General features: G+C 42.5%; 1 protein-coding gene and 2 long non-coding RNA genes across 8 annotated transcripts; 1 reads left to right on the forward strand and 2 right to left on the reverse strand.

The window, feature by feature from the left end:
* Positions 1 to 20766: 20766 nt before the first annotated feature.
* LOC144580346 (uncharacterized) lies at positions 20767 to 83347 on the reverse strand. 6 transcript variants are annotated; one of them, XR_013529678.1, is made up of 5 exons: positions 83123 to 83347; positions 79907 to 80051; positions 79230 to 79293; positions 77987 to 78082; positions 20767 to 20941 (listed from the first exon to the last, which is right to left on the reverse strand). It is a non-coding gene; the product is annotated as an uncharacterized LOC144580346 (long non-coding RNA). The 6 variants fall into 6 exon arrangements; XR_013529677.1 differs by lacking the exon at positions 20767 to 20941 and adding an exon at positions 71854 to 72247; XR_013529679.1 differs by lacking the exon at positions 20767 to 20941 and adding an exon at positions 77011 to 77751.
* A 10518-nt stretch (positions 83348 to 93865) lies between these two features.
* HLX (H2.0 like homeobox) lies at positions 93866 to 99452 on the reverse strand. The gene is made up of 4 exons (XM_002760495.7): positions 98497 to 99452; positions 97567 to 97746; positions 96584 to 96768; positions 93866 to 94720 (listed from the first exon to the last, which is right to left on the reverse strand). The coding sequence occupies exons 1-4, from the start codon at positions 99086 to 99088 to the stop codon at positions 94217 to 94219; spliced, it is 1461 nt and encodes a 486-aa protein (XP_002760541.1). The 5' UTR covers positions 99089 to 99452; the 3' UTR covers positions 93866 to 94216.
* Positions 98799 to 112622, forward strand: LOC144580347 (uncharacterized). Its single transcript, XR_013529683.1, has 2 exons — positions 98799 to 99097; positions 100016 to 112622. It is a non-coding gene; the product is annotated as an uncharacterized LOC144580347 (long non-coding RNA).
* Positions 112623 to 144179: the final 31557 nt, after the last annotated feature.

The raw sequence follows: 144179 nt of genomic DNA on the forward strand, positions 1-144179 counted from the left end.
GTAGGACTGCTGAGGTCCACTCCAGGCCCTGCTTGCCTGGGGGTCACCTGCAGCAGCTGCAGAACAGTAAGGGTTGCTACCAGTTTCTTCTGCTATCTTTGTCCCAGAATGATGCCGGCCAAATGTCAGTCCTTTGTGAGGTAACTCTTTGGATATACGGGGGTTAGGGATCTGCTTGAGGAGACAGTCTTTTCTTTATAGGAGCTCAAGTGCTTAGCTATAAGCTTCATTGTTCATTCAGAGCTGGTAGGCAGGTACATTTAAGTCTGCTGCAGCAGAACTCATAACCCCCCTTTTTTCCCCCAGGTGCTCTGTCCCGGGGAGTTAGGGCTTTATTTATGAGTATCCGTTGTGCTGCTGCCTTTACTTTTTTTTTTCAGGGCTGTCCTGCCCAGCAAGGAGGCAGCCTAGTCACTGTCTGCCTGCAGAGGCTTTGCTGATCTGCTGTGGGGTCCGCCCTGCAGCCGTGGGCTCTGTCCTGCTGCTGTGTGTATTTCCCTGCAGTTCTGCATATATGGCTGTGGTTAGAACTGCCTCAGTAATGGTGGCCTGCCTCTGTGATGGTGGACTCTCTCTGTTATGGTGGGTTGCCTCAGCAATGGAAGGTTGCCTTGGCAATGGTAAGCTGTGTCAGCAATGGTAGACTACCTCTGTAGGGGTGGAGTGCCTTGGTAATGGCAGATGCTTCTCCCCCACAGAGCTTGACTGTCCCGGGTTTAACTGTGCTTGCCATGAAACTCTCAACCCCAAGAGTTTCCAATTGCTGGGTTTTTTTGTTTGTTTGTTTGTTTTTGTGGGCGTGGGACTGACCGAGCCTGATCTCCTGGCTCCCTGCCTCAGAGCCCTTTTTTTTTAAGTTGAATGGTTGACTCTCTCCCAGGTGTTCCAGTCACCTGCTGAATGGGCGCTGGGATCTGTGTGATTTCCCATGTGGCGACCCACCACGCTGGCTGAAACAACATTGCTGCCCAGGAATCTCCTGGCCTGACTCTATGTTTCAGTCCCATTTAATCAGATGAATGGACTAATCTGCCTTCCTGAATCTCCAATTGCCAGTTTAACAGGGCAACCAGACCAGTGTATTTTGTAAGGAGAGCCGCTGTGCTGCGGCACCAGCCAAAACAGCCATGCCAGCCAAAACATCCACGCTGGCAACCCGTGGGGCTTCTCCACCTGGGAATCTCCTGGTCTGTGAGCAATAAAGATCTGTCTGGAAATGCGGCGTCCACTCACCCTCTGTGCTTTCACTGGGAGCTGCAATCCTGAGCTGCTCTTACAGCACCATTTTGAATCTTCCGAAATTTTCTCTTTTTTTTTTTTTTTGTTGTTGTTGTTGTTGTGTCTCTGTAAGGTTTTGGTATCAGGATGATGCTGGCCTCATAAAATGAGTCAGGGAGGGGGACCTCTTTTTCTATTGTCTGGAATAGTTTCAGAAGAAATGGTACCAGCTCCTCTTTGAACCTCTGGTAGAATTCAGCTGTGAATTTGTCTGGTCCTGGACTCTTTTTGGTTGGTAGGCTGTTAGTTACTACCTCAATTTCAGAACTTTTTATTGGTCTATTCAGGGATTCAACTTCTTCCTGGTTTAGAATTTGGAGGGCATATGTGTCGGGAATTTATCCATTTCTTCTAGATTTTCTAGTTTATTTGCATAGAGGCATTTATAGTATGCTCTGATGGTACTTTGTATTTCTGTGGGATCAGTGGTGATATCCCCTTTATTAGTTTTTATTACATCTATTTGATTCTTCTCTCTTTTATTCTTAGTAGTCTGGCTAACAATCTATCTATTTTGTTGATCTTTTCAAAAACCAGATCCTGGATTCATTGATTTTTTTTTTTTGAAGGGTTTTTCATGTCTCTATCTCCTTCAGTTCTGCTCTGATCTTAGTTATTTCTTGTCTTCTGCTGGCTTTTGAATTTGTATGCTTGCTCTTGCTTCTCTAGTTCTTTTAACTGTGATATTAAGGTGTCTATTTTAGATCTCCTGCTTTCTCTTGTGGGCATTTAGTGCTATAAACTTCCCTCTAAATGCTGCTTCATTGGTGTCCCAGAGATTCTGGAACATTGTGTCTTTGTTCTCAGGGGTTTCAAAGAACTCATTTTCTTCTGCTTTCATTTTGTTACTACCCAGTTGTCATTCAGGAGCAGGTTTTTCCATTTTCATGTAGTTGTGAAGTTTTGAGTAAGTGCCTTAATCCTGAGTTCTAATTTGATTGCACTGTTGTCTGAGAGAATGTTTGTAATGATTTTCATTCTTTTGCATTTGCTGAGGAGTGTTTTACTTCCAATTATGTGGTCAATTTTAGAATAAGTGTGATGTAGTGCTGAGAAAAAGGTTATTCTGTTGATTTGGGGTGGAGAGTTCTCTAGATGTTTATTAGGTCCACTTGGTCCAGAGCTGAGTTCAAGTTCTGAATATTCTTGTTAATTTTCTGTCTCACTGATCTAATATTAACAGTGGGGTGTTAAAGTCTTACACTATTATTATGTGGGAGTCTAAGTCTCTTTGTAGGTCACTAACAACTTGCTTTATGTATCTGGGTGCTCCTGTATTGGGTGCATATATATTTAGGATCCTTAGCTCTTCTTGTTGCATTGATCCTTTTACCATTATGTAATGCCCTTCTTTGTTTATTTTAATCTTTGTTGGTTTAAAGTCTGTTTTATCAGAAACTAGGAATGCAACCCCTGCTTGTTTTTGCTTTTCCTTTGCTTGGTAAATCTTCCTCCATCCCTTTATTTTGAGCCAGTGTGTGTCTTTGCACATGAGATTGGTCTCCTGAATACAGCACACTGATTAGTCTTGACTCTTTATCCAATTATTTAGTCTGTGTCTTTTAACTGAGACATTTATTCCATTTACATTTAAGGTTTAATATTGTTATATGTGAAGTTGATCCTGTCATTATGATGTTACTTGGTTATTTTGTCATTAGTTAATGCAGTTTCTTCATAGTGTTTGATGGTCTTAACAATTTGGTATGTTTTTGCAGTGGCTGGTACTTGTTGTTCCTTTCCATGTTTAGTGCTTCCTTCAGGAATTCTTATAAGGCAGGCCTAACGATGACAAAAATCTCTCAGCATTTGCTTGTCTGAAAGGGTTTTATTTCTCCTACACTTATGAAGCTTAGTTTGGCTGGATATGAAATTCTGGGCTGAAAATTATTTTCTTTAAGAATGTTGAATATTGACCCCCACTCTCTTCTGGCTTGTAAAACTTCTGCAAAGAGATTTGCCATTAGTATAATTGCCTTCCTTTTGTGGGTAACCCAACCTTTCTCTCTGGCTGCCCTTAACATTTTTTCCTTTCTTTCAACCTTGGTGAATGTGACAATCATTTGTCTTGGGGTTGCTCTCCTCAAGGAGTATCTTTATGGTGTTCTCTGTATTTCCTGAATTTGAATGTTGATCTGTCTTGCTAGGTTGGGTACGTTCTCCTGGATAATATCCTGAAGAGTGTTTTCCAACTTGGTTCCATTCTCCCTGTCACTTTCAGGGACACCAATCAAACATAGGTTTGGTCTTTTCACATAGTCCCATATTTCTTGGAGACTTTGTTCATTCTTCTTTCTCTAATCTTGTCTTCACACTTTATTTCATTAAGTTGGTCTTCAATCTCTGATATCCTTTCCTCTGCTTGATTGATTTGGCTATTGATACTAGTGCATGCTTTACAAAGTTCTCATAATTTTCAGCATCATCAGGTCATTTATGTTCTTCTCTAGACTGATTATTCTAGTTAGCAGTTCCTCCAACCTTCTTTCAAGGTTCTTAGCTTTCAAGGTGCTCTGTCCCAGAGAGATAGAAGTTTTATCTATAATCCCCTGACTGGGGCTGTTGCCCTTTTTTTTCTTTTTTTTTTTCCATAAACGCCTTGCTCAGAGAGGAGGAATCTAGAGAGGCAGTCTGGCTACAATGGCTTTGCTGAGCTGCAGAGGGCTCTGCCCTGTTCGAACTTCCCAGCAGCTTTTTTTACACTGTAAGGGGAATACCACTTACTCAAGCCTCCATAATGGTGGATGCCCCTCCCCCCAGCAAACTTGAATGTCCCAGGTCAACTTCAGACTGCTGTGCTGGCAGTGAGAATTTCACGCTAGCGGATCTTAGCTTAATGAACTCTATGGGTGTGGAATCCACTAAGCTAGACACCCAGCTGCCTGGCTTCAGGACTCTTTCCAAGAAAATGAATGGTTCTCTCTCACTGGCATTCCAGGTGCCACTGGGGTATGAAAAAAAAACTCCTGCTGCTAGCTCAGTGTCTGCCCAAAGAGCTGCCCAGTTTTGTGCCTGAAACCTAGGCTGGTGTAGACACCCAAGGGAATCTCCTGGTCTGTGGATTTCAAAGACCATGGGAAAAGTGTAGTATCTGGGCCAGGGGGCACCATTCCTTATGGCACAGTCCCTCATGGCTTCCCTTGGCTAGGGGCAGGAGGTCCCAAACCCATTTTACTTCCTGGGTGAGGCAATGCCCCACCCTGCTTTGGCTTGCCCTCTGTGGGCTGCACCCACTGTCTAATCAATCCCAATGAGATGTGCCAGGTATCACAGTTGAAAATGTAGAAATCGCCCACCTTCTGCATTGGTCTCGCTGGGAGATGCAAACTAGAGCTATTCCTATGCAGCCATATTGCCAGGTCCCCTCTTATTGTTTCTTTAAAGACTTACTTCAAGATTTCTCTAGCTACTTTCAAGTGGACTTTTTGCCTTCTTTTGTTTTCTTAAGGTTTTTGTTTTGTTTTGTTTTTTGAGACAAAGTCTTGCTTTGTCACCCAGGCCAAAGTGCAGTGGCATGATCTCAACTCACTACAACCTCCACCTCTTAGGTTAAAGTAATTTCTCTTGCCTCAGCTTTCCAAGTAGCTGGGATTACAGGTGTACACCACCATGCAAGGCTAAATTTTGTATTTTTAGTAGAGATGGGGTTTTGTCATGTTGGCCAGGTTGGTATTAAACTCCTGACCTCAAGTGATCTTCCCCTCTTGGCCTCCCAAAGTGTTGGGATTACATACATGAGCTACTATGCCCAGCCTTGTTTTCTTAACTTTTACCATTCTATGCTAAGGAGTGGATTTCATTGTTTGTAGCCACTTTGGAGACTGTAGTGCTTCTGCAATCTGTGGTTTGATGCATTTGGTCAGCATTGGAAAATTTGGAGACCTTTTATCACTGAATGTTTTTTCTGTCTCATTCCTGTTCTTCTTCTGATTACATCAGACCTTTCCAAAAAACTTGATATATTTATTACATTGTTTTCTATAGATTCCACTCTTTTTCTATTCCATACCTACGTCCAAATGCTTTCCACTAAATTAATCTTCTAGTTTTTTAATCACGTCTTCATCTATATTTAACCTACTATTAAAACAGGTTACTTATTTCTTAATTTCAGACATTTTCATTTTAGTTCTCAAATTTTGATGTGCCTCTTTTTTTGTGGATTACATTTTACTCCTGTGGTTTTGCAAATAAATACCATTTACTTGAACATATTCATCAGAATTTTTAAAATGTACACGATAACTCCTAATTCAGATTTCCCAGTCTCTTTCTATAAACTGATATATCTCCCACTCCTTTCTCATTATCTAATATATCTGGCATTTTTAAATTAAATACTGTGAAAATGTATAGAGATAATTTGAGGCCTGAGTGGTGTTATCTTCTCCAAGATAAAATTTACTTTTTTGGGGGTTCAAAGAAAAGTCACACAGGTGAGAACAACCCAGGATTGGAGCTCTCGTTGAATCTGCAAACAGTGAGTTGGAGCTGCATTTCCAGACTGATCTTTGTTGCCCACAGAACAGGGAAACTCCCAAGTATAAAAAAGACAATCCCCACAGGGCGCGCTTGTCCGGGTGCCCTGTTGAACCGGCAACCTGAGACTTGAGAGGGCTGGACTTGAGACTGAATGAGACTTGGACAGTAGGCCAGCCCAGGGGATTGCAGGGACAGATCGTTTGGGACACCCAGTGGGACGAACAAAACCGCGATTTCAAACTATCCTGAGCAGACGGTCCGAGATGCTCTGTGGGGGAGGGGCGTCCACCACTACTGAGGCAACCCGCCCCAACTGAGATACACACCCACTGCTGATGCAGCCTGCCTTTGCTGAGGCAAAACGCTACAATGAAGAGACTCCACCGCAGGGCGTGGCAGAGACCACAGCAGAGCCTGCAGGAACAGGGCGAATCACACAACAGCAGGGCAGAGCCTCAGAAGCCAAACAGTGGCTAGTCTGCCTTCTAGCTGGGCAGGACACCTCATCGGACATCTAAAAATAAAGCCCGAACCCCCCAACACAGAGCATTTGAGAAAAAAATGGTTTTTTTAATGAGCTCTGTTGCAGCAGAATCAAACATAGCAGCCTAACAGCCCTGAATGAACAACAAAGCTCACAGCTCAGCAATTGAGCTCCAAAAAAGTACAGACTGTCTCCTCAAGAAGCTCCCTGACCCCTCTATATCCAAAAGCCTGACATTTGGCAAGCATCATCCTGGGACAAAGATAGCAGAAAAAGAAACGGGTAGCATCCCTCGCTGTGCCACAGCTGCTAGAGGTGCACCCCAGACAAGCGGCCCTGGAGTGGACCTCAGCAGTCATACAGTGAAGGGGTTAGGCTGGTAGAAGGAAAACCAAGTAACAGAAATACTTCATCATCAACAATCTGGTTGTCCACTCAGAGACCCAATCGAAAAGTCAGCAACTACGCAGACGACAAGCTGATAAACCCACAAAGATGGAAAGAAACCAGCGAAAAAAGGAGGAAAACACCCGAAACCAGAACACGTCACCTCCTAGAAAGGACCAAAACTCCTCACCAGCAAGGGAGCAAAGCAGGACGGACAATGACTGTGACGAAATGACGGAATTAGACTTCAGAAGGTGGATAATGAGAAACTTTTGTGAGCTAAAAGAACATGTATTACATCAATGCAAAGAAACTAAGGAACTTTAAAAAAGATATGAGGAAATGATAACAAGAATGGATAACTTAGAGAGGAATATAAATGAATTAAAGGAGCTGAAAAACACAATACGAGAACTTCGCGAAGCATGCACAAGTTTCAATAGCCAAATTGACCAAGCAGAAGAAAGAATATCTGAAGTCGAAGACCAACTCAATGAAATAAAATGAGAAACCAAGATTAGAGAAAAAAGTGCAAAAAGGAATGAACAAAGTCTCCAAGAAATGTGGGACTATGTGAAAAGACCTAATCGACGTTTGATAGGTGTACCAGAAGGGGACGAAGAGAATGAATCCCAGCTGGAAAATACTCTTCAGGACATCATCCAGGAAAACTTCCCCCACCTAGCAAGACAGGACAACACTCAAATGCAGGAAATACAGAGAACACCACAAAGATATTCTGCAAGAAGAGCAACCCCAAGGCACATAATCGTCAGATTCAACAAGGTTGAAATAAAGGAGAAAATACTAAGGGCAGCCAGAGAGAAACGTTGAGTTACCCACAAAGGGAAGCCCATCAGACTCACAGCAGATCTCTCGGCAGAAACCCTACAAGCCAGAAGAGAGTGGGGGCCAATATTCAACATTCTTAAAGAAAAGAACTTTCAACCCAGAATTTCATATCCAGCCAAACTGAGCTTCAGAAGTGAAGGAAAAATAAAATCCTTTGCGAAAAAGCAAGTACTCAGAAATTTTGTCACCACCAGGCCAGCTTGACAATAGCTCCTAAAAGAGGCACTACACATGGAAAGGAACAACCAGTACCAGCCATTCCAAAATCACACTAAAAGTTAAAGAGCATCAACATAATGAAGATTCTACAACAACTAACAGGCAACATAGCCACTTAGCATCAAAATGGCAGTATCAAATTCACACATAACAATATTAACCCTAAATGTAAATGGACTAAATGCACCAATCAAAAGACACAGACTGGCAAATTGGATAAAAATCCAAAACCCATCAGTGTGCTGTATTCAGGAAACCCATCTCACATGCAAGGATACACACAGGCTCAAAATAAAGGGATGGAGAAAGATTTACCAAGCAAATGGAGAGCAAAAAAAAGCAGGAGTTGCAATTCTCATCTCTGAAAAAATAGACTTTAAAGCAACAAAGATCAAAAGAGACAAAGACGGCCATTACATAATGGTAAAAGGATCGATACAACAAGAAGAACTAACGATCCTAAACATATATGGACCCAATGCAGAAGCACCCAGATACATAAGGCAAGTTCTTAATGACTTACAAAGAGACTTAGACTCCCACACAATAATAGTGGGAGACTTTAACACTTCACTGTCAATATTAGACAGATCAACCAGACAGAAAATCAACAAGGATATCCAGGGCTTGAACTCAGACCTGGAGCAAGCAAACCTGATAGACATTTACAGAACTCTCCACCCCAAATCCACAGAATATACATTCTTCTCAGCACCACATCACACCTACTCAAGAATTGACCACATAATTGGAAGTAAAGCACTGCTCAACAAATGCAAAACAACTGAAATCATAACAAACAGCCTCTCAGACCATAGTGCAATCAAGTTAGACCTAAGAATACAGAAACCAACCCAGAACCGCACAGCTTCATGGAAACTGAACAACTGGCTCTTGAATGTGGACTGGGTAAACAATGAAATGAAGGCAGAAATAAAGAAGTTCTTCGAAACCAATGAGAACGAAGACACAACGTGCCAGAACCTCTGGGACACATTTAAAGCAGTCTCTAGAGGAAAGTATATAGCAATAAGTGCCCATATGAGGAGAATGGAGAGATCCAAAATTGACACCCTATCGTCAAAATTGAAAGAGCTAGAGGAGCAAGATCAAAAAAACTCAAAACCCAGCAGAAGACAAGAAATAACTAAGATCAGAGATGAACTGAAAGAGATTGAGAAACGAAAACCCCTTCAAAAAATCAATAAATCCAAGAGCTGGTTTTTTGAAAAGATCAACAAAATAGACAAACCACTAGCCAGATTGATTAAAAAGAAAAAAGAGAACAACCAAATAGATGCAATAACAAATGATAAAGGGGAAATCACCACAGATTCCACAGAAAGTCAAACCATCATCAGAGAATATTACAAACAACTCTATGCACATAAACTAGTAAACCTGGAAGAAATGGATAAATTCCTGGACTCCTGTGTCCTCCCAAGCCTAAACAACGAGGAAGCTGAAACTATGAATAGACCAATAACAAGGTCAGAAGTCGAGACAGCAATTAAGAGCCTACCACACAAAAAAAGCCCAGGTCCAGATGGGTTCACAGCCGAATTCTACCAGACACACAAAGAGGAGCTGGTACCATTCCTTCTAAAACTATTTCAAACAATCCAAAAAGAGGGAATCCTTCCCAAATCATTTTATGAGACCAACATCATCCTGATACCAAAACCCGGCAGAGACTCCACAAGAAAAGAAAACTTCAGGCCAATATCCATGATGAACATAGATGCAAAAATCTTCAATAAAATATTGGCAAGCCGAATGCAACAGCAAATCAAAAAACTTATTCACCATGATCAAGTAGGATTCATCCCGGGGATGCAAGGCTGGCTCAACATACACAAGTCTATCAACGTAATTCACCACATAAACAGAACCAAAAACAAAAACCACATGATTATCTCAATTGACGCAGAGAAGGCATTTGACAAAATTCAACAGCCCTTTATGCTAAAAACCCTCAATAAACTCGGTATCGATGGAACATAACTCAAAGTAATAAAAGCTATTTATGACAAACCAACAGCCAATATCATACTGAATGGGCAAAAACTGGAAGCATTCCCTTTGAAATCTGGCACTAGACAAGGATGCCCTCTTTTTCCACTCCTATTCAATATAGTTCTGGAAGTTCTAGCCAGAGCAATCAGGCAAGAAAAAGAAATAAAGGGTATTCAAATAAGAAAGGTGGAAGCCAAATTGTCTCTATTTGCAGACGACATGATAGTATACCTAGAAGACCCCATCACCTCAGCCCAAAAACTCCTGAAACTGATAAGCAACTTCAGCAAAGTCTCAGGATATAAAATCAATGTGCAAAAATCACAAGCATTCATCTACACCAATAACAGACTTAAAGAAAGCCAAATCAAGAACGAACTGCCATTCACAATTGCTACAAAAAGAATAAAATACCTTGGAATACAACTCACAAGGAACGTAAGGGACCTCTTCAAGGAGAACTACAAACCACTGCTCATCGAAGTAAGAGAGGACACAAACAGATGGAGAAACATTCCATGTTCATGGTTAGGAAGAATCAATATCGTGAAAATGGCTATACTGCCCAAAGTAATTTACAGATTCAATGCTATCCCCATCAAACTACCAATGACCTTCTTCACAGAACTGGAAAAAAACACCTTAAACTTCATATGGAACCAAAAGAGAGCCCGCATAGCCAAGTCAATTCTAAGCAAAAAGAACACAGCGGGGGGCATCACACTACCGGATTTCAAACTATACTACAAGGCTACAGTAATCAAAACAGCATGGTACTGATACCAAAACAGAGATATAGACCAATGGAATAAAACAGAGGCACCGGAGGCAACACAACATACCTACAACTATACAATCTTTGATAAACCTGACAAAAACAAGCAAGGGGGAAAGGATTCCCTGTTTAACAAATGGTGTTGGGAAAACTGGCTAGCCATGTGCAGAAAGCAGAAACTGGACCTCTTCCTGACACCTTACACTAAAATTAACTCGAGATGGATTAAAGACTTAAACATAAGACCTGGCACCATAAAAACCCTAGAAGGAAATCTAGGCAAAACTATCCAGGACATAGGAGTAGGCAAGGACTTCATGAACAAAACACCAAAAGCATTGGCAACAAAAGCCAAAATAGACAAATGGGACCTAATGAAACTCCACAGCTTCTGCATGGCAAAAGAAACAGTCACTAGAGTGAATCGGCAACCAACAGAATGGGAAAAAAATTTTGCAGTTTACCCATCTGACAAAGGGCTGATATCCAGAATTTACAAAGAACTCAAACGGATTTACAGGAAAAAAACAAACAAGCCCATTCAAAAGTGGGCAAAGGATATGAACAGACACTTTACAAAAGAAGACATATATGAGGCCAACAATCATATGAAAAAATGCTCATCATCACTGGTCATCAGAGAGATGCAAATCAAAACCACATTGAGATACCATCTCACGCCAGTTAGAATGGCGATCATTAAAAAATCTGGAGACAACAGATGCTGGAGAGAATGTGGAGAAAAAGGAACACTTTTACACTGTTGGTGGGAGTGTAAATTAGTTCAACCATTGTGGAAGACAGTGTGGCGATTCCTCAAGGCCTTAGAAATAGAAATTCCATTTGACCCAGCAATCCCATTACTGGGTATATATCCAAAAGACTATAAATCGTTCTACTCTAAGGACACATGTACACGAATGTTCATTGCAGCACTGTTTACAATAGCAAAGACCTGGAATCAACCAAAAAGCCCATTGATGATAGACTGGATTGGAAAAATGTGGCACATATACACCATGGAATATTATGCAGCAATCAGAAATGATGAGTTTGTGTCGTTTGTAGGGACATGGATGAATCTGGAGAACGTCATCCTCAGCAAACTGACACAAGAACAGAAAATGAAACACCGCATATTCTCACTCATAGGTGGGTGATGAAAAATGAGAACACATGGACACAGAAAGGGGAGTACTAAACACTGGGGTCTATTGGGGGGGAAGGGGGAGGGCCAGTGGGAGGGGGAGGTGGGGAGGGATAGCCTGGGGAGAAATGCCAAATGTGGGTGAAGGGGAGAAGGAAAGAAAAGCACACTGCCATGTGTGTTCCTACGCAACTGTCTTACATGCTCTGCTCATGTACCCCAAAACCTAAAATCCAATAAAAAATTTAAAAAAAAAAAGAAAAGTCACACAAAGTTTGCCATGTACCACAAAAAAAAAAAAAAATTACTTTTTTTCAGACTGACTCAAGATGGCACGGTGAGAACAACCCAGGATTGAAGCTCTTGGTGAACGCATGGAGGGTGAGTCAGGGCTGCATTTCCAGACAGATCTTTGTTGTGCACAGAACGGGGAGATTCCCAGGTATAAAAGAGATGTGGGATGCCAGTGAAGTAGGTTTGGCTGGTGCAGCCGGCGGCCGGTGTAGCCATGGCCGGCGCTGCAGTGCAGCAGTGCTCCACAGCGCTCTGCACAAAGTGCACTGGTCTGGGTGCCCTGTTGAACTGGCAATCTGAGACTTCAGAGGGCAGATTGTCATATCCATCTGACTGAATGGGACTTGGACAGTGAGCCAGGCCAGGAGATTCCAGGGAAACGGCGTTTGGGCCAGGGAAGTGGGACAAACAAGGCAATTCCAAATGCTCCGAGAGTTTCACTGCGGGCACAGCTGAACCCAAGATGGTGCAGCTTCGTGGGGGAGGGGCATTTGCCATTACTGAGGCAACCCGCCCCTACTGAGGTACACTCCCATTGCTGATGTGGCCTGCCGTTGCCGAGGCAACCTGCCACAACAGAAAGACTCTGCCGCAGGGCGAAGCCCATGGCAGCAAGGCAGAGACTGCAGCAGAAGGGCAGAGCCTGCAGCAACAGGGCGGACCTCACACCAGCAGGGCGGAGCCTCGGCAGGCAAATAGTGACTAGACTGCCTCCTAGCTGGGCAGGACAGCACAATGGACACATAAAGAAAACCCCAACCCCCCAAGACAGAGCATCTGAGAAAAAAAGGGTTTTTTTAATGAGTTCTGCCACAGCAGAATTAAATGTAGCAGCCTAACAGCCCTGAATGAACAACAGAGCTCACAGATCAGCACTTGAGCTCCTATAAAGTACACATTGTCTCCTCAAGAAGCTTCCTGACTCCTCTATATCCAGAAGACTGACATTTGGCAGGCATCATTCTGGGACAAAGATAGCAGAAAAAGAAACTGGTAGCATCCCTCACTGTTCCGCAGCCACTATAGATGGACCCCAGACAAGCAGGGCCTGGAGTGGACCTCAGCAGTTGTACAGTGGAGAAGCTAGACTGGTAGAAGGAAAACCAAGTAACAGAAATAATTCATCATCAACAATCTGGGCATCCACTCAGAGACCCAATCGAAAAGTCAGCAACTACTCAGATGACAGGTGGATAAATCCACAAACATGGGAAGAAACCAGCGCAAAAAGGAGGAAAACACCCAAAACCAGAACACCATGACTCCTACAAAGGACCAAAACTCCTCACAAGCAAGGAAACAAAGCTGGACGGAGAATGACTGTGATGAAATGACGGAATTAGACTTCAGAAGGGGGATAATGAGAAATTTTGTGAGCTAAAAGAACATGTATTACATCAATGCAAAGAAACTAAAAAACGTAAAAAAGGATTCAAGGAAATGATAACAAGAATGAATAACTTAGAGAGGAATATGAATGAATTGAAGGAGTTGAAAAACACAATACAAAAACTTTGCGAAGCATGCACAAGTTTCAACAGCCGAATTGACCAAGCAGAAGAATATCAGAAGTCGAAGATCAACTCAATAAAATAAAACGAGAAACCAAGATTAGAGAAAGAAGCACAAAAAAATGAACAAAGTCTCCAAGAAATGTGGGACTATGTGAAGAGACCTAACCTATGTTTGATAGATGTATGAGAATGTGACGAAGAGAATGAATCCAAGCTGGAAAATACTCTTCAGGATATTATCCAGGAAAATGTCCCCCACCTAGCAAGGCAGGCCAACACTCAAATGCATGAAATACAGAGAACACCACAAAGATATTCCGCAAGAAGAGCAACCCCAAGGCACATAATCGTCAGATTTACCAGGGTTGAAATATAGGAGAAAATACTAAGGGCAGCCAGAGAAAAAGGTCAGGTCACCCACAAAGGGAAGCCCTTCAGACTCACAGCAGATCTCTCGGCAGAAACCCTACAAGCCAGAAGAGAGTGGGGGCCAATATTCAACATGCTTAAAGAAAAGAACTTTCAACCCAGAATTTCATATCCAGCCAAAATGAGCTTCATAAGTGAAGGAAAAATAAAATCCTTTGCGAACAACTCAGAGATTTTGTCACCACCAGGCCTGCTTTACAAGAGCTCCTAAAAGAGGCACTACACATAGAAAGGAACAACCAGCACCAGCCATTCCAAAATCACACTGAATGCTAAAGAGCATCAACATAATGAAGAATCTACATCAACTAATGGGCAAAACAGCCAGCTAGCATCAAAATGGCACTATCAAATTCACACATAACAATATTAACCCTAAATGTAAATGGACTAAATGCACAATCAAAAGACACAGACTGGCAAATTGGATAAAAATCCAAAACCCATCAGTGTGCTGTATCCAGGAAACCCATCTCACATGCAAGGATACACACAGGCTCAAAATAAAGGGATGGAGGAAGATTTACCAAGCACATGGAGAGCAAAAAAAAGCTGGAGTTGCAATTCTCATCTCTGATACAATAGACCTTAAAGCAACAAAGATCAAAAGAGACAAAGAAGGCCATTACATAATGGTAAAAGGATCGATACAATAAGAAGAGCTAATGATCCTGAACATATATGGACCCAAAACAGGAGCACCCAGATATATAAGGCAAGTTCTTAATGACTTACAAAGAGACTTAGACTCCCACACAATAATAGCGGGAGACTTTAACACTCCACTGTCAATATTAGACAGATCAACCAGACAGAAAATCAACAAGGATATCCAGGGCTTGAACTCAGACCTGGAACCACCCCAAATCCACAGAATATACATTCTTCTCAGCACCACATCACACCTACTCAAGAATTGACCACATAATTGGAAGTAAAGCACTCCTCAGCAAATGCAAAGCAACCGAAATCATAACAAACAGTCTCTCAGACCATAATGCAATCAAGTTAGAACTAAGAATTCAGAAACCAACCCAGAACTGCACAACTTCATGGAAACTGAACAACTGGCTCTTGAAGGTGGACTGGATAAACAATGAAATGAAGGCAGAAATAAAGAAGTTCTTCAAAACCAATGAGAACAAAGACACAACATGCCAGAATCTCTGGGACACATTTAAAGCAGTCTCTAGAGGAAAATATATAGCAATAAGTGCCCATATGAGGAGAATGGAGAGATCCAAAATTGACACCCTATCGTCAAAATTGAAAGAGCTAGAGTAACAAGATCAAAAAAACTCAAAACCTAGCAGAAGACAAGAAATAACTAAAATCAGAGCTGAGCTGAAGGAGATTGAGACACAAAAACCCCTTCAAAAAATCAATAAATCCAAGAGCTGGTTTTTTGAAAAGATCAACAAAATAGACAGACCACTAGCCAGATTGATTAAAAATAAAAGAGAGAACAACCAAATAGATGCAATAACAAATGATAAAGGGGAAATCACCACAGATTCCACAGAAAGTCAAACCATCATCAGAGAATATTACAAACAACTCTATGCACATAAACTAGTAAACCTGGAAGAAATGGATAAATTCCTGGAATCCTGCGTCCTCCCAAGCCTAAACCAGGAGGAAGCTGAAACTATGAACAGACCAATAACAAGGGCAGAAGTCGAGGCAGCAATTGAGAGCCTACCACACAAAAAAAGCCCAGGTCCAGATGGGTTCACAGCCGAATTCTACCAGACACACCAAGAGGAGCTGGTACCATTCCTTCTGAAACTATTACAAATAATCCAAAAAGAGGAAATCCTTCGCAAATCATTTTATGAGACCAACATCATCCTGATACCAAAACCCGGCAGAGACTCAACAAGAAAAGAAAGCTTCAGGCCAATATCCATGATGAACATAGATGCAAAAATGTTCAATAAAATATTGGCAAGCCGATTGCAAAAGCAAATCAAAAAACTTATCCATTACAATCAAGTAGGATTCATCCCGGGGATGCAAGGCTGGTTCAACATATGCAAGTCTATCAACGTAATTCACCACATAAACAGAACCAAAAACAGAAACCACATGATTATCTCAATTGATGCAGAGAAGGCATTCGACAAAATTCAACAGCCCTTTATGCTAAAAACCCTCAATAAACTCGGTATCGATGGAATGTATCTCAACGTAATAAAAGCTATTTATGACAAACCAACAGCCAATATCATACTGAATGGGCAAAAACTGGAAGCATTCCCTTTGAAATCTGGCACTAGACAAGGATGACCTCTTTCACCACTCCTATGCAATATAGTACTGGAAGTTCTAGCCAGAGCAATCAGGCAAGAAAAAGAAATAAAGGGTATTCAAATAGGAAAGGTGGGAGCCAAATTGTCTCTATTTGCAGAAGACATGATAGTATACCTAGAAGACCCCATTGTCTCAGCCCAAAAACTCCTGAAACTGATAAGCAACTTCAGCAAAGTCTCAGGATATAAAATCAATGTGCAAAAATCACAAGCATTCATCTACACCAATAACAGACTTAAAGAAAGCCAAATCAAGAACGAACTGCCATTCACAATTGCTACAGAAAGAATAAAATACCCAGGAAAACAACTCACAAAGATGTAAGGAACCTCTTCAAGGAAAACTGCAAACCACTGCTCAATGAAATAAGAGAGGACACAAACAAATGGAGAAACATTCCATGTTCGTGGTTATGAAGAATTAATATCGTGAAAATGGCTATACTGCCCAAAGTAATTTACAGAATCAATGCTATCCCCATCAAGCTACCATTGACTTTCTTCACAGAACTGGAAAAAACCACCATGAACTTCATATGGAACCAAAAGAGAGCCTGCATAGCCAAGTCAATTCTAAGCAAAAAGAACACAGCGGGGGGCACACACTACCGGATTTCAAACTATACTACAAGGCTACAGTAATCAAAACAGCATGGTACTAGTACCAAAACAGAGATATAGACCAATGGAATAAAACAGAGGCATCGGAGGCAACACAACATATCTACAACCATACAATCTTGGATAAACCTGACAAAAACAAGCAATGGGGAAAGGATTCCTTGTTTAATAAATGGTGTTGAGAAAACTGGCTAGCCATGTGCAGAAAGCACAAACTGGACCCCTTCCTGACACCTTACACTAAAATTAACTCCAGATGGATTAAAGACTTAAACATAAGACCTGGCACCATAAAAACCCTAGAAGAAAATCTAGGCAAAACCATCCAGGACATAGGAGTAGGCAAGGACTTCATGAACAAAACACCAAAAGCATTGGCAACAAAAGCCAAAATAGACAAATGGGACCTAATCAAACTCCACAGCTTCTGCACCACAAAAGAAACAGTCACTAGAGTGAATCGGCAACCAACAGAATGGGAAAAAATTTTTGCAGTTTACCCATCTGCTAAAGAGCTGATATCCAGAATTTACAAAGAACTCAAACAGATTTACAGGAAAAAAAACAAACAAGCCCATTCAAAGATGGGCAAAGGATATGAACAGACACTTTACAAAAGAAGACATATATGAGGCCAACAATCATATGAAAAAATGCTCATCATCACTGGTCATTAGAGAGATGCAAATCAAAACCACATTGAGATACCATCTCACAGCAGTTAGAATGGCAATCATTAAAAAATCTGGAGACAACAGATGCTGGAGAGGATGTGGAGAAATAGGAACACTTTTACACTGTTGGTGGGAGTGTAAATTAGTTCAACCATTGTGGAAGACAGCGTGGCGATTCCTCAAGGCCTTAGAAATAGAAATTCCATTTGACCCAGCAATCCCATTACTGGGTATATATCCAAAGGACTATAAATTGTTCTACTATAAGGACACATGCACATGAATGTTCATTGCAGCAGTATTTACAATAGCAAAGACCTGGAACCAACCCAAATGCCCATTGATGATAGACTGGATTGGGAAAATGTGGCACATATACACCATGGAATATTATGCAGCAATCAGAAATGATGAGTTCGTGTCATTTGTAGGGGCATGGATGAATCTGGAGAACATTATTCTCAGCAAACTGACACAAGAACAGAAAATGAAGTACCGCATATTCTCACTCATAGGCGGCTGATGAACAATGAGAACACATGGACACAGGGAGGGGAGCACTACACACTAGGGTCTATTGGGGAGAATAGGGAAGGGACAGTAGGGGGTGGGGAGTTGGGGAGGGATAGCATGGGGAGAAATGCCAGATGTGGGAGAAGGGGAGGAAGGCAGCAAATCACACTGCCACGTGTGTACCTATGCAACTATCTTGCATGTTCGTCACATGTACCCCAAAACCTAAAATGCAATAAAAAAATAAATCAAAATAAAAATAAAGAAACAAAACAAAAAAACTCAGGTATATTATAGAGTAGATTGCACAAAATTATCTTTTAAAACCCACACAATTTAAGGGAAATGTCAAGCCTTCTCTATAATATCTGGCACTGCTGATCTTACTGCCAGATTCTCCTGGAAGTACACATTCATTCCCCTTTGCTCTAATGGAGACTTTAGTCAAAAACTCTGTTAAATATTGCTCCACACCATGCTGCTCTCAATCTCCTGACTTTAGTAAGTAGCACAAAAATTACCAACTGTTTAACTCTGGGCAAATTACCTAAGCTTTCTGTGCACTGATTTCCTCACCTATAAAATAGAGATGATAATAGTACGCACGTCCTGGAATTGTTATTTATTACAGAGCAATGCCTGGCACATTGGAAACTTCCTGATACATAACATTATTTCTTTAACCATTCATATAATTGGTACTTACAATTACAGTGCTATGTATAACTAGCACAGAAAATAGTACATATGCATATGGTGGGTACTCTTTAAAGTCTCTTAAATATATAAGGCATAATTTTTAACATATTTGGCTCAATAACTAAGCTACACTCATAGGTCATAACATTAACATGGACAGGATAATTACCCTTTATGAAATCCTAACAGTTGTTTTGTTTGGGAAATTGAAGTGAGCAACCCAAATAGAATCCCAAGAGAAGGAAGATGCCTCAGAAGAAAGATGACCCTTAGATAAACAACCATAAACAGATTTCAGTATCATCATTAGAGCAACAAATCACCCTTCAAAAACGCCAGCTGACAGCTCTGTGATCCAGTACTGATGGGGAAGTAAACCCTACTGGGGTGAAATAATTGAGGGAAATATGGCTGGGTTAGATGTCATCTGATGAGTTTACATACTGTAATAATTTAAACAGTCATTGGCTCTCTGGGTCCTGCTTTATCCAGCTATGCAATACTTAACATTTTATGGCTGCTCCCCAGTTGCTCTCACCCAGCCCTCCCTTCTGGCCTAGGATTTGTTTAGATAAGCTGGATTTCCTGGGTGTGATTTGAAATAAATTAGCCATGCAGATGGCTGTCTTCCCACCAGGCTCCCACTGGTTTATTCTACATACTGCTTTATTCTAAATGCTTAGAAGCACCTTTTAACAGCAACTTATCTGCACCAAAAGGAAAGAACCACTCATGGTTCATCTGCTGACCCAAACAACCAACCAAGAAGAACTGATTCAATTACCAGATTGCACCATGTGCCTTGTTTTCTGAAGAAAGTGTTACGAAAAGTTGAGATACTAGCTTAGCGTTTGAGTTAGAGCAAAAGAGACTAGCACTGAACAAAAGAGACAGCCAAAGTGCAAGGTGCCTCCATGATTCCTTGTGGTCAGTTTCAGCTTGACCACTTCCTTGAGTTCATGCAGCAACCCATCCCCTCTGGTTGACTATATTCATTCATCAAATACCACATTCATATTTTTTTATGATTTTTGTATGGTCTCTCTCTTTACTTTTGCCCTTTCCCCATCTGTTTATATGATGCAGGCACAGAAAAATAAAAGATCTTAAAAATTAATTTCACAAACTTAAACAATTGGACAAGCAAAACCAAAGTAACCACATTAAAAATGGACAAAAGACATGAAGAGAAACTTCTCAAAAGAAGATGTATAAGCAGTCAACAAACATTAAAATGCACTCAGCATCACTAATCATCAGAGAAATGCAATCAAAACAACAGTGAGATGCCATCTCACACCAGTCAGCACCCGTCAGATGGTTATTATTAAAAAGTCAAAAAATAACAGGTGCCATTGAGGCTACAGAGCTAAAGAAAAACTTATATACTGCTGGTGCTAATGTAAATTAGTATAGTCACCATTTGGACATTTCTCAAAGAACTTAAAACAAAACTGCCATTTAACTCAGCAATCCCATTACTAGACATATATCTAAAAGAAAATAAACCATTCTACCAAAAAGATACATGCACTCATTTGTTCATCATGGCACTGTTTACAATAGCAAAGATATGGAGTCAATCTAGGTGCCCCTCAACAGCAGATTGGAGAAAGAAAATGTCACACACACACACACACACACACACACACACACCATGGAATACTATGCAGCCATGAAAAAGAACAAAATTATGTTCTTTGCAGAAAAAGAATGAAATTATGTCCCTTGCAGCAACAGATGTAGCTAAAGGCCATTATTCTATGCAAATTAATGCAGGAATAGGGAACGAAATACTGTGTGTTCTCATTTAGAAGTGAGAGCTACACATTGGATACTTATGGACATAAAGATGGCAACAATAGACACTAGGGACTATAGGGGACAAGGACTGAAAAACTCACTATTGGGTACTATACTCACTACCTGGGTGATGGAATCAATTGTACCCCAAACCTCAACATCATGCAAATATACCCACGTAACAAACTTGCACATGTACTCCCAGAATCTAAAATAAAAGTTAGAATTTTTTTAAAAAAAATCTATGAAACAAGAATGTATCTCTCATCTACATGGGTGGGAAGAAAAAAGAAGGACGGTGGTCATTCTGTAATTCAGTCTTGAAAGTCTGATAGCTGTTGAGCACAATTACTTGGTGTCTCAGGTCTGGTGGGGACAGTGGTCTTTATTTTCCAGAATCCAAAGATTGTCTTTCTTCTTGATCTGTGCAGCAAGGATCCTTCTGGAAGACAAACCAAGTGCACAAAATATTCACTGTGAATATTTGGCTTCCAAATCTGAGGGATTCATTCATTGTTACCACTGCCACTGGGAATAAGAAAATGTATCAGCTTAAAGGAAGTTTAGAAATTATCAAATCCAGCCATGTTATTTTCAGATGAGGAAACAAGGCCAAGGAAGTAATAGTTCCTCACCTAAGGTCATATATCAGGTGACCAGAACCAAGATCAAAAGCCTTGGGGAGTCTTCACTCCCAGAGAATTTTCACAAAATGAGCTTCCTGAGTCCCATGCATCCTGATCTCATCTTGGGTCCCAGGGGACTCATGCTCAGGAAAGCCCTATCAGAGACAAAGGGGACACTATTTCTAATGCTGTAAATTCATATAAACTTTCTGGATGGCACAAGCTTTCTCTCTGATAGAGAAAAATTTCTATACTTAAAGAAAAAGAATATAAAGATTAATGATGTGTATAAAGTTGTATGTAAAAGCTTGCTTAGCAATGAATAATATGAGAAAACTTTCTGCCTGAAAGTAATGGATTTGTTAAGTGCATTATGGACTAACCATATGATGCAAATAATACTATGAATAGAAAATTAGAATAATTTTGAAAAAGAATATTTGTTAACATGGGAAAAGAAAAAAACAGTATTCCTAAGTGAAGAAAGACCTTAAAATTAATTATACAATACCAATCTTTAAATGACAGAGAGGGAGAGAATATTTGAAGGACGTGTATCAATTGTAAACAATGTTCATTTCTGGTTAATTGAATTGTGAAGGAGTTTTCCTTTTTGGCTTTTCAATGAGATTTTTCCAAGTTGTATGCACTGATTAGGCTTTGATTTCAATTTTGTTATTAGGGAAAATATTACATAAAAAAACCAAATATGTTAATAAACATTCCTTAATTCATTTTCCTGGACAATGGCTCTAAAGAGAATTTCTTTGAATCCAGTTTTCCAGTTCCTGAAGTAACTAGACCCACCCCCACCACCATACCTGCCACCATCTTCCCAATTCCTTGCACCTAAATGCTATACACTGCTTCTTGTGCTTACTCCAAAATACATGTTGTCATGTACTGAGTTCCTACCATTAGGGTCCAACCACCTGAAAAACCAGTGATTCAGTTCTTACCATTCCAGGATGCTTTGGTGTATGACAGAGCAATAGTGCTAACCTGCCCTGACCGCCCAATTGACCATTGCCTTGAATTATTCCTGTACTTGATGTCTCTGCTGTGTGTTCAAGTTTAGACTTTCTCTTTTTCTTGTTAAAATCAGCTCTTCTTTATCTAGGTCAGTTTCTTCGGCTCAAAGACCCTTCCTCATTCTAGCTTCCTCTATTACTCTTCAAATCCGTTGAGAACTTAGCATACCTTGAGTCCAGATCCACTGGAGCATGACATAAAGAATTAACTGAGCTTGAGGGTCTTCAGGAAAAGCTCCCTGGAAGAGGCAGACATTCTACAGCACTAAAAATGTGGCTGGAAGCTAGCAATTTTTCAAGGATTTGTATTTAATGAAGTATTTGGCTAGGGTGGCTGAGCTTTAAATTAGTAAATACCATTTCACCATAGACACAGATGAACCATGGAGGGATTCTACACTTGTTGGCTTCTGAAGACGTCACCATGTAAGATGAAAGCTTAGTGATTTGGCAAGGATGAGTATGGTAAATAATATTGCTTTTTTTTTTTTTTTTGAGATGGAGTTTCGCTCTTGTTACCCAGGCTGGAGTGCAATGGCGTGATCTTGGCTCACTGCAACCTCCGCCTCCTGGATTCAGGCAATTCTCCTGCCTCAGCCTCCCGAGTGGCTGGGATTACAGGCACAGGCCACCATGCCTAGCTAATTTTTTGTATCTTTAGTAGAGACGGGGTTTCACCATTTTGACCAGGATGGTCTCGATCTCTTGACCTCATGATCCACCCGCCTCGGCCTCCCAAAGTGCTGGGATTACAGGCTTAAGCCACCGCGCCCAGCCAATATTGCTTTAAGAACCATAAGGGATGTATTATTCTGTCTATTACTCTGCAACCAAGAATGTGCATGTAGTCTTTAATTCACTGAGCACACGATCCACCCGAGTTGCTTCTCTTACATCTCAGGGATGTGGTTTGGGTATAGCCTGCACGGGAGAATCCCCAACAAGGCTGCTTCATCCAGCCCCACCCCCATCTCAGTAACTTCAGGAAGTTATAAAACATATTAAAATAGAATTATTTAAATATTAATAAGCATACATATTTCTAAAAAATTATGTTTCTAAGAAATCTTCAAAGTGAGCAAACAAATTCAAGAAGAAAATCAAACCAGAACTCAGGCAAATCGGTTTTCCTCAAGCCCTGGGCTTCTATTAAAAATTTTAAAAATAGAGTTTCCCCTCTAGAGAACTCTTAGATGGGGCTCATCTGACTGAGGCATGGAGAAGAGACAGTGGAAAATGAATGTCATCAAACAGCTTTGTGCGAAAGGGGACTGTAGCTTTGGTTTTACCTGTTAAAATCATTTTACCATACACATTTTTGGCAGGAAATTAAATGATGCGAACAGATGTAGATAGCAGTATCTGAGTGTCCAAAGTAGTTGCTCTTTAAATATAATGAAATAAAATAGAAAAAAATATTTTTTAACCATCTGTTTTTATCTTAAGAGAAACTGCCAGAGGCCAGGGAGTAAGACTGATCTCTGGGAACTGTGTGAACATGCCAGACAGAACAGGTATGAGGAGATGATTCTGGGCCTCAGGGCCCAATGATCAGAAAGAGAGGAGAGACAGCAGCCCAGGAGGCAGCTTTACCAGCCTTGGTGGTAACTGGCAGGCAGTGGCCGCAGTCTTTCAGGATCCCACTTCCTGGGTACTGGAAAACCTTAGCCTGCTAATGCTGTCACCAAATCCAAAATCCTTGTGATTTATCTGTTAGCATCTTCTACAGCCTCAAAAAGTCATAAAATACAGTAAGGAAAGGTGTTTAGGGACGAGAACCAAAACTGAATTATGTATGAAGATGGCAACACTACAGGAACTTCTCTTCCTTGTTCTCCCATGCAAGCTGTGCCCAGATCACATCCCAAAGATGTAAGGGAAGCAACTCAGGGATGGGTCATGTGGGAAGTGAACTGGAGATTAGGCATGCACTTGATTGCAGGATAATAGATAGAATATTACAACCATTATGATTATTTTAAACTATATTATTTATATTCTACATATAAATGCATTGATAACATCTGAAAGTATTAGCCAGTCTGATAATAATGGCTACCCCTATATCTATAAACTCTGGGAGAAGAGTATAACCACCTATACCTCTTGTATAAGGCTAAGCTAATCTCACTTGCATTGACCAGTAGAATGTGAATGGAAGTAATATCATATCTGTGCAGAAACTTTAAGAACCCGTGCATGGTTCCACCATTTCCCTTTTCCCTCTGACATGAGAGTGGTAGATATGTCATAAAAATGGAGCAGGGACTTCTACCAAGTTGGCCAAATATGAACAGCTCTGGAGCACAGTTCCCAGTGAGAGAGATGCAGGAGGCAAGTGATCTCTGCATTTCCAACCAAGGTACCAGGTTCATTTCAAATGGACTGGTTAGACAGTGGGTGTAGGCCAAGGAGGGCAAACCGAGGCGGGGCAGGGTGGCTGAAGGATCCTGCCCCACCCAGGAAGTGCAGCTGGCTGAAGGATCGGGGACTTTACCCCCCTCCAGCACTCCAGTTCAGACACCACTTCTCCCATGGCCATTGCAACTCACAGTCCAGGAGAATGCTGCCAGGCAGAAAAGCACTGTGAGTTACCAACACCGATCTGAGTGACAGCTTCAGCCACCCTGGTGCCATGAGTTGTTGGCACAGATCTGGGCAGAAGTACTGACTAGTGCAAAGAGCACCTGTAGGACAGATCTACCCACCCCCCCCCCAAGAAGGTAGAGCTGAAAGCAGGGAGACAGGTGATATGGCTTGGCAGGTCCTACCCCCACAAAGACCAGCAAACTGAAGCCCTCTTGCTTGGGAGGTCCTCAACCAGCACATCAGTCCAAGCTCAACCCAGGACAGTCAAGCTCAGTGGGGGGAAAGGTGTCTGCCATTGCAAAGGCAGATCTAATCTCACCTATATAAACAAAAGCCAGAGGAAGCCTACACAGCAGCAGGGCTGAGCCTGAGGCAGCCCAGCAATGCTTCTGCAGGCAGACAAGGGACAGACTTCCTCCTCAATCGGCCCCCTGACTCCTGAATAACAAAAAAAAAATGCCTCATACAGGAGAGCTCTGGCTGACACCTGGGGGGACCCTTCTGGGATGAAGCTACCAGAGGAAAGATCAAGCAGCAATCCTCTCTGCTCCACACCTGCTGTGGGTGATTCCCAGGCAACTAAGGTCTGGAGTGGACCTCCAGCAGTCCTACAGCATAGGAATCTTACTGTTAGAAGAAAAACTAAAAAAAAAAAAAGAAATGGCTACAAAATAAACAGAAAGGATGTCCACTCAGAGACCTGATCCAAAATCACCAACTTCAAAGACCAAAGGTAGATAAACCCACAAAAATGGGAAGAATCAGCAAAAAAATGGATGAAATCATCAAAGACCAGAATGCCTGTCCTCCTCCAAGGAACTACAACTCCTCTCCAGCAAGGGAACAAAACAGGATGGAGAATGAGTTTGATGAATTGACAGAAGCAGGTTTCAGAAGGTGGGTAATAACAAACTTCTCTGAGCAAAAGAAACATGTTCTAACCCAATGCAAAGTAACTAAAAACCTTGAAAAAAGGTTAGATAAAATGCTAAGATAAATTACTTGATGGAGCTGAAAAACACAGCATGAGAACTTCACAAAGCATACACAGTTTCAATAGCCAAATCAATCAAGCAGAAGGAAGTTCAAGTCATTGAAATAAAATGAGAAGGCAAGATTAGAGAAAAAAAAGAGTGAAAAGAAATGAACAAGGCCTCCAAGAAATATGGGGTTATGTGAAAAGACCTAATCTACACTTGGTGTACCTGAATGTGATGGAGAGAATGAATCCAAGCTGGAAAACACTCTTCAGGACATTATCCAAGAGAACTTCCCCAACCTAGCAAGGCAGGCTAACATTCAAATTCAGGAAATAGAGAGAAGACCAAAAAAATACTCCTCAAGAAGAGCAACCACAAGGCACATAATTGTCAGATTCACCAGGGTTAAAATGAAGGAAAAAATGCTAAGGACCATCAGAGAGAAAGGTCAGGTCACTCACAAAGGGAAACCCATTAGACTCACAGCAAATCTCTTGGCAGAAACCCTACAAGCCAGAAGTGTGGGGGGGTCAATATTGAACATCCTTAAAGAAAAGACCTTTCAACCCAGAATTTTATATCCAGCCAAACTAAGCTTCATAAGTGAAGGAGAAATAAAATTCTTTCAGACAAGCAAATGCTGAGAGATTTTGTTGCCACCAGACCTGCCTTAAAGAGACCCTGAAGGAAGCACTAAACACAGAAAGGAAAAACCAGTACCAGCCACTGCATAAATGTACCAAATGGTAAAGACCAATGAAGCTATGAAGAAACTGCATCAACTAATGGGCAAAACAATCAGCCAGGAACAAAATGACAGGATCACGTTCACACATAACAATATTAATGTTAAATGTAAACAGCCTAAATGCCACAATCAAAAGACACAGACTGGCAGATTGTATAAAAAGTCAAGACTGTGCTGTATCCAGGAGACCCATCTCATGTGCAAAGACACACATAGACTCAAAATAAAGGGATGGAAGAAGATTTACCAAGCAAATGGAGAGCAAAAAAAAGCAGGGGTTGCAATCTTAGTCTCTGATAAAACAGACTTTAAACCAACAAAGATCAAAAGAGCCAAAGAAGGGCATTACATCATGGTAAAAGGATCAATGCAACAAGAAGAGCTAATGATCCTAAATATGCATGCGCCCAATACAGGAGCACTCAGATTCATAAAGCAAGTACTTATAGACCTACAAAGAGACTTAGACTCTTGCACAGTGATACTGGGAGACTTGAACACTCCACTGTCAGTATTGAACAGAACAACAAGACAGAAAATCAACCAGGATATCCAGGACTTGAACACACATCTGGACCAAGTGGAGCTAACAGACATCTACAGAACTCTCCACCCCAAATACACAGAAAATACATTCTTCTCAGCACCACATCACAGCTACTCTAAAATTGACCACATAATATGAAGTAAATCACTCCTCAGCAAAGCAAAAGAACAGAAATCATAACAGTCTCTCAGACCACAGCACAATCAAATTAGAACTCAAGATTAAGAAACTCACTCAAAACTACACAACTACATGGAAACTGAACAACTGGCTCCTAAATGACAACTGGATAAACAACAAAATGAAGGCAGAAATAAAGATGTTCTTCAAAGCCAATGAGAATGAAGACACAACATACCAGAATCTCTGGGACACATTTACAGCAGTAGCTAGAGGAAAATTTATAGCAATAAATGTCCACATGAGGAACAAGGAAAGATCTAAAATTAACAAGCTATGATCATAATTGAAAGAGCTAGAGGAGCGAGATCAAAAAAATCTCAAAAGCTAGCAGAAGACAAGAAATAACTAAGATCAGAGCAGAACTGAAGGAGATAGAGACACAAAAAAAAAAATCTTCAAAAAATCAATAAATCCAGGGGCTGTTTTTCAAAAAAAAAAACAACAAAATAAACAGGCCACTAGCCAGACTAATAAAAAAGACAAGAGAGAAGAATCAAATAGATGCAATAAAAACAATAAAGGGGATAGCATCACTGATTCCACAGAAATATAAACTACCATCAGAGATTACTACAAACAACTCTATGCACATAAATCAGTAAATCTGGAAGAAATGAATAAATTCCTGGACACTTGTACTCTCCAAAGACTAAACCAGGAAGTTGAAACTCTGAATAGACTAATAACAAGGTCTGAAGTTGAGGCAGCAATTAATAGCCTACCAACCAAAAAAAGTCCAGGTTCAGATGGGTTCACAGCTGAATTCTACCAGACATACAAAGAGGAGCTGGTACCACTCCTTCTGAAACTATTCCAAACAATCCAAAAAGAGGGAATCCTCCCTAACTCATTTTATGAGACCAACATCATCTTGATACGAAAACCTGGCAGAGACAGAACTAAAAAAGAAAATTTCAGGCCAATATTCATGATAAACATTGATGCAAAAATCTTCAATAAAATACTGGCAAACAGAATTTAACAGCACATCAAAAAGCTTATCCACTACTATGAAGTAGTCTTCATCCTGGGGATGCAAGCCTGATTTGACATACACAAATTTATAAATGTGTTTATAAATACATCATATAAACTGAATCAAAGACAAAAACCACCTGATTATCTGTATAGATGCAGAGAAGGCCTTCAACAAAATTCAACAGCCCTTTATGCTAAAAACTCTCAATAAACTAGATATTGATGGAATGTATCTCAAAATAATAAAAGCTATTTACAACAAACTCACAGGCAATATCATATTGAGTGGGCAAAAACTGAAATCATTTCCTTTGAAAATCTGCACTAGACAAAGGTGCCCTCTCTCACCACTCCTATTCAATACGGTATTGGAAGTTCTAACCAGAGCAATCAGGCAAGAAAAATAAATAAAAGGTATTCAATTAGGAAAACAGGAAGACAAACTGTCTCTATTTGCAGATGACATGATTGTATATTTGGAAGACCCCATCTTCTCAGCCCAAAATCTCCTTAAGCTGATAAGCAACTTCAGCAAAGTCTCAGAATACAAAATCAATGTGCAGAAATCACAAGCATTCCTACACACCAATAACAGACCAACAGAGAGCCAAATCATGAGTGAACTCCATTTACAACTGCTACAAAGAAAATAAAATATCTAGGAATAAACTAACAAAGCATGTAAAGGACCTCTTCAAGGAGAACTACCAACCACTCCTCAAGGAAATAAGAGAGGACACAAACAAATGGAAAAACATTGCATGCTCATGTTTAGGAAAAATCAGTATCATGAAAATGGCCATACTGCCCAAAGTAATTTATAGATTCAATGCTATCCCCATCAAGCTACCATTGACCTTCTTCACAGAACTGGAAAAAACCACCTTAAACTTTATATGGAACCAAAAGAGAGCCTGCATAGCCAAGACAATACTAAACAAAAAGAACAAAGCTGGAGGTATCACGCTACCTGACTTCAAACTGGCTGGTCTTGAACTCCTGACTTCCAGTGATCCACCTGCCTCAGTCTCCCAAAGTGCTGAAATTACAGGCATGAGCCACTGTGCCCAGCCCATTTTTGTCCTTTATTAACAACCAAAACACAGGCTAATCTAGTGGATAAAGTTCACATCCTCAGGAACCACAGTGTTGGGTCGAAACTGAGGTGAGACAATGAAGTCAAAAGTTTGGGTACTTTGACTCTTTTCCAATAAATATATAAAAGAAAAACAGAGTATGAAGATTGATCTTATTCATGGTTTATCAGTCAATTCATAATGCAAATTTACCTGTTGCTCTTTCCCTCTCCCTTGCTCTCCAACTTGGAGATGGAATCATCTAACTTATATCTATAGAGTATTTACTGTTCACAAAGTCCTTTCATATATGTTATCTTATTTAACTCTTATGACCATTTGTCAGGTGCACAGCACAAGAAATATGACAACCTCTAACCCTCCACTACTATACCTGTAAAACTGGTAAAATAACAGTACCTGATGGCATGGTTATTGTGAAGATTTAATGAGTTCATGTGCATGCCATCACCAAGCACAGATTGGACATTCAACTATGTATACAATGATGACAGCTATTATCTTCATCTCACAAAGGAGGAAACTGAGCTCAGTCAGAGAAAATTTGCCAAGTCATTAAATCAGAGTCAGAGTGGGTCTGATGGTAAAGACGGCTGATGCTGAGTCATGGTGGTCCAGAAGTTGGGCTCTTTAAATTTCACATGATTAAGGACAGGATTGGTCCCAGAGCCTTAAAGGGGCTGTGTCTGCAGATAAGGGAGAGACAGCCACAGCCAGGGAAGGCAGTTGCATGAGGATTTGAAGCCCATCTCATATTTAAGGTCTCTGCTGCTGCTTCTCCCTAGAAACCTGTGTGCCCTAGCATTGTCCTGGGCATTTTCTTCCCTAACCTACTCAGAGAAGGAACAATGCAGAATGCCCTAAGACCGAGCTTGCCAAACTCTCCTTTTGGTTACACAAGCCAAGCTGGAAAACCAGAAACTGGAGCTAGGAGAAGGGAGGTGATGGGTCTGGCCAAAGAAGGCCACTGAAGGGCAGTACCCTTCCATGAAGGTGGAAAATGAAGGAGGTGGTTGGGGAACAGGGTGGAAAGTAAGAATGTATGCATTGCAAACATGTATCAAAACATTAAATTGTATTCCATAAATACAATCATTTGTCAGTAAAAACCAATACTTTTTAATATGAATGAAATGAATAGATGCAAAGCAAATCTTCTGTGGACAGGAAATAAAGTCCATGGTTTCTGCAACTGTGCCAAAAGAAGCCTCTAGAGCAGCAGTGAGTTGAGGGAAGGAGCCCAGTGGGAGGGACCTCCATTTAAGGGCACTGATGTGCGTAGCCAACCTGATTCAGAGCAAGAGACAGCATTCACTCCTGCATTGTCAAAAATGGCCTGCAAGAACAGGCAAAAGTAACCCATGGTGAAAAAAAATCAGAAGTGTGGTAGGAGGTGGAGACTAGGAACGTGCATGAAGGAATCTCCTGGAGTGATAGTCATGAGCTATACCTTGATAGGGGCTTGGATTACATAGGTGTACAAATTTTTCAAAATTCATAAAATGGCATACTTAAATGTTTTTGCCTTTGCCTGTGTACAAAATTCACCCTCCACCTAAAACAAACTAGACCTTAAGCCTTGCATTCTAGTTGAAAGATGCACAGTGATGTGTGTAGGAACAAAGTTAATTGATGTCTGAAGTTTACTTTGGAATGTATCAAACTATAAGATGGATTTATGAATGAACAGAGAGATGGATGGATGCATGGTAAACAAACACAAGACAAATTAATCTAGTTGATGTTCACTGTAAAATTTTTTCAATCAATGTTTGAAAAGTTTTTTAAATAAAATATGAGGCAGAGGGTGAGAAACTGCCTATAAAAAAATGTTTCTTTCAGAGCCTGAATACCTACATATAACTGAGTTGAGACGGGCATGTACACAGCACAAGGCAAACCTGACAATTTTGTGAAAAATGCTATAATAATGCTGATCTGAACTCCCAGGAAAATCTCTTCACTAGATGGTCCAATGTGTAGACATTTGTCTCCCAAACTCTGACCACAATGTTTCAAGCAGGATGTTGTCCACTTTTTATCCATAGTTTCTATACTGTAGTTCTTTACCAATTGCAAGAATTAAATTCTTGTAACCCTAATGATAAGAAAATCCTGAGAGTATGAAAAATAAGGAATGGACAAACTGGGAAGATGGCACTGTAGGAGCAGCTCAGAATTGCAGCTACCAGTGAAAGCACAGAGGGTGAGTGAATGCTGCATTTCCAGATGGATCTTTATTGCCCACACTAGGAGATTCCCAGGTGGAGGAGCCCCACGGGTCACCAGCGTGGCTGTTTTGGCTGGCGCAGCTGTTTCGGCCGGCACCGCAGAGCAGCAGCTCTCCATACAAAATACACTGGTCTGGTTGCCCGGTTAAACTGGCAATTGGAGATCCAGGAAGGCAGATTAGCCCATTCATCTGATTAAATGGGACTAAAACATAAAGCCAGGCCAGGAGATTCCTGGGCAGGGACGTTGTTTCAGCCGGCACAATAGGTCGCTGCACAGGAAATCACACAGATCCCAGCACCCTTTCCACAGGCGACTGGAACATCTGGGAGAGAGTCAACCATTCAACTTTTTTTAAAAAGGCTCTGAGGCAGGGAGCCAGGTGATCAGGCTCAGCAGGTCCCACACCCACAAAAAAAAAAAAAAACAGCAATTGGAAACACTCGGGGTTGAGAGTTTGACAGCAAGCACAGCTAAAACCGGGATGGCCCAGCTCTGTGGGGGAGGGGCGTCCACCATTACCAAGGCACTCCACCCCTAAGGAGGTAGTCTGCCATTGCTGATGCAGCCTGCCATTGCCAAGGCAACCCACCATAACAAAGAGGGTCCGCCATTACTGAGGCGGGCCAACATTGCCAAGGCAGTTCTAACAATACCCATATAAACAGGACTACAGGGAAATACACACAGCAGCAGGGCAGAGCTAGCATCAGGGCGGAACCCACAAAGCCTCTGAAAACTTCAGCAAAGCCTCTGCAGGCAGTGACTAGGCTGCCTCCTTGCTGGGCAGGACAGCCCTGGGGAAAAAAAAGGGCAGCAACATAACAGATACTCATAGTTAAAGCCCTAACTCCCCAGGACAGAGCACCTGGGGGAAAAAAAGGGGGTTTATTAGTTCTGCTGCAGCAGACTTAAACGTACCTGCCTACCAGCTCTGAATGAACAACGAAGCTCACAGCTCAGCACTTGAGCTCCTATAAAGAAAAGACTGTCTCCTCAAGCAGCTCCCTAACCCCCGTATATCCAAAGAGTCACCTCACAAAGGACTGACATTTGGCCGGCATCATTCTGGGACAAAGATAGCAGAAGAAACTGGTAGCAACCCTTACTGTTCTGCAGCTGCTGCAGGTGACCCCCAGGCAAGCAGGGCCTGGAATGGACCTCAGCAGTCCTACAGCAGAGGGGCCAGACTGTTAGAAGGAAAACTGAGAAACAGAAATAACTTCATCATCAACAATCTGGATATCAACTCAGAGACCCAATCTGAAAATCAGCAACTACTCAGACGACAGGTGGATAAATCCACAAAGACGGGAAGAAACCAGTGCAAAAAGGAGGAAAACACCCAAAAACAGAACACCTCCCCTCCTACAAGGGATCACAACTCCTCACCAGCAAGAGAACAAAGCTGGATGGAGAATGAGTGTCATGAAATGACAGAATCAGACTTCAGAAGGTGGGTAATGAGAAACTTCTATGAGCTAAAAGAACATGTTCTAACTCAATGCAAAGAAATTAAGAACCTTGAAAAAAGATTCGATGAAATGATAACAAGAATGGAAAACTTAGAGAGGAATATGAATGAATTGATGGAGCTGAAAAACACAACACGAGAACTTCGCAAAGCATGCACAAGTTTCAACAGCCGAATTGACCAAGCAGAAGACAGGATATAGGAGGTCGAAGATCAATTCAATGAAATAAAACGAGAAGGCGGAGAACGATCCAAGATGGCCGATCGCTAACATCCTGGGATTGCAGCTCTCAGGGAAGGCGTGGAGAACTAGAGGACGCCACACTTTTCAGACAAATTCTGGTCGCTCACAGAGCAGAAGATCCCCCAGTGGAGGAAACACACGGGTGGCCAGCGCGACTCTCATGGCTGGCGCAGTGGTTCCGTGGCACCTCGGCGCAGCAGCTCTCAGAGCAGAGTAAACAGGTTCAGAGGACCCACAAGGGTCCCCAGCAGGACACCAGAGCCCCATGCAGTGGCTGTGACGGCACCTCGGTGCAGCAGTGCTTGGAGCAGAGTAAACGGGACCGGTTCCCCTTCTGACCAAGGTTAGGAGCCCCGGGAAGGCAGAGTCGCCTACTACGGACACAAGAAGGAAGCCAGACAGGAGAATCCTGGGCAGAAAAGCACCATCAGATTTAACACCGCTGCTCTGGCCCTGGGAACTAACAACCTGGATGTCCACTCAAGAGACCTAATCTGAAAGTTGGTAATTTCAAAGACGACAGAAGGATAAATTTACAATGACAGAAAGAAACCAGCGTAAAAAAGCTGAGAATACTCAAAGTCAGAACGCCTCTCCCTCTAAAGATGATCACAGTTCCACATCAACAATGGAACAAGGCTTGATGGAGAACGAGCGCCTCCTGATGACAGAATCACTCTTCAAGGAATGGATAATAACAAACTTCGGTGAGTTAAAAGACCATGTTGTAGCCCAACGTATAGAAACTAGGAACTTTGAAAAAAGGTTTGATGAACTCCTACTGAGAATAGACAACTTAGAGAGGAGTATGAGTGAATTAATGGAACTGAAGAATACAATACAGGAACTCCGAGAAGTATGCACAAGTTTAAACACTCGAATTGTTCAAGCAGAAGAAGGGATATCAGAGGTCAAAGTTCAATTTAATGAAATAAAACGTGAAGAAAAGATTAGAGAAAAAAGGATAAAAAGGAATGAGCAAAGTCTCCAAGAAATGTGGGACTATGTGAAAAGACCAAATTTACGTTTGATAGGTGTACCTGAATGTGATGGAGAGAATGAACCCAAGCTGGAAAATACCCTTCAGGATATTATTCAGGAAAATTTTCCTAAACTAGCAATGCAGGTCAACATTCAACCCCAGGTAATACAGAGAACACCACAAAGATATTCCTCAAGAAGAGCAACCCCAAGGCACATAATCGTTAGATTCACCAGGGTTGAAACAAAGGAAAAAATACTAAGGGCAGCCAGAGAGAAAGGTCAGATTACCCACAAAGGCAAGCCTATCAGACTTACAGCAGATCTCTCAGCAGAAACTCTACAAGCCAGAAGAGAGTGGGGTCCAATATTCAACATCCTCAAAGAACAGAACCTTCAGCCCAGAATTTCATATCCAGCCAAACTAAGCTTCACAACTGAAGGAAAAATAAAATCTTTTATGAACAAGCAAGAACTCAGAGATTTTATTACCACCAGGCCTGCTTTACAAAAGCTTCTGAAAGAAGCATTACACACAGAAAAAAACAACAAGTATTAGCCTTTCTAAAAATCCACCAAGAAGTAAAGAGCACAAACATAAAGAAGAATTTACACAAACGAATGGATAAAACAGCCAGCAACATCAAATGGCAGTAACCCTAAAGTTAAACTGACTAAATCCCCTAATCAAAAGACACAGCCAAAACCCAATGGCATGTTACATCCAGACTTGTTTCGCATGCAAGGATACACAAAGACTCAAAACAAAGGGATGGAGATAGATTTACCAACCAAATGGAGAGCAAAAATAAATAATAAATAAATAAAAAGCAGGAGTTGCAATTCTCATATCAGATAAAATAGATTTTAAAGCAACAAAGATATAGTGGTAAAAGGATCAATGCAACAACAAGAGCTAACGATTCTAACACCCAGATAGGAGACTTAGATTCAATGAGACAGAAAATTAATAAGGATATCAAGGACTCGAACTCAGATCTGGAACAAGTAAACTTAATAAATATTTATAGAGCTCTCCACTTCAAATACACAAAATAGGAGGGGGACTCAAGATGGCGCTGTGAGAACAACCCAGGATTGGAGCCCGCGTTGAATTCGCAAACGGTGAGTCAGTGCTGCATTTCCAGACTGATCTTTGTTGCCCACAGAACGGGGAAACTCCCAAGTATAAAAAGACACGGGACGCCAGGCAGTAGGTCTGCCTGGCGAAGCCGGCAGCCGGGGCGGCGGCGGCCGGCCCTACCCAGCAATCCCCACAGGGCGCGCTTGTCCGGGTGCCTTGTTGAACCGGCAACCTGAGACTTGAGAGGGCTGGACTTGAGACTGAACGAGACTTGCACAGTAGCCCAGCCCAGGGGATTGCAGGGACAGATCGCTTGGGATACCCAGTGGGACGAACAAAACCGCGATTTCAAACTATCCCGGGCAGACGGTCCGAGACGCTCTGTGGGGGAGGGGCGTCCACCACTACGGAGGCAACCTGCCCCAACTGATATACACGCCCACTGCTGAGGCAGCCAGCCGTTGCCGAGGCAACCCGCCCCAACTGAGATACACGCCCACTGCTGACGCAGCCAGCCGTTGCCGAGGCAACCCGTCCCTACTGAGATACACGCCCACTGCTGACGCAGCCTGCCATTGCTGAGGCAACACGCTACAACGAAGAGACTCCGCCGCAGGGCGTGGTGGAAACCACAGCAGAGCCGGCAGGAACCGCGCGAATCACACAACAGCAGGGCGGAGCCTCGGCAGCCAAACAGTGGCTAGTCTGCCTTTGAGCTGGGCAGGACACCTGATCGGACATCCAAAAATAAAGCCCAAACCCCTCAACACAGAGCATTTGAGAAAAAAAAAAGGGTTGTTTAATGAGCTGTGTTGCAGCAGAATCAAACATAGCAGCCTAACAGCCCTGAATGAACAACAGAGTGCACAGCTCAGCAATTAAACCCCTATAAAGTACAAACTGTCTCCTCAAGCAGCTCCCTGACCCCTCTATATCCAAAAGACTGTCATTAGGCAGGCATCATCCTGGGACAAAGAGAGCAGAAAAAGAAACTGGTAGCATCCCTCGCTGTGCCACGGCTACTAGAGGTGCACCCCAGACAAGCAGGGTCTGGAGCGGACCTCAACAGTCGTACAGCGAAGGGGCTAGACTGGTAGAAGGAAAACCAAGCAACAGAAATACTTCATCATCAACATTCTGGGTGTCCACTCAGAGACCCAAACGAAAAGTCAGCAACTATGCAGACGACCAGCGGACAAATCCACAAAGATGGGAAGAAACCAGCGCAAAAAGGAGGAAAACACCCGAAACCAGAACACATCGCCTCCTAGAAAGGACCAAAACTCCTCACCAGCAAGGGAACAAAGCTGGACGGAGAATGACTGTGACGAAATGATGGAATTAGACTTCAGAAGATGGATAATGAGAAACTTTTGTGAGCTAAAAGATTATGTATTAAATCAATGCAAAGAAACTAAGAACCTTGAAAAAAGATTTGAAAAAAGATTCGAGGAAATGATAACAAGAATGGATACCTTAGAGAGGAATATGAATGAATTAAAGGAGCTGAAAAACACAATACGAGAACTTCGCGAAGCAAACGCAAGTTTCAATAGCCGAATTGACCAAGCAGAAGAAAGAATATCTGAAGTCGAAGACCAACTCAATGAAATAAAACGAGAAACCAAGATCAGAGAAAAAAGCGCAAAAAGGAATGAACAAAGTCTCCAAGAAATGTGGGACTATGTGAAAAGACCTAACCTACGTTTGATAGGTGTACCAGAAGGGGACGAAGAGAATGAATCCCAGCTGGAAAATACTCTTCAGGACATCATCCAGGAAAATTTCCCCCACCTAGCAAGACAAGCCAACACTCAATTGGAGGAAATACAGAGAACACCACAAAGATATTCCACAAGAAGAGCAACCCCAAGGCACATAATCGTCAGATTCAACAGGGTTGAAATAAAGGAGAGAATACTAAGGGCAGCCAGAGAGAAAGGTCGGGTCACCCACAAAGGGAAGCCCATCAGACTCACAGCAGATCTCTCGGCAGAAACACTACAAGCCAGAAGAGAGTGGGGGCCAATATTCAACATTCTTAAAGAAAAGAACTTTCAACCCAGAATTTCATATCCAGCCAAACTGAGCTTCAGAAGTGAAGGAAGAATAAAATCCTTTGCGAACAAGCAAGTACTCAGAGATTTTGTCACCACCAGGCCTGCTTTACAAGAGCTCCTAAAAGAGGCACTACACATAGAAAGGATCAATCAGTACCAGCCATTCCAAAATAACACTGAATGCTAAAGAGCTTCAACATAACGAAGAATCTACAACAACTAACAGGCAAAACAGCCACTTAGAATCAAAATGGCAGTATCAAATTCACACATAACAATATTAACCCTAAATGTAAATGGACTAAATGCACCAATCAAAAGACACAGACTGGCAAATTGGATAAAAATCCAAAACCCATCAGTGTGCTGTATCCAGGAAACCCATCTCACATGCAAGGATACACAAAGGCTCAAAATAAAGGGATGGAGGAAGATTTACCAAGCTAATGGAAAGCAAAAAAAAGCAGGAGTTGCAATTCTCATCTCTGATAAAATAGACTTTAAAGCAACAAAGATCAAAAGAGACAAAGAAGGCCATTACATAATGGTAAAAGGATCGATACAACAAGAAGAACTAACGATCCTAAACATATATGGACCCAACACAGGAGCACCCAGATACATAAGGCAAGTTATTAATGACTTACAGAAGGACTTAGACTCCCACACAATAATAGTGGGAGACTTTAACACTCCACTGTCAATACTAGACAGATCAACCAGACAGAAAATCAACAAGGATACCCAGGGCTTGAACTCAGACCTGGAGCAAGCAAACCTGGTGGACATTTACAGAACTCTCCACCCCAAATCCACAGAATACACATTCTTCTCAGCACCACATCACACCTACTCTAAAATTGACCACATAATTGGAAGTAAAGCACTGCTCAACAAATGCAAAACAACTGAAATCATAACAAACAGCCTCTCAGACCATAGTGCAATCAAGTTAGAACTCAGAATTCAGAAACCAACCCAGAACCGCACAGCTTCATGGAAACTGAACAACTGGCTCTTGAATGTTGACTGGGTAAACAACGAAATGAAGGCAGAAATAAAGAAGTTCTTCGAAACCAATGAGAATGAAGACACAACGTGCCAGAACCTCTGGGACACATTTAAAGCAGTCTCTAGAGGAAAGTATATAGCAATAAGTGCCCATATGAGGAGAATGGAGAGATCCAAAATTGACACCCTATCGTCAAAATTGAAAGAGCTAGAGGAGCAAGATCAAAAAAACTCAAAACCCAGCAGAAGACAAGAAATTACTAAGATCAGAGCTGAGCTGAAGGAGATTGAGACACGAAAACCCCTTCAAAAAATCAATAAATCCAAGAGCTGGTTTTTTGAAAAGATCAACAAAATAGACAGACCACTAGCCAGATTGATTAAAAATAAAAGAGAGAACAACCAAATAGATGCAATAAAAAATGATAAAGGGGAAATCACCACAGATTCCACAGAAATTCAAACCATCATCAGAGAATATTACAAACAACTATATGCACATAAACTAGTAAACCTGGAAGAAATGGATAAATTCCTGGACTCCTGTGTCCTCCCAAGCCTAAACCAGGAGGAAGCTGAAACTATGAATAGACCAATAACAAGGTCTGAAGTTGAGGCAGCAATTAAGAGCCTACCTCACAAAAAAAGCCCAGGTCCAGATGGGTTCACAGCCGAATTCTACCAGACACACAAGGAGGAGCTGGTACCATTCCTTCTAAAACTATTTCAAACAATCCAAAAAGAGGGAATCCTTCCCAAATCATTTTATGAGACCAACATCATCCTGATACCAAAACCCGGCAGAGACCCAACGAGAAAAGAAAACTTCAGGCCAATATCCATGATGAACATAGATGCAAAAATCTTCAATAAAATATTGGCAAGCCGATTGCAACAGCAAATCAAAAAACTTATTCATCATGATCAAGTAGGATTCATCCCAGGGATGCAAGGCTGGTTCAACATACGCAAGTCTATCAACGTAATTCACCACATAAACAGAACCAAAAACAAAAACCACATGATTATCTCAATTAACGCAGAGAAGGCATTTGACAAAATTCAACAGCCCTTTATGCTAAAAACCCTCAATAAACTCGGTATCGATGGAACGTATCTCAAAGTAATAAAAGCTATTTATGACAAACCAACAGCCAATATCATACTGAATGGGCAAAAACTGGAAGCATTCCCTTTGAAATCTGGTACTAGACAAGGATGCCCTCTCTCACCACTCCTATTCAATATAGTACTGGAAGTTCTAGCCAGAGCAATCAGGCAAGAAAAAGAAATTAAGGGTATTCAAATAGGAAAGGTGGAAGCCAAATTGTCTCTATTTGCAGACGACATGATAGTATACCTAGAAGACCCCATTGCCTCAGCCCAAAAACTCCTGAAACTGATAAACAACTTCAGCAAAGTCTCAGGATATAAAATCAATGTGCAAAAATCACAAGCATTCATCTACACCAATAACAGACTTAAAGAAAGCCAAATCAAGAACGAACTGCCATTCGCAATTGCTACAAAAAGAATAAAATACCTTGGAATACAACTCACAAGGAACGTAAGGGACCTCTTCAAGGAGAACTACAAACCACTGCTCAACGAAATCAGAGAGGGAACAAACAGATGGAGAAACATTCCATGTTCATGGTTAGGAAGAATTAATATCGTGAAAATGGCTATACTGCCCAAAGTAATTTACAGAATCAACGCTGTCCCCATCAAGCTACCATTGACTTTCTTCACAGAACTGGAAAAAACCACCATGAACTTCATATGGAACCAAAAGAGAGCCCGCATAGCCAAGTCAATTCTAAGCAAAAAGAACACAGCGGGGGGCATCACACTACCGGATTTCAAACTATACTACAAGGCTACAGTAATCAAAACAGCATGGTACTGGTACCAAAACAGAGATATAGACCAATGGAACAAAACAGAGGCACCGGAGGCAACACAACATACATACAACTATACAATCTTTGATAAACCTGACAAAAACAAGCAATGGGGCAAGGATTCCTTGTTTAACAAATGGTGTTGGGAAAACTGGCTAGCCATGTGCAGAAAGCAGAAACTGGACCCCTTCCTGACACCTTACACTAAAATTAACTCCAGATGGATTAAAGACTTAAACATAAGACCTGGCACCATAAAAACCCTAGAAGGAAATCTAGGCAAAACTATCCAGGACATAGGAGTAGGCAAGGACTTCATGAACAAAACACCAAGAGCATTGGCAACAAAAGCCAAAATAGACAAATGGGACCTAATGAAACTCCACAGCTTCTGCACGGCAAAAGAAACAGTCACTAGAGTGGATCGGCAACCAACAGAATGGGAAAAAATTTTCGCAGTCTACCCATCTGACAAAGGGCTGATATCCAGAATTTACAAACAACTCAAGCAGATCTACAGGAAAAAAACAAACAAGCCCATTCAAAAGTGGGCAAAGGATATGAACAGATACTTTATGAAAGAAGACATATATGAGGCCAACAATCATATGAAAAAATGCTCATCGTCACTGGTCATCAGAGAGGTGCAAATCAAAACCACATTGAGATACCATCTCACGCCAGTTAGAATGGCGATCATTAAAAAATCTGGAGACAACAGATGCTGGAGAGGATGTGGAGAAAAAGGAACACTTTTACACTGTTGGTGGGAGTGTAAATTAGTTCAACCATTGTGGAAGACAGTGTGGCGATTCCTCAAGGCCTTAGAAATAGAAATTCCATTTGACCCAGCAATCCCATTACTGGGTATATATCCAAAAGACTATAAATCGTTCTACTATAAGGACACATGTACACGAATGTTCATTGCAGCACTGTTTACAATAGCAAAGACCTGGAATCAACCCAAATGCCCATTGATAATAGACTGGATTGGAAAAATGTGGCACATATACACCATGGAATATTATGCAGCAATCAGAAATGATGAGTTCGTGTCGTTTGTAGGGACATGGATGAATCTGGAAAACATCATCCTCAGCAAACTGACACAAGAACAGAAAATGAAACACCGCATATTCTCACTCATAGGTGGGTGATGAAAAATGAGAACACATGGACACAGGGAGGGGAGTACTGAACACTGGGGTCTATTGGGGGGAAAAGGGGATGGCCAGTGGGAGGGGGAGGTGGGGAGGGATAGCCTGGGGAGAAATGCCAAATGTGGGTGAAGGGGAGAAGAAATGCAAAGCACACTGCCATGTGTGTACCTACGCAACTGTCTTGCATGCTCTGCTCATGTACCCCAAAACCTATAATCCAATAAAAAATTTAAAAAAAAAGAAAAAAAAAAACAAATACACAAAATATACATTTTAGTCAATACCACACCACACCTACCCATAAGTTTAAATGAAACATTGATGGGCCATTATTAATACCCAATTTTTTTCAAAATAAAGCAATATTTCCATTTATTCTCCCTCTTTCTTTTCCTTTTTCTTCCTCTCCTTTACTTATTTTTCTTTTTTCTTTTTTCTCTCAAAAAAAAAAATGAGAAGGCAAGATTGGAGAAAAAAGAGCAAAAAGGAATTAACAAAGCCTCCAAGAAATGTAAGACTATGTGAAGGGACCTAATCTACATTTGATAGGTGTACCTGAATGTGATGAAGAGAATGAATCCAAGCTGGAAAAATACTCTTCAGGATATTATCCAGGAAAACTTCCCCAACCTAGCAAGGCAGGCCAATATTCAAATCCAGGAAATACAGAGAACACCACAAAGATATTCCGCAAGAAGAGCAACCCCAAGGCACATAATCATCAGATTCACCAGGGTTGAAAAGAAGGAGAAAATGCTAAGGGCAGCCAGAGAGAAAGGTCCGGTTACCCACAAAGGGAAGCCCATCAGACACACAGCAGATCTCTTGGCAGAAACCCTACAAGCCAGAAAAGAGTGGGGGCCAATATTCAACATCCTTAAAGAACAGAACTTTCAATCCAGAATTTCATATCCAGCCAAACTGAGCTTCATAAGTGAAGGAAAAATAAAATCCTTCATGAACAAGCAAGTACTCAGAGATTTTGTCACCACCAGGCCTGCTTTACAAGACCTCCTGAAAGAGGCACTATACATAGAAAGGAACAACCAGTACCAGCCACTCCAAAAACACACCAAATGCTAAAGAGCATCAACAAAATGAAGAATCTGCATCAACTAACGAGCATAACAGCCAGCTAGAATCAAAATGGCAGTATCAAATGCACACATAACAATATTAACCCTAAATGTAAATGGACTAAATGCACCAATCAAAAGAAACAGACTGCAAATTGGATAAAAAGCCAAAACCCATCGGTGTGCTGTATCCAGGAAACCCATCTCACATGCAAGGATACACAAAGGCTCAAAATAAAGGGATGGCGGAAGATTACCAAGCCAATGGAGATTTTAAAAAGCAGGAGCTGCAATTCTCGTCTCTGATAAAATAGACTCTAAAGTCACAGAGATCAAAAGAGACAAAGAAGGACATTACATAATGGTAAAAGGATCGATAAAACAAGAAGAGCTAACAATCCTAAATATATATGGACCCAATACAGGAGCATCCAGATATATAAGGCAAGTTCTTAATGACTTACAAAGAGACTTAGACTCCCACACAATAATAGTGGGAGACTTTAACACTCGAAGGTCAATATTAGACAGATCAACCAGACAAAAAATCAACAAGGATATCCAGACTTGAACTTAGACCTGGAACAAGCAAACCTGATAGGCATTTACAGAACTCTCCACCCCAAATCCACAGAATATACATTCTTCTCAGCTCCACATCACACCTACTATACAACTGACCACATAATTGGAAGTAAAGCACTCCTCAGCAAATGCAAAAGAATGGAAATCATAACAAATAGTCTCTCAGACCACAGTAAAATCAAGTTAGAACTCAGAATTCAGAAACTAACTCAGAACCTCACAGCTTCATGGAAACTGAACAACTGGCTCTTGAATGTTGACTAAATAAGCAATGCAATGAAGGCAGAAATAAAGAAGTTCTTCAAAACCAACGAGAATGAAGACACAACATACCAGAATCTCTGGGACACATTTAAAGCAGTCTCTAGAGGAAAATATATAGCAATAAGTGCCCACATGAGAAGACTGGAGAGATCCAAAATTGACACCCTATCTTCAAAATTGAAAGAGCTAGAGGAGCAAGATCAAAAAAACTCAAAACCTAGCAGAAGACAAGAAATAACTAAGATCAGAGCAGAACTGAAGGAGATAGAGACACAAAAAAACCCTTCAAAAAAATCAATAAATCCAAGAGCTGGTTTTTTGAAAAGATCAACAAAATAGACCAACCACTAGCCAGACTGATAAAAAAGAAAAGAGAGAATAACCAGATAGATGCAATAAAAAATGATAAAGGGGAAATCACCACAGATTCCACAGAAATTCAAACCATCATCAGAGAATATTACAAACAACTCTATGCACATAAACTAGTAAACCTGGAAGAAATGAATAAATTCCCAGACACTTGCATCCTCCCAAGCCTAAACCAGAAAGAAGTCGAAACCATGAATAGACCAATAACAAGATCTGAAGTTGAGGCAGCAATTAAGCCCGGGTCCTGATGGTTACCACACAAAAAAAAAGCCCAGGTCCAAATGGTTTCACAGCCGAATTCTACCAGACACACAAAGAGGAGCTAGTACCATTCCTTCTGAAACTATTCCAAATAATCCAAAAAGAGGGAATCCTTCCCAAATCATTTTATGAGACCATCATCATCCTGATACCAAAACCCGGCAGAGACTCAACAAGAAAAGAAAACTTCAGGCCAATATCCATGATGAACATAGACGCCAAAATCTTCAATAAAATACTGGCAAGCCGATTGCAACAGCACATCAAAAAGCTTATCCACCGTGATAAAGTATGATTCATCCCGGGGATGCAAGGCTGATTCAACATACGCAAGTCTATAAACATAATTCCCCACATAAACAGAACCAAAAACAAAAACCACATGATTATCTCAATTGATGCAGAGAAGGCCTTTGACAAAATTCAACAGCCCTTCATGCTAAAAACCCTCAACAAAGTCGGTATTGATGGAACATATCTCAAAATAATAAAAGCTATTTATGACAAACCAACAGCCAATATCATACTGAATGGGCAAAAACTGGAAGCATTCCCTTTGAAATCTGGCACTAGACAAGGATGCCCTCTCTCCCCGCTTCTATTCAATATAGTACTGGAAGTTCTAGCCATAGCAATCAGGCAAGAAAAAGAGATAAAGGGTATTCAAATAGGAAAGGAGGAAGTCAAATTGTCTCCATTTGCAAACGACATGATAGTATATCTAGAAGACCCCATCACCTCAGCCCAAAAACTCCTGAAACTGATAAGCAACTTCAGCAAAGTCTCAGGATAAAAAATCCATGTGCAAAAAATCACAGGCATTCCTATATACCAATAACAGACTTAAACAGAGCCAAATCAAGAACGAACTGCCATTCACAATTGCTACAAAAAGAATAAAATACCTTGGAATACAACTCACAAGGAACGTAAGGGACCTCTTCAAGGAGAACTACAAACCACTGCTCATCGAAGTAAGAGAGGACACAAACAGATGGAGAAACATTCCATGTTCATGGTTAGGAAGAATCAATATCGTGAAAATGGCCGTACTGCCCAAAGTAATTTACAGATTCAATGCTATCCCCATCAAACTACCAATGACCTTCTTCACAGAACTGGAAAAAAACACCTTAAACTTCATATGGAACCAAAAGAGAGCCCGCATAGCCATGTCAATTCTAAGCAAAAAGAACACAGTGGGAGACATCATACTACTGGACTTCAAACTATACTACAAGGCTACAGTAATCAAAACAGTATGGTACTGGTACCAAAACAAGGATATAGACCAATGGAACAGAACAGAGGCATCAGAGGCAGCAGAACATATCTACAACCATACGATCTTGGATAAACCTGACAAAAACAAGCAATGGGGAAAGGATTCCCTGTTTAATAAATGGTGTTGGAAAAACTGGCTAGCCATGTGCAGAAAGCACAAATTGGACCCCTTCCTGACACTTTACACTAAAATTAACTCCAGATGGATTAAAGACTTAAACATAAGACCTGGCACCATAAAAACCCTAGAAGAAAATCTAGGCAAAACCATCCAGGACATAGGAGTAGGCAAGGACTTCATGAACAAAACACCAAAAGCATTGGCAACAAAAGCCAAAATAGACAATGGGACCTAATCAAACTCCACAATCAAACTGCACAGCAAAAGAAACAGTCACTAGAGTGAGTCGGCAACCAACAGAATGGGAAAACATTTTTGCAGTTTACCCATCTGACAAAGGGCTGATATCCAGAATTTACAAAGAACTAAAACAGATTTACAAGAAAAAACAAACAAGCCCATTCGAAAGTGGCAAAGGATATGAACAGACACTTTACAAAAGAAGACATTCATGAGGCCAACAAATATATGAAAACATGCTCATCATCACTGGTCATTAGAGAGATGCAAATCAAAACTATATTGAGATACCATCTCACGCCAGTTAGAATGGCGATCATTAAAAAATCTGGAGACAACAGATGCTGGAGAGGATGTGGAGAAATAGGAACACTTTTACACTGCTGGTGGGAGTGTAAATTAGTTCAACCATTGTGGAAGACAGTGTGGTGATTCCTCAAGGACCTAGAAATAGAAATTCCATTTTACCCAGCAATCCCATTACTGGGTATATATCCAAAGGACTAGAAATCATTCTACTATAAGGGCACATGCACACGAATGTTTATTGCAGGATTGTTTACAATAGCAAAGACCTGGAACCAACCCAAATGCCCATTGATGATAGACTGGATTGGGAAAATGTGGCACATATACACCATGGAATATTATGCAGCAATCAAAAACGATGAGTTCGTGTCCTTTGTAGGGACATGGATGAATCTGGAGAACATAATTCTCAGCAAACTGACACAAGAACAGAAAATGAAATACCACATGTTGTCACTCATAGGCGGGTGATGAACAATGAGAACACATGGACACAGGGAGGGGGGCACTACACATTGGGGTCTATTGGGGGGAATAGGGGAGGGACAGCAGCAGGGGGGAGCTGGGGAGGGATAGCATGGGGAGAAATGCCAGATGTGGGAGAAAGGGAGGAAGGCAGCAAATCACACTGCCATGTGTGTACCTAGGCAACTATCTTGCATGTTCTGCACATGTACCCCAAAACCTAAAATGCAATAAAAAAAGAAAAATAAGGAATTTAGAATCTTATTAGAAAAAAAGGGCCATATAGAGATGTGTACACAAATGTTTATAGCTGCTTTATTTGTAAAAGTCAAAAACTAGAAATAACCCAAATGTCCATCAATAGGTGAACGGATAAACAAATTGTCTGAGTACACTAGATCAGTCCGCTGCAATAAAAAGGGATGAACTACTGATACATGCTGGATCATAGAGGACTCTCCAATTTATTATGTTGATTCAAAGAAGCTAGACCAAGAAAAAAATAACATATATTTGTGTTTCTGTTACAGACTGAATATTTATATGCCCCCAAAATGTAGGCATTGAAGCCCTAACCCCTGATGTTACGGTATTTGGAGATTGGGCCTTAGGGAGGTAATTAGGGTTAAAAGAGGTGGTTAGGGCCAGGCCCTCACGATGGGTTGATGTCCTTAGGAAAAAAACACCGAAGAGCTTGCTCCCTTTCTCCCCGTGACCACACACAGAGGAAGCCATGTGAGCCCACAGTGGGCTGGTGGCCATCTACAAGCCAAGAGAAGAGGCCTGAGAATAAAACCTGCCTTTCTGGCACCTTGATCTTAGATTTTCCAGCCTCTAGAGCTGTGAAAAAAAAATGTACATTGTTTAAGCCAGACACAGTGAAAAAGGATTGGGAGACATAGGTTCTGAAAAAAAACCTCTGAAACAGAAAGAGGAAAAGATTTCTTCTAAATATGTTAATATTGAATGAAACTCAAAAGCAGCAAAGGAAACAAACTATTCAAATTTTTAAATACCTTGAATTAGTACCACAAATTTAAATATTCAGGTACTATCTTCTCACCAGACCATTGTTTCTCAATGTTGGTTCCAGCAGCACTTTGGGCTGAATAATTTATTTATTTACGTGTATGGGGTTGTCCTGTGAAATGTAGGGTGCCTGGCAGCATCCCTGGCCTCTACCCGCTAGATGCTGTTGGCACCCATCTCAGTCATGACAACCAAAGCTGTCTCTGTGCATTGTCAAATGTCCCCAGGGGCTAAATGACCACTGGTTGAGAACCACTGCCCCAGCCCTTTTTCCCAGTACTCCTTTCTCTAGTGTTTCAATGAAATGCTTCTTTTACTGTGTCCCAGGTAATTCACACATAAAGAGGACTCACTGTGTACCACCTCCTTCACAGAAGTGCTCAATATCTCTCTGATTTTATGCTGCCAAGTTGCTCTGCCTGCTCCTATGTGCTGAAAAGAACATAGCAACCTGCCACCCATGCCCCCCACCCCCAGCCCCACAGACACAAGGACTCTCTTGGGCTACTGTTCTCTTTTGGCTGACCTTTACAACTCAGTCACTCTTGGTATTCCAAGAGAACCCACAGGGTTCCTGTTCTGACCTAGGAGGGAATTACAACTCTTTCAGCAGAGCCTGCATCTGCAGCAATGATATGATAGTGGAGGAAACTTTCCTCAATTGGGAACTGTGGAGCTTCTAATGTTGCCCTAGACAGAGATACTTTTGAGTCTCCTCAGGACTGAAAGACCCATGACAACTCCTAATCCCCCCTCTGAAAGCTTTCTGTCCAGGCTCCAAGTGAGATGTTATTGCTAACTATGTTTTTTTATAAGAGAAATGAATCTCCTTCTAAATCCTATTGCCTCCTTTCTTCAAAGTACAGTGCTTTACAGGGTCGGATGTTGAGAAGGCTTCAGCTCTAATACATTGTCACAAACGCTGGATAGACAGATTCAAACTATGAGAGGAAGTGAGGGACCAAAAAGTACTTAATGGGTGTAACATGCATTATTTGGGTGATAGTTACACTGAAAGCCCAGACATCACACTAGAGAATATATCCATATAAGAAATCTCTACTTGCACCACTTAAATGTATACAATTAACGAAAAGAAATATTCAAATTACTCAGACTCCAGGGATAGGGACGGACAGTGACCTGCCACACCCTAGGAGAAGGACCTCTCTTCTGCATAGTACCTGTAACATTGTACTGCATCATCTTGACACACAAACACACCCTATTTGACTGTAGCTCTGTGACAGCTGGTGTGTATGCTGTTCACCTGTGATTTCCAGTCCTGGTCACAGCACCCGAACCAGAGTTGGTGTTCAGTAAGTACTTAATTAATAGAAATGAGAAGAAGCATAACCGCAGGAATATCTGAATTTTGCAATCCCTGCTTTCCTGTGTGGAGAATCAGGCAGAGGAAAATAAAAGCTCAAAGTTCTTGCTTTAGGCAGCAGACTGAAAACTCACTGGTTTCTCGTCCTGGATGAGAAAATGCAACAAATGTTTACATGACTCAGACATTTGTTTTCTGGTCCTATTTTTGTTTTTGTTTAGCCCAGGTCGGTGAAAGTCAAGATGACTGGCCTCTCTGCACATGTGCTTCAAGGCCTCTCTGAATCCCAAAACAGCTCTAGCACCCCAGTTAGACCCCAACATTCCATGATATTCTGAGTTCAGCCTTTCCACCTTCCCAGGTTTGGTTTCCACCGAAACCCAATTGCAAAACTTGAGAATCTTGTGGGTTCAGACAGTCTGGAGCTGAGGAAGGATTTTATTTATTACAACTTCATTCCTGCCACATTCAGCCAATAAGACTTCCAATTATTGTCCAATACACTGATGATAAGTCAGCAAATTGATGGTGCGTTCCAGAGAAATGCCTGCAGTTGGGGCCACACTGGCCATAACCTCTGCATGGCTTGATTCTAAACCTCGTTGAAGTTATATTTCCTTTTGAATATAAACAAAAGAAGATTCAGACACTCATACTGCCAATGGGAGTAAAATTGGTAGAGCAATTTCGGAGAACAATTGTGCCACAACTATTAAAATTTCAAATGATCTTATCATATAACCTAGTAATTCTATTTCTTCCCTGGAAAATATGCAAGGGAATAAGATCATAATAAAGGTAAGAACGCATGTATAAGGTGGGTTACTGTAATGTTTACAATACCAAAAAATAGAAACTAGTTTGTTTCTATAGTGCCCATCAACTGGGAATGGTAAAATAAATATATATATTCATACTTAGAAATACCTGTCACATGCAGCAGTTGAAATGAAAGCAACCACGGTGTACTAAGATGGCTAGAATTCTAAGCCATATTAAGTTTTTTTCAAAAAGTGCAAATAACACATCCTACTGTAAACACATTTGCTTAAAACACATAACACATGCATGCACACACACACACACACCTGAACATTTGCTAAGAGCACAACACTAGACATGTAAATCAAAAGGAACATGCGCAGACAGATACACACTAATCCATCAACAGTGTTTAACGTGGGTTTGAGGGCAGAGGAAAAGCAAGAAGGGGGGAGAACTGAAGGTACTGGGAAATTGTAGACTTGCTTTGTAGACTTGTTTCGTGAGGAGAAAATATTCATGTATACCTTGTATCTTAAAATTGTTTTAATTTTTAAAGGAAAACAATTTACCTTTTTCTTCCTCTGCAAGAGAAGAAAGGCTAATAGATGGAGCTGCTGGGAAACAGCAGCTCTTGGAATTTATGAGATAATCTGGGCGGGATTGTATCTTTATATGGGCAAGGTGACAGGGTTTGATTAAGGCCACGGTGCATGCTTCCATTGCAAAAGTATCAGTTCTTCACACAGATTCCGTGTACATAGTGTAAAGTTAGACTAGGTAAACTTTAGTTTTTCATTCTTAGAATACAAACATAACCATCCAATACATGATAGCAATAGTCACAATCTAGCAAGCATTAGTATGTGCCCAGTACTGTGCTAGGTGCTTTATATGCAGCCTCTAGGTCAATTGTCACAAGCCTGCGGGGTTGTATTTTTATCTCTATTCTACAAATGAGAACACCAAGGTCAGAATAAGTAGTGAAGTGAGCTGTGAAGCCATGACTGCCTCATTTCAAAGTTCACTCTGTTACCAACTGTGCTACGCTGTCTGAGAAACTAGGGGACTCTGCCTATTAGAGATGTTTTGAAGCTTTTGTGCTTAACAAAGAGATTGTTGGCCCTCTCTAAAACGCTTCCCAGAGTTCCAACTTAGCTCTGCTGCTTATTGGGTACCATGGGACAGTTTCTCCTTGTCTAATAAAATAAAGTTGCCTCTGTAGAATATTTTCCTAGATATGGAATTCTTCACATTCTCTCCCAGGAGCTGTGTGATAATGAAGTTTCATTGTCATTTGAAAGAGGTTGCTGGAAAAGGAAAATGAGCCCCAGGTGTGGCAGATCTGAATAGTGTAACAGAGGAAATGCTGTCCCATGAACACAAGCAGCTGGGTGTCTGGACGCATCATAAAATTTTATTGTGAAATGCACAGATGATGAGCCCAGCTGCAAAGCATCAGGAGTGTTGATCATAATCTCCCAAAGCATTCTGGGTATGCTCCCCTTTGACACTATTTTCGTGGGCTTCACCTAGTTGAGATGAAAATGTCAAATAACTTCAAGGTGCAACCCTGCTGGGAGGCATGCCTTGTGCTTCCCTCTCTGAAGGTCATTGTCATGATGGGCTAGACCCACAGTGGGAAGAAGGAATAAGCAGTAAGTATTAACATGAGAAGATGGCATGACCTGGAGTTTAGTGAATCTTCGCTGATCACATTCAGCAGTAACCAACCCATCAGGAGGCATTCCACCGACCACACTTTACCATTGAATGGGATCATCAAACTCTATGACTACGTGTGTATGTGTGTGTTTGTGTTTCAGAGACTGAGACAACCTCCAGGTTAATTTTACTCTGTCTATCTGCACCCATCCCATACAACTGGGTTCTTACAAGAAGCTCTATCCTTGGTAACAATTCCTCTTTTTGATAAAGCTTAGCCTTTTCCCTTAAAGACCATGACATTCTTAATCAGGGTTCCTCTTCTGAACCACACAATACAGAGAAGAAACAGTAGCTTTGAGTGGCTACTTTCTCTCTTTCAAGGAAAGTACCTAATTGGTACTATTAGTACCATTTAGTAACTATTCTCCTGAATAGGAAAGATATTGCATCATTGCATACAATGTATGCCCTGCACATCAGCTTCTCTCACTGAACCATAATTGAGAAAGACTAATGAAGGCCTCGAGATTTATACAGCTACAGACTTATGTCATGAAATCGCACAACAGAAAAGCCTCTAACTCCTTTTCCAGTTCCAAACCCCCTTCTTTGCCATGAATTCCCAGCACTACCCTGAAAAATAGGCAACCAACTTCAACCTGAACAACTCAGCCATCAAAGACAGCCAACACCATTAAGGCAAGCCCTGGTCGCTAGAAGTTCTTCCTCTTGCGAATATGGTAGAAAGAGGCCAGATGGCAAGGGTCCTTAGAGACTGGGTCAAGACATCTGGACTGCATCTTGTAGGCAGTAGGAACTCATTAGTCCCCCAGCTCTCTGCAAGGCCAGCACAGGCCCAAGCAAGTTCTGATTCCGCCTGATATTATTTCAGAAAGAAGCATCCACAGACCTGCTGACAAGTTTAGAAAGCTTACGCAGCAGCAGCTGGTAGACGCTATCAACAGATAACGCCATTCATCTCACACAGAGATCTACTTGGCAGGATAGACAGTGCCTTGAGGAATGCTATCACTGCCTGCAACCTACCAAGATTTCCTCGTACCTCCTTGGACAACTTGAAAATACCCCATCATAATGTCTTATCTTGTTTTCTCACATCAAGCCTGGGCTGAGGTTTCAGGTGCCGTGCTGCAGCCAGAAGGGAGATTTATGGTCTTGCTATCAGCCTCAGACAGCAAGAGGTTGTGGTCACATGAGGGAGGAAACAATAGCCCAGCAAGGAAGGTCACGAGCAGGGCTGCCGGTCAGCACCTGGAATCACCTGTGCCTATGCAGTCACCACTGGGAGTTGGACTGGGCTGCGTGTTGGAAACAGAAATGTCCTGTTGGTCCTGGGAAAACAGCCCCAACCACTCAAGCTCCGAGTGTGATCACTTACCAGCTCAGAGGTTGTCACTGGTGGCTAAATCCACTGTCACATATTCCAAAGGTATTAAATCATTCCAGTAATATACAAAATGGAAAACATATCAAAGCTGTTTGGCACTAAGAAGGTCATGATAAGCGGAGAGGAAAATAGGACCCCTTTAGGGCTTACTCATGCCCATGTTCAAACCATAGAATGGGCATCTTGTTGACTCATACAACCATATAAAGGACAAAAATAAGATTGTACAAGACAACTTCTACTTGTCAGACATGGAGAGGAGGGAGTAAATATATTTATTATTTTAGCAACCACAAGTTTTCTCCATCTCAGTCAACCACTGACCATTGTGTGACCTCTCCCATCCCATTGCTAATAAATACTCTCCAACTAAATAAATAGCATATCTGTCTTTCCTAAATACTCTCCAACTAAATAAACAGCATATCTGTCTTTCCTACAGGGTGTTTTAAAGTACATATCCTCCTTATGCCATTATCTGCTTTGTATAATAAGCTCCTAAAAGTCAGCCCCCATGTATGGCATTTAATTCGCATCATATAAAATACAGTACCAAGAACAAAATGAATAAAGCCCTCACTTCTCCATCCCTAACTCTGCCCTCATGTTGCTGTAGTATGAACACACAGCCCTGCCACCTTCTCTATTGATGCTAAGAGTAGTGTACACTAGAACAGAGCCTCTCCTATTCTTCTGTCTCACCCGTAGCTCTCTCAGAGCCCTTTGGCATAGACATAAAAGGTGAGAGCACACTTCAGTTGCCTTTAAAGAAATTCCAACCCTAGGCAACAGGGAGAACCATCTATTTCTTATTGCCCTCTGATCCGGCTGCCAACAGAGAAGTCGGATTTGCCAAAACACTTTTTTTTGTTCCATTAGACTCTAGGGTAAAGTCACCACTTATTCCCCCCAGTTTGCCACACAGATATCCTGGTCTGCTGAGTCACGACCTGGGCTGAACCTGAGCTGGCGACCCTAAAGGAAACGGCTCCAGTATGCCCAGGAGCAGCTGTCTCCTTCAGAGCCCTGCACAAAGCACAGGCTCTCCAGAGACTCTTCTCTGGTTTATCCTGAGTAATCGAGCAGGGGCTGGACTCCAACAAATATTCAGCAAGTGCCTATTATATGGGGAGCATGACACAGAGGAGCCATGTCACTGTGCTTAATTCAGCAAAGATTTACGGGGGAGCTTTTATTAGTGAGAGGTGGAGTGTAATGGCTCAAGAATGAGCTCTGAGCCATTCTGCTCATTCACATCCTGGGTCAACACCCCTTTGGACGTTGTAAAGTTAAATGAGTTAATACATCCAAGATGGTTAAAAACCGTACCTGATCCAAAATAAATAATATATATTGGTCAGTATTGTGATTACACAGTGGATTCTTGGCTAGGCCCTGGGGATTCAATGGTCAATACGTTATTCTCCACCCCTCTAAAAAAAATGCAATCCATGGAAGAGAAGACTGAAGCAGAGCATTTCAACACAGCAGCATTTCTCAATCAGTCTGCCATGACACACTAATGTATGTTCTGCACTTCAAAGGTACATTGTCCCATTGTGAACAACGGACAGTAGGAATGTTTGCTACACTGAACATAAGCACTCCAACAGCTATGTTCCTCAGTTAAATCACCGAGCTGGCTGGGCGTGTTGGCTCACGCCTGTAATCCCAGCACTTTGTGAGGCGGAGGCGGGTGGATCACAAGGTCAAGAGATCAAGACCATCCTGGTCAACATGGTGAAACCCTGTCTCTACTAAAAATACAAAAAATTAGCTGGGCATGGTGGCGCATGCCTGTAATCCTAGCTACTCAGGAGGCTGAGGCAGGAGAATTGCTTGAACCCAGGAGGCGGAGGTTGCAGTGAGCCGAGATCACACCATTGCACTCCAGCCTGGGTAACAAGAGCGAAACTCCATCTCAAAAAAAAAAAAAATCACTGAGCTGTACCGAGTGCGGTGGCTCATGCCTGTAATCCCAGCACTTTGGGAGGCCGAGGCAGGTGGATCACGAGGTCAAGAGATCGAGACCATCCTGGTCAACATGGTGAAACCCCGTCTCTACTAAAAATACAAAAAATTAGCTGGGCATGCTGGCGTGTGCCTGTAATCTCAGCTACTCAGGAGGCTGAGGCAGGAGAATTGCCTGAACCCAGGAGGCAGAGGTTGCAGTGAGCCGAGATCGCGCCATTGCACTCCAGCCTGGGTAACAAGAGCGAAACTCCATCTCAAAAAAAAAAAAAAATCACTGAGCTGAACAGAGAGACAATATTGTGTAACGAAGGAACAGTATCAAGCTTGCACCATAGAAAAATCACATTACTAGAAAATGTCATATAAGAAAATGTTACTGGGACACAAATAGTTCTGTTTAAACAGCAAAAGTACCCAAGGGTACTTTCTGTCTATTATTGGCAGAAAGGATAAAGGATAGAAAGGATAAAATATAAGAACACTTATTATCTTACATAACAAAATGCCTTGACAAAGGAAATTCCAAGATTCATTCAGCAGCTCAATTATATCCTTAAATCTCAGGTTCATTCCATCTTTTCAATTTCCAAAACTAAGAACATTGACATAGTCCTTAAGCATCTATCCTCATGGATACAGAGTGGCTGCCATAGTCCCAGGTAAACATGGTAACATTTAGCAAAGAATGTGCCATGAGTCTCTTTTTCAGAGTCACATTTCCCTAAAGTATCATTTGACAATATTGAATCATATGGCCACGTCCTAGCTTCAGAGCAGTCTGGGAAAACAAGTGTCTGGCATTTTTAGGAGATGGGAGATGAGTTGCATCCAAGTGTGTAACCAAGAATATCTGCATATTGAGTAAGTAAAGTATCCAGAAATTGTGGATGCTTATTCAAACACTGTTTTGTTTGTACTATAGTAGTAATTGTATAGTAATTATTACTAGCTCATCAAATGTGGTTTTTAAACATTCAATCCCCTCAAGCATACAGCCAAATATTTTCTAATATTTTTAAATGGACCACAAACACAGAAAGGGTGAGCACTAGCTCAGTACTGTAGTAAATGTTACTCATGCAAGTAAAATGCTATCAAGGGGATGGGAGAATCAGCTAGATCATCTATATTCATATACTTACTCATTTAATAATTAATTTTTTAACATCTGCTGTGTATATTACATCATTGTACATTAGTGAATAAGATGAGGTCCCTGCCCTTACAGAATTTAAATTTTGTAGGTGTGACCACATGGCTTTCAGTTCCCAAGACCCAGTGAGTTTTATTCACCCTATGCTCTGTACCCTTCTGCCAGTACCTGTATTGTTAGACTCTAAGACTTGGCAATTGTCTCTATTGTATGTAAATATTCTTATGCTATACTTATAAAAGTGTATCTTATTTCCATAAGGTCTGCAAACTTTGGAGAATAAGAAAAACAGGACTTTCGATTATTTCATGCACTCTTAAAAATGGCTAATAACGTACAGGTCATTTAGCTTATTTACAGTGGCAATGTGTCAGGGTAGAAAAAGTAGATTGGTGCATTCATCCCAGCTTTGTTACTCATTAGCCACAGAGTCTTGGACAAGTCATTTTCTGAGCCTCAGTTTTCTCATCTAAAAGTGGGCGTGACCACAAAATAAATAATCAGCAAACAAACACGCTACAGAACGGGAAAAAAATATTTGCACACTATGCATCCAACAAAGGACTAGTACACAGAATCTATAAGGAACTCAAACAATTCACCAATACAAAACAAATAATCCCACTAAAAAGTTGGCTAAAAACATAAACAGACATCTCTCAAAAAAAGATATACAATTGGCAAACAAACATATGAAAAAATGCTCAACATCATTAATCATCAGGGAAATGCAAATTAAAACCACAGTGAGAAACCACATCACTCCAACAAGAATGGCCATTAGGAAAAAGTCAAAAGATGTTAGCATGGACATGGGGAAAAGGGAATGCCTATACACTGCTGGTGGGAATGTGAATTAATACACTCTATGGAAAACGGTATGACAATTTTTTAAAGAATTGAAAATTAGGTCAACCACTCCATCCAGCAATCCCACTACTGGGTGTCTACCCAAAGGAAAAGAAGTCATTTTATGAAAAAGACACATGCACACACGTTTATAGCAACACAATTCACAATTGCAAAGGTGTAGAACCAACCTAAGTGCCTATCTACTAATGAGTGGATAAAGAAAGTGTGATATACACACACACACACACACACACACACACCATGGACTACCACTCAGCCATTAAAGGGAACAAAATATCTTTTGTAGCAACTTAGATAGCGCTAGAGGCCACTATTCTAAGTGAAGTAACCCAGGAGTGGAAAACCAGAAAATGTTTGCCTTCACTTCTAAGTGAGACCTAAGCTAGGAATACGCAAAGGCATACAGTGATATGACGGGCTTTAGAGACTCAAAAGGGGAAGGGTGGGAGGGAGGCTCAGAATACAACACTACACATTAGGCACAATGAACACTGAGGTGATTGGTGCACTAAGAGCTCAGAATTCACCACTATATAATTCACCCTTGTAAACAAAGTCCACTTGTACCCCAAAAACTATTAATCTAAAACATTTTTGAATTAATTAAAAATAAATTTAAAAATGGGCATAATGATAATGCCTACATTGTTCTATGACACTGTAAATAACAATGCTAAATCTTGTTACAAAGCTTAGACAAAAGTTGTGTACAATAGCTGGCCTGCTGTAGACACTTGGTAAATGAGAAGCTAGTAATAGTCATCACTGTTCTTTAGCCTAGTCTGATTTGCCATTTGTCAAATAAAGTGAACCCTCAACAGCAGGTGGCCAGGGAAGCCAATAATGCCTGCAGATGGCACGATGATCTGCTAATTGCTTAAGACTTCAAAGGTCTAAATTGGTGTGGTAGCTCAGCTGCCAAGGACATCGAGTCTTCCCCTCTCCCTCCCCCTGCCTAAGCCCTGCTCCTGAGAATTCCGATGAAAACTCTGGTCCTCTAGAGACGGGTCAGCAATTTGCACTGTTAAAAATAAGGTATTTGGACCCTGACCTGAGATTTATGCGGAAACAGAAGGCATCCAGTGCCATCTTGAATTTATGTCCACTGCCATTAAAAAAATTAAAATTAAAAAACTTTTGGAGATGTTGGCATTTTTCTCGTGATTCGGATCTTCAACCAACCAAATTCCCCGACCAAGGGTGAGGTGAACAAAGGACCTGAGAATATACAAGGACCCTCAAGAAAATGTCAAGCTCAATTATATTCAAGTTACAGAGCATGGTGTATACTTGCTGCTATAAATAAATTTTTTTAACTGAGTTTTATATATATATATATTTTTTTATATATATATACCTTTTTATACCCCACATATATAAATATATACCTTTTTATCTAATAAATTGTCAACTCAGTTTCCCAACAACTCAAGAAACCATCTGCTTTTTGAGCTCTGTCTTCACAGATGTCCTTCCTGAGTTTTAAACCACGACCTCGGCCTGGGCTTCCTGCTAAAAAGGATGGGTAGTTTGCCACTTGTCAGGGAAGAGCCTCCACACATATTTTTTCATTGCCAGTCTAAAAACGTGGCATGTTACCCATATATCAAAGCATCCACATGTCTCTGGCACAATCTCTCCTATGTGCTTCCTATAGGGGGGTTGATATAATTGAAAGTAGTGGAGAAATGGACTAGAGAAAGAGGGGAAACAGATGGAGAGGAAAAGCTATTCACAGTCTAAAAGGGCACGTGTCCATGGTGCTGTGTCTTCTGAAATGACAAAAGAGAAAGAATTTGGGGAAAAGCCAAGCAAAGTGCAGCCCAGTGTGGTCCACTGCCATTCAAGCTGTTGTCCTTCAAGGCCAGCATTGATGGGAAGAGAGTCTTTGGAATTGATTATTTCATGGCAAACTTCAAAAGCAAACTGCAGCTTTGCTCCTTGTCCTAGTCAGGCCAAGCTGCCATAACAAAATGCCACAGATTGCAGACTTAAGAAACAGAAATGTATTTCTCACAGTCCTGAGGGCTAGGGCATCCAAGATCCAGGTGCCAACTGATTCAGTTCCTGGTGAGGACCCTCTTCCTGTCTTGCAATGTGCTCATATGGCAGAGACAGAGATGTGGGACGGGGAGGGAGGGAGGCAGAGAGAGAGAGAGAGAGAGAGAGAGAGAGAGAGAGAGAGAGAGAGAGAGAGAGAGAGAGAGAGAGAGAGAGAGAGAGAGGAGAGAAGGTACAGCTCTCCAGTATCTCTTTTTATAAGCACATTAATCCTATCGGATTAGGGCCCTTGAGACCTCTCTCAAACTTAATTACTTTCTTAAAGGCTCTTTTTTCAAATATAGTCACAATATAGTTTAAAGCTTCAACTAGGACTGAAGGGAAGAAACAACTCAATCCACAACACTGGTAAAGAGCTCACTCTATCTGAAGGTCCCTTTTCATGGCCTGGGGAGTCATCCTTAGCGTGTTTTGTATACCACAAAACACAGGGACCTGGGGGTCTCTGGCTCACTAGAAGTCCTTAACTTATCACCTCCTCAGTGGTCACAGGCTTTTAAAGATTTATTATTTAAAAGGAATTATCACTTTATCAAAGAATTTCTCTGATAACACGTTTTACAAATTGAGAGGTGGGAATATTTGAGTGGGAAGAGTTTGAGATATCTGCCCATCAGAGAGTTATTAGAAATGAACAGTAAAAGGAATTACAATGATAATGCAGGGCAAATATGAACTTTGAGTTGTACCCTACTTTTTGGGAATCCCTCCATTACTAAAATAAGGCCAACCTGCTCTTCATCAGTGATATTATTCCTAGAATTATTTTGTACAGCTCCATTTTTTTTTTTAGTTAGAGAGAAGCAATGCTCCAAAGCCATAGAGAGAAAAAGGGTAGGTGACATCTTCCTCTCAAAGCGCACTATCCTATTTAACTCAGCCAATATTTTCTAAGCAGCTACAACAGGTCAAAGATCATTCTAGGCACTGACAAAGCTGAGGCTTAGGGAGTTGATCATTTGCCACATAAAAGGTCTTTCCTTCTTTCTACCCCAAGTCCTGTGAGTCTTGAGGTTGTGCCTGGAAGCCGCACAGAAGCAGACTAGTGCATCCAAAGGGCCACTCTCCATCCTGGAACTGTGCAACTAACTGCCTTGTATCCAGCACCATGGCATTCTCCACCCCCAGCCCATCAGTGCCCCATAGAAAACTTTAGGGTTTCTTTACTGGCTAGGGCAGTTTTTCACTGAGCCATTCACACTCAAGATTGTTGACCAAGGAACTATACTTACAAGCTGGAGCAGGAATAATGCAAAGCTCGCATGCCAGTAGAGGAGTCAATCAGGGAAATGATAGCAGTGAGGTCTCTGAAAAGCCCACCATGTTCTCCACAGTTCCCAGTTAACTCACTTCATTTTTCTTCTTTCTCTCCCTGCTTCCTCATCCCCTTTATTCTCTTTTGCTTCTCACTCAACTATGCCTTAGAGGGTTTGTGTGCCCTTCTCAGAGATTCACAAAACCCACCAAGGAGAAATCCTTCAATAACGAAACTCATCTATTCCACTTTTTCCCAAATGCATTTCTCTCCTGAGGTCATGCATAACCCTATGGGTGGTTTCTAGGAGTTGCTGACCTGTTTCCAATAATTTAACCCAGGTCACTAAACTGGCCTAATTATAACTCTAAAGAAGACAGTGTTTGCCTTCAGCTCCTTTTTATCTCACCTTCCAAGGTACTGCTCCTCACTTTTGGCATCTACCATGCATCAACTCTACCCATATTCTACCCCTGGCTACTTTAGACTCTGGATAAAGAGGACCACCAGGCCCTGTGCTTTCTATCCAAAACTTGATGCTCTAGGCCAGAATTTCCACCTGTGAGCTCTAAGGACTACTTATCTTTGAAAAATTATTAACGAAAAAGAGAAGTCATAGTTAAGCAAGTTTGTATATTAGATCCTCTTCCTAGAGAATTTCCTCATCACATTCCTTTATTAAAGGCTCTGAAAAGTTCTGTATTAGAAAAGCTTATTAAAACTTACTTTCCCAGATGCCTTGGACCATCAACCTCTTTTGTAATAACACCTAATGTGATGGCGAAAGGAACTATATTTTCTGCAGACTACATTTTGAGAAACTTGTACAGAAGAGTTTCTCTTCTGATCTTCCCCATCACATTTCCCCTGTTGTATGTTTCATTCTGTCAGGATAGAGTTAGACAATCGAACTAATCATGACATGCTGAGCTAATAATCGTAGCACACATCAATTGTCTGTTTGGTACTAGTTCCTGCTCTCAAAAATATGGTGGCATAAAAGGCAGCAACATCTTCATTTTACAGATGAAGAAACTGAGACTTAAAGAAGATAGGGAACTGCCTCGAGTCTTACCCTAGCAGTGGGTGTTCAGTTGGGATTCAAGCACTGGATCTTCCAATGATTGTTGTAATACTAACCATTCTGTAAATAAGGGATTAATATACTCCTCTCCTGCGGATCATGAGGTCAAGAGATCAACACCATCCTGGCCAATATGGTGAAACCCCGTCTCTACTAAAAATACAAAAGAAAAATTAGCCAGGTGTGGTGGTATGCACCTGTGGTCCCAGCTACTCAGGAGGCTGAGGTGGAAGAATTGCTTGAACCCAGGAGGCAGAGGTTGCAGTGAGCCGAGATTGCACTCCAGCCTGGCAGCAGAGCAAGACTCTGTTTCAAAAACAAAAAATAAAAATAAAATACTCCCCTCCCTAGAGCTGTTTACATTTTAAAGTCAAAGAGAAAAAATACTTTAATACCAGAAGAATGAAATGAATCCCTACTAGCAGGAATCAGGGAAGACTTTGAAAAAGCCAGGGAGAGAGAACTTGGGGAAGTCAGTGTTCCTGTATGTCTTTCAGGTCACAATCCCCTCTCCTCATGAGTGCAAGGAAAGTTCTGCCCGCTTGGACAGGGAACCTTCAATCCTCCTCCAAGCTAAGGTTGTAAGGATAGGCAAACAGCCACATATCTACCTGTAGGCACAGCTATGGATTGGCACTACATAAAAATAACTTTGGATAGACTGATTTGTGGAGGCCACATGCATTGCCTCGATTAATGGCTTAGTTTGTGGTTTTATTCCAGTAGATTAAAACTGAAGCCTACTGTCCACCATAAATAAATTTTTTCTAATAAAAAACAGGTCCATGCAATGGTGGCTGTATAATGTCCAACGTGGTGCTCTCAAAACCAAGAGATTTACTGTACTAGATATTTTCTGAAGATAAGAATCCTGAGAAATCAGTACATTTGCCATTTTAAGTACACATTTGCCCCCAAATGGATGGTAGATTCACCCAAGCCACCCCAAAATCAGAAATTGGGGTGAACTTCAGTTGAAGAGGTTTTCTAGACGACATCCCTTCTAATGCATTGTCTGTAATGATAACTTGGTCTGCAGTGAAGCAGCAATGGAATCTCATTAGGCTCCAATCCTGTTCTGTTTGTACTTCTCCATCACCTTTATTTGTTTAAGAGGCCTGACAAGGCAAACGCTCCTGATGTGATGTTTACATTGCAGCTTTCACTGGAGCTTATTAAACTCATCGTTACTTCATATAAGCTGCAGATAGGTGGCTAGGGCCAGTTAGTGTTGACAGTAAGTAACAGACACCCTGCCACAAGGTAACATGTTTATATACTCCATTGGATGCCTGGTGGATTTTGTCCCTGTAAAACTATCATAGATAATGAAACTACTATCAGATAAGTGACTATAATAAATGACCACAATCAGGCCTCTGGCTGATGAGAACACTTGGTGGTCTCTCCAGCCTGACTTGGACAAATCCCAGGCTAAGTTCACATGAAAAAAAAAAATCGAGTTTAAATGAGATTGATTCAGTAGAACATTATTTTATTTCAAAAGAAGCAAGAGTTGAAAGAAATTGAGTTTTCATCTTTCTTTCCAACTTTTTTCCTTATCTGTCTTATCTTAAAAATAAATGAATTAACAAATAAAATTCTAAAGTCAGATTCTTATCAAATTCAAAAGCACACAGTATGCCTCCTCCACAAATGTTCCCATGAAATTCAGAGTTCACAACAGCACATCTAAGGTTGGGGAAGCTTCTTTAAGAGGAAAGGCTTGTGTTGAGCTGTTACTACACCCAGAAGGAAAACAGGAGCGACTACATCACTGAGGGTCTTGACATGGACTTTAATATGGCTGGACAGTCTAGGATCCACTCAGCAGCTTGCAAGACATGACTGTAATTATGTCTTTAAAGGGTTTTGTTTACACCAAGCAGGCTCTCATTACATGACGGTGAAATAATAGCACAGAATTTAAGTGCTCTGATGAAAAGGTCTTTAAAAGACATTTATTTTCTTGTACGGAATAGTCATTTCCAGGATGACTTATAGATTTACAGTGAGTTTTTTATATATGTATATAACTTAAGAATGTGCTGAAAGAAGGCTTGTAGAGCCCTTTTAGAGACCTTAAAAGATGATACTAGCCATGTGAAAAATGATTGGCAGGCAAGCATGCCTTGCAAAGCACTGTGAAATTATTTTTCATCAGCGACAACTCTTTTGTTTATGTCATGTCATGCTTGCCTGCCCTAGATACCTCCCCACTCCTCTTTCTTACCATTCTCCCCGCATTTCCCTCCCCCTCCCCATCCCAATGCTCCTACCTTGCTCTCAGCCTCCTTTGAATCACAGCTACAGTTTTAAAATTTGGCTAGAGGGAAAGTACTTTTCTGTAAATGTATGTTTTCTCTGGGGGTTTCCATTTTCATTTAATTTAATATTTCCTAATAATAGTTTTAGGGAAAATTACCCTGGATGGTGGAGTGATCTCCCCTAGAAATAAATGCTGTGGTAGTCAGGGGCGGGGCAGGGAGGGGGTGATTGATGGGGCTTTTGTATATCCCTGTTGCCAGAAGACCTCATAAACTCAGGAAAGCTGCCCAGGCATCAGTCTGTTTACCTTTTCACGACTTTAAAGGTGATTTATTTGACCTTTGAAAACCAGGATCATACTTCTTGCTGAAAACAGTGCACATTTCAGCATAAATGGTGACTGTCAAGATGGTGAAGCCTCCAGTTGGGTCTTTTATCACTTTTTTTCCCTGTTCTAATCAGAATTGGGAGTGTCTTCTGGATTCTTAGTACAAACATATTTGAGGGGCATTGTCTAAATATACCGAGATAAGTGTGTTTATATGCCATCTGTACATATAGTTTCCATAATGATTTTTTAAACTATTTATAAATGCCCTGGATATTGGGTAAAGTAGTAGTACAGGTAGAGAAAAAGCCTGAGATTTGAGCTAGGATCTGAGTCTCTCGCTTAATACCGTCTGGTTTACCCTAAGCGTATAATGCAGCATCTTACGAGTGAGAACTCTGGAGCCTCACCACCTGCACTGGATTCCCAGCTCTGCTCTTTACTTGCTGTAAAACCTTGGGCAAGACACTTAACATCTCTGTGCCTTGATGTCCTTATCTGTAAAATGGAATCAGGACAGTGCCTATACCTCACAAGGTTCACGTCAAGAGTAAATGGGTTGAAACATGTAGATTGCTTAAACTAATGCTTGGCGTTTAGAAAACAATAAAAGTTATTAATATTATGTAAAAGAATCGTACATACAACAAACAGGTAATGTTGAAACTAACGTAAGACAATGCATGCTAACCACTTCGTACAAGGCTATCTGCTGTTCAAATGCCACTAACTCCCTGAACTGAAGACAGCTCCTCAAAATCTCCATCTATCGCACTAGCACTGGATGCTGTGACCAGATAGGACTTCACAACGTTTTTAACCCAACTGTGAAGCAGTATGGCAGGTCTTCCTATCTTCACTTAACATATGAAGAAACTAAAGGCCAAAAATAAAACAAAATCACTTACTCAATGTCACATAGCTTCTCAGAATATAGTATTAAGAGCATCGCTCCTCAGAATGCAGTATTAGGAACATTCTAATTAAAATATCATCATATTATTTATTTGCTGATGAGTAAGGGACAAAGTAATATCCAGTTGTTGTTCAGTTTTGTAACTGAAGGCTGCTTCCCTGCAGGAACCAGTTTCCCCTTCAGAGAGACTCAACCAGCAGAGGAAATGGTTGAGAGCTGTCATTAGCCAAGGTCAGCGTTTTCCTGAGATTTAACAATCAAGAGAGGAAATGAGGAAAGGCATTCAACTGCACAGACTGAATTAAGAGAATCGCTTTACCAACTGCTTTTACTTAGGGACATCAGAAAGGATATTTGGTATCAATAAGATTTCTATTTTAAAACTTTTTATGTCCTTTTAGAACTCAATCCATCAAGAGAAGAATGGAGAACTGCAAAGCAAATCCATTCTATTAAAACAGAAATGGGTTTATTTCCACTGATGATTTTGTGCTTTCCCAACAATGGGTCAGGAGAGGGCAGGGATAGGTGAGTGTTGGGGGGACATCAACACTTGATCACCACACATTTTGCAAGCCCAGTTAGGAGCTTGTGGTGTGGCGATTCTTTGGAAAACTCCCGGGAGTCCCACAGGTTCCAGGTGGGGACTCAGGATTTAATGAATTGGTAGGATCAAGAAAGCCACATTTAAAAGGCAGAGGGAACCAGCCTTCTGAGGAATCAGAAGACGAGTTCCTAGGACAGGTGAAACCATGTTTCCCCAGTCACTGGGGTAGGGAGTACCAATGAGTAGCTGTTCCCTAGAAACCACTTGGAGGTCATCCATTCTGGGAATCTACCTACCTCCTCCAGTTCTCCCAGAGCCTCATTATTAGAAACTGCTTACAGGCTACACCCTTCCTATGGTCCCAGTACCCCAGCCTCTCCTGCACCTCTCGAAAGTATCGACATCCATGAGTACTGCCCATCCTTGACCTGCATATGCCTAGCTCAAAAACCCTGGGAACTGAGAAGGACTCTAGGGTTGCCACCAGCCTCCATGATGACAGTGCATAATTTATTAGCCCCTGCATTTCTCTTCAGGACGTGACAATCACATGTGTTCTAAGGGGACAGCTGAAGGCCCATTAATCTTCACCCTGGTGGGGAAGAGACTGATGGTAATTTAATTTAACTGGATGGGTGAGGTAGATATAAAAGACCACAAGGTTAAAATGACAAGATTATTAACTGCACCCAGGGCCGTCTGTTTACCAAGCTGCCTCAGTAAATGGAAGCGTGTTGGTTAAATGTGAACCAAGGTTCAAGCAAGGTTTACAGAGGGGAGTTTCAGGCAGATGTGGGTAATGGCAGGGCTCCACATTTCCAGGGAGAAAGCAAAGGACTTTTGTGGTTAGAAGAGGAACTTGGGCTTCAACCATCTTAGCAAGCAGGCTAAAGTTTAAAAGGTCAGGGCAAATTCAGAAATATTTCTCTCCTACACCCACAAAAAGGAAACGGTTGAACTTCATCACCAAGGTCCCCCTTTGAATCCTCTCTTGACAGACCTCCCATTCCAACTAACTCAATTTTTCCTCCTGTCCAAGTTGTTTTTAAAGGCTGAGCTACAGTGCTTTGCCTGAGGGGAAGCGAGTCTTCTGCCACTACTCTCTCCAGCCTGGGGAAGGACTTGAACACCCACAGGCTATCCTGGGGGAGGCCACACCCCGAAGAGAAAGCATCAAGCAAATGCATGTGAATGCTTCATTCCTCATGGTCAGTAGACACCATACACAGACCACTGCCAATAAGGAAAACCTTCACTTTCCCAGTTCCTGATCTGGCCCAGGATTTGTGCACAGAAATGTAATGACCAGCTTCCAGCTGCTTTCAGTGTCGCAGCTTTGTACCGAAACTGACCCTGGTCCCAACCCTGTTGAGGCCCTGCCCTTTGCCCCACTTCCATGCCCAAATTCACCATGCCAAGCAGATCAGCAGGGCCACATAGGTTGTCCCACACAGGACAGTGTTTGCACTAAGACACTAAAGGAATGATGTTTAACACCTTATGCTTTACAAAGCACTCATCTAAAATGACCCTTATTTAGCCCTGTATCTGGGCAAAGCTGTTAATTTCTCCAGTTTACAGATGAGAAAACTGAGACTCAGAGGGTTTAGGTGTACTAAGGCAGCAGGAAGCACAACAGATATTATAATCCCTCTATAAGTACTTATTTTACTTTTTTGCATATATATATATACACACACATATATATATGCAAAAAAGTACTATGTATATATATATATACACATATAGATACACAAATGTAATATATATATGTATGTGTGTATATATACATACATGTTATATATACATATGTATACACACACAGACACATATGTATATGTTATGTGTTACAGAAGCACCTGTAATCTCAGCCGCTCAGGAGGCTGAGGCATAAGAATCACTCAACCCAGGAGACAGAGGTTGCAGTGAGCCAAGATTGTGTCACTGCACTCCACCCTGGGCAATAGAACAAGACTCCATTTCAAAATAAATAAATAAATAAAATCCTGAATTAAAAAAATAAATAAAAACAAAAATAGAATCACTTGGCCGGGCACCGTGGCTCATGCACGTGTGTGTGTGTGTGTGTGTGTGTGTGTGTGTGTGTGTGTACAGAGAGAGAGAGAGAGAGAGATTTGTATATGTGTATATCTGTCTATAGCAGACACTATTACTGGCCTCTTCAAAAGTCAGCCCGCTTAGTCACAGAACCAGAAATTTCTTTTTTTTTTTTTTTGAGACGGAGTTTTGCTCTTGCTACCCAGGCTGGAGTGCAATGGCATGATCTCAGCTCACCACAACCTCCGCCTCCTGGGTTCAGGCAATTCTCCTGCCTCAGCCTCCCGAGTAGCTGGGATTACAGGCACGCGCCACCATGCCCAGCTAATTTTCGTATTTTTAGTAGAGACGGGGTTTCACCATGTTGACCGGGATGGTCTCGATCTCTTGAACTTGTGATCCACCCACCTCGCCCTCCCAAAGTGCTGGGATTACAGGCGTGAGCCACCGCGCCCGACCCAGAATTTTCTTTAGTATAGCCAGAGATGCATTGGCATCTGGAAGTGGACCCAGCTTCTGGTCTAAGAATGGGCATATGACCAGTTTCTGATCTATGAGATGAGAGAGGAAGCTGGCTAGAGAGTTTCTGGAAAGATTTTCCTCTATGATAAGAGGGAAGCACCATGAAGAGAAACTCTGCTGCCACACATTGCTCAATGTCCCCTGCTTCCAATCATGGAAAATGGGGGGATGATGAATGGAGCAGCTGCAACTTTTTTGCAGCAAACAGAGAGAAGACCAAAAACATCCAAGAGATGACAGCCCAGAGCCCTGTGATCGTCAAGCCGCTAAGCTAGCGTTAGCAGTTGCATTCCACCATACTTCTCGTTGAAGCCATTGTTAGTGGAGCATTTTGTTTACTGGAGCTAAAAGCCCTCCCAGATAATATGCTTCCCCACCAGTTCACGAGAAACTCAAGCACAGAGACTATCTTTTATTTGTGTCTCGGTCCCCTCTGGAATTTAGTCCAGAAGTAGGCACTCAATATATGTTTGCTAGAATAAAGGCAACAAGGAAGAAAACAGTGTACTTCTAACAGATAGACCTTGCGTGATGAACTTGTCAGAACCAGCGAAGTAGAATTTTGGGTCTTTGCTGAGATTTCAGTCTGTTCTGTGTTAACATTTTTATGACTGCTACCATTACTCTGCCTTCCTTCCTAGAACTGTTCTCACCATTTCCATATATCCCAACAACTAAAAACATGGTTTTTATAACACTGAAAAAGTTAGTAATGCACTTCTACAATGAAGATGTTTTTCTCATTTAAAAATACAAAAATTATCTTGGTGTGGTGGTGAGCACCTGTAATCTCAGCCACTCAGGAGGCTGAGGCATGAGAATCACTCAAATCCAGGAGATAGAGGTTGCAGTGAGCCAAGATTGTGTCACTGCACTCCAGCCTGGGCAATAGAACAAGACTCCATTTCAAAATAAATAAATAAATAAAATCCTGAATTTAAAAATAAATAAATAAAAATAAAAATAGAATCACTTGTCTGGGCACCGTGGTGCATGCCTGTAATCCCAGCACTTTGGGAGGCTGAGGCAGGCAAATCACAAGGTCAAGAGACTGAGACCATCCTGGCCAACATACTAAAACCCCCTCTCTAATAAAAATACAAAAATTAGCTGGGTGTGGTGGCGCACACCTGCAGTCCCAGCTACTTGGGAGACTGACGCAGGAGAATCGCTTGAACCCAGGAGGCAGAAGTTGCAGTGAGCCGAGATCACACCACTGCACTGCAGCCTGGCAATAGAGCGAGACTCTATCTCACAAAAGGAAAAGAAAAATAGAATTACTTAAAGGTGACATTCAAAATTAGTGAAGGTAAGATAAATTATTCACTGAGTGATGAAATCATCTAATAACCATCTGAAAAAAATCAAGTAAGATTCAGGACTATACACCAAAATAAATTCTAGGTAAATTACAGCCGACTGTATTAGAAGGTAAACCACTACTGGACTTTGTTAAATAATCTGAAGAACATATTAATAAATATTTGGAAGCTTTGGAAGAACCTTGTGTAGCAGAAATCATAAAGAAAAAAATTGAAATACTAACTAAATGAAAAGTTACATTTTCTGAATATTAAAAAAAATCATAAAAGTATAAAAGAAATAACACTGGAAAAAGTATTTGCATATGAAGACTTCATGTCTTAATTTACATAGGAATCTTACAAGAAAGCACGAAAAAACAACACCCCAAGCACAAATGTGCAGAAGACATTAGCTCAAAATTGATTCAAATAAAATAAAAATAGCAAAATTAATACACATATAAAAATATAGAATCTCACTGGTGACAAAAGACATTTGAATTAAAATGAGATCTTCGTCATCATTTTTGCTTATCGTATTGGCAAAGATTTTTTTTCATTATTATACCAAGCATTTGGGAGAGGTTGGAAAAAATGTGCTATTTGTAAGCTCCTGCTAGAACCAGAAAACAGAAAATAGATATTCACAGAAAACAAAATATCAAAAAGAAAAGAAAACCTTTGGGCCATAATATTATTTTACGGAATGTATCCTAATGTAATATTTTTAAGATGAATACAAAAATTTAGCTATAAATATACTTATTGCAGCACTGTGTTTAAGAAGTTTAAAAGGAATTAACCTAAGTGTTTGTTAAATGATAGCACAGCTGTTCAGTGTTGTTACAGAGCAAATATTGTTACAGCAAAGTGCTCCTTGCCTTAGAGGAAAATGAAACAAGCAAGTCATTAAATAGTACAAGCACCTTCACATGAAAGTGGAAGTTGGTCATGGGGTGATGGCAGCACAGAATTTTTTTGGTGGGATCTGTTCTAAAGTTCCTAAAGTTTTCTGTGAATTACATGTATTATGTTTATAATCAAAACTTGCTATTTTTGATAGATACTAAAGGCAGGGAAGGGTAGGTAGGTAGGAGGGGGGACAAAAAGAAGTATAGGTATGAACATACAGTTTGACAGTACAGTAGAGAGACTACAGTGAACAACAATTGTATCTTTTAAAGTAGTTATAACTGAGGACTTGAGTTATTCTCAACACATAGAAATGATAAATACTTAAAGTGAGGGACACCTCAAATACTCTGACTTGATCATAACACATTCTATGTATGTAACAAAATGTCTCATATACACCATAACTAAATTGCTCTCCCAAATGCTTGGTATAATAATGAAAAAAAATCTTTGCCAATATGATAAGCAAAAATGATGAAGAACTCATTTTAATTCAAATGTCTTTTGTCACCAGTGAGGTTCTATGTTTTCATATGTGTATTAATTGTTGGTATTTTTATTTTATTTGAATCAATTTTGAGCTAATGTCTTCTGCACATTTGTGATTGGGGTGTTGTTTTTTTCGTGCTTTCTTGTAAGATTCCTATGTAAATTAAGACATGAAGTCTTCATATGCAAATACTTTTTCCAGTGTTTTTTTTTATACTTTTATGATTTTTTTAATATTCAGAAAATGTAACTTTGTATTTAGTATTTCAATCTTGTTACTAACATTTTATATACTGTAAAATATTGTATATCAATAAAAATGATTATTTTTATTAAAAAATAACCTCTTATTTAAATATCACTAGCCAAGAAATATGCTGCTCCCAATAATATTTCAAGTCATAACACATTACTTCCCAGTCACTTTATAAAATTGACACATACACCTAACTAAGATAAAGTGCTAATAAAAAAATCATATTGCATTAATAAACTTTTTCAAACAAATCCCATTAATAAAACTGACAAAATTTCCATCTCCACGATGGCATACGTGGACACTATGTTGTATAACCCTACAGGAGCCCTCTAAGGTGAGAGAATGAGCAAACTGAGGCTGAGGGTGTCTAAGTGACTCAGGGTATCTAAGGGAGGAAGTAATAACTGCCATACCTGAGGACTAATGGCTTCACTACACACTTTGGCCTTCATGCAAGACTTAGATAAAGGAAGGATGGACCTCAGTGAGTCCCACTGGCTGCATGGTTCCCAAGTACTATGACCCAGGAACTGGAGGCCTGAGAGCCCATTCCAGTCTCTGCATAGCCCCCAGCCCCCGGCATTGCGTGTGCCCCTCCCTGAAGGGGTCTCCTGGACTCTCTCTCTGCCTCTGTTCCCCAGCTATAAAAACTGGAGCTCAGACCCGCCCCCTCATCTTACAGAAGAGTGGACCAGCTGAACAGCATCCATAGAGAGCCCAGAATGGGTTAAGGCTGAGCATGGTTAGACACAAAGCCTTGTGTGGGAGTCAAGTCAAGCAGGAGGTCGTAGCTCAGCCAGAACTGCCAAATTGGTCTCCGGTGTTTCATCACCTGAAGCCCTTCCCCTTAACACGATGCCGAGGACCAACAAGGGAACCTGAAAACACAACTCGTTTTCAGAATCGTGCTCAATAAAGTTTCTTCTCCTACTGATATCTTATTACAGAATGATCTGCATGGCATATCAGAACCTATGAAGAATATAGGGGTTTTTCTTGTCAGTGTCTATCTTTTTTTAAGTGCGTGTGTCAATTTTGTAAAGTGACTAGGAAGTAATGTGACATAAAATATTGGGAGCAGAATGTTTCTTGATTGTGATTTTTCAAACAAGAGAGGTTGTGATTATTTTTCTTACGTAAAAATAACTATTTTATAATATTTTATAATAATATTTTACACATTAATGGAGTACATATGACATCTGTTACATACATAGAATGTGTAATGAACAGGTCAGTATTTGAGGTGTTCATCACTTTGAATATCCTTCCTTTTGACAGAAAATAAAGCAAATTCATAATATAGATCTGTTTTTGTCCCATCTACTCACATGACATAGATACCCAGCCTAAGCCACAGGCCTTAATCAGACCTCCCAGGTGACTCAGAGCCATTCCACACTTTATTCACCTGGTCAGCAATGCTTCATCTCCTCTGACAGCCCAGCACCCGTGTCCCCTTCCTGAAGCCATCGTGATCCTTTCTGCTTCTCCACAGGCCAAGCAGATTTCACTGCAGCTCTCACGACTGTCTCTGAGGCACACAGTCACTACACAACCCCCGTGTTGTGGCACTCTCTGATAGTGCTATGCTCAGCTGTCTGCTCATCTCTCTTCTCCACTGTGCTCTGAGCCCCTGGAAAGCAAAGAACCACATCTAATTTCTACAGCGCCTGGCACAGAGACTGGCACATGGTCAGTGGAACGCTTCATTGAGGCAGTTGATCCCTTTGGTATGCTCAAGAGTCCCATGAAAAAGCCAGAGGATGGGAACTCATAGCCAATGACAGGGAAGAAATGAGAATTACAGACATTCCTGCTGCAGAATAGAGAGCATAACTGTAAGAAATGAATGAATGAATGAACGAATGCATACATACATACTCTCTCTGGTCTGAGCATGACCAAAAACACAAGGAAGATGTTCACCAGGCAAGTGACAAAGTGCCAAAACTGGAGTTGGGGGACCTGGGTAAGTTATCCAGAGATTTTTCAGTTGTGAAGCAAATTCTATTACAGGAAACTTGATTAAGTACCACATGAACCAACTTCAGAAGAGGCAGTGCCTGGTGGTGCCATGTCTTCATATTTGTTGAATGAATTAAGTGGTGGCTATAGAACGGCGAAATAATCAACCAGATACCGAGGAGTGTTGCAATGGTGTCATTAAAACCACTGTATTTCACAAATGGGGATTTGAAACCCAGAGGAAAGAGAAGACATACTTCAAGAAATATTCTCAGTTACCTGGGTCTAGAACTCAAGTCTCCCAGCTGTCAACTCATTGAGAGAAGAAATTTACTCCTCAGAGTAAAGCAAATGGCATATTAGAGAAAGAATAGAAATTACAGAGAACTTGGTTACGAGGAAACATGTACATTTGGGATAGAAGATGATTTAAAAGCTTTTCTTCTTCTTCCAAGAACTGTTCGTGTCGGTTTTTTGGCCCACCTGCAAATACCTGGATTATCACAATTCAAGAATTAGTGAAGGAAATACCAAATCATACTGAGGTGTTGTTAGAACAGTTGTTCCGCAATGGTGGTTGACTTCATTAATGTTTTTATAACCACATAGAAAAGACATACCTGCCTCCATCTTAAAAGCAAAGCTGGAGGGCTCAGACCCGATACCAATTCCAGCTTCATCATGAAGGATGGTAAGTTTGGGGAAGTTACTTTACTTACCCCCGACAAATCTAGCTTCCTTAACTTGAAAATGAAAACAATAATATCTGCCTCATATAGATTATTTCTGATGATTAAATCAGCCATTGGACAGCGGCCTGGCACATGAAATGTACTTGATTAAAAATTAGTTCTCCCCTTCCATTTTCCTCCTCTGCAAATTATTCAGAATGTATAATCAGAGCATGAGGAAACTACCACCACCTGGTGTACGGGTCTCAAAACTGCATAAGCAGCAGCAAAGGTGAAAATACAAGTTCCACTGAGGAAACTGCAAAACGAAACTTCACAAATGACGGAATGCATCATACGTAAAATACATCAATTATTATGGGATAGAGGCCATTGACCATCTCAGGATGATGGGGAGAATCGATCAGGGCAATCTTCCTGGAATAGGTACACCTTATTTTGAAATGTAAGTGGAGGAAAACGGATGTGGACTGATTGGAAAGAAGAAAGAAGTTTTCTGCACAGTCGGAAAAACATCTTGGAAGCAAAAGAGGAAGGTCCTGGTGGCAAATAATGTCAACTGGAACCTTTAGCCCAGCCATGCTTGTTAAGCCTCTAGGCCCTTTGATCACAGAAGAACAAGAACTGGGTGTAAGTCACCTCACTAGGAGGCTGTAACAGCCAGCTGGTGGTATTTGAGCACAACATCTCTAACTTTGGATGTTCATGGAAACAAAGAATTTTTGTCCAGGACTTGCTTTAATGGACAGAAGGTGTTGGAGGCAGGTGAGACCATTCTAACAAAGAGCAGTCCCTCCCTGTAGAGCCCCAGAGAGGGTGGAAATGTGTTTCTCCTCAAGCATATGGGTAATAGATGTCTTTTCTATGTGGTTATAAAATATAGCAGTCCTGTCTGACCCATCTTGGTGTTCCTGACAATACTTAACTCAGTGCTCAGTACCTGGAAGAAGCTCCATACGTGGCTAAGTTGATTTTCCCACCTGGTAGGAATCAGAAGTTGTATTATGCAGCAGATTTTCTAACCCAGCTCTCTGAATCCTTACTCTACATTCTGGGATGTGCCGACCCTCTCTTTCAGATCTTTAAAGATGTTTCTTTTTCTGCCTGAAAAATATTCCAAAGGTCCCAGTTGAGACATGGCATCTTCCAAAAAGTCTTCTCTACTTCCTGTAGCACTCAGTAATTCTCTTACAGTCCTAGCATGTATTGCCACACCGTATCATGACTTGTCATCCTCACATTTGTATCCAGGTTTGACTCTAAGTTCCATGAAAGCAGAAACAATGATTCTCTTGTTGGTTGCTGTTTCCCAAGAACCTAGTATAGTGCCTGGCACATTAAAGGTCCGTAACAATTTAGGCTGAAATTAGCAGGATGTCCAAAAACCCTAATCTGAGTAGCCTACAAATGAAGGTAACTCAGGAGAGGGGGTGGCTCCCCTAGCAGTGCCCATCTCCACTCCCTGAAGCTTGCCTCTGACACTTCTTTGGTCCAGACCAGTGCTGTTGTTGAGTCTACCACCATCTTGGCAGGGCGGACTTTGGCCACAATATCCCCACCTGCCCTGGGCTTCTGGGGATCCAACTTACCCCACACCTTACACCACACTCTGAGCACGTTTCCATATGTTGAAGAGCCTGGGCAACTGCATTGGGTAAGGTGCCTCAAACACAAGGCCATGCACAATTGTTTTCTAGGGAGAGCTCACCCTGATTCTCTAACTCCAACAAAAAGAAGAGAAAACCATGGAAGAGTTAGGCAGGAAAGATGAACCCTCATGGGACTCAGAGTCCAGAGCCCTGGACAGTCACAGTGGGCACTTCCATATGTTCCAGGTGACATCAGGTTAAAAGAGACATCCAGGAAAGCCCCGGAGTGGGAAAGAAGTCATACAGACAGCTTGTGGAGGAAAGGAGGGATTAAAGCAAGAAGAAATGAGTACCCCACAGTGGAGGGCCAGGCAGCACCAGCCAACTATTTGTACATGGCCCCAGGCATTTATAGCCCCAGTTGCCTGCCAGAGTAACTACCTTCTCCGTCACAGCAGTTTTTTCCTCCTCCTCCTATCAGCAACATGAAGAAAAGAAATATTTCTCCCCAAATCTGGAGGATGCACGATGGTGCCCTCCAGAGGGGAAAGTCTATTCTGAGAGGCATGAGAGATGTCACAGGCATGTGGCAACTTCCAGCAGCAGACTTCAAAATCAACCTTGTTTCTGCAGTAATATTTTTCCCTCCTCCTTAAATTCAGCTCAATTATTTAATAATGTGAACTCACTCATCATGTGATTTTCCCCACAGGGCACAGCCTTCCCTGTAGCTAAGCATGACCTAGGTGGCGCATCTCTCCCAAGAAACCTCCCACACTGCTAGATCACTTATATTTTGCAGGCACTGATGGTATCAGGCAGTTCTGCTACCTACTACACCCAGACATCTATACACGTGGTGGAACTGTTGCGGTAAGTGAATCTGGCAAGAGCTGGCTGCCATAACAGAGTCTGGTCCTTTTGAGTTCTTCACCCCTACAGTCCCATCCCTTACAACAATCCCTCAATTCTAGATTTTGCCTTCAAAAGTGGACCATGGCCTTGGCTGGGTTCTGCCCCATAGACTTCTTATGACATAATTACTCTTGCCCTCTGACCATGAGTCTAGCCAAGCCTGACCCTCACTCTATTGATTCACCCTGAGTCATTTGTCAACAGAGTGGCTGATTCTCCATGTCTAGGCAAGCAGGGGAGGTATTTCATCAAGATATTTGACACCTTCCTTTGAAAGGTGAATGACAGAACATATGAATGTCTCTGATTAACATCTAAAGGCAGCCTAGCCCCCTGAAATTGCCCCTCCAAGGAGTAGCTCTGAAGTAAATCCACTGTAGGAACCTCTACCATTTCAACTCATTTATCAGCAATTTCATCTGCTTTAATTTGGGACACTCCATGTGTCTGTGGTTCCGTCATGTCTGCCTGGGGTTGCTCCCTCAAGGGTTTCTGGCCTCCATGCAAGGCCTAATCCAGGCTGTCATCTTTCCCTGTGATATAGCTGGGGCAGCTGTTACTTCTTCCTCGATAGTAGAGGGATGGTTGCCAGAAAGCCTGAGGGGCCCACCATCTAATTTCCATGCTTGGAGCTAAATATGTGTGTGCATGATCTTTCCTTGAAACCGTAGGAGAGGACTCCATCCCTCTACCGTTTACACTAAATTGATTTGATGTCTTCTTAAGGAGTGGTGAGCTCATCCCTGCTTCTATTCAACTTCAAAGGCCAACAGTCTCATTAACCTAATTACCTGACTTTGAGTAACTTGCTTAAATTACCAATTAATGGTTGGCCATTTCTGTCCAAACAAAACATTTTAAAGCATTCCCACTGAAAAGAAATTGCTTTCAACTATGACAAATGAGTGTCTCCCTGTAGAGAATTATTATAACTATAGTAGGCGTGCTTCTAAGCCCTGAGAAATGTGAAAGGTACAAGTGGCAAATTTATATAGATTACAAATGGTGGAATCCCTTTTCAGCAACGGAATTTTGAAAAGTTTTCTATCCAACCAAGCTACACTAATGTGTAAAAGTAATTAAATATCAGGCCTTAGAGCATTTGTCCTTTGGGGTAGGGGGTTGGGGAAATCTCTCAGGAAAAAGAATACTGAAACTATCAGCAGCCCCTGTTGGCTATATTAAAGCTAATAAAATTACTAATGATACATTCCTCGTCAATGAGGGGTCCCTGCTGTGCTGCTTCTGTCGGCTTTAGTCACAGTGAACAAGGCAGGAAGATTGAATTATTGGAGGGATTCATTTTATTGGTTTGAGCTTTAGTGGGAGGGAGTTAGTTATATGGGAGATTCTTTTCATGTTTTTCTTCTTTGCTCTCAAGAAGCAGCTGGTTTTGTCTTTAGTTTCAAATGTCTATTTAAAAAAATCAGGGCAATCATTAGAAGACAGGAATTTGGACATGGGCACTTCCCAAAACACCTGATGTCAATCCCAGCCGGGTTTGCCAGGAAGGGCGTCTCAAATCTTAACTGGAAGAAATTTGGGGGAGGAGGAGATAAAGGCTGACAGGTGGCCCTAGGAGAGGAAAGAAGGGGGTGCATGTTAGGAAGTGGCAGAGAGGAAGAAAATATGTGGACTCGGGGGACCAAACTTCAGGGCAGAGACTGGGCCTACCGACCTTGGGCTCACCCATACTACCAAGGTCAGATCTTTCTCCTTTGCTGATGCAAGCTCCCTTTTAAAATTTCTGTATGGAGATGGCAGCTATTGCATGCAAGATAATACAATTCCACTTGCCTCAAGAACAGCATGGGCTTCCTGAAGACAAGATACGCAGTGTCATTTCCTGGGAACGGAACCTTCTGACTGAGAGAGAGAGCTGGTGCTGATTTCAGAGTGTAGTTTCCTGAAAGCCTGGGATCCTATTGCTGCTCATTCCTTTTAGCATCAACCAAATAGCCTTCTTCCACCATAGACTGGGGATAACAAAGAGACCCCCAAAACCTGGACTGAAACTCGGCCTCCAATCTCTCAGAGTATCTCCTTCTAACCGGAAGGGTCCAGACCCAAGATGCCATGAAAACTCTGGAGCATAGGTCTGTACACCGAACAGCCAATTCTAGCACAGGACACCCCTCTGAGAAACACTGCCCAGAGCCCAGGACTGTGATCATGCCCACAGCTCAACAATGGTCTGGTATTTATGCTCACCTGCACGCTGGGGCTTTCCTTCAGATCCATTCTCTGTTTTCTGTCCTGCGCCATGCCCAAGGGCTTGACTTCAGTGGATCTCATCTTCTGCCTTAGCTGATGGGATGCACAAGCAAGAGATTAGGGCAGATGGTGGGGGGTGGCTGAGGAAAGAGAGTTTAGCATATTTCTTCCTCCTGCTCCCTCCCTAAGGTGATAAGGGACACCATTATGACAGTGGCTGTACCCTCTACCCATAGCCACAGCTAGCTGCCTTCTCTGCCTCAGCTCCAGCAACATTCCTCCCAGAGGTCTGAATCATAACACCTGAAATAGCCAGCTCCTGATCTCCAGCACCTGTGAATGTTGCCTTATTTGGCAAAAGGGACTTGCAGATGTGATTTAGTTAAGGAGCTTGAGGTGCAAGATTAGTCTAGGTTGTCTGGGTGGACACTAAATGCTACCACATGTGTGCTTATGAGAGGAAAACTGGATGCAGAAGAGGAGTCTATGTGACCAGAGAACCAGAGATTGGAGTGACATAAACACAAGCCAAGGAATGCCGGCAGCAATCAGGGGCTGGAAGACGCAAGGAGCAGCCTTCACCTGGAGTCTCCAGAAGGAACCAGCCTGGCCAGCACCTTGACTCGAACCCAGGGAAACTCACCTAGGACTTCTGGTCTCCCAAACTGTAAGAGAATATATCTCCATTGTTTGAAGTCACTAAGTCTGTGTTAATTTGGGCCAGCAGCCTAGGAAACTAATAAACCTCTCCAGCCTGCTGTAGCTCATGGCAATATCTCTTGTTGGTTCCCAGACCTCTGTAAATAGTCCATTATGAAAAGGTCTACTCAAAAATCCCTACTGAGTGTGTCTTCTGTTTTCTCCCCATATCCTATCTGATATATTCCACTTCTTTCCAAAAAGAATGTAAGGTACTTTATTTTTAAATGAGGCAATAAAATTTTGCTTAATGACAAAATTCAAAAGAAAAAGAAAATAAAGATATAAGAAATATGAAGCCAAAATAATATTAGTATCCAAAATTCATGCCATACAGGACTGAACACTTTTCAAGAATTAGCCTGCAGCATCCACTTTAAGTTCTCCAGCAACCAACACAAAGAGAAAAGTAAGCGTGATCAATTATATTTCATTATTTCCTAAGCTAGCTTGATAATAGGAATCCCCTGACTACCTTGCCAAACAAACATCGAAATATCCAGTCATCACCTCATCCAAGACCTATCAAATCAGAACTTACTAGGGAAGCAGTAAGAATCTGGATTGTAACAAACATCCAAGATGAATTAGACAGGTCACATATTCTGTAAGATAAGAACACAACACGAGGTTTGTTCACAAGAGGAACAATGTTGATGTGGGGAAAAAGGCATCATCTCAGGACTAGAAAAATGCCTCCAATTGTGTGCCCTTCCAGCTGTGGTCAAGCACTGTCTCCAGTGCCCATGCAGCATACAGCGTCATGATAAGGTGACAAAAGTAATGATCTAATAATGAAAAATGAAATTACACCTTAACTGTGCTCTAAATGAAGATACACACTGTAGTGAACTCCTGCATTGCATCTTCCGTTTCCATTCCCTGTTCCCCTTTCCAGATAACCTCCCAATGTCCTTCCAGGGATTTCTGTGATCAGGAGTAAACAGGCAACTGTGATTAAGGCAGTTGAGGGGTTCTGTTGCCCTGGCTGTCATGACTGCAGCAACAAGAGGTAGTGAACTACACCAATCCAATCAGGGCTTTTTCTAGATAGTCCAGATTTACAGTGAGCTTTTTATTCTAGATGGTACAGTATGTACAGGAGTGAGGCACTGACACCAGGAGGGAGGCCAGGCTGAGAATAAAATAGAGAGAGAATTGCAGGGGTAAGAACCCCACAAAAAACAGCCCCTCGATCTAACCATGCTTGGAACTTACTCCACCACTTCATCTTTTTCAAACATGCAATGACCTCCTTTATTGGGTCAGCCGTCTTCAGTTGGGTTTTCTTTTTCTTGCATCTGAAAGCATCATATGCAGTATACCTATTGTGTTTATCTAACAGTCTCCATTGAAAATCCACCTATAGAAAAAAATTTAGAAAAATCAATCCTTGGAGAGGGATAAACTCTACCAGAAAGAAGCATTTAATGTTTTTTTAGTGCCTACAGTTATTTAGGGTATTTTTTTTCTCTCTTCCTGCTTGCCTTATGAAAAGAATTGCTAAGTGAGGAGCACAGATGACTTATTCTGATTTTTGTCCTCCTGATTATTCACCATCTCCAGGCCTTTCCATGTAACCAGACACTAATCTTGAGCTCATTTTTTAATCTGTTATTGTACCATCAACCTTTCAGGCATTTCCCAGAAAGCATCATTTCAAAGACTCAGTGACCCAACTCACCAGCCATCATTGACTCTCTAGACCCAGAATCAGCAACCATTTGGGAAATCCAAGTATGTATTCACTGCTTAGTGAGGAGGAGCTGTTAGGATCCACAGTGGGGAAAGAAGATGAATCAATGGAAATGGTATATTCAATAGAAACTGATTGCACTTGGGGGATATGTAATAATCCAGTGTCCTCAGCTATTTTGAGTGATGGACACTGGTTTCTTAGCTGGAATGGTTAATACTTAGTCTAATAGTTCTGATCTAAAGCTTGGAGTCTGGTTTGCATGAACATAAAAACATTTCTAATGGGGAGAGTTGTTAAATGGGTGAAGAGTTTTAGTTTTGCAAAATGAAAGAAGCTCTGGATGTTAGTTACATGACAATACAACCAATATTTAATAATGCTGCACGGTAAACTTAAAAATTATCTAGATGATACATTTTATGTTATTTATATATTAGGACTATATATATTCATATGTAGATATAGATATTACTGAAACGGGAAGGGAATTAAATTTTATTGTGGCCCAGTAAGGTTTACACTCTAGATAATAATAATATCTAACACATATAGTAGTTAGAATGTGCCATTTACCATTTCTTTAATGCTTTTCACTTAATTTACTCCTTGTAACAATCCTGAGGGAGGTGTGATAATTATTATTACTCATATTTTCAATTTACTGATTAGGTAGCAGAGACATGGAGAGGTTTGTTGTTGTTTTTGAAGAAAGAGTCTCACTCTGTCACCCAGGCTGGAGTGCAGTGATGCGATCTCAGCTCACTGCAACCTCCACCTATGGAGAGGTTTTGAAACTAGCCCGAAGTCATCTGGGCTGAGCTGAGATACAAGCTTATTCAATTTTGCCCCAAAATTCATACTTTTCCCAGGCAGCTCTGCTGCCTCCCTCTAGTTTATGATCAAGAAGTATTACACCCATTTTACAGAAGGAGAAACTGAAGCTCAGAGTTTAAAAAGTGGTCCAAGATTATGAAACTAGCAAGTACAGAGTCCACACACATATTTGGGAAGTATAGAGTCCAGACAAATATTTAGCCTCTCTAGTTCCAATACCTCAGTCAAGGGTGCAATCCAGAGACTGTTCTAAGGCAAGAATCTCAAACAATCCTAAAAATTACTGAGGATGCTAAAGGTTGCTTGTTTGCATGATTATATCTGTTTATATTTATGGAATCGATTAGTGCTGTTCAATAGAAGTTTCTGCGAGAATTGAGGTATTCTGTATCTGCACTGTCCAATATGACAGCCACTAGCCACATGAACAATTGGACAATTGAAATGTGGCTGGTGTGGCTGAGGAAATAACATTTTCATTTTGTTTCATATTAATTAACTTACATGTGAATAGCCAGATAAGATAGACATAGCTATAAAACCAAAATACATTTTTTTTTTTTTTTTTGAGACAGAGTCTCTCTCTTGCGGCCCAGGCTAGAGTGAAGTGGCATGATCTCAGCTCACTGCAACCTCCTCCACCTCCAGTGTTCAAGTGATTCTCCTGCCTCAGCCTCCCGAGTAGCTGAGATTACAGACACCAGCCACTGAACCTGGCCTTCTTTTTTTTTAGCAGAGATGGGGTTTTACTGTGTTGGCCAGGCTGGTCTCAAACTCCTGACCTCAGGTGATCCACCTGCCTCAGCTTCCCAAAGTGCTGGGATTACAGGTGTGAGCCACTGTGCTGGGCCCCAAAACACATTATTAAAATGCATTTTTATTGTGGTGAAATACAAAACCAAAACATTTGTAAAACACTACAATATGCACACACGTTCCCTAAGCTACCAGAGCCCTGACATCACCATACTGAATGTGGCCTCTGGGACACTCCATTGCATATTTGTGAAAAAGTAAATAACGTTTCATTGTGAAAATAGTTTTGACTTCAGAGACCCTCTTAAAGGACCTTAAGGACCCAGGACCACACTTTGAGTCCAGGACTGAAGGGGAGCTCAGCTTCTCCAAGCCCAGGAAGGACAACTGGTCACCCTGTTCTGGGACTGCTGCCTTCTGCTTTGAGGATCTTTCCCCTTTCCCGGCCCCACCTCCGCCCTCGCCCTGGTAGTCTGTAGTCTTGTTAAAAGACCCAAGGCCTTTGACGTGCTGGAGCCAGAAAGAGGCCAGGGACCCACTTTCCAGCTCAGCGGACCTGAGGGAAGAAGAGCAGCCATCGGGGCTCGGCTTTTGCGGGAGAAATCTCCCTCTGAGGTTCCAAGCCTCTAAGGCAGGCAGATCAAACCAAAAAGTAGAAGGAAACGCGCAAAGTGAAATTCAAGATGCTGAAAAAGATGGAAAGGCCTCTTCTCCCTGGAGTCTCCTGCTTCTCCCCTGCTTCCGGAGAGCAGGAAAGAGGAGGCCATCAGAGGCGGAGAAGAGAGGGCTTCGCAGGCTCTTCTGGGGCAACTCAATCAAAGAAATTATTTTCCCACAGACGAAGCCAAGAATATCTTAATGGCTCTTTCCTGATTGAGAGATAAATCTTCTATTAATTTATGGCTCAGTCCCAAAGCAGTTGTGTCAACCCCACCCGCCCTCTATAACAATGTGAGAAATGCTTCAGAATTCCACTTATTTTGATGATTTCCATCTTCCCATTTTTATTTCTCTTCTTTTTTCACTCTGTACTTTCATAGTTCATCCATCCTGATCCTTTCATCCTACCTCTTCTCCTCTTTTCAAATCAATCGCCAACTCCTCAATGCCACGTCCCTACCCCAGGGAAAAATCTCCGGACGTACCCAATAAGAAGGGCTAAAGCCTTCCGAAGTGCAACTCCCCTGCACCCCCGTGCAGAGTAAGGACCACGAGAAGAGGTGGATGGCGTCGAAGAGAAGCTGCACCCTCTCTAGCGCCGCACCGCCTGCCCAGGCAGCCCTGTGCTCCCGGCAGCGCGAGTCTCAACCAAGCAAGCCTCGGTTGCCGCAGAGCGTCTGGGTGCAAAGACCCGGCCGAGACAGTAAATCAAAAGACAGCGGAGGGCGAGAAGCCGGTATCATAGTGACTCAGGGTCACTACTGCCCAGCGCAATTATGACGCCTTGGGGGTCATTGCTAAATGGCCTGTGTTTATGGGCTCGGCTGGCCGCTCCCGGTGCACGCGCCCCCTCGGGAGAAGGTCTGCCAGTGGGTAAACCGACCCGGGGTTCTTTGGGAATTCTGCCCGCTCTCCCCTGACAGTGTGGTACAGATGATTTAGATAATCAAGGCCGTGCAGAGAAGATGTGAGTTACTCCCAAATCTACTTGCTAGCTGCATGTCCTTGGGCAAGTTAATTTAAATCTCTTACCACGGTTTACTTATCTGCTTATCTGTAACATGGGGATAACGTAAGTAATGACCAAAATAGAATTTGGTAAAAGACAAATGAGCTAATAATACATATAAATGTTTTAAAATACAGTGCCTAACACATGAGCACAACGGTTTACTAAGTGCAGATTGAAAAGTCGTGCCTGGTGTTAAAAATTAAGCTGTTACGCCGTTATCGACACCTGTTCTTGTGACAATGTGAGTAAAGGGGCCTAGGTAGCACTGACCACCCAGCTTAACTCCCAGCTCCTTTGTGTCGGTGTAGCCCGGCCTGGAAAACAGTGTGGACGTGCTTCCTGCTAGGAGCTAGATCTCTAGTCTCCACCCGAAATGGGCCTCCTGCCTCCAGACTGACTCCTGAGCCATCTTCCCGCTTTCCCTGGCACCGAAGGCCCACGGGGTTCTCGCATTTGCCCAGCTTTTTAATGGGCCCTTTATCAGCTGCAGACCGCCTCGACGAAACGGAATGAAATCTGGTCCCCAAGGACCAAGGCCGGAGTCTAGGGCCCGACGTAAGCCCAGTAGGAAGCGGCGCAGTTCAGACACCCAGAGCCGGCGACTTGTCTGCACTTCAGGCCACCCGGCGCATCGCTGGGTCTGGAATCCCACGTTGCATCCACCGCGCGGGATTCCAAACAGCCAATAGAAACAATCCCCTCACCCCACCACACCCGGGAAGGTGGCGGGACCCAGGCTTCCGAGCAAGGTCCCAGGATTGTCCGTCAGGGTCCGGACGGCACGGCCTGCACCCGCCTCTCGCCCGGATATTCTTTTACAGCCGCGCCATCCAAGGGAAGGTTTCTGGCCATAACGCTGCAGCACAGAGTTGGGTGGGCACCATACATGGCCGTGGCGCCTGCGGCCCCAGCTCGCGGCCTCGGGCTCGCTCTCAGGGCCCCATCCTTCTGGTGCGCGGGGCTCTGGAGCCAGAAAGTGTACACAGGCCATAAATTTCCAGCCCCGCTCGGAGCAGCTCTCAGAGGTCAGGGGCCGCCCGCCTGCAACCGCCTCTGTGCGCCTGCCCCTTAACTTGCGTCCGGGTAACTGTGGTCGGCAGCAAAGCGCAGCTGGTGCCCTCTGCAGCGCCCAGCCAGACTTCAACGCCACCTCCTCGCCGCTGCTAGACTACCCTAGCAGCGTCGGGACTCTGGGCAGTTTTCGGGAGGCTCCCCACCGCTGCCCACGAGGCGGGAGTTGCGGAATCAAGCAAAGCGGGAAGAAGGCGAGGCCTGGGGGAGGCCAGGTGAGAATGGAAAGAGAAAGGGATAACTAGGAGCAAGGAGGAGGAAGCTTCTGTGGCTTCTAGACCCATTTGTGTCTTTCTATCCTGAGGTTTGGGGTGACTGGTACACAGCAAGTGCACGTGGCGACCGATGTTCGTTTAAAGATGTTTTTGCACTGGGCCCTGCCTTCCTTCAGTTGTGAACCTTGCATACCGTACCGGGCATACCATACAGGGCTTACCATGAATGCGCTTTCCCTGGGCATGCAGCGAGCTGCCTTTTAATAGATTTCTCTATGGTTGCGGTCTACACTCACATTGTAAAGTGAATATTTGAAATAATGATCAGAATAATTCGTTAAAAAGAACAAATCATTTCTTGGAACTTTTTTTCTCCTTGACTATAGAGGATTACCGCAGACGGCCAGTTCGGAGATTGGAGTAAGAAACGCGGATTTCTGTCGGGGGCTCCGCCACGCCCCTTACCCACCAAGCACCTTGATCAAATTATCCAATCCCTCTGCTTCTCAAAATAGCCTTCTATAAGTGAGGAAGAATAATGTCTTCGGGCCTGAGTCGCTGTGATGGTTACATGAGATACAAAACTTTCACCTCTTGTCCAAGAGTGGCAAAGACTTGACTGTCTTTCCTCCATTCCTTACTTGCACACACCTATAGGTGATTTCAAACGAGTAAAGACGCTCTCTCCAGCCAGAATGAACTAGCAGTGTCATCGTGGAAATTGTTTAATAAAAATTTTCACTTAATGCGTGCTTTCTGTTTGCCAGAACTCTGTCTGTGACTGTGCCTGGTATCACATATGCGCCCCCAACCTAAAAACTGCCTCCGATTTGCTGAGCGAACTGAGGAGAAGAAAATGGGAAGGCATAATCGGAGAGCTGAAGAAGACACAGGGAGGCGGGATGGGTCTCCTCACCACCATTCCTCAGCAATGAGGAAAGCAAAAGAGAAGTAACAGGAAAGAGGTGGGAAAGAAAGTTTCCCGTCGGTAAAACGTTTAGCTTGGAGGGTGTGCGTCAGAGCGCCTTCAGGTACTTCCACCTGGAGAAGCTTGACAGTCCCCAGCCCAGAACCACCCCAGAATGTAATAGAGACTCAATATGCACATGTGTAGATGAGTAACATAGAGGCTGTGAGTGGCCCTTCTGTCCCCAGCATGTCACCCTTGGCTCTGAGCAATGCTTTTGAGGGGGATGAGACTTTTGTGGGCTTTTAAAAAAATTATGCAGATCTATTCTAATTTTTAAAAATCGCTGCCTTTCGTTACATTTTGGCTAATACACTGTCCTCCATCACCTCTGGAGCTGCTTGGTCTCCCTATCATTCCTTGTCTCAGGTCACACACTCTGTCCTCCTTGTCCTCCACGGTGGTCATCCGGAACCAAGCCAGGAGAGTCCAGTTCCCCTTAAAATTCTGAACGGATTCTTGAACAGTACCAAGAGGAAAGGAAGGCCAGGGCACAATGAGCAGAGAGGAAAAAACGAAAAGAGAAATGGTGAGGACAGCAAAGCAAGGGAGCCTGAAGACCAATGGACATGGGAAAACTCAAATTGCAGGTGACATTCCATTTAAAAATTGTGTGTCACTGAGAAAGTCTTTAGTTTGATTCTTCCTTTATAGTTTTGACCCCCTTTTTTTCAGCTGCAAAACTGTGCTGTTGGCCTAGAAGAGTAGTTAGCACAGGCCACAGGGACCTGAGGGAAGTAAGGAAAACCGGACATGGCTTAGATCGCTGCTGGTGACCCAAAGTGGCCCCAAAGACATGTCTCCTGGGCGTTCCGGACCGGCAACCGATTGGCAAAGAGATAAGCTTGGGGAAGGTAGGAGCCAGGGGCCCCGCGCTGACCCTGGACTGAATGAATGTTCAGCTGGCAGGTTGGGGATCCAACCTGCGGAAGACCCAGGACCTCTGCTAGGGAGACATCTGCTAGACCCAAAGCCATTGCGAAAGGGGTGAGAACCTGTGACCCCCAAAGGTAGGACACTTCGGAGCGAGATCTGCGCCCCAGACCAGGAGAGCCCGGCTGCGTGGGGTCTCAGGAACACGTCTTTGGAGGGCGTGCACAGCCCGCCATTCGCCACGTTGTGAAATTCAAAAATGGCCTGATTGCTCTGACGGGTGCAAGTCGGGACTGCCAGATAGAGGATCCTATTCGCTTGCTAGTTCATTCTTTTGATTTTTCGTTCACTTGCTCATTTCTTGAGTTTCTACCTCGTGCTGGGTGCACTCGTCTGCCCGGATTCTGAGAAACAAAACAAACAACCCTGACGTATTAAAACGAGGCTGAAATGTGCAGACCGGGAAATCCCTAGCCGAGGACGGTGGGGATTGAGGGTGGCTAGGGAACTCCGCGAAACAGACACTTTTGCTCCGCAGAGAGGCGGCAAGGTGCAGACTCACTAAGACCAACTCACCTAGCATTCTCACCCACTGTGCGTGCGGTGCTCTTCCGTGTTCCAGGAGAGGCTCGGGCAGATCTTAGCGCTCCGCACCGCCGCCTGAGTGAGGGACTGGAGAAAGCACAGAAAGCTTTGGACTACTGTCCCGGTTCTTGACGTTAACCACTAGGGAGGTGACCTTGAGTGAGTCATTCAACCTCTCTACGAGTTGGTTTCCACCTACAACGATGACCAAATGGTGTGCGGACAAGCTTTCTTTTGTGAACGCGTTCTCTTGCCCCTCTGTGATGACCTTAGTTCGGGATCCTAATGAGTCCTCAACCAGGTGATTCGCAGCTCCATCTCCACCCCGGGGGCTACCACCTGGTACTTCCAGGTCGTGTTGAACAGCCTCCACCTGTATTTATAATGCTAACTACGCTTATCCTTGCTATAAATAACCACAAGAGCCACAATAATTACACTTGTCATTTATTTAGTAAACACTTTTGGGGTGCATTCCCTGTGCCAAGCACTGTGCTAGGTGCTACAGCTTCTCCAGCCGTGCAGCAGACCCAGCCCTGCTCTCAAGAACCCTAGGGGGCCTTTTTCCTCTAAAGGAATCGTTAATCTCCTGTTTCCATTTCGAGGGCCCTCCCTCATTGTGATTACTTAAAAACTTAATAAAACTCGTGAAGTGCTGTTTGTCCCAACATAATCTCAACAGCAGGAACAGAATTTTCCCTTCTGGTCCCCTAGACAGTTACTTAAGCTTCCTTCAAATCCTAAGTTTCAGAAAACCAACTTCTTCCTTCTAACTCCCAAAATTAAGTCCCTGCCACACCCACAAGCATTGTATTAACTGCCTGCGGTGAAATTTGTAAATGGAGGTGCTCCTGTGCACAGTGCCTAGAGCATCAAGATGAAGAGGTCCTGGGCTTCTAAAAGTACCAAACCCTGACCTAGCCAGGCAGCATGTTCTAACCCCTCTGGGCTACTCCTTAAATGATTTATTGGTGACAAGCCATCCTCATTCTCATCTAACGATTTAATTATGTGGAGAGTAAAGGTTGTCTTGCATTCTTTTTTTTTCCTCTGCTGTGCAAACACTCACAAGGATCCCAATAAATACTGCATGAGAAAAACGAATGGATGAAGGAATGCAGTAACATCTAGCCTGTATAGAACTAATTGTATACCAGCCACTGTTCTCATTTTGCTTTGTTGTTGTTGTTGTTCTGTAATTACGTCTTATGGCGATTTATGAGTTAGGTACCTTTGATTATATCTCATTATACAGTGAAAACAAACCAAATGATTAGATGAATTTCCCAAGGTCATGTAGTTAGTTATTGGTAAGTGGGTGAATGAATGAATGAAGGCCTCTGGGGTTAGTTCAGGTCTCCTATGCTGGATTGGGATCAGGCCCGCTTTTTCCTGCACACTCCACTCTCTACTCCACCTGCTGGTCTCCTCGAATAAATCCCCCCAACCCAGAGAGTCATTGAGGATCTCCAGTGAGGCAAGTTCGGAGCACAGATCAGGTGATGCTGCCACAGCCAGCCTCTTTCTGGTTCCTTGTCTGTTGCATGGGGTGTACTGTGCTAGAGAGTGAGGCCTACTATCTGCTGCGGCTAGAGGAAGAGAGAAGGAGCCAGCTCAGAGGCTGCCAGGCAGGTGCGATTGGGCCTCGAGTTCCACATCCTTCCCAGAATCCCAAGTGTCAGCAATGACCAACAGAAGTCAAAAAGCATCATGGGTGTCACCTCCTTCCATGAGCACAGTGTGGCTGGGATACTACACATTATTAGCAAAGCTAACCCTGCTATTAGTGCAGTCCAGAGTGGAGGGCAGGGTATCATCCTGAAAGAGTCCCAGACCTGCGACTCCCAGAGGGACATCCCTTGGGAACGACCAAGGGAAAGAGGAGAAGCCAATGGGAGCCCAACATCTCAGGCAGTGGTTGAACCTCATGATCTTTTAAAAAAAAAAAAACCATTGGGCTTTGATAATCTCGATCAGAATCCAGTTGGTCAGGTGTGTCTGGCACCAGTTTTCCCGTTCCTGTGTACTGCAGGCACTCACTCTCCAGGGCACTTAGAGCAAGTGTCCTCACATCTCTCAGCCTCCATTACTTCACTCCTAAAATGAGGGAGTTGGGAGTAATCGCAGCTGCAGGGATATCTTGTCCTGATTTCTAAAATGACAGGGAGCAGTGACAGGGAAGGGATTAAAGGGCCAGGGTTTCTCTGAGCTCACCTGTCCACAGGGCCCAGGGACCCTGGCAGAGCCTGCTGCTCTGTTCGAACCCGAGTTGAAGGAATCTTAGAAGTGCATCCCACCTTGTGTAAGCAGGCTGGATTCCCCAAGAGTGGCTGTGGCAGGGGGTAGGTGCTGTGGGCTGTAATACCCCAGTGTGTAAAGATAAGTTTTATAGAAAGACAAGGAGTTTGTCTTCGGGACACCAGCCAATCTCATTGTGACCTCAAAAATGGAGGCTGTGAGCTAGATGAGTGCATGAGTTAAATCAAAATTTTGGGTTTTTAAAAATCTTCCCTAGTCCAAATACCTGCAATTGAAGTCTTCCTTAAAACTTGCATCTTCACAAAGACGTTGGAATGTGCAATCAAGCCTTTCCACCATCCAGAGACTAAAGAAGGGGGAATGTGAAGTCCCTGGTGTTTAGGGTCCTCTTGGTCATTTTTAAAGCAGCGTCACTACTACACGTGGCAGGGGAGCTGAGCTTGCCTACTCTTTCTTCTTAAGGGAGGAAGAAGCTGGAGAGGGGACTAGGATGCTCATAAAAGATGGGAGAGTGCATCAACCTCAACCTCTGGCTTCTCTCTCCCTCACTCCCCCCTTTTCTTGCTCCATCCAGCCCACTGAGAGTCTTCGGTAGGTATAGGCTTGAGGAGAGGAGGGTTCGGATCTGTGGAAACAGATTAAAACACAACCCGTTAAAGAGCAACAGATTAAATTTCAAGCCAAGATGCCCGCAGAAAATCCACGGCTGCAAGCCCCGGTTCCTACCACACTCCTCTCCCGACGGGAAGCTTTCATTGGCCGTTGCCCTCCCAGACGGGAGAGCCCAGGTTTCACTCTCCTGTTTCCTCAGCCTCTGGCACCTTGAAAAGAAGGCCTGGACACTCCTACTGCGCCTGCTCTGCGTTGGCCACAACCTAGTTCGACACCTGCCAACATCAAACTCCAGACCCTGGGTAGAAAGGGCAGCCAGAGAAAAGATCCCAGACTGACTGGACTTCCTTTATGATTGCCTCTGAGGTGCAAAGGCTGTCCGAGGTGGCAAGCAGCGTCTGATCTGCCTGCAATCCACAGGACTCTGCAGGGAGTAGAGGGAGAGAAGCGGGTACTCTCCTTGGCGGGTATCATGACCTGAGCCTCCCTTGGAAGCAGGACCGCGCCTGGACGTGCCCTGGGGGCTGACGACTTCGGTCTCGGTGGGCACAAGAAGGCGAAGGAGACACACTGCCCGCATGGAGGTCTCTGCCCACTCTCGGCTGAAGCGGGCAAAACGGGAGAGAAACGCGGCGCCAGCCTTCAGTGGTTTAGTCCAAGGAATTTGGCGCTAGGAACCTTTTCTGTGGAGACAAGCGCCCTACCCACCCACACAGGCTGAATAAGGCGGCAGAGGCTCCTCTCTGCTTTGCCATGTGGTGGAGAATGGGGAATTTTATTCGCATGGTTTTACCCACAAAGTGCTGGAAAAGCCCGTAGAGTGCCTGTCTCTCCTGTGTCTGAGTCTGCAGGTCTGTGTGCGTCCGCCTTGGAGGGGATGGGGGATGGGTATTGAGTCCCCACCCCCGCCCCGAAGTGACACGCACGGTGGTCACCATCCCTCTGTGAGCCTCTGCGCACCTTGGTAGCCTTGCTCGGAGGACTCCGCGCTGCGGGGACTTCAGCGGGCTACGTATAGCTTTGCTCAGAGCAAAGAGTAACTGCTGGCTGGGGTCCCGGGTTGTGTGCAGGAGGGGCGGGGGCCCCGGCTCTGCTCTAACCCGCCCTGCGCTACGCCGGGCCCGGGCGCTCTCTCCTTCTCGGAGCCTCAAGTCTGGACTGACGGTTCTGGCGCCCCGGACGGTCCGCGCTGAGCCTTCTCTTCCGCGTCTGAAAACCCTCGGACTTGATTGAAGAATTTCTAGCTGCCTGACTGCCCTTGCTAGCATCTTGTGCTGCCAAGAAGATTCCAGTACCGGGGTCGAGCGAACAGCCCCGGGATGGGACTACCCCGCTACATTTCAGCCTTTCTTCTTGGCCACCTGTGGCTACCCTTCTTTTAAATGAACTGTAACTTTTTCGGGGCTGTGATACTCCGTTTGAAATGTTGAAGAACTCCACTGCCAGCGTAAAGCCCCGCAAGAGCTTCTCCTGATAACTGGCCAGGAACTGGGAGTGGGAGTGGATGAGGCAGGGGCGCCTCCTGCGAGCCCCAGGGGAGCATTCGTCGTCCTGGCTGCCGCCCTCAGGTGCCTGCCTCCCGGCTCATTTTGTCCCCGGCCCTCAGCTCCGCTGTGCCCCCTGACCTGGCGAAAGCTGGCCTGGATAAGGTAGAAATCACATCCTGACATTCCTCGATGATGATTTTCTTCACTTTCAAAGCCCTGGGGCCCGGCCGAGGACTTAGTGTCTGGGTTTGTCGGTAGCGCAAACCATCAGGGCCCGGCGAGTGGCCCGGGTAGGTGCGGTTTGCAGAAAGCACCCACCCTCCCCATCTCTCTTCCCTAGGCTCTGCTCCTCAGCTAAGGGTGTGTGCCGGCACATTATTCTCCTTAACGCCAGAACAGGATAGAAGTGCCTCAAAATTCAATGTGCTTGGGATAACCTGGTTCCCCAATTTCAAGATTTGGGGTCAGGGGAAATGGATCTCGATAATGCAGCCAAAACTGAGGTACAGAGGGAATCCTGCAGTTTGGTAGCACAGCCTCTGGAAAGCTTGAAGAAACTATTCCAGCCCTGGCTGGGACCCAGGGCAGGTAGGGAGGTTACCCTGGCCTGGCAACCCTCTAGGCACAATTAGGGATAACAGGTAGTTCGTGTTCCTGTTGAAGATGGGGGTCCTTGCGGTATGCTCTTTCTTTTCTCTTCGCTAAATTGTGCAACTCTGTTCACTCCGCCCCACCCCATTCTCACTGCTCTTGACTCATCTCGATTTGGTGACTGAGGAGGTTGGCTAAGTCCGGAAATGATCACCTGTGCATCCATGTGTTGGCTCTGGGATTTGCTTGTGTATCTAGCTATGCAAGCAAAAGAAGGCTCAGTCTGCCACCTCTATTTCATCCCTGGGTGGAAAAGTCTAGAAAATGGAGATCCTCAAATGAGCTCCAGGGGAATGCCTAAAAGTGGAGGTGATAAGCAAGACCGAGGACCTCTGGGAACTTTCCCACTCTTGCCGGGGGACTGAGGTGTGTCCTAGGCTCTTGGATCTCAGCATTTCTCCTAAACTCTTTCGGAGTACTGGCTAGCCCACCTGGATGCTGGGTCTGCAAAAGATCTTATGTCCTTGCAGACACAAGGTCTGCAAGATTGGCAGTGAGGTTGGTCAGGATTTCCCAAGGAAATCTATTTGTTACAAAATCTCCACAAAGAGCTTTTACCAACTCTGGACATTTCATAGTTACAAGGGGGAGGACAGGTCTTGGAGAGAGGTTTAGCCCTTCAGCTTTCAAAGAAACAAACAAAAACTTTGAATTGCCCATCCTAGTAGCAGTGTCAAGGTTACTATCTATTTTCCAGCTGCAGTGGGATGGGGAAACTGCTTTAAGACTTTCGGCAGCATTGAGGAGAAACAACTCATCTAGGCACCTCCAGTGGCCAAACTGCAAAGAAAGATTTTTGTGAGCATGAGTAAATGGGGGATGCAATTTCATAGTTCCATCTGTGACCACATGTAGGCCAGGGAAATCTAAATTCTGATTTTGGCTGTGCCTCTGCTTAACCTTGAAGAAGGTCACCCCTTTGTTTGACATCTTTACAACCAGGCCCCTGGCACTCAAGCTTCCAGCCCTAACCACTGTGGCATGTCTGTCCTTTCTTCCGCAACATTACGCATCTGTCCAGTGCCTCTACCCCATCCTGGAGCAAGGGAAAGTTTGTACAGGGAGAGCCCCATGGCCTCTGGGCAGGAGCTTCACGTCCACCTAGTGAGTACAGCTGTGCCTACCTTGACCCCGCCTGGCAGCACTGCCTTCTCCATTCCAACTCTGCATACTCTAGGAGGGCACACTCATTTCATCCATACTCTGGATGGGGAAACCATCTGTTGCCCTGGCCTAACAGTTTCTATGGCCTGCTCCATTCTCAGGCTACTCAGGTTCTCAGAGGGCATTTGGCACTGGAAACCTCTTAACTGGAAGCCTCCAAGCCCAGATTCCCATCTCTGATGTCTGTAGCAAGATGGCTCTGAGGTTGAGCCACTTTCCCTGAAACTGCAGCCTCCCACCTTCAGTTGCTACATTCTGCATTGCCCAGGGGAACAAGGTCCGGTTGGAGAACTTGGGCCTTAACAACCCCCAGCAAGCCAAAGGCCTTTACAAACCGTAGTAAACTTTTTATTTACAAGTTTAAGGCGTCTTAAGTGCCTTGGAGCCATGACCCCGGGGCGAGTCAGAGGAACAGTTTAGTCAAACACTTCACAGTTTAACCAGCTTGCTTCCGGAGAGAAGTGTTTTGCTGGCTAGGGGGACACCAAAACTCCCCTCTGCTCTGGGCAGTGTCCGCTGCAGCCTGCCGGAGCCTTGTGAGGGGACGCGTGAATGTCGGGAGGTATATACTCCACGCTGCGTCTCCTGCCCTGCCAAGTCGCCAACACTCACACTCAGCACAAAACCCAGCCGGTGGCTGGGTGACTACAGGCAAGGCCCGGATCCCATCCTCCCTGTCCAGTCTATAAGCCGCCAAGCGCGCCTGGGGCTGGCTCGGGGCTTTTGGGAGCGCTGCTGGTTGTGGGCTGTGGCACAGGGAGAAGCTCCGAGGTGCCGCTGCCGCCAAGGCTGCTGGCGCAACCGGCCCCGGTGCTGCTGCCACTAAGGCTGCTGGCGCTGCTGAAGCTGAAACTGCCGCTGCCGCCGCTCCCACCACTCCCACCATTGCTGGCGGTGATGAGAGCGCCAGTAACCGGGGCCTTAATAACTGTTGTTTGGTGCAGAGAACGCTCAGCCCCCTCAGTCCGCTCAGTGTCGCTGGGGGCCATGTCCAGTGACTCGGAGTCGCTGCTCTCGCTCTCAGCCTCGCCTTCGGAGCGGCTGGGGCTCCTCTCGTCCTGCTCGCCATCCGCAGCTGGGGCTCCACCTGATGGCTTCTCGCCAGCCTCCTTGTCCTTGTCCTTTTGGGCCTGGGCCTCCTTGGAATGCCGCCACTTCATCCGGCGGTTCTGGAACCATACCTTCACCTGCGCCGCGCCAAACGGGGAGACAAAAAGAGACACAGAGATGAGACACAGGTCCATTCCGATCCGACTCGCTTGCATACAAAAGCCACCTCCCCGGGTGAGAAAGCAACGCTTACCTGGCAACCCTACCAAGGACCAGGCACTGTGGTAGGCGCAGGTGCCAAGGAGCAGCACAGGGGAACACAGGAAGCCAGGAATCCTGGCCTGGGGAACCCACTAAGACCGTTTTCAAAATGCAGCCCTCAGACCCCAGGACTAAAATGACCTGGGTAACTGTTGGAAAGGCAGACTCCTGCACCCAACCCCCAACATACTCTGTCTGTACTCTAAATCCACGCTTTTTTTTTTTTTTCTGTCAGGACTCCCATGAGAATCTGATTAAAGTTATGGACTCCTGGACCAGAAAAAAAAAATACACATATACCCAAGATTTTGCTCCCAATGTCAAGGGTTTGGTGAGCTAGGGTTAAGAATTCCTGTTCTAAGTTAGCCCTCTCCTCTACTGCCACTACCCAAAGCAAGTCCCTACAAAAGCAATATGTTTTTTTTTTCTTCTTCTTCTTTTTTTAAAAAGAACTTGGGAAGCAGAAAGGAAAAAGGAGTTTTAAAGTGTTAATCCCCGCAGGGTGGGGGCACTCTTGGGCTTTCAGTAAGAAAGTGTTTCCTTGGTGTGTTTGTATGCAAAAGCTGATAAAGACCCTGCCCCTGTTAAAGATAAACTAATTCTCCTGGGGCTCAGAAAACACCGGAATTAAATGTGTGCAAAGTGAAGGAAGGGGATAGAAATGGGGCAGAGAATCTACACAGACACGTACGATCCCAGGGGGGAGTCAACGCGTCCACACGAGTTCCAGTTTCCCCTTTAAAAATAACATCCACAGCTGGTGGAAAATGGCTGGACTCCTCCAGTGTGTGTGTGTGTGTGTGTGTGTGAGAGAGAGAGAGAGAGAGAGAGAGAGCACTGGAGAGAAGAGTTGTGTAATGTAGGACAGAAAGACACAGAGACAGCAGTTGAAGGACCAAGGAGCTAAGAAAAGGAAGCCTCTGGCTGCTGCCCTTCTGGGGACAGTCTGCACCCCAGGAGTCACAGCCAGCACTACAGGGTGCACAAGAGTGACTCTTCCAAAGTCAAAGCTTGAAAAGAAAAGAAAAAGCCCAGGTCTTAAAGAAAAAGAAAAAGAAAAGTGATTCAGGCACTTTCCTGTTGTCTTGAAAAAATTCAAGTAGGCAGAACCTGCTGAAACGCTCTTGGGTATTCTAAGAAAATCATTTTTCTTTCTTTCTTTCCCTCACCTCTTCCCTCCCTCCAGATTTTCTTCAGAGCCTAAGCCTTGGAATATGTGGCCACTTCAAGCGGACTCCTTGCCCTCCTGGAGCTAACTAATTCCGTTTGAAATGATATTTTCACTTCCTCACAACTGGGGATTTCACAATCCAGCAGCAGCAGCAGGAGGAGGAGGAGGGGGGAGGGTGAGAGGGAAAAAAACTCAACAACAATCTCTTGCCTTTGGGTTTTTATCTTTTCTGAAATAAACTGCCTCCTACAGCGAATTGCACTACAGTTGAGTAGGTCAATGTTATTTCCAGCGGCCCTTTTGCTTTCTCAGTGGTTCTTTAGCCTGTTGGCCAAAATAAACATGCAGCGCTTGTGGACATGCATCTTGGGGATGAGCTCTTCTCTCCATCCTTTTCCCTCACCCCTTCTCCACCCTCAAGTTGTCTAGTCCCCAAAGCCTCTTGAAATTCAAGACCCTGCGTTTCTACCGCAGGAGGCCAGTGGGCCAGGGTGGAGGAGGCCTATGGGACTAGGCCGCGCTGCTGCCCGCCCGAGGGCGCTATGCCCTGGAGCCCGAGCTGCCTTACCTGTGCGTCGGTGAGGCCCAGCATCGCCGCCAGCTGCTTTCGATCTGGCTTGGTCACGTATTTCTGAATCTCAAACCTTTTCTCCAGGCCTTTCCTCTGCAGGTTGGAGAAGACAGCCCGTGACCATGAGCGCTTCCTCTTGTACGTCTGCGGCATGGTGTCCTTAGTGAGCACAGCATAGGGACCTGCCACAGGGTGGGAGCGCGAGGGAAGAAAGACAAGAGGGCCGTTCAGTGACCGGTCCAAGGCCTGGAGGTCCCGTAAGTCTTGAAACCGTTTGGTGTTAACTGTTGATTCCACCCTCATTCAGAAAGCCCTTCATGCACACACCGAATGGCCCCTCTAAAGAGGAATTTTACAGCTCTTAAGGCGACAGTGGGAAGACCTAAAGCGAGCGTGGAGTGGAGAAGCCTGGCGGCTTGTCCGTTAATTCCAAGGGAAAAACATAAACCTCATACGTGGCCATCAGGCCTAGGAAGTGTACACAAAAATGTCCCTCGGGCCTGAATGATGACAGCTCTGAATCATCGCGTGCGTGCGTGCGTGTGTGTGTGTGTGCGTGTGTGTGTGTGCGTGTGTGCGTGTGTGTGCTTATTCCCGCATGTGCCCAGGCACCCAGTCGTAAGCTCACCAAGCACAAGTGTTTGCGGTCATCCCAAAATGTGCGTATGTTAATAAGCAACATCGATGCTGCATTTTTCAAGCCACACTCTGGGGTGAAAAGGCTTCAAGAAAGCCCCCCTACCCCACAAGTCCACGCACACACTTTCTGGGCTCTCAGGTGCCCCTACCCCTTTTCTCGGGGGAACCATCCGAAGCAAGCGCTAGCTCGCTGAGAAATCTTTCGGTTTCTCACTCCCGACTCCTTAACCTCCCGCCCCAACTTCGAGATTGTGACAACGCGGCCGCCCCCGGACGCGTCAGTCCTGAGATTTCTGTCAGTAGGCCCGCCCGTTAGGCAGTACTCTGGAGTTTTTCCGTACCTGGAAACGTGTCTTGGAACTGATGCTGAACTGAATTTCTTGGGTTCGAGCTTAAGGGACTCAGGATGGCAGAAGCCTCATTAATGGGATCTAGAGAAGCGAAGAACTGGCCGGCGGAGGACTGCAGGCCTGGGAGGTGCACCCCTGCGGGCCGCCCGCTGGTTAGCAGGGAGGTGAGATCTGGGGACGAGGGAGGAGAGCAGGTTACTTCTCCGGCACACTCAGACTCTGCGCTGATTTGTTCCTCCCTTTCCCCTTGCCCTGGATTTGCTTTTCTAGAGCGAAGTCACCGAAGAACTCGTCTCCGAGCTGAAACCTCTCTCTCCCAACAGTTGCCAAGGGGCGACGCAGGAAAAGTTCCTGTGTGTCCCTCACGTCCACATGCATGCATATAACAAGCAAAGGCTTCACATAACTAGGCTTACGGCCGCACTTCCACGTGCTTTCCAAGAATTCCACAGACCCAAAACCTTCCCCGAAAGGAGGCCCCACTCTGCCTGCTCATCTAGGCGGTTGTTTTTTATTTACATTTTTACTAGAAATTAGGGTGAAATTTTTACTAGAAATTAGATATGGGAAAGTGTTTCCCAAAAATGCTTTACCTGTCAGAAAATATAATTCTGCATCTAGTTACATTATTAAAGGGATCATAATCATTTTAGCTGATAATTACACCAACCATTTTTATAAATATTCATTCTAAGACGTGTTTTTAAAGCATCCCGGGCGTCATTTTTTGTTTTACATAGAGCAGGTGAGTTTTAGACCTCATGTTCTGTAGTTTTCTTACAATTTGTTTTCTTCTCTCCCATTGTACTCGTTTGTCCTTAATTGCAAAAACACTCAAAGTCACCCTAAGCCAGCCCGGGGTCAGGGGAGTGTGTCAGGGCCGTGGTCAGAGGCCTGCAGTCTCTCCCGCCCAAGACCTACCTCTCAGCGTATTGCCTTCTTTGACTTTGGGGTCAAATTCTGCAGATAAAATGCGGTCAATTCCAAATTTGAGGTCTTTGCTGGAGGGGCCCGGGGCCGAGCCGCTGTGGTGGGGGTTCGGGACCACTCGCGTCCCCGAGGCCGGGGGCTGCAGGGCGCTGGCCCGGGGCGGAGGCGGGGGCTGTTGCTGCTGCGGCTGTTGCTGCTGCGGCTGTTGCTGCGGGTGATGGTGGTGGTAGGCGGCGGAGAGCGGAGACAGCCGCTGGGGGAAGGCAGCCGGGACTTCGGAGGGCGCCACCACTGGCGTGGGTCGAAGCGGGGATCTGGCGGCCGCTTGGAAAGAGGCGTGCGGGTGAACCGAGCCCAAGTGCGCGGTGAGGGCGGCGGCCGAGGCCCCTGCCAGGCCCTCCGGGGCCGCCCCGGGCTCCCCCAGGCCGGCGTGCAGAATGTCTGCGATGCAGAAGGAGGGCTTCTTGGCGGCGGCGGGGTCTAAGGGGAAGGAGCAGCCGCCTGGGCCGGCCGAGGAGCAGTAGGCGGCCGACCAGAGGCTGAAGTTGGAGGCGTAGAAGGGAGCCAGCCCGGCTGCGAACATCCTGGCGGGGTGAGCCGCGCGGCTGCCGCAGTCCGGCGGAACCGGGTGGGTGGGTGGGTGGGCGCGCGGGGAGGGGGCGCGCGAGCCCGGGAGAAGCGGCCGCAGCCGAGGACGATCCGCTTTCGCTTCTCCGCCCGCACTGGAGACGAGAGGCCGGGAGCCCGAGCGCCACCGAGGGAGCAGGCAAGGGCCGGATCTCGGCCGCTCACCGCCTGGCTCCCCGGCCTCGCTCTAAAGGCGGCGCGGCGCCCGCACTCACTGCTCTCGGGCTGAGGCTAGCGCGGGGTGCTGGGGCCGCAGGGCGGGCGGGGAGCCGGGGAGCCGGGAGCCGGACACCGCAAGAAAACCCAAACAGCTAAGCCCTGAGAGCTAAATTTAAAACAACAACAATAATAATCCGTTAGTTGGGGGGTGGGGGGGAGAGAAATAATAGAAAAAAAAAAAACTCGTCTCTAAAAACTCCCAAAGTTTTGGCAGGAGCTTTCGAGTCAGGCCCGGGGTAGGACCTCGATCCGAGCGCTCATTGGCCATCCTCGTGACCAATGGGAGCCGGGAGTGGAGGAGAATTAGGAGCGAGGGGCGTGGCCGGGCCCGAGCCACGCCCCGACCACGCCAAAGTGTTGGCTGTGGCCGCGTGGACTTAACAGGGCACAGCGCAGCGCGTCTTGCTCCTCTGCGCAGGGGCCAGGCAGCCACTCCGGAGGGCTGTCTTCTGACTTCTGCAGCTTCAAACCGCCATGGGGCAAAGAGAGCTGGTCACAGGAGCTTTCCTGAAGTGCTTGTCGCCCGGGGCGAATGCGGGGAGTGGGGAAGGCACTGTTATCTCAGGCTTCAGGGCGATGCAAAGCCCGCCTCCCGGTGGAGAGCGGAGCGCGCTTTTGGCCCCTTCGCTTTCCTCCTCTTGGCCTTATTCTGCTTTTATTACAGGAGTCTGTGTCCTCGGCAAAGCCCTCCATCTTTCCTGGGCCCCTGCCCGAATGCTGCGGCCCTGAGTCCCGGCCCAACTCAGCACCGTGTCCGCCCCGTGCCTCCCAGGAGATCCTCGGCAAAGCGAGGAGGAGGGGCGGCCGCAAATTAGTTTTCTTCTGAGCTGTCACACGGTGACAACTTGAACGAGTGACTTTTCAAACAAAATAAGATGGATGGCTCCAAACGTCTCCCTTAGACCTAGCCGAACCTTTCCCTCAGACACTACAAAACAGGCTGCCCCCCGAAACCCGGGAGAGGGGCACGCGCGTTCCCTCCTTTGCTGCACGTTGTAGAAAATGTTAGCCTCCCTCCTCCGCCACATCTCCGGATCACGTGGGGTTCGTTGTTTTGCAAGTGCCCACAAGAGCAGATTTCCGTGGGGTTCAATACTGCTTTCAATTCTGTGACAGTTTCCCCAGGAACCCCTTGAGCCTGGTAGCAGGAGGAGCTGCAGTGGTGGTCAACGTCTTCCATTCGTGCCTTGGGTCTTAGAACACAGGGCGGTGGTAGTAGGGGTTTGTGCAACATCAACATCTCTATTTTAAGAATTCGTTCTCTTTTAAATTACAGTCAGAGTGGATTTCCCCACCCCTCTCCCAAAGAAACCACAGGCCACCCGGATGAGCTGTTCTTGCACATTTTCAGGAAGAAAATAAAATAATAGCAATAATGAAACCACGAAATCTTTTGTTTTCGATTGCCCTAATAAGCATCTCCTAACAGAGATTCTGTGGCATTTTTATTTCCCTTCAGCACTAAGGCTCCTCACCAAATAAACCCGGAAAGGCAACTGAACTTGCCATGCCTATCTCGAGTTCGGGATTTGGGCTTAGAAAATTAATTTCTGGTGGCTTCTCTAGCCCCTTGATGCAGATGCTATCCTTTTAAGCTTTTGACTTTTTTCTGGAAAATTATCAATCACTTCCGATCTGCCAGCACTGAGATCTTTCCCTCTCTGTCTCTCTCCTCCTCCTCCAGCCCCCAGCTCTCCCGCTCTCCAGCTCTCTGTTACTGAAAGGTTTTCTTCCCCTGCTCCACGCAGCCAGGAAAGAGGTGTTATTTCCAAAGATAGATGGGTATGTTTGGGTGAGGGTAGAGGCACCTGGGGCGAGAGGCATAATAAGACCAGTGCTTTTGGGTCAAGCTGAAGGTAACGGAGCAAGAAGTATAAAGGTACTTGAGGCGCTGGCTGAGGGTTCTGGCGAGCCTTCGGTGGGAGTGTGCGTAGGGGAGGCCATGAGCGCTTTCTTTTCTAGTGCCACTTCCAGCTTGATTGCGATTCTAATTTGACTGCAAACATTTAGACATCGGCCTAAGCCCAAACTCACAGTTGTGAAAGAGGTGCCTTTACTCCTTACCGGAGGCGGCGCCGCGCGCCCTCACCTTCTCTCTAAGAAATAAGGCTCCCCTACCCGCTTTCATCCTTTCCAAGATTTGCGAAACTCTCGGTTGGGCACCGGATGCAGACCCCGGGGGAACGCGGGACCTCGGGGTTCCCTGAGGTGCCCACAACTCGCACCTGCCGAGATTCAAGGCCCGGAGCTTTGGGTAGATGTGGCGAAGGCGAGGCCCTGAGGGCCGCCGACTCTTCGCGTCGCGAGCCTCCCTTTCTCCACCAGGCCAGCTGCTGGATTGCAAGTTGCAACTTCGCCAGCGCACCCCTTGCTCTCCCAGGCCCTCGGCTTCCTCGCAACCGCCTCGGCGCCATCTGAGGCCTTAATTCCAGCTCCCGGAGGCAAACGCGAAAAACAAGTCTTTGGAGCGACCCCCGTCGCCCCCTCTACCCCTTCCCCAGGCCCAAGCCTGGCCCCTTCAGGCCCCTCGCCCAGTTCTGAGCCCGCAGACTCCCGCCCTTCTTACTCCCCACACTTCAGAATAAAGAAAGCAGCAGGAAACCCTGGGCTCGCTGGAGTTCAGGTCATCTCCTGTTTTTGATGGGCTCAAACTCGGACTAAATGAGCGGATGTGCCTGCGAGATTGGTCTCAAAATAGAAGCGGCCTTAGTATTTTAGGATACTGCAGAAATCCTTATTTCTTCCGGAGAAAAACTCTATAATGACTCCTAGCACTTCCCCTTTCAATATTTGTGCAACTTTATCTCCACCGGCAAGTTGCTCGGGTGACGCAAATCCGCCCTTGTGTATTACAACTACCAAAATAAATGCGCGGAAATCAATTCCCTTCTAGCAATGAAAATATAAATATACAGCTGCGACTTTCCCCTTTAATCTTTGCTTTCCGAGCGGCTCCGGGCTGTGGCAAAATGAACTGGCCCAGAGCTATTGAGCCGGGCAGGGAGGTCCTAAGGGCAGAGGCGAGCTCCCCAGGTCCTGGTAGCCATTGGGGTTGAGGCTCTAGGAGGAAAGAAAAAGGCCTGGCTAAACGGAATTAACTTGAGCTTGGTCTACACAGCGGAGACGCTAACGGTGGCCTCATTTTGTGGAAAATGCTGCATTGGCTGGGTTTTCTGATCATTCTGACTACTGTCTTTAATGCTTTCAACTCAGCCCTTCATTTTTCCTAGTCAAACGCAGCCAAAGAGATCTCACCATACTGGGAATAGGTAAGATCAGAGAAAGTTCGTTTTACAATTTAACAATATAGCTTACGGGGATTTAGGATTCAAAAGGGACCTTATGCAATGACTGAGGCAAGAGATGGGTTTCACCATCCTTGGGTTCTCCCTGTCTTTGAAGCCTCCATATTTAAATCACCAGTGCAGATTTTTGTCCCAAAACAAGAGACGCAGTTCCACACTTAGCATAGATCAATTATAGTGAATGTTGGACCTTTCATATTATAACTCTGCAAGACCTTGAACTGGCTATATCTGCTCTCTGTTTTGCTTTTTCTTGTACATTCTGGGAAAAACAATGTGCAAGGCAGTTGCTCTGTGGACTTGGGGACACCTTTCTCCTTAATTTCAAATGTTCTTGCAAACATTATACCTACTGGCTTCAAAAAAAGGGGTGGAAATAATTAAATATTTACAACCAGAAAGAAAAAGAAACACAGCTTATCCAAGTACTTGAGAATTCGAGAAATTTGCAGTAATGTAGGAATCTGTGTATGTTGTGCCTGTCTTTCCGCCAGCTGGAGATTTATGGACCACTGGGCCCAGGAGTCATACTTAGTGGTGGATATGGGAGTTCTGTTCTTTGTGGGTGCCAGATACTAGAGATTAGGATCCTAATGACCCCTTATAGACATACCCCCCACCCACACACACATACTTTGGCCTATTCTAAGTAGGACACAACTCTGTTTTCTTGGAGACCTTCGAGTTATTCCAGAATTTCTGAGTTGAGAAGAGTTGGACTTTGCTATGGGGTGGGAAAAGCAAATAATGCAAAGGACGGCAAGCATCCATAGCTATTTGATTTATTCTTTTCCTTTTATCCACTTCCCAGATGTGGCAGACTTGCAGGTGGCCAGCCCTTCATTTGGCTGTGGCCCCTCCCTTGAACTTCAGCCATAGGTCTTGCTCCAAAGCCTCAGACAGCCTTTTGGCGATGATCCCATTTGCCCTTTCCTCTCACAGGGCTTCTCACATATTTTTCTTCCCTCATTACTAAGATATACCACTTTATATACATGTACCTCTCTCTCTCTCTCTCTCTCTCTCACACACACACACACACACACACACACACACACACACTCTGGGAATCTTAGATATGTAGGGAGAAGGAAGGCAGGCAGTTTGGGATTTGCTCCTGTTTCAAAGAGCTGCTTCTCTGCCCCTCCAAGTCATCCTCTCTACATCCAGCCAAGAAAGACCCCAAGTCTTATAAAATACGGCAGGACCCATTTCAGCATGGCACATTATAACAGGCTCATATATGTTTGCAATGAAATCATAAAAGTAAAATATGAGAGACCATCTGTAGCATATATGAGCTTAAATACTTCACTGCATGGACTTCTATTTAGTAGCTTTAAACAGTGCTCTCCCACTGCCAATACATTAGCCACTCACCTTGTAGAAGCTGGATTTGTTGGCTGAATTATTGAATCCAAATGGCTGGTTGTTAAGGTAGGAGAAGGAAGAGTAGGTGAAAATCATATATCCCAATCAGGGAGGGATGAAAGGCGTTCCCAAAGCAGTATTTCTCTAAACAAACAAGTCTTCTTCCCTTTGAGACAGGTTTTCAAGTTAGAGCACAGGTTCTAAGGCCGGAAGAGGGACTCAGGCCCAGACTAAATAGCAGACATGGGAAGGGATCTTCTGAAGGGAGAGGATCCTGGAGCCAATGAGGGGGACTTTGTAGATAAAGCCGAAGTGGTGTTGCCCCATCTCAGTGGTCCCAATCTGCCCACCAGCACCCACCAGAACTGGGACAGCCCTGAATTTAATGACGGACTCCCCCCAGCCCTGTCCCAGCCCACCAGGCCCAGGCATCTCCCTCCCTGGAGGAGCCCACTTGGTACTGAAAGTTGGTTCTCTGCTGACACCTGCTGGACCTTCTCTACATTGTTTTCTGGCAGTAACCATCCCGTGCCGACGTTTGTTATGATGAAAGTTGACTCTTCCTTTTGCAAAAATGCAGGTTTCTAAAATTGGCTTTGACTAGCAGCTGTTTCCTTCCATATTGCAACAATATAGGAAGATCTGGTACTATGTGTTTAAAATCACTAGACCGGGTAAGGGAAGCAGTCACGTTCAGGAATAATGCTGTGTACATTTTACGGATCTGAAGGCCAATTCACATTCATTTTCTCAGTTCTTTAAAATAACCAGTTGCAAGGATGTCGATGAGAGATTATTATCCCATTTGACTTTAGGAAGTTGGTCCTCAGAAAGGTTAAGTGGCTTGCCCGAGGTGACGTCGTTGGGAAATGTCGATGGAGGGAACAGAGGTTAGGTTTTCTGGTTCATCAACCAGTACTATACCATCCAGCCAATTTCTTCAGGGGAAACGGTTTATTCGGAGGAAGAATTATCTGCCCTCGATCAGAATGTGTACTGGTTTCAAACAAGGAGCTGGAGAAAAGAAGTATGTCTAACCCAGATCTTGCCACAGAAACACCGTTAAACAAGGGCAGATTGGTGACCACGTCGTTAATTTGTGCCTAGTGGTATTAGGAAGACACTGGATTCAGAATATTTCTCTTCCTTTCTTTTCAGGAAATCTGTAGTTTTACTCCTGAAGGATTATTACTTTGGAGACAGGGCCCTGTGATATGAATGAGTGTATCTGACTCCTTTCCTTGCACAAATACCTGAGGGCAAGGTGCTGTTTTGACAGAGAAGAGACATAAGGAGGTTCCAGGCACGAGGTCCAACCAAGGAGACAGAATTTTGTGGGGCACACAGAGAGCAGTATGAGAACAAGGAGCATGAGATCCTTGCAATGCACTGAAAGAGGGAGGCTGAAGGATGGCATTTTTAAGTTTTCCTATGGTCTATTTCCGCTGTCTATTAGTAGTTGAAATGGTGAGAGGGGAGCCAAGACGGGCACCCCAAACCCTAGTTCTCTGTCATTGATGTTCCTTCCAGTACCAAGTAGTTTTGTAGGATTTCAATGCCCTTTCACACTACACAATGAGAAAATCTTTCACTTTTGAAGCTCACACTTATATGCCAGTGTATTTCGTGGCCTGAGTCTTAGGTGTTTAAAATGCCAGTAAAACTAGACTTCCTGGGTCTGGAAAGAGGACCAGAGTCATAACAAACAAGAAAGGCAGATCCAGTGTCTCAAAGGACTGGGATTCTCCTTCTAATGAGTGCACATCCAGCCCTACAGGAGGGGTGGTATGTATGGACGGAGAGGAGAAGAATTTGAGATGTTTGGGAGACAGGACTGACAGGATATTGGGTGATTTCATATTTAACCTCCCCCTGTTAGAGACCACACTGTATTAGGATACATATGTAACCATATTCTATCACACATGTGTAGATGGAGCACCTGATGATACTTTAACATCCAACTCTATGGCTTTTTCTTTTCTTGTGTCTTCTTGTGCTTCCTTCATTGGGAGATGCTAACAAAATGTGTGCGATTCTTCAGTGATCAGCTGTGTTTGAGTTTATACTTCTGAACTCGGGGCTAATTGTTGTGTTTGTTTGCTGTTAGGCACACTTAACTAAGCGATTAGGCCCGAAACAGAAATATATACGAAGGCACAATTAAGGACTTAAGGATGGCCTGTTGAAGAAGGCAGGGTTGGGAATTTAACCACACTACCATACCCTCGCTTTGCAGAAAATCAAACAGAGTCAGGTACATTTAATCTTCAGGAGTTTCTCTTATTATTCACTTAGTGACTGGCTTTAACAGAGCTTTATCAGGAGAATGAGAAATCACATCATTTCAAATTTGTGCCACCCCTTCCTGATGGAGAAGAAAATGATTACAAAACCCATTGCCACGACAGGGCATTCGTTTCTTCCCTTCCAGCCCTAATGAGCCTCACTTTGTTGTTTGACCACTGAGTTTTTCAGAATCCACTGAAGAAAGAAATTGTGTTTCAAGAATACTAACATTTCCAATGAGAACTCGTCTCCACTGGGAAACTGTGAGAGCGAGAGGCTAACAGAAAAATGAAGCTGGTAAACATAAGGGTGCTTCACACATGGAATCCAGTGAATGGATGACGGCTATCCACATAATCCAGGCCCAAACTCTCTGAAAAAGGTGCTGTGGAGTTTAGACTCCGTGGGAATGATTGGCGGACTTGTCCTGTATCTCTCTAGCCATCTACTGAAGGGCTCTACTTTTGTGTCTTGTTTGTCCCTCAAACTTCCCATGTCCCAGAATGAACTCATCATTTACCCCCCAAATTGCTTCTCCTCCAGGGGTTCAGGAAAGACATCACAGCTTCACTTTTTTTTTTTCCTTCAAGCCAAAACCTAATAGTCATCCCTGTTTTCTTCTGTCATTCTTCAAGTCTAATGGGTCTTCCAACTCCCAAGTGCTTCACACATCCTACTTCCCCCGTCCCCAGGCCACCTCCTCAGGCCCGGCCACCACCATCTCTGTTACAGTTGCTTCCGAACGGCGGACTCTCCGCAGCCAATCTTGCCTCCCTTCCGTTGCCTCTACTTCCTATGGACCCAGTGATCTATGAACAACTCATTTATAATCACATGACTACTCTGTCCAAAATCCTACAGTGGCTTCCTACCACCTGTAGTCAGCAGTTCCTAATCCTTCATGTCACTGCAGAGTCTTGCGTGATTAAGGCCCCATGGACTCTCATCCAGCCCCATCTGGTTCTACTCTTCATTTCATTCTCTGTATGAGAGATGAAGTGTCCTTCTCTAGATACTGTGAACACACTGTGTCCTCTCCTTCTGGGGGAGGGGGTGGGGAAGGCATTTGTGGGCACCATTTTCTGACCTGGGCTCAGCCTCCTTTCCCACACCCTTTTGCCTAGCCAATGCTCATTTCTCTTTCTGCTATTAGTTCAACGGACTCTTCTTCCAGGAAGCCTTCCTTGATTCCACAGCTAAGTGAGGTCTGCCTCTTTTTCACTCTCCCCTGTAGTTCTGAGTACTCTTTGAAGTTGTCTTCATCACATCTGTAATCTTGGTCTTCTGTCTATCCACAACAAACTAACCTCTGTAATGGCAGGGGCTGTGTTAATGTATCTAGCAAAGGGCTAGAAACATTAATGGTTGAATTAGTGAGTTGGCTCATTGCTTCAGGTTGATTCATACCTGGGTTGGTTCATGTCTGGATTGATTCATTTCATATCTGGGTTGCTTTATTTTATATCTAAGTTGATTCATAACTGGGTTGACTCATTTCTCTCATTGATGGATTCCACATACTCTGTTGCCTGCCTTCCTTGTCATGGAAGGAACTAAACCAATAGAGAAGTGCAAAAACAGAGAAGGGAGAACAGTGCTCCTTCCACTCCTTTTACTTGTAACTTGACAATTTTCTTACTTCTTCACTGAATGGGGCTCTTAGTAGGAAAGCCTGTCTCTTCATGCATGGGTCTTCTCTTTAGTCAAAATGTCTGGCTTGATATGCCACTATCACCGTAAAGCAGAAAAATGGAAAGCAAAAGATAAGAGTCTCTCTCTTTGCAAATAGTATTATTAAACATCGAAGGTAATGAAAAAGTTTGTAATAATATAAGAAAATGCCTTCAATATTAAAATCCTTTCATTTACAACATATTTACACAAACATATACACAGAGAAAGATTGGATGGAAATTGCAGAGGGTTACTTTTTCAACCTACCTAGCACTTTTCCTGTTGGGTAACTTCCCATCTTCTCCCTGATAGCTGCTGGTGGTCAATCACGGGGCCCTGCATGGGACAAGAGTGCCACAGAAGCAGACATGTGGCATGCTGGCGTGAAGCTGGCGTGGGACCAGTCGGACTCCCTTTTTGAGACTGATGAAGACAGTGACAGAGAAAGGCTCTCCCCTTTCTTTGGAATCACCAGCTCTGAGGAAAATGTATGCCTGGGTGCCCATCTTGCCACTAAGCAGAGAAAGCCTATCTGAAAGAGAAGCCAACGACGGGGAGAGAGGAAGTCCCGATGTCAACATCTGACATTCTGTGTTCTGCTGAGGCTCATGGTCTCCCTTTGCAAACTTCACTCTTATTCTATTATTTATTTCCAGGGTTTTGTCATCCTTTGTTATCATCCTTGTTGATAATTATGGGCTTTGATCTAATTTTTTATTGCTCGTTGCTTTTTATTTGCATAAGTTTTCACCGGGTGAATGTCTGATAATAAATATATCATTCCCCCATTAATGGGCATTTACTAGGTTTCCAGGTTTTTCCCACCATGATCCATTCTGCAGTAAGCACCTTTGCGTGTAAGTCCTTATACACGAGTGAGTATTGCTTTGAAACAGATTTTCAAAAGTAGAGTTTTTGGGCTAAAGGATGTATGTCTTAAGCAGGTGTTACCAGATTGCTTTCCCAACGGGCTGTAACAGCTCACATTTGCACTGGCAATTATGACATTGCTCTTCTTCCTCACATCCCTGCCAGGAATCGATGTTACTGGTTCTTTTACCTTTTGCCAATCTGATAGATGTAAATTGAAATCTCATTATTGCTTCAATTTGCATTTCCCTGACTTCTGGGAAGACCGCAGGATTCTGTTACTCTCTCACGAGGTAGATGTTCACAGTCTTTAATGCTTGCCATATTAAATGTAAACATACAATGTATTATATTATATTGTATGTAAACATACAATAACTCTTCAAGTGTGCCTGTTTTCCATATGACTTTGTAAGGAGGAAACCCGGAGTCCATGAGCCCCACCCTGAAATTTCTTTCTCTCCTTAGCATTAAGTGAGACTTCCTTGCCTCCCAGTATCATGCCCCTTGTAGAATTCTGATTTGGGTAGATGCCCCCAATCAGAATTCAACAAATGGCATGATACTGTGTCTGATTCACATCTGCAAACGAAAAGAAGTCCCTCAGTTTATATTCAGTTTTGTCTTTGCTTTACTAAAAGTAAATCATCCTATTTAAAAATATCCAACCAACAAGATACAGTTTGCCTAGGAAGGCATTTATCTAAACCTTCTCACCCACCCTCCTTGCCCGGTCACCTTTTTCCACTGCAGCTGGAAAGCAGTCCGTTTTGGTTGCCGTCAAAGCCTGACTGCAAGCTCCATGACCCTCTGGATCTGGGCAGGCCTCTCAGCTTCCAATGCTTCATCCCTCTCCCTAGTATTACCCTCGTCTCCCCACCCTATGCTTCTTCCCATAGCAGCCACATGCCATGGAGATTGCCATAGGAAGCATGGCATGTGAGGTGCTCAAGAGGCAGGAACTTAAGAAGCCTGTGAGCAGATTTTAACAGGTTTCTCTGCAGACCCCAGAAGCAGGCATCCTTGACAGCAGGAAACCTCAAAGCACACCTAGTGTGCCCTGTTATCCTAGTCTGGTGAGAGGTAAGAGGCTTTCAGTTACTCCTCTTTCCTTTGCTTCTTTTCCTTCCCCCATAGCAAATACAATTTTAGTCATCAAGGTCATATAGAATCTTCTGAACTTTCTTAGAATTTTTCAAACTTCCTGCCAACCTCCCTGATTGAGAGTCTCCTTTCTTCATGTCTAGAAAGAGAGAAATGCTGAGTACTCGGGCCATGCACTCTGCTAAGCACTCTGCAGACATTATCTCATGTGATTCTAATTCTTTTTAATTTTTTATTTTTAGAGACAGGGGTCTCACTCTGTTGCCCAGGCTGGTCTCAAACTCCTGACCTCAAGTGATCCTGCCATCTTGGTCTCTCAAAGCGCTGGGATTACAGGTGTGAGCCACCACACTTGGCCCTCTCTCATGTGATTGTAAAAACAAGCTCAGGAAGGAGCTATCATTATTTCCATTTTACATGGGGGAAAGGGAGCCTTAGAATGGTTAAGTAACTTACCTGAGGTCACGGTGCACATGCCTAAGGATTTGAAGCTGCATTTTTAGCTAGTAGGCTCCTTGCTCATTTTTGGTGTTTAATTTTTGTGTCGACCTGACTTGGCTGTGGGATGCCCAGATAAACATGATTCTGGGAGTGTCTATGAGGGTGTTTTCAGATGACATTAACATTTAAATTGGCAGACTGAGTGAAGCAGATTTCTCTCCCCAGTGTGGGTAGACTTCATCCAATTTATTGGAGTCCTACATAGAACAAAAAGCTGAGGAAGGAGAATTTACTTTCTCTGCCTGACTGTTCTCTAGCTGAAATATTGGTATTCTCCTGCACTGGGACTGGTATTTACACCATGAGTTCTGGTTCTCAGGCCTTGCATTTCAAACTGGAACTACACCATCAACTCTCCTGAGTCTCCAGCATGTAGGCAGCAGATCATGGGACTCCTCGGCCTCCATAACTGCTTGAGCAAACTCTATGTAAACAAGAGGAGATCCCAGCTTCTGCGTGCAGCAGTGGCCTGCTGTGTGCACATGACTACTCTACCTTTCCTGACAGCTGAGACCTCAATCTGCTTAGTTTCCTTTTCAGCTCTTCCCAGTTAAACCTCCCAAGGCCAAATAAGTTAAAGCTGTAAATAAAATAAAATGAAATGGTGAGGCAGAAGCAGTGACACTTAACTTAGCCTCCACCAAAATCCAGAGTTGATTCTATGATGAGCAGGGATTGATGACCACAACTCTTCATTATAGTTTGTCTTGGACTATATGTTTAATATGATAATAACTTTTTTTTAGTCAGGGTCTCACTCTGTTGTCCGGGCTGGAGTGCAGTGGCATGCTCACAGCTCAATGCAGCCTTGACCTTCTGGGTTCAAGAGATCTGCCCACCTCAGCCTCCTGAGTAGCAGAGGCTACAAGTATGTGCCACCACAGCTGGCTAATATTTGTTTTGGTTTTTTTTTTTTTTTTTTGGTAGAGAAGGGATTTCACCACATTGCCCAGGCTGGTCTTGAACTTCTCATCTCAAGCGATCTGCAGTCCTCAGCCCTGCAATGTGCTGGGAATAGAGGTGTGAGCCACTGTTCCTAACCTGAAACATGTTTAATGTAATTATCTGATAAACTTCATTGTAATGTTATTTTTTACTGTGTTATTTTTCACTGTGTTATTTTCAATAAATTCCTCTTAATGCTCTCAACATAAGCTCCATTGTCACTATGAGAGCAGTCCGGTTTTTGTTTGTTTTTTTTGAGATAAAGTCTCCGTTGCCCAGGCTAGAGTGCAATGGCATGATCTCAGCTCACTACAATCTCTGTGTTCCGGGGTTCAGTCTATTCTCCTGCCTCAGCCTCCTGAGTAGCTAGGGTTACAGGCACCTGCCACCACACCCAGCTAATTTTTGTATTTTTAGTAGAGACAGGGTTTACCACGTTGGCCAGGCTGATCTCGAACTCCTGACCTCAAATAATCCACCAACCTTGGCCTCCCAAAGTGCTGAGATTACAGGCATGAGCCACTGCACCCAGCCGGCAGTTTGGTTTTTTAAAGGAGGAATACCTCATTAGATTTGTTAAGTTGGAGTTTACTTAAGAAATAGAGAAAAATCTGGTGTTTACAGCTCCATCATGTGAACAGTGTAATTTTAATCCTATGGCTGGAGACAGTATGGGGAATAGGTCTTGGAGAGACTGGGAGATTCTCAAACCCAAATCTGGACTTAACAACTACTGTATATATTCCCAGTGGAGACGTGTGGTATCTAAAGAATCCCACATGGCTGCACGGGGGGCTCTTCAAAAGCATCCAGCAAAACTGAAGTTTACAAAGTCCAAGAGCGTGGCAGGAACCTCTAAGTGCACTTGCAGATGCTGAGAGCCCGTGGTGGAGTCAGCCTGGTAACATGTGACTGGTAAACGGGACTTTTAAATCTATGCCTACACAGAAGGATGAAAAAGTACCAGGCTTCAATGAGCATGATGAGATAACTGATAACAGACAGAACTAAGAATTATCCAACTCTTATTTTACTTAGATCTTCTTATTCATGGAGAATGCTTTTGAAATTATAATTTTTAAACAATGAATGTAATTTGAAGTTTCACTGTAGTACACGCTTTTACTATTCCCTCTTCTTTGAAGGTACTTTTTCGAAAAAGTTGTTGCTTTAAATTAGCTTGGTCCTTGAGCGCTCTGATTTACTACTTTTTATCCAAAAGTACTAAAAACCTTTCTGATGTGATCTTAGATTCACTGTTAACTATGTCTTTGGGAATTTGTGAGGAATAGGAGAGACGCCAAAACCTAGAGGCAAAAAATAGACCAAATTGTAAAGGGGCTTTAAACTTCAGATGAGTAAATATATTGTTCCCCGGAAATCTCGAACCGGTGTATCAAGTACTTTAATTGTCTGCTTTTTGAAAGGCTTACAGGATTCCAGCACAGCAATATGGATTGTTTTTAAATAACAAGTCAGGTCATACTAATAACTTTTTTTCTAAATAGGTGATTAAGTTGATTAATTTATTCATTACATTCACAAATAATTTACTGAGCCAGGTACTATATGCCAGGAGTTCATCTAAATAGTGGCTGCTGAGTAAAACAAAACAAAACTTCTGGCTTTCAAGAAGCATGCATTCTAGTTGTGAAGCAGGCAAAGAGTGACTAGATTTACGTCAGTAGGGAAAAATGCTGGGAGAAAAATAAAGCACGATAAGGAATTAAGAAGTGAGAGTCAGAACACTGGAAAACTGCATTTTGACATAAGCAAAACACTTCACAGTGGCTGCATATTAGACTTTGGGACAAGATGATGAAATATGGATTAAGGATGTGATGCTCATTGATTGAATTTTTCAACCTTGACACCCAGTAACTGACATGGACCCAGAGGGGTGGGTTTAGTCTGAGGAATATGCCTCACTGTTGCTGGTCCAGTCTCGGGCAACACTGGTATCTGTGATTCAGATGGAGATGTAGAAGGTATTCATATCATACCAAGAATGCAGTGAAACAAACCTAGGAAGAATAATGGGACAAAACACATCCAGTCCTCCATGAAAGCAACAAGAACACAGGAAAATAGGGTCAGAAATCAACTTTTTCAGAACTCTGGAAATTAACCAAAACCTCTTAACAATTTGAGAAGTGTTTGGTCAAGAAAAATGGCAGAATCTTGGTAAGAGTGACAAGATTTGTAGCATTCTCACTTGCTGTATTCAGATTCCTGTCTCCCCAGTTTTGCAGTAGGTCTGAAAGCCAACAAGTTCACCACATGGTATCATGAAAATCTGAAAGCCAACAACTTCACCATCATGGTATTACAAAAACTACCAGCCTAGCAGTAACTGGAGCTGGGAGGCGGGGGCAGGGGTGTGGTAGTTTTGGAGGTACCCAAAAATCTCAACCCCAGAGAACTGTCCCTCTTATATCTCTCTGTCAGTTCTCTGGAGACTCCCACTTGCAGGACTGACCTTTATTCCACCTAACTAGAGCCTAGGAGCATTGGTCAAAATAATGAGCAACAACTGTTTCACGTTGTGGCTGCAATAACAGGTGGGGGCAAACAAGAGGTTGACAAAAAGTTAAAAAGATAGGCTGCAGAATAAGCTGTCCCTAGGAGGCTTTGTAAAACTCTGACATATTCCTGAGAATTTAGAAGACCATGTGCATATGCAGAGCTGTGCAGGTGCCCCCTAAAACCTAAGGAGGCCCTAATCACTCACCTCTGAATGAAATTGAGGCTATGCAAAGGCACACAATAAAGGCTAACATTTAGTTGTAACCTGCCTTCAAGACCCTTTAAGATACACTCCTAACACATACACAGTCTATTGACAAAGGTGAAGAGAGTTATTGATGCAACACCCACAAGGAAATCTCTGTCCAATAATTAGTTGAATGGTAAGCTAACCAAACAGAGACTTCATTGGCTACATGTAAAAAAGAATAATGACTTTACACAATTAGTTCAGGGAAGTCACTAAACAAACAACTACAATAACAAACAGTAAAAATCAACCCTGTTGAGAGGCGGGATCTGGTTTCCAGAGTTGTCACATTACATTGTTTAAAATGTTGAGCTAACAACAAACAGATGAAAAAATGCTCATCATCACTGGTCATCAGAGAAATGCAAATCAAAACTACATTGAGATACCATCTCACACCAGTTAGAATGGTGATCATTAAAAATCTGGAGACAACAGATGCTGGAGAGGATGTGGAGAAATAGGAACACTTTTACACTGCTGGTGGGAGTGTAAATTAGTTCAACCATTGTGGAAGACAGTGTGGCGATTCCTCAAGGACCTAGAAATAGAAATTCCATTTGACCCAGCAATCCCATTACTGGGTATATATCCAAAGGACTAGAAATCGTTCTACTATAAGGACATATGCACACCAATGTTCATTGCAGCGCTGTTTACAATAGCAAAGACCTGGAACCAACCCAAATGCCCATCGATGATAGACTGGACTGGAAAAATGTGGCACATATACACCATGGAATATTATGCAGCAATCAAAAACGATGAGTTCGTGTCCTTTGTAGGGACATGGATGAATCTGGAGAACATCATTCTCAGCAAACTGACACAAGAACAGAAAATGAAACACCGCATATTCTCACTCATAGGTGGGTGATGAACAATAAGAACACATGGACACAGGGAGGGGAGCACTACACATTGGGATCTATTGGGGGGAATAGGGGAGGGACAGCGGCGGTGGGAGCTGGGGAGGGACAGCATGGGGAGAAATGCCAGATGTGGGAGAAGGGCAGGAAGGCAGCAAATCACACTGCCACATGTGTACCTATGCAACTATCTTGCATGTTCTGCGCATGTACCCTAAAACCTAAAATGCAAATAAATAAATAAATAAAATGTTGAGCTAAATACAAATACAAACATACACACGCACGCACACACACATGAAGTGTGCCTGCAGTCCCAGCTACTTGGGAGATGGAGGTGAGAAATAGGATCCATGGAGCCCAGGAGTTTGAGACTAGCCTGGGCAACACAACAAGACACCATCCCTAAAACAAATGAATACTGTAAGATATACAAAGAAACAGAAAAGTATTCCCCATACTCAAGCAATTAAAGTAGTCAACAGAAACTGTCCCAGAGAAAGTCCACACATTGGACTTACTATGAAAAGTCTTAAAATCATCTATTATAAATATGTTCAATGAACTAAAGGAAAATGTGAGAATGATGTATCACCAAATAATGCCAATAAAGAAATTGAAATTATTTGAAAGAACAGATAGAAATTCTGGAATTAAAAAGCACAATGACTAAAATAAAATATTCACTGAAGGAGCTCAATAGCAGATTTGAGCTGGCAAAATTGAAAAAAAGAAAAACAGTGGATTTATAGATGGTCAATAGATGTTATCCAGTCTCCAGAAGAGAAACAAAAATGAATGAAGAGAAATGAGCAGAAGCTCAAAGATTTACAGGACATCACCAATTGCACCAACATGTGCATAATGGGGGTCCGAAGAGGAACGGAAAGAGATAGCAGAAAGAATATTTGAAGAAAAATGACTGAAAACTTCTCAAATTTGATTTTAGGAAAAAAACATTTATCTACACAGCCTATGTAGCGGAAGCTCAGTGAAATACATGTAGGATACAATTAAAGAGACCTGTAGCTAGACATATCGTAGTTGAGAGACAAAGACATTCTTGAATACAGCAAGAAAGAAACAACTTATTACATATGAAGAATTCTCAATCAGATAAACAGCAAACTTCTCATTCGTCATAGAAACCATGGAGGCAGAAGGCAGTGGGATGGTATATTTAATGTGTAGAAAGAAAAAAATTGTCAAAAAATTATACCATAGACAGCAAAAATACCCTTCAAAAACAAAATAGAAATTTAAACATTCCTAGATCAACAAAAACTGAGAGAATCATCACTAGCAGACATTTCCTTCAAAAAAAAAATACTAAAGGGAGTTCAAGCTGAAATAAAAGGACACTAGCCAGTAACTTGAATTCATGGGAAAAAATAAAAAGCACTGGTAAAGACAACTACATAAGTAAAAATAAAAGACAATATAAACGTAATTTTGGTTTCTAATTCTTCTATATTACTTAAAAGATAACTGCATAAAGCAATAATTATAAAAGCGTGTTGAGGGGCTTATGATGTGTAAAGGTGTAATATGTATGATAATGTCACAAAGGAGAGCTATATAGGAGCTAAGTTTTGGTACACTATTAAAAATTAATATTACTTCAAATTAGATTGTTACAAAGTAAGATGCTAATTGTAATCAAATATACATATGAAAGAAATGATAACATAACTAGGATGGTACACTAGAAAATATCTAAAACAAAATAAGGCACTAATGGAAGAAATGAGGAACAAAAACAATATGAGACACATAGAAAACAAAATGGCAGGTATAAATCTTACATTATCTTAATTATATTAAGCATAAATGGATTAAATATTCCAATAAAGAAGTAAAAACTGGCACAATGGATTTTTCAAAATTGATCCAACTATGCTACAAAAGCCACATTTCAGTTTTAAAGACACAAACAGACTGAAAGTAAAAACCGGAAAAGATATAGCATGAAAACATTACCAAGAGACATGGAGTGACTTTATCACAGAAAATAGAAGCTAAAACAAAAATTATTACTAGAGCCAAAGTGAAGCAGTTTATTATGAGTAAAAGGTCAATCCATGAAGAAGATATAATTATAATCATATATGCACTTAACAACAGAGCTCCAAAATACATGTAGCAAAAATTGGCAGAATTGCAAGAAGAAATAGATAATTAAACAATAACCGTTGGAGACTTTAATATCCCACTTTTAATAATTAATAGAACAGCTAGACCAAAGATCCATGAGAAAATTGAAAACTGGAATATTCCACCCCATAAATCAATCAGACCCAACACATTTCTATGAAACACTTCACCCGACAACAGTAGAATATATATGTGCTTCTCAAGTGCACATGGAACAATCTCCAGACTAGATCATATGTTAACCTATAAAATAAGTCTCAACAAATATGAAAGGATTTAAGTCATAAAAAGTATGTTCTCCATCCACATGAAATTAGAAATTAATAACAGAAAGAAGTTGGAAAATTCACTAATATGTGAAAATTAACCAATATACTTATAAGTAATCAATGGTCAAAAAAGTAATCTCAAAGGAAACTAGATAATATTTTGATGTGAATAAAAATGTATACACAGCAAACCAAAACCTCTAAAATGTACCCAAAGCACTGCTTAGAGAGAAATGTAGGTAAACACTTACTTAACAACAAAAAAAAGAAATATCTTAAAATCGATGTTAGCCTTTCACCTGAAGATCCTGAAGAATGAAAGAGCAGAGCAAGCTAAATCCAAAGCAAGTGGAATGAAGGAAATAATAAATATTAGAGCATACACAAGTAAATTAGAAGAGAGAAAAACAATAGAGAAAATTAATAAAACCAAGTTTGGCTCTATAAAAAGATAAATAAAGTTGAAAAATCTTTGGCTACACTGACCAGGAAAAAAGAAAGACTCAAATTACTAATATCAGGAATGAGACATTACTGCTAACCTTATAGAAATAAAAAGAATTATGAATACAATAAACAATTGTATGCCAACAAATTAAACAAAACAGATGAAATGGACAGATTCCTAGAAAAACACAGCTATCAAAACTGATTCAAGAAGAAACAGACTATTTGCGTAGATACAGAATGAATAAAGAGATTGAATTAGTAATCAACACTTCCCACAAAAAATCTTGCCACAAAGTTAAGGACCAGATAGCTTCATGGGTGAATTCTACCAAATGTTTAAAGAAGCATTAACACTAGTCCTTCACAAACTCTTCAAAAACTAAAAGAAGCAGTTATGCTTCCCAGTTTATTCTATGAGGCCAGTATTTTCATATCAAAATCAGGCAATGATATCACAATAGAGAAAATTGCACAATATTTCCTATGAATATAGATGCAAAAATCCTCAACAAAATACTAGCAAATTTAATCCAGCAACATATAAGTGAGAATATACACTAACCCCAAGTGAGATTCATCCCAGGAATGCAAGGTTTTTACCACATTCTACAATTAAACTAATAATACACTTCCTTAATAGAATAAAGGAAAAAACCCACCCAATTATTTCAATAGCCAGAACAGCCTTGAAAAACACAAACAAAGTTAGAGTGCTCACACTTCCTGAATGATTTTAAATCTTACTGCAAAGCTACAGAAATCAAGTCAATGTAGTACTCGCACAAAGGCAGACATATTAATGAATACAATAGAATTGAGAGTACAGAAATAAACCCTTCCACTGATTAATAGATTTCTTACAATATTTACAGGTCAACTTAATGAGGAAAGAATGGTCCTTTTAACAAATGGCATGTGATAACTGGATACTTACATGCAAAAGTATGAAGCTATTGCTCTACCTCACACCATATATACAAATTAATTCAAAATGGATCATTGACTTAAATATAAGCAATAAAACTATAAAACTATTATAAGAAAACATAGCAGTAAATCTTTGTGATTTTGTATTAGGCATTGTTTATTTTAGATATTAACTAAAATACAATAGAAGAAAAAATAGACAAATTGGACTTTATCAAAATTAAAACTTTTGTGTTTCAGAAGACATCATTAAGAAAATGAAAGACAACTTATGGAAGGAGAGACAAAGAAAAAAATATTTGCAAATTATATGTGAGACAAAAGACTTATGTAAAGAATATATAAAGACAAACTAAAAAAAAAAAGGACCCAAATAAATAAAATGAGAGATGAAAAGGGAGATATTACAATTCATACTGCAGAAATTCAAAAGATCACTAGTGGCTACTATATACCAATAACTAGGACATCTAGAAGAAGTGAATAAATGCCTAGACACATATAACTTACCAAGATAGAACAATGAAGAAATCCAAAACCTGAAAAGACCAATAACAAGTAACAAGATTAAAGCAATAATAGAACGTCTCTCAGGAAGGAAATTCATGGGATCCAATGGCTTCACTGTTGGATTCTGCCAAATATTTAAGAAAGATATCACACCAATCTTACTCAAATTATTCTGAGAAATAGACAATAAGTGAATACTTTCAAACTTATTCCATAAGGCTGGTATTACACTAATACCAAAACCAGATAAAAATATATCAATAAAAGAAAACTACAGGCCAATATAGCAGATGAATATTGATGCAAAAATTCTCAACAAAATATTTGCTAACTGAATTCAACAACACATTTAAAAGATCATTTGTGATGACCAAATGGGATTTATCCCTGGGATTCAAGGATGGTTCAATATATGCAAATCAGTCAGTTTGATACATCATATCAGCAGAATAAAGGAAAAATATATATAATCATTTCACTTGATGCTGAAAAGCATTTCATAAAATTCAACATCCCTTTATGACAAAAACTCTCAAAAAACTGGATATAGAGTGGATGTACCTCAATATAATAAAGGCCATATAAGACTCACAGCTAATATCATACTGAATGGGGAAAAACTAAAAGTCTTTCCTCTAAGATCTGGAAGATAACAAGGATGGACACTTTGACTAGTGTTGTCCAACACAGTACCGGAAGTCCTAGCTAGAGCAATCCAGCAAGAGATAAACACAGGGCATCTAAATCAGAAATGAAGAAGTCAAATTACTTTTGTTTGCAGACAATACGATCTTATATTTGGAAAACCTAAAGACTCCACCAAAAAACTATGAGAACTGATAAATTCAGTAAAGTTTCAAGATCAAAAAAATCAACATGTAAAAATCAGTAGCTCTTCTATATGCCAAGAGTGAACAATCTGAAAAAAATGTAAAGTAATCCCATATATGATAGGCACATATAAAATTAAATACATGGGAATTAACTGAATCAAAGAAGTAAAAGATCTTTATAATAAAACTTTTAAAACACTAAAGAAAGAAATGAAAGTGGCCACCAAAAACTGGAAAGATATTCCATGTTCATGGATTGACTGGAAGAATCAATACTATTAAAATGTCCTTACTACCCAAAGCAATCTACAGATTCAATCTAGTCCCTATCAAAATACCAATTACACTCCTCACAGAATTAGAAAAAACAAAGAACGAAACTGATGGAATGACAGTACCTAATTTCAAATTCTATTACAAAGCTATAGTAACCAATAGAGCATGGTATTGGCATAGAAACAGACACATAGATGAATGGAACAGAATAAAGAACCCAGAAACGAATCTACACATCTATAGTAAACTCATTTTCAAAAAAGGTGCCAAGAGCATACATTGGGAAAAACACAGTCTCTTCAATAAATGGTGCTGCAAAAGCTGGATATCCCTATGCAAAAGAATGAAACTAGACCCTCTCTCTCTCACCATATACACAAATCAAATCAAAATTGATTAAAGACTTCAACCTAAGAGCTCAAACTGTGAAACTATTACAAGAAAACATCAAGGAAACTTTCTAGGACATTAGTCTGGGCAAAAATTTCTTGCATAATACCCCACGAGCACAGGCAACCAAAGCCAAAATGGACAAATGGTATCACGTCAACTTAAAAAACTTCTGCACAGCAAAGGAAACAATCAACAAAGTGAAGAGACAACCCACAGAATGGAAGAAAATTTTTGCAAACTGCCCATCTGACAGAGGATCAATAACCAGAATACATAAGGAGGTCAGACAAACCAACAGAAAAAAATATATATCAAATAATCTCATTAAAGAATGAGCAAATGATCCGAATACACATTTCCCAAGAGAAGACACACAAATGGTAAAGAGGCATATTAAAAGGTGCTTAACATCATTGATCATTAGAGAAATGCAAATCAAAACTACAATGATATCATCTCACCCCAGCTTAAAAGGCTTGCATTCAGAAGACAGTCAGTAACCAGTAAGAAATGGAGGTTCCCCTTTGTAAAGAAAGCTACCAAAGCTTTGTACCTTAGCCTCAATAGCTAGTAGCCCTAGAGAAGCAGCTTGCTGGAGCTCCTCTGCCACTCCTGACTCTCAGGAGAAAAGTGGGTTTTAACCCAAAATTATGAGTGAGCTGTTGACTCCAAAATGTACTTGAGAGACGGTCCCAGTGAGAGGTATGGGTCAACGAAGTGTTACCAAGTAGAAAAGACAGTGCACTGCTTTTCTTTTAGTTTTTGCCTTTTCTTTGGTATATGTTTTACTATTTCCTGTGTCTTAGAATGTAAAATTGTTTCTTAACAGTTTTGTTCTGAATATTTATTTTTTCCATTGCTAAAAAAAAGATAGGCAGTAACAAATCCTGGCAAGGATGTGGAGAAAAGGGAACCCTTGTACACTGTTGGTGGGAATGTAAATTAGTGCAACCTCTATGGAGAACAGTTTGGAGGTTCCTCAATATACTAAAAATAGAACAGTCATATGATCCAGCAATCCCACTGCTGGTTATATGCTCAAAAAAAGACATCACTATACCAAAAAATATCCACACTCCCTTGTTTGTTGTAGTACTGTTCACAATAGCTAAAATTTGAAAGCAACCTAAGTGTTCATCAACAGATGAATGAATAAAGGAAGTGTGGTACTTATATACAATTAAGTACTATTCAGCCATAAAAAATAATGAGATTCTGTCATTTGCAACAACATGGATGGAACTGGAGGTGATTGTTCTAAGTGAAATAAGCCAGGCCCAGAAAGCAAATGTCACACATTCTCACTTATTTGTGGGATCTAAAAACCAAAACAGTTGAACTCATGGACATAGAGAGTAGAAAGATGGTTACCAGGGCTGGAAAGGGTAATGGGAGGGTGAGAGGAGATGGGAATGGTTAATGGGTATATAAAAATAGAAAGAAAGAATTAGACATAATATTTGATAGCACAACAGGGTAACTATAGACAATAATAATTTAATTCTACATTTAAAAATAACTAAAAGGTTATAATTAGATTGTTTGTACCACAAAAGATAAATGCTTGGTAAACAGATACCCCATTTTGCATGATGTGATTATTATGTATTGTATGTCTGTATCGAAACATGTCAGGTACTCCATAAATACATACACCTATTATGTACCCACAGAAATTAAAAATTAAAAAAAGATTACATAAAGAACTCTTACAACTCAACAATAAAAAGGTAAACAATAAAGTTTAAAAGTGGACAAAGGATTCTTTCCTCCAAAGACTTTCTCCGAAGACATACATACAACCAATAATTGTACAAAAATACATTCAACATCATTAGTCATGAGGGAAATATAAATCAAAACCACAGTAAGCGACTGGATGACATCCCTGAAAACATAACGTTTCTTCCTCCTCATTTTGTTGTATTTGTATATACTGTATTCACTGTTTGGAGCATCTTTCACTTCACCCATATTTTGTGTTCCTTGCTATATACTGCTTGTCTTCAGAGTTCATCCCACATGATATCTCTTCATGGAAACCTTCCCTGGCCCATTCTTTATTTAATTTATACTAGGATAGTTCCTCTGAAGTCCCAGAGAAATCTGTATTTACCTTGGTCACAGCCCTAGCATACTATCTTGTAATTGCCCTTACATACACACCCACAGCTAAGTGTCCTTTCCAGCAGAGGCCCTTATTATTCAGTATCCTTCATACCTAGTACATGGACTGATGAAGCGTGATGCTCAGTAAATGGCTATTCAATGACATATTGAGCCAAGAGTCCTATCAACGTGATAAAAAATGGAGTTGGCACCACCCCAAAAAAACAAAAACAAAACTGATTGCATTAAAAATATCAAGTGAAAAAGTGATTTCCTGGATTGTCCACTGACCTACCCATCAGATAAATTCCTACAAATAGGGAAGCACAATAACAAATAATGGAGGGCCCAGGAAATAACAAAAGATGGGCAGAAACACTTGCAGTTCAAAAATGGTGATTAAGAAGCAAGCTGGTGGCCAGGCTCAGTGGCTCATGTCTGTAATCCCAGCACTGTGGGAGGCCAAGGTGGGCAGATCACCTGAGGTAAAGAATTCAAGATTAGCCTGGCCAACATGGTGAAACCCTGTCTCTACTAAAAATACAAAAAATTATCTGGGTGTGGTAAAGGGCATCTGTAATCCTAGCTACTCAGGAGGCTGAGGCAGGAGAATCGCATGAACCTGGGAGGCAGAGGATGCAATGAGCCAGGATCGTGCCATTGCACTCCAGCCTGGGTGACAGAGTGAAACTCCCTCTCAAAGAAAAAAAACAAACTGGCTTTATTCCTCCCCTTCTTCACCCCCAAGAAAACACAACACAAATATATAGCACCAAGATTGTTACCAGCAATATCTCAGAAGTCAAACATGAGGATGTGACAGTTCCCAGGGCCACAGAGAAATGAAAAATCTCTGAGCAAATGAAATGGTAGGAAAATGAGACTTCCATATCCATGACAATCCTCCTCCCATCTACCAAGCACCAAATGCATGGAAAATTTCCCATGATTCATGGTTTCTACACTGGAAAAAGTCAGATCAAGATTGACCACCAGCTTCCACACCATCTTCAGTTCCCTGGCAGAACACCTGCCCTGCCTCAACCCACAGGAAGAATCAAGAAAGCCTGAAGTAGTAAATATCCCTGAAGACAGCCAGAGACAAGGAGGCAAGACTACCATCCCCAGTCCGAGAAACTTGGCTCTGTAAGTCAGCCAAAGGAGATGCTAAACCTGAGTGGCTGTTCAGCAGCAGCATGCTGTAGGAGATTTGTTCCATAGGTGTCCTGGGCACAAACCCCTAACCAGCCTTTCCATGCTGCTGGGATATCCCGTTTGATACACCCATTCAGGACTGGCAGTATTCTGGTTATTTACTAGAACTGAGGCAAACTGGGTTTAAGGCACCATGACTGATTCCAGAAAAGGGGCAGCAACCTAGCAGAAAGAAAAGAATATGAAAGGGAAAGGAAAAAGGAGGGAAGGGACATCTGCGACAAGACAAGGATGCCAACTTTCACCACTTTTAGTCAATGTAGTTAGTACTGGAAATCCTGGCCAGAGCAATTAGACAAAAGAGAAAAACAAACGGTATTTAAATTGAGAGAAAGAAGTCACATTAGCCTTGTTAGCAGTTGACATGATCTTACACTTAGAAAATCCTAAAGCCTCCACCAAAAAAAAAAATCCGTTTAGAACTGATAAATTCATTAAAGTTGCAGGATTAAAAAAATCAACATACAAAAATCAGCAGCACTTATATTCCCAAGAAATCAAGAAAGTAATCCCATTTACAATAGCTATAAAAATATAAAATACTTAGGACTCCGTCTAAACAAAAAAGTAAAATCTCTACAAGAAAAATTATAAAATTCCGAAGAAAGAAATTGAAAAGGAAATGCAAAAATGGAAAGACATTCCAGTTCAAGGGCTGGAAGAATTAATATTGTTAAAATGACGATTTTCCTCAAAGCAATTTACCAATCCAATGCAATCCCTATCAAAATACCAGTGACATTACAAAAATAGAGAAAAGAATCCTAAAATTTATAAGGAACCACAGAAGACCCCCAATACCCAAAGCAATCCTAAGCGAAAAAAAAGAAAGCTGGAAGCATTACACTACCTGATTCCAAAATATACTACAGTGCTATAGTAAGCAAATTATCATGATATTGGCATAAAAACAGATATGTAGACCAACAGAACAGAATAAAGAACCTAGATATAAATTCACACATTTATAACCAACTCATTTTCAACAAAGGTACCCGGAACATACAGTGAGGCAAGGACAGTTTCTTCAATATATGATGCAGGGAAAACTGAATAACCATATGTAGAAGAAAAAGACTAGATCCTATCTCTTCCCATCTACAAAACTCAAACAAAATAAATTAACTACTTAAATCTAAGACCTGAAACTATAAAACTATTAGAAGAAAATACTGGGGAAACATTCCAGGGCATTGGTCTGAGCAAAGATTCTTTGTGTAAGGCCTCAAAAGCACAGGCAGCTAAAGCCAAAATCAACAAATAGGCTTATCAAGCTAAATGCTTCTGTGCAGCAAAGGAAATCATCAACAAAATGAAGACATAATCCACAGAAGGAGAGAAAATATTTCAAACTATTCATCTGACAAGGGATGAATAGCCAGAATATATAAAAACCTAAAACTACACAATAGCAAAAACATAAATAATCCAATTTCTAAATGGGTAAAAGACCTGCATACAAATATTTCAAAAGAAAATATATAAATGGCCAACAGGTATATGAAAAAATGCTCAATATCACTAATTATCAGAGAAATGCAAATGAAAGCACAATAGGATATCATCTCACCCCCGTTAAAATGGATTTTATCAAAAATATGAGGAATAATGAATGCTAACAAGGAAGTGGAGAAATGGGAACTCCTGTACACTGTGTTTGGGAGGGTAAATTAGCACAGCCAGTATAACAATTGCATGGAGTTCCTTCAAAAAACTAAAAATAGAACTACCATATGATACAGCAATTCCACTACTGGTTATATATCTAAAAGAAAGAAAATCAGCATATTGAAGAGATGTTTGCACTTCTATGTCTACTGCAGCATTATTCACAATTACCAAAATATGGAATAACCTAAGTCAGTCCCCATCAATGAATAAATGGATAAAGAAAATGTGGTATATGTAAGCAGTGGAATGTTATTGAGCCATAAAAAGAATGAAATTCTGTCATTTGCAGCAACATGGATGGAACTGAAGGTCATTATGTGAATGAAGTAAGTCAAGCACAGAAAGACAAATATCACATGTTCTCATTTATATGTGGGAGCTAAAACAGTGAATTTCATAAAGATAGAGAGCAAATTGGTGGTTACCAGAGGCTGGGAAGGGTAGTGAGTAAGGAGGGGATGAAGAGAGGTTGATTAATGGTTGGAAACAAAGAATACGGTAACCCTTAATGGAACAAATGAGAGGCAGATAATGTGAAAGCAGATTTCATTCCAGTAAACTTTTTTTGAAAAAATGTTAACACTAAAATGAACTACTTTTGCAATTTCCCTGTCACAAAAAAAATGGTAATAAGAGCAGCTAAACAGTAATTATTCCAGTACAAGCACTGCATCAAATCCTTTGCTTGTGTTCTAATTTAATCCTAGCAATATTTCATGCAAACAAACCTGAAGTCATCTTTACTGATATGTTTTTATTTTTATTATTATTATCATTTTCTAATTTTTGAGATGAATTCTCATTCTGTTGCCCAAGCTGGAGTGCAGTTACACAATCACTGCAACCTCTGACTGCCGGGCTCCAGTGATTTTCCTGCCTCAGCCTCCCAAGTAGCTGGGATTACAGGCATGCACCACCGTATCAGGCTAATTTTTGTATTTTTAGTAGAGATGGGGTTGCATCATGTTGGCCAGGCTGGTCTCGAACTCTTGACCTCAGGAGATCCACCCGCCTTGGTCTCCCAAAGCACTGGGATTACAGGTGTGAGCCACCACACCTGGCCAATACTTTATTTAAATAAATATTTGACAAGACCTATCCAGTATAATGTAGTCTACAAAAGAAATCCCAAGGACACACAATATTTGCTTTTTAAGATGGTTTAATATATATGCACATTAATATTTTCTATTTTATTTTCTTCTTTTATCTTTATAGATTTTGTTTGCTATTGTTATTATTCCTAAGTTGAACGCTTTGATTATTTTTCAATACTTTATTTTCTAAGAAAAATGCATTTTAAATCTACAAAATTTCTTCTGAGTATTGTTGTGATTATGTCCCATTTGTTTCAATAAGAGTTCTCATAATGTATTTCTGAATAGTTTTGCTTTGCTTTTATACCCAAGAACGTAGAGGGATATTTTATACTTCCAAGTGGACAGATTTATATGTGTGTGTTGATGTGGCTAGCACTTCTGTTAATTTCCATTTTTATTGCATCGCACTCGGAGAATGCAACTCGTATGAGCCCATTTACTTTTAGAAATTTTCATATTTTCTCTGTGGCTCAACATATAAACTGATTTTGTAAATTTCTGTCTTTTTTTAAATGTGTTATGTCTGTTGAAAACCAGGTTTTACATATATCTATGTGTATGTTATGCAAATGCTATTACTCTATAACACCTTCTTTATGTGTATTTGAATCATTAGGTTCTCCTTATATTTCTATCAGTTTTGTATATTTTAGATGTACATGTTAGATTCATGAAGTTAAGTGACTTCTTAGTGAACTATACTTTCAACCAATATAAATATATCTCATTTTTTCTTTTATGCATTTGAGCTTAAATTCCATTTTCTTTCATATTAATACTCTAATACTAGCTTATTTAAACTTAATTTTAAATTTTTGAATAGTGTTATAGTCACAGAGTTCAATCTTGAAAATGTAAAATCATACTTAAAGAAGTTGCCTTTTCACTCTGGTATTCCCCAACCACAAAATTTCCCTCCGCAGATGCAAGTGTTAACCACACGTTGAATAAATGTCAGGACTGGGATTTGGGCAGCGAAAGCAGACATGTGCTTGAGCCACCATCTTGATTCAGACTGTGAATATTATTCCAGTGGTATGAATGCAGCTAGAATACATTCTCTCGCGTCAGCCTAGAGTTGTGTTGGAGACAAGCCAAGGAGAATGTCTTGTGGTCTATCTCAGGCCCTGTGGTCTAGAGAAGCCATTCTGTATTCCAGAACCTGGGCCATTTTCTAGCTTGTTAATGGTAAAGGGAAGTAGGAAGGGGATAGTGGGTGTGGAATCAGGGAAGTGTTGACATGGATTTGGGCCCTGAAATTACCCATTTTGAAGAAATTTATTTCTTGAAATACCCACTCATGAGAGACTTTCTGATATTTCAAGACTGTTAGGCTCAACAAATCAATCAACCAATCAACAGTTTGGACTGATACTTAATGTCTTAATATGGGTAATCATTATAGACATAAGCCAGTTCCTACTCTTGAGAACTTAAAATTTAGAGGCTAAAAATATTCAGAAAACAAGTAATAACATGAGGAAACATAAAACCAAATGTATGCCTCAGGATGACCCTGTTGGTCTTAGAAAAGTGGTAAATTCACAGAACTCCTATATACACATGTGAGTTATATATATATACATATATATCCTTAAATAAAGCATTCTTTCCTGCTGACTATTCTTTGCACATAGCATTTAGAGAACAACCCCATGATGTTAATGGGAATCACACCCAAAGTTTGATTTTTATTAGCTGACCGTGGACAGTTGTACCACAGATGAAGAATTAACTCCTCTCTTTCATTTATCATTTTCTTATTTTTTCCCCATTCTTGATCTTATTCAGTTTTCTTTTAATCTCTCTCCCATCTCTTTCTTTCTTCACTATCCTACTCCCACTAATTCTAATAAAGTATTCTCAACGAGCATTCTGAACAACCCCTCCTCTGTGGGCCTCCCTCCTGAGAAATTAGGTGGCTGTGTCAATGCCTCTGATGCCTATTTTTACACTCGTGTTTGTCCGGAGTCTGACGTGGTTTATCACAGTCTCTCCAAAGGCCTATTGTTCAGCACTTCAAGAAGAATGTTGTTACATTGACTGTTAGTGCGTCAGCCCGGCTCTCTCTGGAGGAGCTCTTGGATGAAATTAGATAATTTCCATTAGGAGACCGTGCATTATTAGTCCCTGGTGCCAAACTGGAGAATGAGCCAAGATGACTATTTCTGGCCAGGCTCACCTCAGGAAGGAACCTTCTTGGCTTTAATGGGATTTTGCTATTGTTGGTTGCCTTCTGTTTGACACCAGGCCAGCCCAGGGTTGAAAATTGTTTAGAAAGCTGTATGAAATATAATAGAGCCCCAGCCATTTGCTGAGGCACATTCCTGCGCAATGTTTATTTTGAAGAAGGGAAAAAAATATATTGTCCTTGGCAGACAACAATTAAAAAAAAAAGAAAGAAAGCAGTAACTTGAATCTTTGACCATATGCTTCTTGTTGCCAGTTGTGTCTAAAAACTCCCTGCTGGTATCAGAGAATTTCACACTAAAATGATAAATCTTTTGTAATATTTATAAGCATCTTCATTACAGTCCAAGGAAGATGTTTGAAATCATCGGGACTTTCAAGTTTGAGGCTGTTTTAAATGGGTGGATAATGAGGACAGGAAGACTGAAAGAATATTCCAGGCTCACAGTGGTCCCAGTCTGGGCACCAGATGTCAAGTCAACAAAAATCCCTCTGCCCTTCTTTCTAGTAAAAACCTTTCTCACCTAATTCTAGGAGCTGAGCCCTTGTGAGCTGGTTGTGTTCTGAGCAGAGTTAATCAATAAAGCGGTGGAGGACGGTAGGAAAAAAAACTCATCTTCAGTCTTAATGACATTCAAAGGATCAGATTTTAATCTGGGTAGGAGTCTTGGGCTTTTGGCTGTTTGATTCAGTAAAAGCTGGCTCACCATCAGAGTTGACTATAGAGCAAAAGTTGTCTCTGTTTTGGCATTGCTACTGCGAGAAATGTCTAGGAATATTGAAATGTTGGCACTTTTGAATGAGACTGGAAATTGCTTTCTTACAATGTGCTTAATGTTGCAGGCTTAGCCTTATTTTATTGTCCAGTCCCTTTGGGGCTAAGTGTGCACGCAAGAAAATGGTAAACAGAACAAGACAAAACAAAACCTAAGGTGGGGTCTCAATAGGCAATCCTTGAAAAAGCAATTAACTTGTATTTATAAGCGTTCCTTTGAATTAAAATGTTTCCCAAGACCGTTTAAAGATATGATCAAGTCAAGAAGCCAATTCCATCAATTGACATTTAGATGTCTTCTGACTTGTTTCCTCTTAGTTATTCGGCTTTAGCCTTGGCCTTTTCCCCTTTAGCTCTTTCAATAAATAATATGTACAACCACGTCTTGACTGAACAACAATGGGGGAGAGAGGAAGCAGAGACAATTAAAAGATAATCACCAAAGCTAACTACCAAATCAACTTTAGACATAAATGTCACCTTTTTCCCATGAAATCTTTCATCAGAAATGCTGACCCATGGCCAAAACTCACTGACGGGTGGTGTGTGAGCCTGTACAAGAGGAAATGGAGATTCCAAAACCCATGTGGCTCATATGTAGCAGACTCTTCTCCGGCTCTGCCTAGATAAGGAGGTCCTGTGTTAACCCGAAGGAGATCAAAGCATCCACCATGCTAGGAATGAGTTTCACATGGCAGGCAGAATTCTAAGATGATCCTCACGTTCTTGCTCCACAGCAGGTGGAATTCTAAGATGATCCTCACATTCTTGCTCCACGGCAGGTGGAATTCTAAGATGATCCTCACGTTCTTGCTCCACGGCAGGTGGAATTCTAAGGTGATCTTCACGTTCTTGCCCCGTGGCAGGTGGAATTCTAAGATGATCCTCACGTTCTTGCTCCACGGCAGGTGGAATTCTAAGATGATCCTCACGTTCTTGCTCCACGGCAGGTGGAATTCTAAGATGATCCTCACGTTCTTGCTCCACGGCAGGTGGAATTCTAAGGTGATCTTCACGTTCTTGCCCCGTGGCAGGTGGAATTCTAAGATGATCCTCACGTTCTTGCTCCATGGTGTACTTGCTCTACATGTCCCCACCCTATGAGTGTGGGCAAGTCTTGTGAATAGAGTGGGATATCATTCCTGTGATTAGTCTACCTTACAGAGCAAAACTGAAGAGATTTTGCAGATGTAATTGAGGTCCCAAATCAGTTGATTATGAGTGAACCAAGAAAGACGTTATCTTGCAAGGGTTGGACTTAATCGTGCCTCTTTTCATCAGGAAAGCGGTACTGCCTTAGTCCCTTGGAGATGCTATAGCAAAGTACTACAGACAGAGTGGCTTTTAAACAACAGAAACTTATTTCTCACAGTTCTAGAGGATGGAAGTCCAAAGTCAGACTGTGGGCATGGTTAGGTTCTGGTGCAGGCTCTCTTCCTATTTCGTAGACAGCTTCCTTCTCAAATGGCAGAAAGAGAACTAAAGAGCTCTCCAGAGCCCCTTTTATAGAGGCACTAATCCCGTTAATGAGGGCTCCATCCACATGGCCTAATAACCTCTCAAAGGCCCCATCTCCTAACATAATTACTTTGGGTGTTAGGACTTCAACATACAGATTTGGGGGAGAACATAAACATTCAGTCCATAACAGACAGTCTCCTGCGGGCTTTTAAAAAGCAAACAGCCATGTTGTCAACTGCCTCTGGAGGGAGGCAGCATCTAGGAGCTGAGGACCTCAGTCCTACCACTGGGAGGAACTGAATTCTGCCAACACCTTATATGAGCTTAGAAGTGGAGCCCAAGCTCCAGATGAGAATGCAGCTGGCCAACACTTTGTGCCTTGTGAGACTCTGAGCAGAGGACCTAGTTGAGCCATGCCCAGACGCTTGAATGCTGAAACCATGAGATAGTAATATATGCTGTTTTACACCACTAGACTTGCTCTAATTTGTTACACTGCAATAGATGACCGATACAACCACCGTGTGGACAACTTGACCGGTTCTGAAGGGCTGAAAGCTCTGGCTGAATCTGCTGATGCTGCTGGGCTCCAGATGGCAGTTTATCCGTGGGCCTGAACCTACAGGGGGCTGAAGGCTTTTCGGAGACCATGCCTGAGATCTCTCAATTGCCTTCAGCTGGACTTGTCTGGCCGCCTGCAATTCCTGAGGTCCTGAGGAAGCACTGGCTATTTTCTACTCGAGGCAGCCTTGTGGAGAATAGAAATGACACAATATGAGGCCACACCAGTCTGGGCAGGGAAGCAAGCGCCTTTTGGATTTATTAGCCATGTAACTTGGTCAAGTCATTTAAGCTCTTTGAATCTCAGATGTGTCAAAGGGAGATGATAATATAATTTTTAGAGTTATTTATAGAAGTAAATAAATAATCTATATAAAACAGTAACCGAGACTGGAATATAACACATGCTAAATCCATAAATTTTCTTTAAAACTTAGCATAAGTGCTATTGGACAGCCTTAGTTCAATTCTGCCTCTGATGCATGCTAGTGTGTTACTTAACTGCTCTCTGATTCCATTTGATTGTGAATAAAATGAAGATCGCATTCATACTTCATGTGTACAATTGTAAGTATTAAATAAAACAATTCAAGTAACGCCCTTATCTGCATGGCACACAGTAATGTTAATTTGTGTTCTTGTTATCCCTTCACTCCCAATTCCCGAACTGGAACTCTTCACCACCCCTCCCATAGTCTCATGAACTGACTGGATTTCTAAGATAACACTTCTCATAGTCTCAGATACCTGTATTGTAAGAAGTTGTATGCATTTCTTTCTCTCCCACTCTACCTTTCACTTTGTGAGGCTGGAACCATAATTGATTCATTTCTGCAATCCACCCAGAGCCTTGTCCATCACCTTCCATGTAGTTAGATGACCAAACGCATTAACCTGACTGAATTTTGAATTAAAGTGAACAGAGATAATGGCAGATAGGTGCTACTTATGTACCCCAAGAAATGGCAGTGATCTCGTGGGATCATTTGCTCTTTTCTTCTTGGTAAATCAAGTCGGACCAGATCAATCTGTCCCTAGTTTGGTTGAAATAGCCCTGCATAAAGAGTTGTTCATGTCATTCATCAATCGACCAACTGAGCATTTATTTTCTGGGAGATGTACATCTATGGTATATAGCAGATGCTTTGGTGGTACAAACCAAGAGGCAGAAGCCAGATTCCTGTTCTCAGAAACCCTCATGAGAAGGCAGGGAAGCCTCCTAATCCAGAACTCCCTTTACTATAACATTGCCCCTGCCCCAGCTCTGCTCATACCTTCTCCTCTGAACTCAGGAAAGACTCCCCGAAACAGCTGCTCCCCATCCTCAACCACATGATCCTCACATAATTAAGACCCATTACTGAATCACCCCTCAGCCCTTGCCTCACTTAGGCTCTGCCTGGAAGGCAAGGATATTGATGATGACCTGCCTAGTAGGGCAACTGTGAGAAATAACTCATTAAAATGGCCGCACAGTGCAATGAAAAGGGCAGAGAATAAGATCAAGCCGCTCTCCCTGGCACTCCATTCATTTTCAAGGGAAAACAATTCCGAATCAGAGCTATAAAAAGAATGCCAAAGATAAAGCGGAGCCTCTCTCCCCACCTCGGGCTATGTTTTCAATGCGGACCCAGGCACTTGCCTGCCTCCTTTCCAGCCTCTATCACAGCACATTTCTCATCTGTTCTTTTACTCATGCTGGGTCATTTTCATTGTCTCCTGCTCAGAAATGTTTGATAAGAATCTAGCTGAGTGGCATTAGGAAAATCCGCAGCTCAACAAAGGAACCTGCCATTGTGCCCCATGCACTTCAAAGCTCTCACAATATCTTATTTTTATTGTTTCTTTATGTTTTTCAAAAGTACGAACAATGTGGTTTGCGTCCTGGACCATCTGTGGGAAAATGTATTTCTCATTACTTGAATCCTGACCTGCCGATGACTAAGAAAACGTATGGACATTCATGTTAAGATTTGTAAAGCTGCCTAACAATTTTTTTCTTCTAGAGTACAATAGCACTGATTGTACTCTCGAAAAAAAGATTGTCAAGTATCTTTACAAATCTTAACATGATATAACTGAGAGTGTAACAACTGCAAAGTATTATGATAGGCCTGAGAGGAGCAGAAAGAGCATATGTTTTTTGTAGGAAGGGCCTGACATATCTACCAGGTACTACAGAAAAGCACAGTAACCAGGGACCAGTGAATGGTATGGACAGACTTCACAACTCTTAGCAGTACATAGGGCTAGTTTAACAGATCAAGTTAGTCAAAACAAAATTGCTAATACATTACAGAGAACAAGAATTAAAGGAAATTCTCCAAACGGCAAGGCGGCATAAATTGAAGGGAAATGGTAAAGTGGCTTCCTGTGATTTGTTCATAGAAGCAGAATTAATATTGTGCAAACTCAGCAAAAAGTAGTTATTCTGGACTTTCCTCATCTCAAATACCAACCTTGGCCTTCTCCAGTGACTTACTAACACTCACTCATGGGCTTAGTTTCCTGGACTATAAGGTGAGGACAGAGGAAGTTCCTAGCTCCTATTTTGTTCAAAACATTTTCCCAGCATCTAGCAAGGTGCCTAGTGCACAGGCATGTTTGTGTTTTATGAATGGATCGAAAAAAACCCTGAGTCTAAGGGGCATCTTGAAAGGGACTCCACATTATGTTTCCTTTCTTTCATCAACTCCTATTTTTGGGACACCAGTGGCAAGTATTTAATCATATTTGTCAGTCCATGTCGTATCATCATCATCTCTGGCAAGGCTCCTTTCTTCTGTTACTTTACTTCATTATTTTCTCCTTTTATTCTTCCAGCCTGACTTTCTTCCATTTCTATCCCACAAGCACCCACTCCTGGGTATCTAATTTATGTTCAGTTAGGTGCATACCTGTGAATATCATATTATTGCATATATGCGTTTAATTTACACAAATAGTATTTATCCGTGTATCTCATTCTATTCATTACTTTTTCATGCAAAAAGATATTTTTGAAGTTTAGTCATGTTGTCTTTTATAGATAGATTGATTGATAAATAAGATAGATGACTGATTGATTGATTGATAAATTTAAAAATTCTGACCCCTGCATTATATTCCATTATTTGTTTCTGGCATCTTATAACTACCTGTTCCTTGGGAAGAGACTTATGGTTGTCTTTAACTCCTCACTATTTTTTTTTTTTGAGGCGGAGTTTGGCTCTTGTTGCCCAGACTGGAACCTCAGCTCACTGCAACCTCTGCCTCCTGGGTTCAAGCTATTCTCCTGCTTCAGCCTCCCGAGCAGCTGGGATTACAGGCATGCACCACCACACCTGGCTAATTTTTGTGTTTTTAGTAGAGACGGGGTTTCACCATGTCGGCCAGGCTGGTCTCGAACTTCTGATCTCATGATCTGCCTACCTCAGCCTCCCAAAGTGCTGGGATTACAGGCGTGAGCCACTGCACCAGGCCAACTCCTCACTATTTCAATTGCCTCTACTAAACAATCCTTTCCCCATGGATTTTGTTGGTGACTTATAATTTTGATGCCATTTCAAATTTAAAGAAAAGTTGAAAGAATAGTGCAAGAAATGCCCATGTACTTTTTACCCAGATTTATTAATCATGTAATATTTTATCCCATTTGCTTCATTATTTTCCATTTATATGTATGCATTTTTAATCAGAGTAAGCTGGAGATATCAGCCCATTTATTCCTAAATGTTTCAATGTTTATTTCAATGTTTATTTTCAATGTTTATTATATAATTAAAAACATAAACATTATTTAATATATCACAGTTCCATGATCAAAATCAGGATACACTGACATAATACGATACTGTTATGTAATCTATGCACATTGCATATTCAAATGGCACCGTGTGTCCCAGCACTGGGCACAGAGCTATTCTGCTCTCCCAAATCAGTATCCAGTCCAGGATCATACACTGTACAGTGTTGGCTTATCTCTTTAGCCTCCTTTAATTTGGAACCGTTTCTCAGCCTTTTTTCTTAACCTTGACCCTTCTGAAGAGGTCAGATCAGTTATTTTGTAGAATATTCTCCAATTTGGGTTTGTCTAAAGTTTCTTGATGTAAGGTGACAATTGCCATATTTCTCCACTGTAAGGGTAGTATTTTCACCTTTGTAATAAGTAATATTTTGCAAGATCCTTTGAGACAATGTAAATATTCTTTTCTTCTCTAAATTTTCACTTTTTAGTTTTAGCATCCATTGATTACTTTCTAACTCCATCATCCCTTCTATTACAATAGAAGAGCTTATCATTACAAAGGAAGAGCTTGTTCTTTACCCATATTTATTTATTGATTCATTGACTAATAAAATCAATGTGAATTGATGGGTTTTCATTTCGCTGAATGAGTTTAATTTAGTACCGTTCAATTATAAAATTAGAATAGATTTGGCCAGTGACAGTCACTTCAGACTGGCTCCAATATGGTTGTAACATACCCTCATTACTGAATGAGCACTTCCTGACTTTCTGGCAAGAACAAGATGTTCTAGGCCCATTGCTGACTTTTGCCCCAGCCCCAGAATCAGCCTTCTCTCCAAAGAACTTGATTTCTTTTAATGGAAGGTGGTATTTAGAAACCAGGATCTGGGCATCAGATCGCCATTGACATCAATGTGTCATGGCTTTTAGGTCTTCTCAGAGGACAGTGGCTAGGACATATATATAATATATCATGTATTTTATCATAAGGGTGTTCAGACCAATACTTCTAATCTCAATTCAGCAACACAGGGTACATTCTGCTCTTGCTTCTTGCTGTATTTGCAGCTCCAACAAAGGGAAATCTGGCTCCCATTATTCTCAATATTTTTACTCTTTTGCTAACCATTACGACTTCAATAAGCAAACTTCATAACTAAGATTAATGTTTGCTTACCATTCTTTTTCATATACAATTTTCTGAAGTGAAACGCACAGATCTTAAGTGTGCAGTTTGACGAGTAGTGGTAAATGACTTCACCCATCCAACTACACAGCTAACAAGTTATAAAACATTTCCATGATCCCAGAAAGTTCTTTTGTCAACCACCTTCCCACCACCAGCAGCCATTCTCTTATTCTATTTTTTTCCCCATAGATTTGTGTCTGTTTGTCTGTGCTTGGCCTCCTATACATGGGATCGTAAAGTATGTACTCGTGTTTGTTTTGCCTCTCTGGCTCAGCATGTCTGAGATTGATCCATGTCATTGTGTGCCTAACGGTTCTTTCCTTTGCATTGTTCACTAGTACACCATTGTATGACTACCCCACATTCATCTATCTATTCTTCTATTCATAGACATTTGTTTCCAGTCATTGTCTATTATGAATAAAGTTGCTATAAACATTCTTGTTAAGTCTTTTGTGGACATATGTTTTACTTCATTAATCTTTCAAAATAACCAATTTTTGATTTTGTTAATTGTCTCTATTATTTTTCTATTTTCTATGTGATTGATTTCTTCTCTTATCCCTAGCATTTTTCTCTTTACATTTACTCTGGGTTTAATTGCTCCTCTTTTTCCAGTTTCATAAACTAGAAACCTAGGTTTTATATGGCCTCCCAAAGTGCTGGGATTATAGGCATGAGCCACTGCACCCGACTGACTGAGTATTTTTTGGCATTTCATTTTGCCTCCTCTACTGGCTACTAGCTTTACCTCTCTGCGTTTTTTTTAGAAGTTGTTTTAGGGATTGCACACGCATCCTTAGCTTATCACTAAGAGCTAATATTGGATGAAATGTGAGAGCATGACAACAGTATCATTCCATTGTCCACTCCCAGCCTTTGTGCTACTGTTACATACATATTATATCTCAATACATTATAAACCCCAAATAGAGTACTCTAATTTTTGCTTTAAACTGTCACATATTTTAAAGAAAGGAAAGGAAGAAAAATGCTTTCAGCCCACTGAGCTCTTTATTTCAACTATTATATTTCTCCCATCCTGTATTTCCATTTGGCTCATATTTGTAATTTATATTTGCTTCATGTTTCCAACATCCTTTATTAGAACTTTGAAGATATTTATTACATTTATTTATATTCCTGTTCTTCCCAGACCATTAACTCTGCTTCCTCTGGTATGTGTTGTTTCGTTGTTGGCCTTTCTTTCATGATGTTTGTGTTCCTCAGAATTCTTTTTTTTCCCCCCCTTCTGAAAGCTTATCAGCTACCTTTACTGCTAGTGCATACCCTGGAGGAGAGTCAAACACCTAGATTGCATAGACTCCAAGTGAGTTGGGAGAGCAGCGTGCCTCTAGGCACTTCAAGGTGATGTTGCATTCTGCTGTAATTCCTACCTATGTCGTAGTGCCCAGAACCTCCACGCAGGCACTGCTCTTTTCAGAGGCTTTCTCTGTGGTAATCTCCAAGTCCAAAGCATCAGCAGGACATTGCTCTTATAGCTCATATTGCTCTTCTATTTCATGCAATATTAGCTCTAAATGATAAGTTAGGGGTGTATATGTAATCCCTAGAAAGACTGCAAAAAAAAAACGCATGCAAAGAGGTAAGTAACCAGTAGAGGAGGTAAAATGGAGTGTTAAAAGGTTTTGGTAGGGGAATACTCAGAGTGGCCTGTCCAGCAAGCCTCTATTTACTGTCCTAGTCAGGAGCTAGAACCTTATTCTGTTGCTTTTGAGAAGCACAACTATTTTCCTGTCCTATAGGGTCCATGTGGTGGGCAGTGATCCACCCAAATAAATATGAAGGAAAGAAAGAAACTAACTGGCAAGCACTTTCCAGGCACAATCCTAGTGTGATGGTCAAGGTTCTTCAAAGAAACAAAACCAACAGGAGACTAATTGGCTCACGGATTATGGAGGCTGGCCAGGAAGTCCCCCGGTCAGCAGTCAGCAACTGAAGACACAGGAAATCCAAAGCATCATTCCAGTTTGAGAACCAGGAAAGCTGATGGCATAAGTTCCAGTCTGAAAGCTGCAGGCTCAAAGGCCAGGAAGAACCAATGTTTTCGTTCAAATCCAAAGGTAGAAAAAGGCCGATGTTCCTGCTCAAACAGTCCAGCAGAAGAATTTTCCTCTTATTCGGTCATTTTGTTCTAGCCAAGCCTTCAACTGATTAGACCAGGCCCACCCATAGTAGGGAAGGGAATCTGCTTTATTCAGTCTACCAATTCAAATGCCAACCTTATCCAGAAAAATGCTTACAAACACACCCAGGATAATGTTTGATCAAATGTCAGGGCATCCATTGTCCAATCAAGCTGACATAAAATTATTCATCACACCCAAAGTGTCTGTGACACTTTGCCCTCTCCCACTCTGACCCTTACCACGTCTTCCCACCCTCACCACGAAAATCTCTACAGATTTTCTATAGTTTTCAGGATGTGGCAGTTTCCTCTCACTTCAAGATTGGGCCTTGGGAGGAAGCCAATACTGTGTGCTAGTTCACCACCTTTTATGAAACTAGAGGCTTTCCAAGCATTTAATTTCTACCTGATATAGGAAACTCCTAATTGTAGGATTGCTCTAAGGCATCCCTTATAAAGGTACAGAAGACTCATTAACAATTTTCCAACTTCTCTGACCTGAAAGAAGTATAAGAGGAAAACACTGACTTGTTATTAATCAAGTTATGTCTGCCCGGTTTTCTGGGTTTTGTTTTTAATAAATGACTGCTAATAGTTGAAATTCAATATACTAGATATAAGAAATATGACAGGTCATCGGTTGAAAGAAATCCACAATAAGAAGTGGAAATTTTGAATAAGACAATTAATGAGATTCACTGAGTGATAAATATAGTTCATCGGGTGAGTTTTTAGTCCCAGAAGAAAATAATTTTATAGACTTAATGTTATTGATGGTGCCAGATTTCCCATTCCGTGAGGGAGCATTTCCCAGCCTTTCTTCCAAACCTTCCCTTACTCCTCACCCTGCTCTCCTTTCCCTAATGGGTTTCTGACATCCCAGTTAGAGAATGCTGCAGAGTGAATGGAGAGGCGCAGTGTGTCAGACTGAAAAACAAACCCAGAGAAATCTGCCAAGCATCAAAGTGCTGTTAAAACCTGGAGCTGGGCTCTAGTGTGGTCTGTTTGTGTTTTATGTTCCATTTCAAGACGGTTAGACCAGCCTCCTGGTTCTTGAAGAAGATGGAAGTAGATGAGATTTCCACTGCACGATCACTCATTCCTTTGTCCTATGGAGAGCAGAGTTTTGGTCACCGTTCCAGAGTGAGGCATGCTTATGTTTACTCATATATTTCTTTGTGCTTTCCTTCCTACCAGGCCAGGTGGTCTCAGAAGAGGTAACTGGCTGCCAGGGTGCACAGTGTATGAAAGCCAGAAGTAACTGGAGATCCTCCAATCACCTGTCACTTTACAGTGGAGGAAACTGAGGCCCAGATGGAGTCAGTAGTTTACTTGAGATCTCACAGTTGCAGAGGTGGACTAGAAGCCAGGTGATCTGATTCCTAAACCTGTGGATTTTCCATTACACTGATTTCCATTACAATGATTTCCATTACACTGAGACTTCTTCACATTAATACTGATTTTCAAAAATCTGTTCTTTAAGACTTTCAACTGTTACACGAGAGTATATTATTTATCTTGATTTTTTTTTTTCTTTTTTTTGAGATGGAGTTTTGCTCTTGTTGCCCAGCCTGGAGTGCAGTGGTGTGATCTCAGCTCACTGCAACCTCTGCCTCCCAATTTCAAGCAATTCTCCTGCCTCAGCCTCCAGAGTAACTGGGATTACAGACACCTGCCACCACGCCTGGCTAATTTCTTTGTATTTTTAGAAGAGATGGGGTTTCATAATGTTGGCCAGGCTGGTCTCGAACTCCTGACCTCAGGCTTCCCAAAGTGCTGGGATTATGGGAATAAGCCACTGCGCCCGGCCTTTGATTTTTTTTTTTCTTAAATGAATGAATGGTCTTGGCTTTCAGAGGCAATGCTTTTATTCCTATTTATTTCTACAGTTTGCTTGTTTCTTGGTGGTGGGGAAGTTAGTGGGTAGAAATAAAGTAGCCTCATTTGAAACGATGAGCCTTCGCTTTTATTTTTTTGATGCATGGATTTATAAAGCTGAGTTGAGGAAAAGCTAGAGACGGGGCACAGAGACCCCCGACTTGCTTTCCCAACCCTGAACGACACACAGTCAGTGCGTTGTTCACTCAGCTGTCAGCCTACATGCTTTCTTAGAGCTGCTATGATGTGTCGAGTTGTGTACAATGCTGGGCATATCGATTTTCATTCTTCAGGCAGCTGAGAAGACACAGCCCAATGAATCAATTTGTTGCCAGCGTGTTACAGGCCGTAATGGAAGTATGCACAGGGCGGTGGAGGCACAAAAGAGACACCCGGCCCAGGAGACACTGATGATGTCACACTGTCATGCTCATTTACCCGTGTTGCGCCATAGTTACCCATACTCCCCAGCATCCTACGTAATACCAGCTATGGTAGTTGACACATCATTGTTAAATGAACGAATGCATAGCTAAGCATTACAGATTCTGTGAATACAGTATAGGATGGGGAAGGACCCAGGACTTCTACACCCACAGGTAGCAAACTGGCAGCCACAGGCCTGAATCTGATCCACTGATCCACTGATGTCTTGTCTTTTGCCCATGCCATGTTTTTTGTTTTTTAATTCAGCCATCTTTACTTAAAAATGCTAGTTTCCAGCTTCTCCTGTAAGATCAGAAATATCTGGAAATACTTTGCACTTATTCCAGAATGACTCCAACTGGCTGGAGCTAAGTAGAACTTAGATCCTATGATGATCAATTTCATGTGTGGATTTGACTGGACTGAGGGGGCCCAGATAGCTGGGAAAACAACATCTCCAGGTGTGTCTGTGGGGGTGTCTCTGCAACAGGTGTGAATCAGTAGTCTGGGTAAAGAAGATCCATCCTCACCTATGTGGGGAGGCACCATTCAGCCCACTGAGGGCTCAAAAAATCAAAAAGGCAGAGAAGGGTAAATTCTATCTCCCAGAGCTGGGACATCTTCCCTTAGACATCAGAGCTTCTGGTTCTCAACCCTTTGGACTTTGGAACTTACACCATCAGTTCTCCTGATTATTACGCCTTTGGATTCAGACTTAATTAATTCACTGGCTTTCCTGCTTCTCCAGCTTACAGACAGCAGATGGTGGCTCCTCTAGGCCCCCATAATTGCATGAGCCAACTCCCATAATCTCCTTTTCCATCTATCCAATGCGCTCCATTTCTCTGAAGAATGCTGACCAACAAAGATTCCCTTCGATCAAGCAGGAGCCCTGAGTTGTCCATGGGCCTACCTGTCATAATGAGAAAACTCTTCTCATTTGTCTTACGGGTCCTGGAGCCATTTGATTATTGGTCTGGACACTCACAGGAAGCCCATGTAGGGAACAGCAAGCATACCCAGGAAAACTAGGAGACAATTCCTGGAGTTCGAAGGACTTGTAGAAGTGCAAATGTCAATGAATGCATGATTGAGCCACGCCGAAGAGAGGGAGGCTGGCCTGCAGGAGAAGGGATCCTTTACTGGTACCTGAATTGGCTCCTGCCAAGGTTACCTCTGCCGATGCGGAAGCTTTTCCTCTAGTCTCTCTCCTGAGAAGGGGTATTTTCAATCAACTCCGGCTTTTCACATATGACTTGAAGCTGATGACTAGATAGCCTGTTTGTTGAGGTTCACCCATACGGATCTGTGAGGAAGCCTGAACCCTGTCATCCATCCAAACCCTCATTTTTTACTTGAAGAAACGGGGGCTGAGAGAGGGGAAGTGACTTGGCGAAGGCCACACAGCAAGGTCAAAATCCAAGATTAAAACCAACTGCTTCTCTGTTTTCCCTGTTACTACACCACAGAAATAAAGACAAAGGGGATGAGAGAGAAGAGGTAGGTGTGGGGAAAAGATGGAACAAGTGTTCTGCTTCGAGAATAACTGGAAATTCGAACTCAGAAGACTTCTTCTTTCCTTTTAAGAAAGAAATGTTTTTATAATCTAACTTCTGTGGCTTGTGGGAAAAAAATGACTTCAAGTCCCCAAGGAATGTTACGAAAACCTCCATTAAATTCTAGTCTTCAGATCTGTTTGAGTCCTAATAACTATAATAAACTCTGGGAGTGTTTCCTTAGGGTTGCTCTTTTAGGGTGGAGAGGGGACAGCAAAAAAGAATAGACAAGTTTTCACAAGAAAAACTTGTAAATAGGCAAGCATAACCAGAAAATGTATAAATTGGGATGGCTTTATAATTAAGCGCAGCCTACTTGTGCTTATGTGTCTAGTCAGGAAACTCTAAAGTCCCAGGAAAAGGAGGGAGTAAGATTGGGCTGGGGGTAGTAGACTATATAAGGCATCGTGCTCCTTCCCACGGAGAGCCTGTGTGATAGTTAATGTTAGGTGTCAACTCGATTAGCTTGAAGGATGCAAAGTATTACTCCTGGGTGTGTCTGTGAAGGTGTTGTCAAAGAAGATTGACACTTGAGTCAGTGGACTGGGAGAGGAGACCGCCCTCAATCCAGGTGGGCACCGTCTAATCAGCTGCCATTGCAGCTAGAATGAAAACAGGAGGAGGAACGTGGAAGGAGTAGACTTGCTGAGTCTTGCGATATCCATTTTCTCTCGTGCTGGATGCTTCCTGCCCTCAAACATCAGACTCCAAGTTCTTCATCTTTTGGACTCTTGAATTTACACCAGTGGTTTGCAGGGGCTCTGGGGCCTTCAGAAGGCTGCCCTGTCAGCTTCCCTACTTTTGAGGTTTGGGGACTCAAACTGGCTTCCCTGCTCTTCAGCTTGCAGACAGGCTATTGTGGGACTTCACCTTGTGATTGTGTAAGTCAATAGTCCTTAATAAGCTCCCCCTCATTTACGCATCTATCCTATTAGTTCTGTCCCTCTAGAGAACCCTGACTAACATAGCATGTGCATGTGCTATTCCCTTCGCTTGGAATGCTTGTCCCACTCTGACCCAAAGCACCACCACATCCTTCCTTCCCTGAGCTGAGGCTCTGCTGAAATGTTCCCTGGGCAACATGCACTTCTGCTTCACAGCATTCAAAATGTTTGTCACTTGTGTAATTGATTGCTTATGCCAGGCTTCCATATTACATGATAAGCTCCACTCATGACAGTGGTGTCTGCCTGGCCCACTGTACCATTTCACTAAGTATTTAGCAAAGGGCTTTATGAGGTTATCCCTGCCTCCAGCACCTCACAATTTTTATGGTGACTGTTCAGAGGGCAGCTAAGC

This window comes from Callithrix jacchus, chromosome 19, assembly GCF_049354715.1.
Source record: "Callithrix jacchus isolate 240 chromosome 19, calJac240_pri, whole genome shotgun sequence".
Taxonomy (NCBI): domain Eukaryota; kingdom Metazoa; phylum Chordata; class Mammalia; order Primates; family Cebidae; genus Callithrix; species Callithrix jacchus.

Coding starts and splice junctions, on each gene's coding strand:
- HLX (XM_002760495.7), bottom strand. CDS start 99,088: ATGTTCGCAGCCGGGCTGGCTCCCTTCTACGCCTCCAACTTCAGCCTC. Junction 96,769..97,566: donor GTTCCAAGACACGTTTCCAG/GTACGGAAAAAC, acceptor ACCCTGTGGCAG/GTCCCTATGCTGTGCTCACT. Junction 94,721..96,583: donor TGGGCCTCACCGACGCACAG/GTAAGGCAGCTC, acceptor GGCGCGGCGCAG/GTGAAGGTATGGTTCCAGAA.